The sequence below is a fragment of the Arachis ipaensis genome, chromosome B3 (genome assembly GCF_059453495.1).
Source record: "Arachis ipaensis isolate K30076 ecotype BB chromosome B3, ASM5945349v1, whole genome shotgun sequence".
In the NCBI taxonomy this organism is placed as follows: Eukaryota; Viridiplantae; Streptophyta; class Magnoliopsida; order Fabales; family Fabaceae; genus Arachis; species Arachis ipaensis.
This window is the reverse complement of record NC_142438.1, coordinates 8,090,465-8,232,710: the sequence shown is the minus strand read 5'-3', so window position 1 is coordinate 8,232,710 and position 142,246 is coordinate 8,090,465. Positions and strand designations below refer to the sequence as shown.

The 142,246-nt window shown below is 31.8% G+C and overlaps 20 protein-coding genes, 1 non-coding gene and 1 pseudogene across 24 annotated transcripts in view; 11 read left to right on the top strand and 11 right to left on the bottom strand.

Annotated features, from left to right (window-relative positions):
* LOC148569744 (auxin-induced protein 6B-like) overlaps window positions 1-1,352 on the bottom strand; it is a 9,725-nt gene extending 8,373 nt beyond the window's left edge. The window contains exons 1-2 of one of the 2 annotated variants that reach the window (XM_088508096.1): window positions 1,076-1,352; window positions 745-953 (exon numbers count right to left, since the gene is read on the bottom strand). The gene's annotated coding sequence lies outside the window, so the exon portion shown is untranslated. The remainder of the gene's footprint in view (window positions 1-744; window positions 954-1,075) is intronic. The other variant, XM_088508098.1, reaches the window with a different exon arrangement.
* LOC107628818 (auxin-induced protein 15A-like) lies at window positions 960-1,468 on the top strand. The gene has a single exon (XM_021117995.2). The coding sequence runs from the start codon at window positions 1,060-1,062 to the stop codon at window positions 1,318-1,320; it is 261 nt and encodes an 86-aa protein (XP_020973654.1). The 5' UTR covers window positions 960-1,059; the 3' UTR covers window positions 1,321-1,468.
* Window positions 1,469-4,533: 3,065 nt separating this feature from the next.
* Window positions 4,534-6,738, top strand: LOC148569743 (uncharacterized). Its single transcript, XM_088508094.1, has one exon. The coding sequence runs from the start codon at window positions 5,274-5,276 to the stop codon at window positions 6,471-6,473; it is 1,200 nt and encodes a 399-aa protein (XP_088364220.1). The 5' UTR covers window positions 4,534-5,273; the 3' UTR covers window positions 6,474-6,738.
* Window positions 6,739-9,368: 2,630 nt separating this feature from the next.
* On the bottom strand, window positions 9,369-13,607 carry LOC148569742 (auxin-induced protein 15A-like). Its single transcript, XM_088508100.1, has 2 exons — window positions 13,492-13,607; window positions 9,369-9,835 (listed from the first exon to the last, which is right to left on the bottom strand). The coding sequence occupies exon 2, from the start codon at window positions 9,807-9,809 to the stop codon at window positions 9,561-9,563; it is 249 nt and encodes an 82-aa protein (XP_088364226.1). The 5' UTR covers window positions 9,810-9,835; window positions 13,492-13,607; the 3' UTR covers window positions 9,369-9,560.
* On the top strand, window positions 10,591-10,996 carry LOC110269924 (auxin-induced protein X10A-like). Its single transcript, XM_021117992.2, has one exon. It carries the CDS (start codon window positions 10,591-10,593, stop codon window positions 10,867-10,869), a length of 279 nt encoding a protein of 92 aa, XP_020973651.2. The 3' UTR covers window positions 10,870-10,996.
* Window positions 12,050-13,628, bottom strand: LOC110269926 (auxin-induced protein 6B-like). 2 transcript variants are annotated; one of them, XM_021117993.2, is made up of 2 exons: window positions 13,492-13,628; window positions 12,050-13,050 (listed from the first exon to the last, which is right to left on the bottom strand). In XM_021117993.2, exon 2 carries the CDS (start codon window positions 12,532-12,534, stop codon window positions 12,262-12,264), a length of 273 nt encoding a protein of 90 aa, XP_020973652.1. In that variant the 5' UTR covers window positions 12,535-13,050; window positions 13,492-13,628; the 3' UTR covers window positions 12,050-12,261. The 2 variants fall into 2 exon arrangements, with proteins under 2 accessions (XP_020973652.1, XP_088364221.1); XM_088508095.1 differs by having other exon boundaries at window positions 12,050-13,265; window positions 13,492-13,554.
* An 800-nt stretch (window positions 13,629-14,428) lies between these two features.
* LOC107628811 (auxin-induced protein 15A) lies at window positions 14,429-15,008 on the bottom strand. Its single transcript, XM_016331415.3, has one exon. The coding sequence runs from the start codon at window positions 14,908-14,910 to the stop codon at window positions 14,635-14,637; it is 276 nt and encodes a 91-aa protein (XP_016186901.1). The 5' UTR covers window positions 14,911-15,008; the 3' UTR covers window positions 14,429-14,634.
* A 583-nt stretch (window positions 15,009-15,591) lies between these two features.
* On the top strand, window positions 15,592-16,091 carry LOC148569741 (auxin-induced protein X10A-like). Its single transcript, XM_088508752.1, has one exon. The coding sequence runs from the start codon at window positions 15,688-15,690 to the stop codon at window positions 15,967-15,969; it is 282 nt and encodes a 93-aa protein (XP_088364878.1). The 5' UTR covers window positions 15,592-15,687; the 3' UTR covers window positions 15,970-16,091.
* Window positions 16,092-16,913: 822 nt separating this feature from the next.
* LOC107628810 (auxin-responsive protein SAUR22-like) lies at window positions 16,914-17,421 on the top strand. Its single transcript, XM_016331414.3, has one exon. It carries the CDS (start codon window positions 17,013-17,015, stop codon window positions 17,289-17,291), a length of 279 nt encoding a protein of 92 aa, XP_016186900.1. The 5' UTR covers window positions 16,914-17,012; the 3' UTR covers window positions 17,292-17,421.
* A 2,214-nt stretch (window positions 17,422-19,635) lies between these two features.
* On the top strand, window positions 19,636-22,507 carry LOC107628797 (transcription initiation factor TFIID subunit 14b). The gene is made up of 6 exons (XM_016331401.3): window positions 19,636-19,857; window positions 20,196-20,284; window positions 20,366-20,587; window positions 20,966-21,153; window positions 21,239-21,360; window positions 22,179-22,507. Exons 1-6 carry the CDS (start codon window positions 19,744-19,746, stop codon window positions 22,266-22,268), a joined length of 825 nt encoding a protein of 274 aa, XP_016186887.1. The 5' UTR covers window positions 19,636-19,743; the 3' UTR covers window positions 22,269-22,507.
* A 6,438-nt stretch (window positions 22,508-28,945) lies between these two features.
* Window positions 28,946-30,006, top strand: LOC107628804 (protein SMALL AUXIN UP-REGULATED RNA 51). The gene has a single exon (XM_016331409.3). It carries the CDS (start codon window positions 29,188-29,190, stop codon window positions 29,521-29,523), a length of 336 nt encoding a protein of 111 aa, XP_016186895.1. The 5' UTR covers window positions 28,946-29,187; the 3' UTR covers window positions 29,524-30,006.
* Window positions 30,007-58,798: 28,792 nt separating this feature from the next.
* On the bottom strand, window positions 58,799-59,608 carry LOC107628800 (protein SMALL AUXIN UP-REGULATED RNA 12). The gene has a single exon (XM_016331403.3). It carries the CDS (start codon window positions 59,510-59,512, stop codon window positions 59,066-59,068), a length of 447 nt encoding a protein of 148 aa, XP_016186889.1. The 5' UTR covers window positions 59,513-59,608; the 3' UTR covers window positions 58,799-59,065.
* Window positions 59,609-64,345: 4,737 nt separating this feature from the next.
* LOC107628826 (uncharacterized) lies at window positions 64,346-66,838 on the bottom strand. The gene is made up of 3 exons (XM_016331430.3): window positions 66,669-66,838; window positions 66,494-66,559; window positions 64,346-64,641 (listed from the first exon to the last, which is right to left on the bottom strand). The coding sequence occupies exons 1-3, from the start codon at window positions 66,714-66,716 to the stop codon at window positions 64,576-64,578; spliced, it is 180 nt and encodes a 59-aa protein (XP_016186916.1). The 5' UTR covers window positions 66,717-66,838; the 3' UTR covers window positions 64,346-64,575.
* Window positions 66,839-70,934: 4,096 nt separating this feature from the next.
* On the top strand, window positions 70,935-71,541 carry LOC148569740 (uncharacterized). The gene is made up of 2 exons (XM_088508455.1): window positions 70,935-71,024; window positions 71,101-71,541. Exons 1-2 carry the CDS (start codon window positions 70,935-70,937, stop codon window positions 71,539-71,541), a joined length of 531 nt encoding a protein of 176 aa, XP_088364581.1.
* A 536-nt stretch (window positions 71,542-72,077) lies between these two features.
* LOC148569739 (uncharacterized) lies at window positions 72,078-72,935 on the bottom strand. The gene is made up of 2 exons (XM_088506615.1): window positions 72,819-72,935; window positions 72,078-72,485 (listed from the first exon to the last, which is right to left on the bottom strand). Exons 1-2 carry the CDS (start codon window positions 72,933-72,935, stop codon window positions 72,078-72,080), a joined length of 525 nt encoding a protein of 174 aa, XP_088362741.1.
* A 10,256-nt stretch (window positions 72,936-83,191) lies between these two features.
* Window positions 83,192-85,638, top strand: LOC107628827 (amidophosphoribosyltransferase, chloroplastic). The gene has a single exon (XM_016331431.3). The coding sequence runs from the start codon at window positions 83,368-83,370 to the stop codon at window positions 85,105-85,107; it is 1,740 nt and encodes a 579-aa protein (XP_016186917.1). The 5' UTR covers window positions 83,192-83,367; the 3' UTR covers window positions 85,108-85,638.
* Window positions 85,639-86,364: 726 nt separating this feature from the next.
* TRNAL-CAA (transfer RNA leucine (anticodon CAA)) lies at window positions 86,365-86,448 on the bottom strand. Its single transcript has one exon. It is a non-coding gene; the product is annotated as a tRNA-Leu (tRNA).
* A 3,771-nt stretch (window positions 86,449-90,219) lies between these two features.
* Window positions 90,220-94,274, bottom strand: LOC107628829 (bZIP transcription factor 29). Its single transcript, XM_016331432.3, has 5 exons — window positions 93,980-94,274; window positions 92,570-93,895; window positions 92,133-92,265; window positions 91,949-92,033; window positions 90,220-90,839 (listed from the first exon to the last, which is right to left on the bottom strand). The coding sequence occupies exons 2-5, from the start codon at window positions 93,859-93,861 to the stop codon at window positions 90,613-90,615; spliced, it is 1,737 nt and encodes a 578-aa protein (XP_016186918.2). The 5' UTR covers window positions 93,862-93,895; window positions 93,980-94,274; the 3' UTR covers window positions 90,220-90,612.
* Window positions 94,275-116,444: 22,170 nt separating this feature from the next.
* LOC107632272 (polyprenal reductase 2-like) lies at window positions 116,445-119,159 on the top strand (annotated as a pseudogene). The gene is made up of 7 exons (XR_015907193.1): window positions 116,445-116,624; window positions 116,868-117,063; window positions 117,237-117,574; window positions 118,339-118,586; window positions 118,680-118,775; window positions 118,881-118,952; window positions 119,055-119,159. The product of XR_015907193.1 is annotated as a polyprenal reductase 2-like (transcript).
* Window positions 119,160-119,356: 197 nt separating this feature from the next.
* LOC107628830 (NADP-dependent D-sorbitol-6-phosphate dehydrogenase) lies at window positions 119,357-121,902 on the bottom strand. Its single transcript, XM_016331433.3, has 6 exons — window positions 121,694-121,902; window positions 121,318-121,412; window positions 121,089-121,206; window positions 120,400-120,532; window positions 120,064-120,283; window positions 119,357-119,830 (listed from the first exon to the last, which is right to left on the bottom strand). The coding sequence occupies exons 1-6, from the start codon at window positions 121,824-121,826 to the stop codon at window positions 119,600-119,602; spliced, it is 930 nt and encodes a 309-aa protein (XP_016186919.1). The 5' UTR covers window positions 121,827-121,902; the 3' UTR covers window positions 119,357-119,599.
* Window positions 121,903-122,497: 595 nt separating this feature from the next.
* LOC107628831 (NADP-dependent D-sorbitol-6-phosphate dehydrogenase-like) lies at window positions 122,498-127,980 on the bottom strand. Its single transcript, XM_016331434.3, has 6 exons — window positions 127,746-127,980; window positions 124,397-124,491; window positions 124,186-124,303; window positions 123,494-123,626; window positions 123,171-123,390; window positions 122,498-122,922 (listed from the first exon to the last, which is right to left on the bottom strand). The coding sequence occupies exons 1-6, from the start codon at window positions 127,876-127,878 to the stop codon at window positions 122,692-122,694; spliced, it is 930 nt and encodes a 309-aa protein (XP_016186920.1). The 5' UTR covers window positions 127,879-127,980; the 3' UTR covers window positions 122,498-122,691.
* On the top strand, window positions 127,913-130,152 carry AVA-P1 (ATPase, F0/V0 complex, subunit C protein). Its single transcript, XM_016331438.3, has 3 exons — window positions 127,913-128,341; window positions 128,827-129,112; window positions 129,709-130,152. Exons 1-3 carry the CDS (start codon window positions 128,266-128,268, stop codon window positions 129,839-129,841), a joined length of 495 nt encoding a protein of 164 aa, XP_016186924.1. The 5' UTR covers window positions 127,913-128,265; the 3' UTR covers window positions 129,842-130,152.
* Window positions 130,153-142,246: the final 12,094 nt, after the last annotated feature.

The following is a 142,246-nucleotide window of genomic DNA, read 5'->3' as shown; positions in this document are numbered from 1 at the left end:
TTCAAATATGATACAGGGATCAGAAAACGCTTCTGCTTCTCTCCAACATACACTGCAAGATACCCCTTTGGGGCTTCCAAGGATTTTGAAGATGATTGACTAGCAGAGAAGGAAGCCCTTCGAATAGCAGGTAAAGGGAAACCCATCTTTTGTGTTGGTCTAAAAGAAGGAGAACAAGGCAAAGCTTTAAAATCTAAGAAGAATGTCTCTAAACGTTTATGCTTGAGGATGGCAATGGTTTGTGCTGTTTTTGAAGGCAAGAGGAAAGTATATTTATAGATTTAACATTCCTTGAATAATTATTTCTAGGATGAGGACATACAGAGAAATCACATGGTGCTGTCTTAAAGATTTCTATCAAGGATTAAGCAGTTGTGTAAGAGTGCACACCACACCTTCTAAAGGAATGGCCCAAACAATATCCACCTTCTACTAGACATGCTTTAGACATCTCATATATTTTCCTTAGATTGAAAACTTTATATCCATACATCTGCCAACTAATAATACCAGAGTAACAAATTATGAAATTTGAAAACCCCAAGCAGGACGTGATTGATAGCTCTGAAACATGGTAGTTAATAATTGAGCCAACATTGATATATTATCACGGGGATGTGTGAATGTGCATCAAGCTCAAAGCAACACCAAGTGAAGAATAGATAAAGTTTGGTATGTAGATGAGAAGCAGGCCATTAAATTTTTTAAACAACAATTAGGTTCTCAACAATCAATAGTTCATACCTCTTTCATTTTCAAGGATTGATTATGTTGGCAAATCTTCAATAATGTGGGCCATTTGCTCCTGAATCATTAGTAGTTCTTCATAAATACCTCCAAGAGACAGCAGCATGTGAAGGTTCATGAGTCCTTGTCTTTCTAGACCCCATTCAATTCCATACAGAAGGGTATCCACACAAGCATCCTTTTGATCTATATATACCAATACTCATCTTTGCATTCTCAAACACAAAACATCAGACTTGAAACACTTTTTTCATATACAAGCTACTTGAGATCATTCTATAGTTGTGTGAGTGGAGCAACAAAGAAGAAACAATGGGATTTCGCTTACCTGGTATTAGAAAATCTACACAAGCAGCTTCAAAGGGTGGAGAAGTCTCAAAGGGGCATCTTGCAGTTTATGTTGGAGAAAAGATGAAGAGGTTCATAGTTCCAATATCATATTTGAACCAACCATCATTTCAAGACTTGCTGAATAAAGCAGAAGAAGAATTTGGTTATGTTCATCCAATGGGTGGCCTCACAATTCCTTGCACAGAAGATGTGTTCTTAGATATCATATCATTTTTTGCTTGAATCACTCATTCATCAGAAAAAAGAGGCTGACATAGCATAGATTAGCTCAACTCAAACAATTTTGTAGTATCATAATACATTGAGTGTATATCTTGTTTTTCCCTTTGCTTTCTCGCAAAAGTGGAACATCATAATTATTGTGACTGATTAATGCATAAAAATTTTGTTATAACTTCATTGTATTTTTCTTCACTAAGTTTTCTTTTCTCATCCTTTCACCCTTATATGTATCCTGACATGTTATCTTTTTTAACCTTTTTAGGTAAAAAAAAAAATAATCTAGGTGAAACAAGTAACACACTAATAACTCTCAACAATTAAAAAAAAATATTTAAAAATTATCAAAATATAATCATTATAAACTAAGAAATATAACTTTTAGAATTAGAATAAAAAAGTATAAGAGTCAAAGTTAAAGAAATTTACACCTCATGAAAATCAATCAATATTTAAAAAAAAAATTATAATGATAGTTTTTTCCAATTGTGTATGTAAATATTATCTTATACATATATAAAAAAATATAAAAAAATAAAAAAACAAATCATACCCTTGATGGGGTCTATTGATAGACAACAGCAAATGGGATATCACATGGTTTTGTCTTCAAGGATTAGTTGACACTTCAGATTTCATGCCAAATAGTTGGCACCTTCAGAAAGTGACTTTACAACCAGTAAGTAATGCGTGAACATCTTTTTTATCTTTTTCTAATGAATTTGTATTCGAATTGTTAAGTTTAATCAAGATTTAAATACTTTTTAGTCACTATGAATACTACTTTGAGTTGTGTGCAATTCTGTTTATTTCAGGTAACATTCGGATGGATTTGACGGAATTTTTATAGAAGAGAAGAAAGTGAATGATACTGTCAACCATGACCTCCTGGCACTCCAATGGAAATAACTTGAGCTACAGGGGTCTAATTGACGTGATTCTAGTGGCATTGGAAAGCTAACTTGCAAAACTTTCCAACGATGTATAATAGTATACACTTCTTCCCCAACATATTCGGCCATACTGGCACCTAACTTGGTTATTCTCAAGTTAGGCGCCAGAAGAAGAACAAAGCCTCGCTTGCTGCCTTCTGAAGTTAGGCGTCAAGACAAAAGAGATGCGTCCAAGCTTGCTGCCATAGTGGTGTCTAACTTGGGATTTTCCAATAAGCGCGCGGCTCAATGATTCACAATGGTCCCCACATCTCAATTGAAGCTGCACGAAGAAGTTTATTTAATTTTGATTAAAATTTTAATTTATTTATATATAGAAAAATATATTATTTAGTTTTAAAAAATATATTTTACATTAATTAGGATTAGATATAAAAAGGAAAAATAATCAGCCCTTCGGACTCTTCTCTCTTCTCTTACCTCATTCCGCACTTTACAGTTTTTCAAAATCCTTGTTTTCTCTCTGAACCATGAGTAACGAAACCCCCATTGTTAAGGTTAGGAGCTCTGTTTATTCTATGGATTAATACTATTACTCTTCTATTTTAATTCCTGTATTGATTTCAAATTCAAGAATTGTTTTCGTTCTTCATCTTATGGATCTGGGTGGAATGGAAGTATGGCCCTTATTCTAATTGAGTTCTTGTAAACTTTGGAAAATAATTTACCTGAACAACAGCTTGAAAACAAATTCTCGTAAATCACTAATTATCTGGACTTAACGGGATACGTGACATATAATCCTCTTATATTTGGATAATTAATTAGGGTTTCTGTGGCACATAAACTAGTTTTGAACTTAACCCTCTAATTGGAATCAAGTGACCAAGGAATTGGCGGTTGATGAAGATTAGAGGAGACTAAAAAGGTCTAAGGAATTAGGGTTTAGTCACATATAGTTTGCCATAAATTGAATCTTACATGATTAAAATAGTTGGTAAGAAAAGTTAATCCAGAAAATAAATATCTCTAAAACCTTAACTGTTTTTTCATATATATTTCACAATCCGTTTACTACTTGCTTTTTGATCTTTTGAATTTACTGTTCAATGCAATTGAGACCCAAACACTCTTTTCTGCTTGTCTAACTAAGTAAATCACTCAATCATTGTTGCTTAGTCTATCAATCCTCGTGGAATCGACCCTCATTCACTTGAGGTACTACTTGGTATGACCCGGTGCACTTTCCAGTTAGTTTGTAGGTTATAAATTTCGCACTAAATTTTTGGCATCGTTGTCGGGGATTGACTGTGATTGACAATTATTAGTTGTTTGATTGCTTAGATTAGACATTCTAGCTTTAATTTTATTTAATTCTGCCCTTTTATTTTCGAAATTTACTGCTATTACTTTTTCTTAATTTCTAAAATTAAGTTCGGTGTTACCTAATTAATTTTATTTTAATTTTTCTATTCAATTTTTTTATATAAATTTTAAAACTTTTCAGGTTAATTTTAGTTACAATTTTCGAATTATTTTTTTCTTTAATTATTTGATTGTTTTATTTTATTCCTTTTACGTAGGTTACTTCACTGAAAATTTTTTGCCTTCTAAAGTAGAGTTTTCCATTTTTTTTTTCTATTTATTTATGAAATTAGGTGGCAGTCATGCGTGTAAAATTGGAGTCTTGAAGTTAGGCGCCACATAAAACATCTTAGAAGATTATCCACTGCCGGTCCACGCCTAACTTCACTTACCAGCAAAAAAATAAAAAATTAAAAATTTAGAATGCACCTAACTAGGCCGAGGAAATTTGTTCCTTTTTGTACACTTGGCGCCTAACTGCAAATTTCTCAAGTTAGGCACCAGTATGAGGGCTCGTTTGGGAAACTCTAGAAGTAGCTTTTTTTAACTTTTGACTTATGAAAAGTAGTAGTATTAATGTCGGGTGCAATTTTCAAAACCAAATTGTAACTTTTTAAGAAGCTATTTTGGAGCTTATAGAGAAGTTAAAAAAAATGATTTCTCTCATAATACTTCTACTTTTCATTACATTTCTTTAAAATAAGCACTTTTAGAGTTAAAAATCCAAACACAAAATAACTTATTTATAAGTTACTTTTAACAGAGTCATTTATTGTTTAAGTTATTTTATCAAAAAGAACTTAATTAAGTTAGTTACCCAAACTGAGCCTGAGTTCAAGAGCAAAGTTAGGCGCCGTGGGAAAGCTCTCACTCCAAGTTAGCGCTGTTACCCTCGAGTTAGGCGCCAGCTCTCATAAATTGCCTAATTCCTAACTGAATCATGTGAATCCTGCACCAAATCACTGTGATTCCATTCCCCAATCCTGCACATATTCACTTTCCTTTTTTTTTCTAGCCCTCAAACCCCATCCCAACCCTTCCTTTTTCCTTCCCCGTCTACCCTCCCCTGACCAATATTCCAATCCCGTGAGCCCAGCTGCGATATCCCTCCCTTCCAACCCTCTTCCCTATAAGTCCAGTCCCAACCCACCTTGACCGAATACCCTACCCATTCCCTGATCCCCTCCCTTTTTCCCTTTCCTAACTATTTCCAACCCTTCCTTTTTCCTTCCCCAGACCAACCTGTGAACGCTGCTCCTGCCTTGTTTCATTCCTTCCCAACAAAGCCCCTCACCAACACCCAAACCCACCCGTGATCAAGCCATCCCCCCTCACCTATATAAAGACCCCCCTTCCATTCCATTATCACACAACAACAGATTAGTCCTTTTCTCCTTCCCCAAGCTAACTACACCCAGCCAGATCAACCCCCTGCCTATATAAACACGTCCCCTCTTCTATACACATAACCACCCCCCCCCCCCCCCCTTTTCTTTCATTACCCCACCTATTTTTTTAATTTATTTATTCAGTGTAATTCAAAAAAAATAATTTAATTTAATTTTACTTCATTATTTTAGTTTTCTTCATCTTTTACTCTCTGTCTTCCTCTTTGTAATTCTCTAATTTGCTCAAGGACGAGTAAAAATTTTAAGTTTAGTGTTAGCCGCTTTACTTGTTATTTTTCTATTCACCGTAATGGCACCAAAAACTATTGCGTCCTCAAGGAAGAGGAAAGACAAAGAGCCAGTCACCAGTTCTTATAATGCACAGAGGTTCCGCTCCAAGCTCCATGAAAAACACTTTTATGAGAATACTTACAAGAAGGCTGTAACTCCCGAAGTGAGATTTGCACTTCAACCGGATGAATATTCAGAAATTCAATTTCAGATTCAGAGGAGAGGGTGGCAATTTCTGTGCAATCCGCACACTGAGGTTGGACAATTGATGGTCCAAGAATTTTATGGCAATCTCTGGGTCATTTACAAGGATGTTGACGGGGTCAATAAAAAGAACTACCAAAGCTATGTGAGAGGAAAGATCATTGATTTCAGTCCAAAAAGCATCCGGAAAGCCCTCCATCTGCCACCTCCAGATCATATATCTGCTTGCTACAGTGAGAGGATGCATAGAGATCAACAACTGGAGCAAGTACTTGAAGAAATATGCATTCCAGGTTCTCGGTGGAGAATAGGTGCAGAAGGGAAGCCGAACCAACTAAAGAGCACTGATCTTCTCCCTATAGCTAGGGGATGGTTAGACTTCATTCGAAGGTCTATCATGCCAACTAGCAACCGGTCCGAATGCACTGTGGATCGGGCTGTTATGATTCACTGTATCATGAAAGGAGAAGTAGTGGAGGTAGAGGACATTATTCCAGAACAAATATATAACATTGCCTCCAATCCTCTTAAGAAGGCTAGGCTTGGTTTTCCACATCTGATTTACCGCCTATGTGAAGCGGCAAAGGTAAAGGTGGATAATGACTTCCCCATTCCTGTTGAGAGGCCAATTACTAAGAAGACCATGGAGTATCTTAGGGAACACCACAGGGTCCCCAGAGAAGATCAAGCTGAGGAAGAAGCTCAACAGAACCATCCTCTATTACCTCAGGGGCATTACTTCCCACCTCAGGAGTACTGGCAGCAGCTTACATCTTCTATTGAACAGATGAGAATCACAGAGGATAGTCGTTGGCAACAATTCAATGCATCCATGGAGCAGATGAGGGTGACACAAGACAACCGTTGGGAGTATCTCACCTCCACCCTTGATCAGATGAGGGCTGCCCAGGACTCTCAACGCCAGGAGATTTCCCAACTGAGAAAGGACTTTGGCCATTTGAGAGGATCATATGGACCACAGTCAGAGGAGAGAGATCCCCACCATGGAGACTGATGTGGTTTAGTCCCCTTTCACTTTCTGTTATATTCTGTTATTATTATGTTATGTTCCTATTTTCTGCCATTTTGTCTTAGTGTCTGTATAATCTTTAGTATTTCAATTCTTATGTTCTAGTTTAATTTTGCTATTTTTAATTCTGCATTTAGTTTTAAAAAGTTGTCTCGTATGCTGTTCATTGAGCTTGATTCTAAAGAAAAAAAAAGTGATGTATTGCATGAGAAATTGAGTTGTTATTAAAGAGTAGTCTTATTTACTTAAATGTGGTGGTATTATCTGTGATTCTGAATGTATGATATAAACAGTGCATATTTCAATTTGAATCAAAGGATATTGATGCATGAGGATCAAGAATTTAGAGAACTATTATGAATTCTCTGAAGTAAACAAAAGCTTAATCCTTGAAGCAAAAGAAAATAAAGAAAAGCAGGGTCCAAAGCTCTGAGCATCAATGACTAGAGAGGTCAGACATGATTAAAAGTTCAAAGAGTTGTTTCCCTAGTCATATGCTTGTCGTGTAAATGTGTCAAGTAATCCTTGAGACAGAGTACTAAGAGTCGAGATCAAGTGCATTTAACAAAGTATACCAAAGGCTTTGAGCACCACTATCTGGAAGTAACTGAAAGAAAAATCAGAACCAAAAGAGAGTTTCCCAGTTAAATGCTTGTGGTGTTTTTGTGTCAAGTAAAGCTTGAGACAAAGCATTTAAAGTCACGGCTAAGCTCAAGGTGCAAAGCACTAAAGAAAAGAGAATGAAAAAATTTTGCTGTGTTCAATGATTAATCCAAGGTAAAAAGGCTAGAGAATTCATAATATTATCCGGACTCTAATTCCAAAGGACAATGACATTCCTCAGATTCAAAGGATAGTGAGATGCCGAACTTATTCAGAATTGCAGTATATAAACTCCACTTTAAGAAGAGACATGAGCTTAATTGAGTACTCACTTTTCGTGCAAATTCACATCCTAAACCTATATTAGTTTTGGTTGCTTGAGGACAAGCAACAGTTCAACTTTAGTGTTGTGATGCGTGAGCATTTTTTCTATCTTTTCCTAGTGAATTTGCATTCGAATTGTTAAGTTTAATTAAGATTTAAATACCTTTTAGTCACTATGAATGCTATTTTGAGTTGTGTGCAATTCTGTTTATTTCAGGTAGCATTCGGATGGATTTAACGGAGTTTTTATAGAAGAGAAGAAAGTGAATGATGCTATTCCATGACCTCCTGGCACTCCACCGGGAATAACTTGAGTTACAAAGGTCCAATTGACGTGATTCCACTGGCATTGGAAAGCTAACTTCCAGAGCTTTTCAACGATGTATAATAGTATACATTTCTTCTCCAACATATTCAGCCATACTGGCGCCTAACTTGGCAATTCTCAAGTTAGGCGCCAGAAGAAGAATAAAGCCTCGCTTGCTGCCAAGGTGGCGCCTAACTTTAGAATTCTGAAGTTAGGCGCCGAGACAAAAGAGACGCGTCCAAGCTTGCTGCCATAGTGCCGTCTAACTTGGGATTTTTCAAGTTAGGCGCCAGCTCAATGATTCACAATGATCCCCACGTCTCAATTGAAGTTGCACGAAGAAGTTTATTTAATTTTGATTAAAACTTTAATTTGTTTATAAATAGAAAAAGATATTATTTAGTTTTAGAAAATATATTTTACATTAATTAGGATTAGATATAAAAAGGGAAAAGAATCATTCCTTCGGGCTCTTCTCTCTTCTCTTACCTCATTTCGCACTTTACAGTTTTTCAGAATTCTTGTTTTTTCTCTGAACCATGAGCAACTAAACCTCCACTGTTAAGGTTAGGAACTCTGTTTATTCTATAGATTAATACTATTGCTTTTCTATTTTAATTCATGTATTGATTTCAAATTCAAGAATTGTTTTCGTTCTTCATCTTATGAATTTGGGTGGAACGGAAGTATGACCCTTATTCTAATTGAGTTTTTGTAAACCTTGGAAAAGCAATTTACCTGAACAACATCTTGAAAACAAATTCTCCTAAATCACTAATTATCTGGACTTAACTGGATACGTGACATATAATCCTCTTATAATTAGGGTTTCTGTGGCACATAAACTAGTTTTGAACTTAACCCTCTAATTGGAATCAAGTGACCAAGGAATTGACAGTTGATGAAGGTTAGAGGAGACAAAAAGGTCTAAGGAATTAGAGTTTAGTCACATATAGTTTGCCATGAATTGAATCTTACATGATTAAAATAGTTGGTAAAAAAAGTTAATCTGAAAAATAAATATCTCTGAAACCTTAACTGTTTTCTCATATATATTTCACAATCCGTTTACTGCTTGCTTTCTGATCTTCTGAATTTACTGTTTAATGCAATTGAGACCCAAACACTCTTTTCTACTTGTCTAACTAAGTAAATCACTCAATCATTGTTGCTTAGTCCATCAATCCTCATGGGATTGACCCTCATTCACTTGAGGTACTACTTGGTACGACCCGATGCACTTGCCGGTTAGTTTGTGAGTTATAAATTCCGTACCAGTAAACTAAGAATTATGTGGATCAAAACATATCCCATCGGTTCTCTACTGGTACAATACCTCTTGCAATGTGAACTATCGACCATGGAATACTTCTAATTGCTCTTAAATAATTCGAGGCAAGAGAGGACCACATTTTTTTTTTTACAATACCTTCCTGTTACCACTAGTTCTTGGAAGTCACAAAGTATGTTCCAGCAATTAAGCCAATCATTCCACATAACTAAAGAAGTACTAAACAATACAGCAAGTATAGAGATTAGTTTGTTAACCAGGTTCATACATAAGTAATAACAACATGAAAATATACAATCATCCAAAAAACAATTTGAAATAAAAGGTCAAAAGAAAATAAGAAATGTTGAGACTTGAGAGAATATAAAAGTGGCTCATAGATATGAAATTGCAATAATCCTTGTTAATAAATTTTATCTGTGTAGATACATCATTCTTCCTACGAAGTAGGAAAGAACAAGAGAGAAAGCAGATAATCTACAATGTTAGCCTATGATTTCTTTACAAAATTGAGTTGGATAATTGACCATCTATGTTCGATCCTCTCCTATGACTTATGCAACTGAGAAGTGATCTCAAGGAAGACATCTTCTTTGCAAGGTATTGTGAGCCCACCCATTGGGTGGTCAAATCCAAATTCTTGTTCAGCATGACTTAGTAAGTCTTGAATTGAAGGTTGACTCAAGAATGATATAGGAATCACAAATCGCTTCTTTTGATTTTCTCCTACATAAACTGCAAGGTGACCCTTTGGGATGTCATTGCGCCTTTGAAGACCAGGCAAACGGAAACCCATTGTGAGAGAACAATTTGGAAAAACTTCTGTTGAAAGTATTTGATGCTTAGACAATGCAGAGGAATTTACTTGTATGTGACTTCAACCATGACTATCTATATATATAGAGCACTTTCAAGATCACTTTGAAATGCTGATAATTGAAGAAAAGCTATTTGAATGGGGTATACAAAGAGACATGGCCGTGAAGGATCACATGGCAGTGTCTAGGATGTGTTTCAATATAGATGAAGAAATTGTGTGTGACTGAATGACCAACACCTACTGCTTATCTGAACAGTCAGCTGGTTGGCATACATTTTGGTCCACAGATTTCAAACAATCACTCTGATAGAAGTGTATAGATATGTGTGTGTAGCATATCAATCTAATTAAAAAAAAAAATATGTGAGATGTCTAAACCATGTCTACTAGCATTGAAGTGACTAAACAGCAATCAATGCATGAACAAGCATTAGGTTTCACGTATGAAAATGTCTTTAATCTTCAAATGGTGGGGTTTTTGTTCTCCTATCCAACTTCCTAAAACTTGAAAGATACTTGCAAGACAATACCATGTGATCCCGTGTCTCTCATGTAGACCCCATCGTACCCGGATTGGAATAATTCATTAGGGAATTGGTTTACAGACTCTTATGAACTATATATACACTATTCTCTTGTGATCTCAAGCAACACAAATCACTTGCATCCAGAAGTATTATAATTCATATAATTTCATTCTCATACAAGTCCTTTCAGATCAATACATTTTTTTGTGTGTGTGAAGAACAAAAAGACAATGGGTTTCCGCATACCAGGTATTAGAAGGGCATCAATTAGTACAACTCAAGCAGCTTCAAAGGGGAGTGAAGTCCCAAGAGGCTATCTTGCAGTCTACATTGGAGATAAAATGAAGCGGTTCATAATTCCTATCTCATACTTGAACCAACCATTGTTTCAAGAATTACTAAGTCAGGCAGAAGAAGAATTTGGGTATGATCATCCAATTGGTGGTCTTAGAATTCCATGCCTTGAGGATGAGTTCCTAAAGCTCACCTCTCTCTGGAAGGAGTTGTAAATCATTTAGACAGAGATAGATTAGCTGAGGCAAATGTACAGAAGGCACTTTCTTTTTACTGTAAAGATTTTTCATTTAATCTCTTCTTTTTGTCATTTCTTTGGAATTGTAAAAATTTATTGCAATGAGAAAGTTATGATACAACAATGTTGGAATACTAGGCTTTCGTCCAATCTCTATGGTTTCTAATATTTTCAAGCAGTATTAGTTGGAGATTTATCCTGAAAAGTCCAAGGCATTCATGCGCTCAGGCTGGCATGTATTGAAAATAAAAAGGGGGGGGGGGGGGGGGACAAAGGCACTACAGTGATAAAGGAATTCAGGGGCAAAAACTTAGAAGAGAACATTTGACAAACATATAAGCTAAATTACTAACTCAAAAATAGTAATTTAAAAAATAACAATTTTTGAGAGAAGATCAACATCATACTTAGCTCCTTGGTATTATCATTTGAATGTAAGAGAAACTAAACTCCAAAAGAGCATAGAGCCAGAAGCCCACCACTTACCGTTGGGCACATGTAAAAATCATGAAACATTAACAATGATCAGAAGAATCAATATGGATGACAAACCAAAGAACTCACAAGCTTAGTGAACTGGGTCAGAGGGTTGTTAAACATTCATTGAAGGGAAGCTCCAAAAGTTTCTGGTCTGCCACACAGCTCACGTAAGAGCAAGGAAACGATAGGTCGCCAACCAAGTTCGAAATTTTTATGTGAAGTTTGTGACTTCCTGCAGACTTAGTAAAGAACAAAGAAAATGGCTAAATATTTAATAGGCAAATAAACATAGAACTCCTAGTTTTGCTATAACATGATTTTTTTTTTCTTTCAAAATTTTCCAATTAGGCCACTAAGCTCATTAGAATGAGAAAAATATGGAATCGTAGAGCACTGTAGTTGACCTTCACACCATGTAGCAACGAAATCTCATAAATACAGCCTTGATCATCGAATTTTGGGAATTCAAGGCATAGCTAAAACTATAGCTGAGAGTAAGAGAGAAAATCTATAGGTATGCATATAGTTATTGGCATCCGTTACTTCAATCACAAAAACAATTTTTTCACCGAGATATTTATCTTTCTCTCAGGTCTTAGGAAAAATTCTCTAGCTCTATATATGCTACGATAAGGAATTTAGTTCTCGCCTTCAAAATTTATTCAAACAGTCAAATATGGCGTTCTTAAAGCAAGTAGCTCTGCTCATATAAGCTCCTACTTGTTGGGAGTGCGAACATTTGTATTGACAAAGAAAGTAGTTGGGTAATTGAATTCATTATCAATTTTCATCATACAAAAAGGAATTTGTCATTCTGATATCAATACTAATCTATTGTACAAAAATGTATACTAATCTATGTCAGTCTCCTACAGTGTAAGTTTCCTCGTCAATTCAAACGAGAAGTGATTTGCTGGAAGACATGTTCACTGCAAGGAATTGTGAGACCTCCCATGGGATGATCATATCCAAACTCTTCCGCAGCTTGATTCAACAAGTCTTGGAATGAAGGTTGATTCAAGTATGAAATTGGGATGACATATCGCTTTTGTTCTTCTCCAACATACACTGCAAGATACCCCTTTGGGACTTCTACAGATTTTGAAGCCGCTTGGCTAGTAGAGAATGATGCCTTTCGGATAATAGGTAAACGGAAACCCATCTTTGTGTAAATAAGTGAGAAGAAAAACAAGAGAAAGCTCTCAAGTTTAAGAAGAATGTGTTTGTGTTGATGCTCTAGAGTGCCAATGAGTTGTGTTGTTTTTGAAGGCAAGAGCAAGTGTATTTATAGATCTTAATATCCTTCAGAAAACTGTTTAAGAGATGAATGATTGCTGAAGGGGGTTAAAGGATGGGAAGCATAAACACGAAAGATCACATGGTGATGTCTTAGAGACCTCTACCAAGAATTAAGCAGTAGCATAAGAGTGCATACCCCACCCTCTCAAAGAATGGCCAATAGAGCAGCCACTCACAATCAAAAGAGATAAGATCAACTGAAACCTTATATCTGTTCATGTCTTAATTGGTTTTCAACATCTTAGTAGACATGCTTAAGGCATGTGACATTTTTTTCAAATTAATAATGCAACTCAATACTAGCAAGTAGCTGCCAAGTGCTAACTAAGGGAAACAAGAGAACCCGTAGCATACTAGCATGATCACAAGCCAGTGTCACCTGAAATATTCATAGTGCTCAAAATCCTAATCCAACACTTGAAAAAAGCATATCCCCAATAAGCAGCAAACATATCAGAAACAGTAACAATATTATCTTACAATTATTTTTGAATTATTGCATTTTTTCCAACTCAATCCAGCAAAATTCCAATATCTGCACCTCTTAGTGGTTTGATTTAGGAATTCAGGGGCAGAAACTTAGAACACAGTTGACTGGCACAGAATTAAAGTCAGCAATTCAATACTAATAAAACTATTTTTAAAATTGAGGGAAAAATAAACATCATCCGCGGTTCGTCAAAAAAAATTATAATTTGAACATAGTAAAAATCAAACTCGGGAAAAAGCATAGAGTAACAAGTTGTGTCATTTCATAAGTAGTAGAATTGATGCAACACAATAAACAATGATCAGAGAATGGAATGAGTGTACCACTTACCCAAGAGGTTGGGAAAGCTCCTTGAAGTCGAAGGGAAGTTCCAGAAGCTTCTATTGCGTTTCCCAGCTCAAAAGTTCATGGAAAGTTTGTAACTTTCTTCGGATCATGGGTTGGGTAGGTAAACTAAAATAAGGAGCTTCATAAGTTAGCAATGCATTTTTTAAAATGAGTCCATATTTATTAAAATTTAATATAATTTTATATATTAATAAATATTTAGATTTATTTTTATATTTATATTGATTATAGTCTTTTAAAATTTTAAAAATTATTTTATTAAATATAATTCTTAATATTTGTATTTACTAAAAATTATTTTTAGTTTGATTTACTAAATATAGATATTATAATTTTTAAAAAGTAAAAGCCTCAGTGTGAAGATTAGAGAAATTGGTTCAATGTCTTATTTCTAAATTCTACAGTAAATAAATAGCCTAAAAAGTTAACTAATTAATATCTTAAAAGTAGTCATAAGTAAGATTACTTAATAAATGAAAAAAATTGATAAATTTACTATAAAAATAATAAAAACTTTAAATTTTTGAAACTCCAATAAAATCTTTCTATATTAAACATATTAAGAAATGTGTTTAGTGAAATTTTAATAAAAAAATGGAGAAAAAAAAAAGTTGGTTACTTTTCTCTTCTGTCACAAGAAAACTCTGAACTGTATGAAGCACAAGTATTACCACATGACTTGTGAGACAAGTGTGATCTAAGAGAAATTTTTAGTGGTTCATAAAGGATCTCATAATCTAGTGTTTGTGTCCATGTTTATACTTATAGTTTAAGTTTGGTTTAGTGTTCAGATCAAAATACTTCAGGAATATAATCTTAAATTTGTTCACAGATAAATCAGGTTTCTTATGTTTTTTTTTTTTCTTTTGCAGCAAAGTAACTAAGCTCATATAATCTCCTTCCTAAGTGCATGAAGAAGTGAAGTGAACAATGCTATAATAATAAACTCAAAAACTTGAGTAATTGAATTCATTCTGACATTCTCAATCTGAGATTATATAAAAATTAATTAAAAAACAGAAGGCATGCTCTTTGAACTTGCCATTCTAATGTTCTATACTAATCTACTGTATACAACATGTGTATGCTAATCTATGTCAGTCTTCTATGGTGTGAGATTCATTATCAATTCAAGCGGGATGTGATTTGTTGAAAGACATCTTCACTGCACGGAATTGTGAGACCTCCCATGGGATGATCATATCCAAACTCTTCCTCAGCTTGACTCAACAGGTCTTGGAATGAAGGTTGGTTCAAATATGAAATGGGGATCACAAAACGCTTCTGGTTTTCTCCGACATACACTGCAAGATACCCCTTTGGGACTTCTACAGATTTTGAAGCTGCTTGCCTACCTGAGAACGAGGATGTTCTTCGAATAGCAGTTAAACGGAAACCCATTTTCAGTGTATAATATGTAAAAAGAAGAACAATGGAAAACAGTTCTCAAGTTTAAGAGAAGATTGTGTTTTAGTTTTGATGCTTAGAAGTGCCAATGAGTTTTTGTATTTATAGATCTTAAGGCTCTTTGTTGGAAAACTATTTCATGAATGAAAGGTTGTTGAAGTGGTTAAAGCATTGGGGTCCATACACATAAGAGTTCACATGGTTCTGTCTTAGAAAAGTGGTTAAGAGTAAATGCTCTCAAACCTAGACCTTATATTTGTTCATATCTTAATTAGTATTCCATATTTTCCTAAACATGCTTTAGACATGTCACATTTTCTTCTTCATGTTGCTAACAAATTCAATGCTAATATTAAATAGATAGCTGCCAAGTACTAACTAATATCTATATGCATGAAGCTTGTCTACCATTGAATAACTACACAGCAATAAATGCATGAATCAACAACAAACAATAGTGTTCACCTATGCTAATCAATTGAAATAATCTGTTTCCCATTGTCTAAGAAGGTAGGGTATGTTCCCACATATAATTTCATGATCTTTCAAAAGGGACATATATGGCAATACCATATGATCCCTTTCTTATGTAGTCCCTACCATAGCCCCATTAGAAACCATTCATTGAAGAACTTATTTTCACAGGATCAAGCATAATAATGCATCTATATATACACCTAATTCCATGGTTTCTCAAACAACACAAGGTCATTCAGATATTTCTTTCTTACAACTAGTTTGAGATCAATATTCATTACCTTGAGATCAACAATGGGTTTTCGCATTCCGGGTATTAGAAAGGTATCATCTTCTGCAGTCCAAGCAGCTTCCAAGGGGTTTGATCAAGTCCCAAAAGGCTATCTTGCTGTCTACATCGGCGATAACATGAGGCGGTTCATGATTCCTATATCATACTTGAACCAACCTTCTTTTCAAGACCTACTAAACCAAGCAGAAGAAGAATTCGGATATGATCATCAGACTGGTCGCCTCACAATACCATGCAATGAGGATGAGTTCCTAAGGCTCACCTCTAAGCTTGAAAAGTTATAAATAATCATGTTTGATGCAGAGACTTAGATTTTGACAGAGGCAAATGTACAGAAGGCACTTTTCTTTTATCTAAACATTCCCCATTTTTTGTTTCTTCCTTGAATCAATCATTCTTTTGGAAGTGGTACAATGAATTTGAATAAGAAATTATGGTAAGATATTGTTGAACTACTTTTTTGTCCAATTCTACAGATTCTAATAATTCATCAGTGTCATTATATATTAAATTCAACTTAGAGATCAGTAATTATTTCTTAAGAAATACACCAAACATAAATTATTAAGCTAAGACCTTGTTAGCACATAAAAATCATGGAACTAGAGTCTTTTAACTTGTTTAATTATAATGAAACTTGCTATAAACATTCTTCTTGAACTCAGTTAATACATATAAAAGAATTATTGCATGTTACTCATACATAAGAACAGAAATTTTCTAAATAATTGAGGTTGGCCACATGACAATATTGTTAGGTATTCAAAGGCTTTAGCCTCAAATCATTGAGATTAGATTTGGACAGCGAATAATCAGGTGAGTTTTGGCTGGAAATATGGGTATAAACTATTAAATATCCATTTATACTAAATGATTAATATCTTATTATTCTAATTAAATTGTTGACACTAATCTTTAATTAATTTAATAATTGACCCAGCAAGTCTTTGGAAAATTGACCAGATACCATTGTATCTACATCTGTCACATTATCGTGTAGGACCACCCATTGGTTGTTCCTTGATCTTAATTAATTTTTTTTATAATCTTTACAACTAATATTAATCAATCATAAGCTTTAATTTAATACTTGTACCTCACGTTATCACTAAACACTGCCTAATTCTCTATATGCCACTGCTTTATTCCAAATCAAAATCACCCCTAAAGTCTTTGCTATCTATAAATACACAACATATTCTAAGCTTCTTCCAACAACACACTAAATTCAAAACAAAAAAATTAAGAAGAGAATTTTCATTTTTTCTTTCTTTCTTTCTTTCTTTCTTTCTTTCTTTCTAAGTTCTAAACAACAATACTTTTTGCAATGGCTATTCGTTTGCCTAGTGTTTTGAGTGCTAAGCACATTCTTCGCCGGCAAGCTTCCGCGACATCAATGGAAGTTCCCAAAGGATACTTCGCCGTGTATGTAGGCGAAGGCGAAAAGAAGCGATTCGTCATACCAGTGTCAGTTTTGAATCAACCTTCTTTTCAAGAACTACTTAGCATTGCAGAGAATGAATTTGGATTCAGCCATCCAATGGGAGGACTCACAATTCCATGCTCACAAGATTTGTTCATGAGTCTCACATCTACCTTATGCTAGATTCTCATGAACAACCTCCAAAAGTATATAAATATATGTCCTGTTTCTTTCTTTTTTTTTTTTTTCCTTTGTTTTTTTAATGAGGATGGATCATATTTTCTGTTTTTGCCTTGAAAGCATGGGTTTGGAAAAATTTCAACCCATGTAAGGTTTCATTTATACAGTGATATGATACCTCTGATAATACAAATGTAATATTTGATATGTACTTTTCCTTTTTCTTTTTTTAAATTTTCCTCTTGTTTGTGCCAAATGTGAATTTGGCTTAGAAACAATACTGCTAGAGAGAAAATGGAATGTTTTAGTTATTTAATCCATTATGGTTGTAGTATTTGTTTCTTTTTCCATTTTTTTTCCTTTAGTTTCTTATGTATGAACATGAAGCATTGCTGAATAAATTTCCTATTAATGTGGAAATTGAAATAACTTTATAATGTTAGAAATTGTGTTGGATCAAGCAAGGCAAGTATTCAAAAATAATGAAAGAGGGTATTCTAGTAAGAAGCAAAGTGCTAATTCTTCAACTGTCAAAAATAATATTAAGAACAGAATACATTCTTGGGTTTTTCTAGCAAGTATTCAAAATTATAGGGAAAACAATTAGAGTAATTCTCCACATACAAGTGATTTTTCATACAAGTTATACAAGTCATTTATAAACACGCCGTTTCACTTTTTTTTGTGCTTCTTTTTCTTCTTCTTCTTTCTCCGTGCTTCCTCTAACTCTTCCTCTTCTTTCTCTGTGTCTCTTTTTCTTCTCTTCCTCCCTCTTTTTTTATTGAAATTTCTTCTCCTCTTTTCGTTTTCTCTTTCTCCTTCATCAAAATCACCAGAAAAAACGAAGAAACATTATTCAAGGTACGATTTCTTACCTTCTCTTTCTCCTTCTTCTTCTTCTTGCTACATGTTTTTCTTCCTCTTCCTGTTCTTCTTCTTCATTTACGTGCTTTTCTCTTTGTTTTCTTTTTTCGTTATTCTCGGTTTCCATTGTTTTTTGACATCAAGCTCTGAAATCGTTTTTGAAGAAGAAGAAGCAGCAGCAGAAGATGAGGAGGAAAAAGAGAAAGAGTTCTGAATTATGCATAAGGTGTACTTCAACGAATTTTTGGTGTATTTCTTAAATTCTTTGGGTGTATTTTTGTAATCCTTTCGGTGTATTTCTATAATTCTTTGGGTGTATTGATTTCAAGAAGAAATATACTGTCTCTCCCTATATTGGGTGTATTTCTTAAATCCTTTGGGTGTATTTCTTAAATCCTTTGAGTGTATTTCTGTAATCCTTTGGGTGTATTTCTGTAATCGTTTGGTTTATTTCTGTAACTGTTTGGGTGTATTTCTGTAATCCTTTGAATGTATTTCTATAATCGTTTGGGTGTATTTTTGTAATCGTTCGGGTGTATTTTTGAACTTCCATCATCTTCAAAACAATTTCAAAGCTTGATTTCAGAAACCATGAAAATCGAAAAAAACAGAAGGAGATCGAAGACAAAGAGAGAACGCTTTTCCATACAAATCATACAAGTCATTTATATTCACGCTTCTGCTTCTTCTTCTTCTTCTGCTTCTTCTTCTTCTTCTTCTTCTGCTTCTTCTTCTGTAACGCGCATGTTAGGCCCAACTTGTAAAACTTGTAAACAAAAATGACTTGTATGTGTAGCACTTTTCAAAAAATTATTACTTTATTACTGCCACTAAATATTGTGAGTTTCAAATTAATTAAATCTCGTATCTAATTTTTTTTTTTTTTTAAATGAGTCAACTTGTTAAGAAACTGTAATTACAGTTAAAACAATTCTAATTCTTAACTAATCTCTATATGCCCAATTCTAATTTTTTTTTTAGAATTTTTCATTTTATAAACCTTTTTCAATGATAATTTGAATGCTTATATAAGTTTAACATTTTCTACATATTTTAAATAAATTTTCTGAAATTTTTTTTCACAATATTTTCGGTATATCAAAAATTAATCTATCACATCAATGAATTTATATTTTCCATATATAATATACAAAGCAGAATTTGAATTTTAACACTTACTTAAGTCAATAAGTGAATTAATTACTCCATGAACTTAAGTTGGATAATTTTTTTATTGGTGACTAAACTTTTTATTTATTTATTTATTTTTATCAGAATTTTTGTTATTTTTTATTTAGTTATTTTTATTTATATCTTTGTTTTTAATGTAATCAAACAAAAAATATAAATATTACATTAAAAAAGATACCAGGCCCTTGGTTGGGCCGTTCAGAACTTTTTAACACACTTGAGAATTGGGCTCAATTTACGCCCAAAAAATAAACAAAAAAACCGAAGAAACACAGGAAACGACGTCGTCAACGACAGAAAGTGCGCAATTTCGGTAGAGACAGAAACCCTAGCCAAAGCAAATTGCTCCGATTGATTAAGCGTTTGATCTGAGAGACTGTGACGAAGTCGTTAGATTGATATGACCAACAGCTCATCCTCGAAAAAGCACGGTCAAGATCAGCCTGAATTAAGTGGTCCTACCCCCAAGTCTCATCGAACCAAAATGGGAAAATCCGAAGACACCGATAAGAAGGTAATCCCTTTCTCTCCATTCTGATTCCGGAAACAACAAAATTTCAAAAAGCAAAATAAAAACCCCATTTTCCACAATCCCTAAACAATGATTTCGTTCTGGGGTAATTAAAGCTTGCAGCTTGGTTTGTTTCAGTGGTTTCAATGCTGAAGCTTTGATCTGAGTTTAATCTGAACCTATCATAAGAACTACGATTTTAACATGGAAAAACAAACACTGCAGAAGCAGAACGGGAAAAAAAATGATATTTGGAATTAATCTAGTTTATTAAAAGTGACTCTTTATTTTTATTTTGACTGTTTAGTGTGACCAATAAAACCATTCATGGTTTTGTGTAGAACTTAGGTAAGAAGCTCAAAGATGTAGAAATAAGTGTTCCAATAGTGTATGGGAATATTGCATTCTGGCTTGGGAAAAAGGCTAGTGAGTAAGTATCACTCATTACCAAATGTTTTTATTATTATTCTCAAATTAAAGAGAGAATGTGACAATATTTGTGCTGTACAAGGTATCAGTCACATAAATGGACTGTGTATGTTCGTGGAGCATCAAATGAGGACCTTGGGGCAATAGTAAAGCGTGCTGTTTTTCAATTGCATTCAAGTTTTAATAATCCCACACGAGTTGTGGAGTCGCCGCCTTTCGAGTTGTCGGAGGCGGGATGGGGTGAATTTGAAATTGTGATCACACTTCATTTCCACAGTGATGTTTGTGACAAGCCTTTAAACTTGTAAGTTGCTCTGTACTGTTCTTTTTATCGGGTAGCTGATTCAGGGCAATAACAGTAGTGTCTTAAGGCATTTGTTGATACTTTCTAATTTCTTGATTTGTTCAATGAAGAAGTTCTAACTCTGCTGGAACAATTTGCATTAAGTGCTTCACTTAATCAATAGAGATAAGCTTGGATGAGTGTAAAGTTAGTTTTATGTCATGTTATGGTAGGTTGGTTTTAGTGCAGCTGTATAATTCAAGTGCTTGATCTTAATGATGTACTAAAGAGCTTTCCAACTGGCATTCATTAGTCATGTGAAATTGCAGACTATTTTCTTTGTGAAATGTGCAGTAATTTCTGAATCTTGTATTTTATTGAAGTGTACTATATACACAGATATCATCACTTGAAATTGTATCCAGAGGATGAAAACAGCTCCATGTCAACAAAGAAGCCTGTTGTCGTGGAGTTATATGATGAGATAGTTTTTCCTGATCCATCGGAGGCTTTTTTGTCCCGTGTGCAAAACCATCCAGCAGTGAATGTGCCGAGATTGCCCCCCGGGGTTACCTTGCCTCCACCAAGTATGTTACTTAACGGTTGCCAGTATTCTCTGCAGCTTTCTTTCGTTTCATGTTTGAGTTAACTAAATGTATAATACAAATGCAGTACCTGTTGAGGATGCAAGTAAAAGAAGGAAAGGCGATACCAAAGATCATCCCTTAAGCCAATGGTTCACAAATTTCTCAGAAGCAGATGAACTCTTGCAGCTTGCAGCAGCTCGTCAGCAGGTATATACCACACAGTACCATCAGTCACATTTATATCATATAACCTATTGTGGAAATTAGGGCTTCTTTTGATGCCTTGATGTTAAGTTTTTATGAATCTAAATGAGTCATTGACAGACTTTGCATGCATGGAGAATTTTATCTCAGATGTTCTGATCAAGACATTTGTTCTCCCAATGATGTTTACGGATTATTTTTGTGACTTGTGTCTTGTACCTCTGCAGCAAGACCACTGTAAGAAGGTGGAGTCTATGATGCCTATGGTTATGGTGGTTATGGTGGCTATAAAAGTGTAGTCAAAATTGAAGTGACACTTTTTTTTTTATATTTTGGTAACACTTTTTCTTTTATTTTTTAAATTAAAAAGCATTTTTAAATAGTAAAAAAACCGTTACTTTAATTCTAGCAAACCTTTTAAGGCACCATAGCCACCATAGCATAGGCATCCTAGCATGCACTTGTAAGAATTACCACTTTGGAATATTAGCACAGAATGCACTACCGTATATCCTTGATTAGGTTATTTGCTGTGCTGATCTGTCATTGTTTGGGATGCTTGATTGTAATTGAATTATTTAGTTTAACTTCTCAAGAAAGGGGGGAGACATTATAGTTTTATCTAATTGCTCCTATATTGCACCACTTCTCTGATTATTCATAATCAAAGGATTTAATTTTGTCATCCGTTATCATCAAATGCATAAATTGTGCATTAGCTTTCCTTGAATTCAGTGAGTGACTCTGTCATCTATAAACCATCTAAGAAAACTAATATTCTGAGCTGACAGTTATTTCATCCTTCGAATGCCTTCTCTTAGGTTCAAGCTCATATTGCTAAACTCAGACGACAGATTAGTTTGATAGATGGGCAGCATCATCAATACTTCAAATCTTCTTCCGACCAGTAAATGTACAATTCGGATCTTTAAGGTTTGTTTTCGAATTAGTGAGGTGGCAGAGGAATGAGTCGAGTGTGTGTTTTCCTGATGCTAGTTTCTCTCTAATTCTCTTCGGCTGTGTAATCATTGATTTCATTTTTGTCTGCGTTGTTGTAATTGTCTAAGATTAGTTTGTCCCTGCCAATAAACAAGAGGCCAAATGTGTATGATTTGCTCCCAAGAGTTAATTTATTTATAATTTTATATAATATACATTCAGCATAGTTAAAAAAGTTTTAGTAGTATGCTAGTGTCAGAATAGTAGGCTAAAATTTCCCCTGCTTTCTTATTTACCATCTTTTTTTTTTTTCTTTTTGAAAATTCTCAAAATGATACACACTTGTGAACTTGTTCTATTGAATCTTGATATATACACATGTAAGCTATATTTGGTAAGTGTAGTTGTGTATGCACAAGAGTGAATTTTCTCAGTTGAATTGTATCCTTTGCATTGAATAGCTTGCACTAACTTTTATTTATTTATTTATTTTCATTGTTTAATGGTGTTGATCTTACAAGCAAGACACTGTAGCTTGCATTACATTCATTGTTTGGGTGTGATGTGAACTAGGGGATAGAAGTGGACTTTTCAGGGTTTTGCCATTAATGTGAAACTCAACTTCCAGCCACGTTGTTTTTGGTAGGTTTTAATAATAATACCAATGAGTCTCCTTAGTTTGTGTCCCTTTGAGTTCGTATATTGGGCAGAGTGGCAGACCAAAAATACCAAGCACAAAGACATGGTAGGTACAATGCATATACATTATACAATACATTTTAGGGCTTTAGTCCCCCATTTTTCATAAATAGTTTATATCAAAACAAATGCTTGTATAATATAGTAAACATCATAGGAAGAATAATGGATGATATGTTTTGTTTATTCATGGGCATGGCTTAATGATGTGTTTTTGGTTAAAGAGTTGTAATCAGCGAGCAATGTATTATGACTTGTTTATCAATGTGGTGTTAAAATTAAAATGTAAATCTAATAAACGTATTAAATTCTACATAATGAAAAAAATAGTTTATCCTTAAATGTTCCTTCCGAAATAAGAAGTGTTACATTTATTGTTAATTAAATAAATTTTAATTCTTTATTTATTATACTTTTTTATATCAATAATTTAGATTTAGAATTTAACGTTTAAAATTTAGGATTTAAGATATTTTATTTTTTTGTCTCTTTTCTTGTTTATCATAACAATAAGTTAATTTTCATAGAGCAGTGCACTCCTTATTTTTTCTAAAACGCATTAGCATGGAAAAAAGTTTTAATTTACATCAAGAATGGCAAAATTTTTCATTTTTCAATTAACATAAGATTTGGCACAATAGTAAATATATAAGTCCCTTAAACCAGGGATTTTGGGAAACTTCAGTTAGATTTGATTAGATTAGTCAAGTTTCTTATAACAAGAAACATCACCACTAAATTATGAGTTGATCTAGTGGTTAGTTCATTAGTTCGTTTAAGTAAATATTAGATATTCGAATATCATTTTGTGTATGTAATAATTTATTAACCCTCAAATGGATTTGCGATCCACAACAAATTAGTCATTCACTTGTCATAGTATGAGGAGAAAAAAACAAAAAGAGAAAATGGAAGAACATCACCAAGATGTAAAGTTTTCTAACTACTTGGCATATAACGTTTGTAGTGTTTTTTTTTTTTTTTTTGTGTATTATAAAGAAGGTTCAAATCATGAACACTCGAGAAGGGGAAATCTAGCCAATTGAACTAGCCTCAGTTGACTTAACAACATAGTTTGTAGTTACTTTTAGTCCTTTAGATAGTCATTACTCACTTCCATGTATTTTTTTATGGCTTGCTTTTGAGTACAATTTGATTCCATTAAAGTTTTCTATAAAAAGGACATAAAGTGCAAATGCAATTAAAGCTACAATTTGCTATGAACAAATCAATTTAGAGGTTACCTTGGAGAGTGAAGGGTAGGCATTATCAAACGGTTGGAATGGTGTGAGTGTGAGAGTGAGTGAGAGAAGGGGCAAGGCCAATGTCAATGGCAAATGCAATTTGATTATTTTTTTTGCTTAGAGGCAAGAGTAACATGGCCTTCATGTGCCAAAGTATAGGTCAAGTCCCTTTCAACTTAAAAGAATATCCCTTATTATCCTTATTTCATCAAAATTGGTGGCCCTTTCAACTTTCTCACCCAATTTTCTTTAAAATAAAAAATATATAAATATATATAGTATAAATTATTAAATTATAAATTTCTCCTCTATTTTAAAGTTTATTTTCTTCAAATAATCTCCTTCGCAGAACATGAAGAGTATATGCAAGGAAAGTGATACCAAATTACCTGTCTTAGTATGTATCCTACATATTACATCAAAGAGAATCTTTTATTTTACTCTCTTTTTTTTTTTGAAAATAAAATTATATATTAACGCCAATATTGTACTGTACACAGTACAGGGTGGAATTAATTTAACCAATCCAAATTAATTTAATAAAATTAAGACTCCACGTAAATGCATGCCGGACAATGCCGTATACGAATCACAAAATTTTTAACCTTTCAAAGAATAATAAATTAATAATATCACTTTCTAAACCTTGGAAACATGTTAACTAACGCAACGAAATTGTGGCGCACATTGGATATAATTCATGTCTTATTACAAAATAATGCTGTGGTCATGGTTTAGAAAGGACCACATAGTGAAAGAAACTTCACAATGTTGTTGACATACACACTCTTTTTATTTTATTTTATTTTATTTTTTTCTAGTTAGAAAACATTGTAGTTTGATAATCAAATTAATGTGGGTAGATAAATTGACAAGCATGATCAAAGCTTTTATTACACTGAGGCTGGGGTTGTATTTATTATAGTCATTCTAATTAGAACAATTAATGTGAATGTCTTCGAAGAAATGAACCAACCAACCAACCAACCACGTTCTTGAGTATGACCTCTCTATGCTTCTATTCACTTTTCTCGACAAGCTTTCCTACCTTCTTATCATTTGCTTTTCTTAAATAATATAATAATAATAATAATAATAATAATAATAATAATAATAATAATATATTTGTGAAGATTAAACAAAAATCTTAACAGTAACAAAACCAGAGAAACCAATTTAGATTAGTCAAGTAGATAATTTATTCGTTTACTTAAGTAAATATGAGAAGTTCGAATCATGTCTTGTTAATATAGTAATTTATTGGTAAACGATAAATTTTTAAATATAGTTTAGATTCATAATAAATTAATTTTTAATGTCCATGTAAGAGTGATAGTCAATTGTAATAGGGTTAAGTACGATTTTGGTCTCTAAGATATAGGTCGAAAATTTTTTTCGTCTTTAACTTTTTTTTTTTGTATACAAAATCGTCCCTAAGATTTAACTTGATTTTAAAATCGATCGTCCTTACCTTAGGAACCAAAATCGTACAGAAGTAACGGCAGAAGTGGAGGCAAAGGTGGATCGTGGACAGCTTTCTTAGCTTCTTCTTCCCTTTTCCGTTCTTTTTCTTTCCTTTTTCCTTTACAAGAGAGAAATACTGTCTTTCTCTTTTTTTTTTTTCAAATTTAATAATTTTCTTGTTATGAATAATTTGGTCCAAAATTTTAATATTTAAGTAAAAATAACGATTTTTAAGAACGATTTTATATGCAAATTAAAAAAAAAAGTTAAAGACAAAAAAATTTTTGACTTATACCTTAAGAACCAAAATTATACTTAACTCATTATAATATTGTATATTCACAAAAATGGAAGGTTATGAAGCATGCCCTCTTCTAAGAAGAAAAAAGGTGATATGAATAATGCATCGTAATTTTCTTTGTGGTTAGGTTCACTAGCCAAAGAAAAGTGTATCATCTAATATTACACGTATATAAGCTACAATTTTTTTTTTTTTTGAATTGGTAGCTAGATTATATATTATAGAATCGGAGATTATTATATATAGGAACATTATTTCTAAGTTCTTATTATATTTGATCACATCTAAAATAAAAGTGAGTCTTATTTTGTTTATGAATTTGATCAATTTCATTATTGTATTAAACTATTAATATTTTTCTAACATAAAAAGTGAAAGATTATTAATTAGCTCTTCAATGGAAGTTATTGGTAGTTATTTATAATTAGTTGTATTCTAATAAGTTAAAATAAAAATTTGTACCTTACTAATAATGTTTAGGTGTATAGAAGACATCACACATGGTGCAATAGAAGTGGGACATGTACTATGTTGCAAATAAAATGATAATATAAATGTGGCAGACCTGGTGATGAATCATAATGTAACAAGAAAATGGTCAAGCAAGCTATTAAGAACTTTTCAGGCTATATTATACAAAATTATTTCAAATTTATATGTTGCATTTTGAACTTTGAAAGTAAAAGTGAAATCAATAATAATAAAATAAAATAAGAAATTTGAAAAAGATGGACGAATAAGACTGTGAGAGACACATGGGATGCTGCAAAAATGGTTTGATTTTTTCACTGAATCTAATATTATCTGTCATGTTTGTGTGTGTCTCTGATCTCTGATCACTGCACATTATCACAAAGACCAAAACAACAGGGAAAAGCAAACACATTACCAGGTTGTACTAATGAGTACAATTTGATCAGAACAACACATGAGCAATTTCTTGTTTCTTGAATATTGTCACAAACAATCACACATGCCGCAATTAACTTGCTGTTTTATACTACTACATATATTTTTATTTTTATTTATATCAAATTCAAATATTAATTCCCATCTTAAATAAGGCTTTTTCTTTGTATATGGAAGTAAAAGTAGTGATATACTTTAACATTATAATTTTTTGTGTTTTTTAAAAGTGTGAAAGATACATAAATCGAAAGGTCCAATTTCTATACTTCAAATTTTTTAATTTTTTTTAACAGAAATTCCTCAGTCTGATTTCTGTCCTATTTCACAAATTCCTCAGTCCAATTTCTGTATTCTCACAAATCGAACGGTCTGATTTCTGTACTTCTCACAAATCGGATGGTTCGATTTTTGTTTATCTAATTAAACGGTTTTACATTTGAGAATAACACCACATCAATCCACATTTTGAAAAAACACCCTTACTATTCCAATATCAAAAACAAAATCTGTTAAACTACCGTGGCTCTTTTTTTGTTTTAAGAAAATATATAGATGTCCCAAATTTGAAATGAACATCACAATAATATATTAACTTTGCATTGTTATAATTTTTAATGTGAGAAAATTTAAATGCAAGAAATTAATATATGGTACATAAGCCTATGCACTAAAACCAACTGCTACATACATGCATGCAAAGAGATCATATATATGGTCAAATTAAATCAGTACCAAACAAAACAAAATTTAAGTAAACGAAACTATATTAAAAGCTTTATTAGGTCAAACGATGATAGAAAGGTAGAAAGTCTTCCAAAAGTGATTATGAAGATTATTATTGAAGTAATTTCGGTCCTTCAAAGTGACTGAATAATACGATAATGCAAAAAAAAAAAAAAGCATAAACTTGTTAATAAATATTAACTATTTTTAACTTTTTTTTTTTTTTGCTTATCAAATATTTTTAAAATGATAACCCTTTCATGGCCTCTAATAATAAGCTAAAGAATTATCATCATATATTGTGTTAACTAGAAAGTGACAAGATTTCGTCTTAGTTTTGAACGTATAATTGCCAACCCCAATGCTAACTACTAGCTATAGAGAGTAGAAAAAATAAATAAATAAATAGTCCAGCTCCAAAGCTATTATTATAGTCGTTACTTTATAGCGAATTATCATGTTTTTGTGTAGGCACAAAAAAAAAGTTGATAATGAGGAGGAACTTGATATAATAAAGAAACAAGCATATGTAGAATTGAGATTCCAAAATTGATCAAACAGAATAAAATTACTAGTTATTTAAGTGGTAACTGTAAACATGATATTAACTACATAAATTAATTTGACTGAAGATATATATATATAAGGATCAAATCCGATTCTATGCTTCATATTTTGTTAAAAAAAATGTGTAGAAAAAAATTTTAAACACAATTATATTTTATTGGAAGAAATTTCTAAAACTTCATAACAAAAACGTAACAAAGTTTAATTTCTCAATACAAAAAGTAGTTTAAAATTTTGAAACAAAACTACCTTTGTCACAAAAAAGATTAGAAATTTCCAGACAAATACTGTCGTTACAAGTCATTATTATTTTGTACACATTCACAATTAATTTTTGTTAGGACACTAAAATTTAAAAAAAAAAATGAGTCTTTAACTTTTTTTTCGTAAATATAATTAAGTCTTTCATTAAATTTAATTACAAACAAATATTTAACCTTTATAAATAAAAACATATAAATCTTTTCGTACTAATTCAAACTATCACAAAAAAAAAAAAATTTATATATGCTCTCATTTACAAAAGTTACAAAGCTAACTTTCTCATAATTAAAATAACAAAAAAATAATTATATTCATAATAAAATACTCAAGACCTATATTTATCTTTTCGTCTAGATGTTAATAATAAATCATTAAATATGTTATAAATACCGCATTTGTTTATAGCGAAAGAAAGCAATGATGTGTATATATAGAAAGAAAATGGGTCCATGGTGGGAAGTAGAGGAGCAAGATAGAGGAGTATAGCCAGAGTGGTTGGCCCCCTACTATGCCCTTCCAACACCCGTGCCCTCCAAAATTGTTATTTCAACAACTCTAACTTATCGCAACGCTACTTTTACCGTCACAACATAACACCCCCCCTCTCTCAATAAATACTCAACACCCCTCCTTTCATTTCACATCATCACATCTCCTCTTCTTCTTCTTCTATCTTCAATTCTTCTCTCTACTCTCAAACAAAATTATTTAGTTATTATTATGGGGTTTAGAAAATCAAACAAGATTTCACAAAGTGCGGTCTTGAAGCAAATATTGAAGAGGTGTTCGAGCTTAGGGAAGAAGAATAGTAACAACAATGGATATGAAAATAATAACAACGATCCTTTTCCTCTTGATGTTCCAAAAGGGCACTTTGCTGTTTATGTTGGTGAGAATAGAAGAAGGTACATTGTTCCGATTTCGTTGTTGGGTAATCCTGAATTTCAATGCCTTCTTCGTCAAGCCGAAGAAGAATTCGGGTTTGAACATGACATGGGTCTCACTATTCCCTGTGAAGAAGTTGTTTTTCTCCGCTCCTTAACTACTTCAAGTTGATTACGACGACGATGGCGACGGCGACAGCGAGCGTGACAAAGATGAAGATATGCAGTTATTGTTATTGATTTTCTCATCAAGTTCTTCCTTTTTTTTAACTTGTCTTATCTTCATATCTTAGTCATGCTAAGCTTGTTCTCAATCTCATCATCGTCATGATTATTCTTGATGTATTTTCTCTTTCTTTTTTTTTTAATTTTTGGGGTAGGAGGTTGTTTGAACAACCTATGTATGTGGTTGTTTTAAGTATGACTCTAACTTTAATTTTGAATATGAGGAACCTCATACACATGCATACACAAGTAGATGTGTGTGATGAGGGATTAGGGTTTGATGGATGGGGTGAAAAATTGTACAAAAAGTTGAGGTTTTCCTTGCAGAAGAGCTATATATATATATATAGTATGCTTCTGTGAGAGAAGTTAGTTAATTTGTTAATTAACTATGTCAATGTTGTTAATGAATGCAATGGAGTTCATTTAATTTTCTCTCTCTTATTCTTCAATTCTCCTATTCCTTTTCTTCTTGTTGAAAAAATTGAGTAAAGGTTAATAATAATGTTTGAGATTTAATTATTTATGGATTTGTTTTATTTGTTTGAATTTTTTGTACAATTGATATCATGAGGATATATATTAGAAGTTCTAACCAAAAGATATATATAAGATAAATAAAAAGAAAAAAAAACCTCTTATATATGGAAACTTATTGAATTTGTGTTGGATCTGCTAGATTTTTTTATTTTTTGATTTTTCATGTAATAAGTTATTGTAAGCATAAGGGAGAATTCAAATTCTGACACTTATTTAAACAGATTAATGAGTTAATCACTAAATTAACCCAACACAGATGGATCTAGATTTACTAAGCCAAAAATTATTGTTTTAGACAAGGCGTAGTTCTTTTCATTTAAGTCATTTGCCCCTTTTTAAGCATATAGTTTGATTTGATTCCAACGATATACATGAACCTTTTTTTTTTATCAAAGATAGGAGACTCGAACTTGCAACCTCTTAATTGAGTATGGAGAGATTATGTCATTTGAGATATAACTCATTGGAGATATATATGAACCTTACTTGAAGCAAATCACTTTGATCATTTTTTAATAAGTGTTAGATTAAATATAATATTAACTAACAAAATATATCTGTTTATATCTGACCCAAAAATATAAATCAGACCTAAAAGTACATAAAAGTTAAAAAAACGTCTATTACATAACTGATTTTTTGAGAGGTCGGACAGAACACTACAAGGTAATAACTCCTCTCTAAAGGAGTTATAATCAACCCCAAATATCTCTCACCCACTTTTAGAAAAGAGATCTCAATAACTCTTAAATAAAGGGACGGTTATCTACCATCAGAAGCGGAACTACTCTAACGGTAGTTATTGGCTCATCACTTATAAATACACTGACATCCTCAGATATACTTAAGTTTCAATACACTTAAATCTGCTAAGACCTTTGCTGACTTAGGTATCAGAGTGTTTTGCAGGTACTACCCTCCATCTTCTCACAAACAACTCAAACGACAGCGCAGGCTAAGTCGAAAACCACTCCACTTAGAATTTAGACCTTACGTTCAAGTCAAAATACAACCCAATTTCAAATAACCCTCACTCAAAACAATATCCATACCATTATTAAAGGATGATTATACTCTTTCTATTTTGCAATAATTTTTATTCTAGAAATTGAATAATTAGATTAGTGCATTTAATTTCATTTTATATCTAAATGTATTAATTTAATATTTTCTTAATTTAAATTTTATATAAAGCATAATTATTATTATTCCTCACGCTATTCTAAATATGTCTCATTATTTACATGAATAATTTAATGTATTTGAGTTACAAATTAATTTTAAAAGTTTCACCCAAAAATGTTATTTTGACCACTCAAATAATAAAAAAAAAAAAAATTCTGTGGCTTATTTTTACCCTTACATGACCCCTTTCTAAATAAATACTCATTAATTAGTCATCATTTATTACCCTCTTCTGTTTAATTTACATCACCCTGTTTTTCACTTCTATCTTTATCCTCCCTCCTCTTCTGATCTCAACAACTCATTCAACAAAATTATAATCAAACAAGCTAAGCTTGTACAAAGAAAAAGTAAATTTAATATTTTTGGTTACAAATTAATGCAAAATTAATTATTAATAAATAGAAATAAAGTTAAGGGAACAGAGCATGCAAAGCTTGTCAGAAGAACGTGCAGTACTTAAGGTAGTACGGAAATATAATTGTACGATGACATGCCAAATATATATGCCCCCACTTCGTTAATTACTATTCTATTACTCTTAATAATAATAATAAAATAATTAAAACTCAACTTTTCCTCTTTCTCTTGCTGTAACTTCTTGTTGGAGTTTTAAATAAAAAAAACTTGTACCAGCTCGTACAGGACGCAATTAACTCTGATCTTAACGTAATTAAATTTAATAATTATTATAATAATCATATCACTGAAGAAGATAAGCATATACCACTAAATTCGGACAAAATAATTAATCGTGTATTATATATTAATAAAAATAATAATTTTAAATTTATTATTTAAAAAATGATCTAAATATATATAATAATCTAATTAAATAATTATTTAAAATATAAATTTTGTTATTTGTGTTCTAAAGACATAAATTAAATATATTATAAAAAAATATTTTATAATATAAACGTTAATTTTTTTACATTTTTAATTATTAAATAAATATATTAAAAATTTTAAAAAAATTTTATTATTATATTTTTAAAATATACCTTTAGAACACAAATTTGTTAAATTTTTAAAATATTTATATATTATCAGTATCTCAAAATTAAATTCTATAGTAATATATATACACTCTCATTGCTTTTACCAAAACTTTGCATACTCATAACAAGTGAATGAAGTAATATTTTATGGTTAATTAATCTCCTTTAATATTTTAGGCAAGTTTCTTTTATTAAATTCAGGTACAATAATTAATTACTAAGTAGTGAAGTCGAGAGAATTCAAGTATTTAACGGAAGAAATTAAATAAAGGAGTGGGAAGAGAAAAAGTTACTTTAAAAAAAGGTTCGCTTAGCTTGTCTTGTGAATTCCGTTCTGTTTTTGTCATGTTGGTAAAATATTTGTCTGTTTTGCGGAAAAGAAAGAAACTAGTACTCTATAGTACATGTATATGTTGTTTTCTGCATTACAGTTTTAACAGTTATCATAAGTTTTGGTTTTGGTGCATTACACTATTCTCTCCATGATTCATCAGTTGCAAACTATAACTATCTCTACTTTGATTTATCGTTCATTGTTTTAGATCAATTTAATTAAGATGTGATAACCTAATAACTAATTGGCTAATTACCCGTTTGATAGCATAATCTCTCCATACTCATCTAAGAAATTGTGAGTCTCTCTATTTTCGATAAACATTATGTGTTGTCATCTAATTGATAAAAAAATTAATTTGAGACATTTAATTTTTCGATGACTAAATTAGCGCATCATATCTTTAAAAATTATTTTGACTGTTATTAATTCTCTTTTCTCTTATTATAATTTCCATACAAATAATAAATAGAAAAAAGCTTGTGATATTAGTATACCAATCATTTCATCAAAATTGTAAAATATTTTTATCAATTTAATTTTAATATATTATCAATGTAAAATAATTTTATAGATATATTTAAGGAAAAGTCTAGGGTCCAGCAACTTTTGTGTTTTCTGGCCAGCATTTATCTATCAAAATAAAAGTGAGTAATTTCCACCATTAGATGTAATCTCACACCATTAAAAACATTATTAATAGCCAATTGATGATTACAAAACACCAAAATTGCTGGCCCTAACATTCCTCTTTATTTAATTATATAACATCACATCAAAAAAATAATTATATTTTATTTTAACAATATAAATAATTATTCAAAAGAATAAATATGGTTGGATGATTATGTAAAACGATTTATGCTTTTTAAACACATTACCAAAATATTTAGAAACACTGTTACAGAGCAATAAAGGTGGAATCCATGTACAAGTTGATTCCCTTTGGTCATGTGTTAGCTAATTATGCATTTAAGAAAAGGATAAGCAAGTTGCATGGAAACAAAGAGTGAAAGCAACTAGCAAGCAATTTTAAATTGCCGAAGAGAGAAGGGACCATATGAGAGAAAAAGAGTGCCTCTGGTTAGATGGTCCTCTTTCTCTTCAGCATTATTATTATTAATGTGTATGTGTACCTTTTTCTTTCTTTCTTTTGGTTTCAGCCACAAAGGGTTTCTAACATTCACAACTCCCTCTTATTATAATAAGTTATAACTGCCTCACCAACTCGGCAACTTCCTCTCTCCCATGTTTGCTTCTTTTTATTGTTTTCTTTTAGAGAGAAAACATCAAGTTGGGTAAAATTGTAGTTAGGACTTAGTTGAAATCTGCTTATTTAATTGGATAGAAGTTAGTTAAGACTTATGAGTTAGTTCGTTTAGAAAGTTTTAAAAACTATTTTTTTGGGGTTTTGATTTATAAAAAATCACATTAGTATAGTTTTTTAAATATATTTTTAATCTTTCAAAAAGTTATTTAAGAATTTTTGAAAAAGTTAAAAAATTTGACTTTTCTTCTTTTTAAAATTTATTTTATCACTTTTATTTATTAAACAACTTTAAAATAAATACTTTTATGATAATTTTTTAAATGTAAATAATTAATTTATAAACTAATTTTAATATAAGTTTTTATATTTGAAATTCTTTTTTTCAGAAGAGTTTAATTAAGTAAAGTGTGATCTCTAACTCTTCGTTGTTCTCTTTTATGTTTTTTTTATCTCACTTATAAAATTAATTATGAGAAATCATACTTTACTTTCTCAATTATTAAAAAAAATTAAGAAGATTCATTCCCTCCAAATCAGTCCATATTCTATTTCTCACACTATATAATATATATTAATAGATATATGGTAAACAGATTTTGTAGATTAATTATAATCCATCTCTCATCCTACCATTTTTTAATAGGTAAAAAGGCAAATACAATTAATTTTATGGAAAATTAATTACACATAAGTTTTTACCTTTTTTTTTTATATTATATCTTATTTTACTAATTTTTTCTCAACTATCGCTATTATTTTGTCTATTCATGGTTATATTACTAGTGCATCATTCATTCTTTATTATTAGAAATTCGGCTAATTTGTCTCGACCAACAAAGAAAATTTTTTTCCCCTTTTATTCATATTTTTCAAATGAATTCATTTTTTTTACGAAGAGAAGATAACTAATGACTTTTAAAAAACAAGTAATTCACCTTTTTATGAAGAGAAGATAACTAATCACTTTTAAAAAACAAGATAAAAGCTACAAATCATAATAAAGAGTTAAGTAAAATATTATTTTAGTTTTTAATATTTAAATTAAGTCCTAATTCATTTCTAACTTTAAATCATTTTATTTATATCTTTCGATCAAAATAAACGTTTTCTTTTATTATTATCTTCTTCTGTCTCTTATTTTTCTACCAATTTTACTCTCAAATCACTACAAGTTTATAATAATCAATATAGCCATCACAGTTACTATTGTTGTTGTTTCCTAAAAAAATATAATAATAATAATAATAATAATAATAATAATAATAATAATAATAATAATAATAATAATAATAATAATAATAATAATAATAAATGAGTAATTTTTGAATAAAAAAAAGTAGTTTTGATCATATAACTAAAATATATCAAAATGAGATAAGATGTTTATAACAAAAATAAGATATTTTAAATATTAAAAATAAAATTAAAATTGATTCTAAAAATTAAGAACTAAAATAAAAATTTTATCTTAAAAAATCTGCTCTTTCCTTCACTCAAAAACTCTGTTTTGCATTTTTAAAACCAAACATGCATGAGGCATGACCCTCTTAATTAGAAGAATATCTTTTCTGCTTCTCATCAAGTTCCATTTCCTTTACCATATTTTATTTTATCTATTTATTTATTTATTTTCTTTGGTTTATAATTTCCCCAACAGAAATATCTTCCTTCATTTCATACCAGCCTATCATTTTTGTTTCCCTATGGTGCTTGTTCACATGAGAATTTTGATTTTGTCTGGACCAACAAAAGATTCAAACAATTAAAACAAAGAAATAAGCCAAATAAAAGCCAGTTGTGACTACTCGCATTTTCTTTTTTCTCCTCTTTCATTTTGTGGCAGGATGTGAGTGTTCTTGCAAATGTAGCCTCAAAAATATCATGTCTTTATTTATTTATAATTTTATATCCTTGTAATATCTAAATTGAAGATTTTTTTTTATTTTTTATTTATCTCCAATAATGCACATGTACTTGGCCCTTGTACTTGAATATTATTTTGTTACTTTGTTATTGGAATTTCTCTTTTGGGTTTTGTCTATATATTTGTGATCCAACTTTTTTCTTCTATTTCCTGGAAATTGCCTCTCTTGGACTATTATTTTGCTTTATATCTCATTTTCTCATCCTTAAGATTCAGAATCAAATTGTCAGTACTTTATTAACTTTTTGCTTTTGTAATTTGTAAATCACTAAATTGTTGTATTAGCTAACAATCAAGTGCTTTAATTTTAATTTTAATTTAATTAAAAAATTGATCATGTACAAATGTAATTCTCTTAGCTTGCTTTTCAATTAAATCCTCCATTGGGAAAAAATAATTAAAAGGAGAATAATGAAAATGACTATGTGACAGAATTAATAAATTGGATGAAGATGATTATTGGAGCACTGCTAAAATTAAACATTGAAAGGGGTACGAATGAACAGGGACAGTGGTACCACACATTAATTCTTTCAATCTTATTTTATAGGAAGATTTTCAAGTGTACCGTCGTACTGGTATATCAGTAATTTTTAATCGTTAATCTTAATTATATATATTATATATTTTTTTATAATTAAAATTAACGGTTAAAAATCACTGAAACACCGATATGACAGCACACTTGAGTAATATGTATTTCAATTTTGTTCTTAGATGCATGCAACTCATAAAAAAAATATATTATATATTTGTATATATTTATGCATAGGTTACATATTTAATTTTATATATACTAGAGTAATTAATTACTAAAATAATTAATTTTGTTAACACAATGATTAAATGTTTGGCATTAGAATAATCACTCTTTTTTTTTTTTGTTGAGTGTCAATTCAACATTAAACTTAGATATTTAAATAACTTAACTTGAAGACAAAGCTCATAAAGAAAGTGTTAAACAGTTAATTAAATAATACATCCAAAAGATGCCGAAAAAGAAGAGAGGAAATTAAATTAAACCCATGAAACCTGTACCCATGCTTCACAAAAAGCTAAAAGATAGGATAAGATAGGATTATGACCCGTGATAACATATGATTACAGCAATAATAACAATTATGATGAACCAAATCATATCATCAAAATTTCATAACCAAAGGAAGGAATAACCAGCTAGTAGGAATATTCTCTCATATTTTATATATGAGAAAGTCTAGGGAATCAAATTATACATGCAGTCAATTTGAACAATTTTTTAAAATTTTGAATTTAAACTAAAAAAAATAGAATTAAATTTAAAAATATGTGCTATCTAACATTAACTTTAATGAATATTAGTGACTAAAGAGAAAGAAGTTAAATCTTTGCTTTTTGTTATTTTATTTGACTAATTTTAGAATTGGATGAAATTTTTTATTTTTGAAGTGCTGCTTCAAGTGAAAAATAAGAAATTATTTTATTTTGTCTCTTGTCAGAGGAAAAGTCGAAATAGAGTTGTATGCAAGGTATGATTTAGAGAAGTTTAGATGGATAGAATAATCAGGAGATAATTCTCTCTTAACGTGTAGAATTTGGATCTTCTAAATTTTAGATTTTCACTTTAGTGGATAAAGTGAGATATCTCACCATTAAATATTTTCTCTTGATCCCACTTATAAAACAAATGGTGATAGATCATACTTTATTCTCTAAAGTGAAATTTAAAATTTAGAGAATCCAAATCCTAACGTGTAGAACTAGAAACAGAGAAGAGAAATAAAAGTGACACAAAGATATATCATGGTTCAGCTACTCGGTGTAATATAGCCTACATCCAGTCTCTATTACAACTATAACGGAATTTCACTATCTTTCAACAGATCTCCATTCACCAATTCTCCCTAGGATTCTAACCAATCCTATCTGGGACAAATTCAATTTCTAACCCAAACCAGACTTGATTAGGAACTCACCCTAATTTTTAATAACAAAGTGCTCACCCAACTTGTAAGAAAATTCTCTCAAAATCATGACAACAAAACAGAAAAACTTACAAAAGATTTCTGAAATAAACATTGACTTTTTCTGCAAGTCTAATTCTCTTGCCTTTTTTCACTCAATGGCTGTTTCTTACATTTCTCATTGTTATACATTTTACCATTGAAAACAAAGAAAGAATAGACTAAAAAAATAAGATATTCAACGAGAATCATGAAGGAGAAGAATGATAATAATTCAGTGAGCTATGGAAAACCCAAGCTTTGTACTTTCTCTCCTTGCTTCAATCCTTGACGGTTCACCCTTTTAATAGACGAGTGAAGCTTATAGGACTTGAAACTTGCTTTAACACTTGTTTGATTTCTTCTCCCAAAGATTAGAAGCAGCATCGGCATGACAGAGAAGAGATAGAGTAGAAGCAGTGATTTAACTATATATGCATGCATATCTTCTATCTTCTCTTTCAACCTTTTTTCAAATTGCTTCTTGAATCTGAACCGTGCAATCTTACTTTGTTCTCAAGTTTGATTCTTGAATGTTGATTCACAGCAGATTGTCACCATCTTCAATATCTTCAACTTTTTCACTTCTGTGTATGCAAGGAGAAGATTTCTTCACCGAACTTCAATGAAGCACAAATGCGAAAACTTCTTTTTGTGATTTGCCCTTTGGATGTGATCTTACCTTTTGCCCTAACCTCTTTGACTTTTTCTTCTTTGCTTGGATTTGAAAACTGCTTTTTGTTCTTCGATTTTGTGCTAACTCAGAACTTTCCCTTTTTCTTGCTTTGCTTCAGAGAAATCACGTGAGTGATGGACAAAGAGAAGATAGATAAGAGAGAGATTGATTTCAGTGGTGAGGTTTGGATCAGATTTAATGAAATTGAATTACTTAGTTAGAAACTAAGTTGAATGATTGGACTTGGATGTGAACCACCGATATGAGCTTGTTTATGTTCTTGGGACAATTTTCTTGCTCTTCTTCCATGTAGATCAGCCACTCAATATTTGGATTAAGAGTGATGATATGAATACTTTGTTCAAGCTAAACCAATGATAGGCTTGTGTTGATGCTTCTTGGACCTGTTTTGATTAAATTAATTTCCTGCACACTTAACAAAGTAATCAAGCACATAATTGACTTTTAATCTAATTAATAATATTTAGTCATCATCTATAAAATATTGTTAGTTCTTCAAACTCAACAAACTTTACTTTGACCTCCTGTACCAATCACTCTTCCCCGAAGTTGCAACCTCCATCGAAAATTCATGTCCCTTGCCCCTGCGTCCTCCGCCTCCACTGCATTTGTCCCTCACCATTGCATCCTCCCTCCTCCCCTGCATTTGCGAGCTTCCCCCGTGGCTTCTCCCTCCAACACGTGTACCACTCTCCAATGCATCCTCTGCCTCTATTGTGCCACGTCCTCCCTTTCCACGGCGTCTCTCGGCGGCGCTATTCCATATTTCCCTCGCAAACGCAAAACCCTCCTCCTTACGAACGTAGTGCTGTCAAGCACCGCCGCTGCCCTTCCCTTACAAACGCAGCGCCATCGATCACCGTCGCAGTCCTCCCTTCCTGAACGCAGCTACCTCTGTCTTAGGCATCGTGTTCCGTCACATTTAAACGCAGGGTCGCTTTTTATCTTCTTATGCTTTTTGGTTTTGGACGATTCTTTTTACTAGTTTTGGATGTCTCTTTCTCATAAGTTTCAGATGTTTCTTTTTCTTATATTTTAGATGTTTCTTCTTTTTGAAATTTGGATGTTTTTTAAATAGTTTTAGATGTTTCTTGCTTAGTTTTCGAACATTATTTTTCTAGTGTCTTTTGGATGTTTCGTTTTGCTAGCTTTTGAAATTTTTAAAACGATTTTGGATATTTCTTTTTTGTTAGGGTTTGGATGTTTCTTTTTGGTACGTTTCGGATATTTCTTTTTATTAAAAATTTTTATAATTATTTTTAAAATGGTTTTGGAAGTTTTTTTAAATGAATTTTGGAATTTTAAAATAATTGTGAAATTTTTAAAATGAATTTTAGAATTTTTAAAATGATTTTAATTTTTTAAAATAAAATTTAGATTTTTTAAAATGGTTTTAGATATTTTTATTTTGGATGTTTTTTTTCATTTAAATTTTGGATATTTTTTATGATAGTTTGAATTCTCGTATTTTCTTAAAAAAAAATTTAAAAAATTAGTTGATTATAGTTGGTTGCACCCTTAGTTAGTTACCTAACAAGATTGTATATGTATTATACATAGAGATGGCAAAAATTCTCAAGCGCAAAAATTTCCAAGACTATCTCGAATGGGGACCCGTTGATGAAATTTTTTATTTGTTTTCCATAAGAACAAAGAGGAGGTCAAAATTCTTTCTTGACAGATGTAAAGATTTGAATATGAGTCCCTACTCCGTTTTTGTTTATCTTTAAATTTATGTGAAATACCTTAATTAACCTTAACTCTAATTTCATGTGTCTTTCTTTCTCATTTCACCCGTCTTCCTCCCTTTAGCAACCACTACTATCATTTTGCCAGTCAGCCACTCTATCTACTCACTACGCCTTCTCCCACGCAGATGCCTCCCTCTCCGTTTTATGTTCTGCCAATGCCGCCACTCCTCCTTTCTTTCTTTTATCGTATCGTTCGTCCGTTCTTTGTTCTGTCGTGTCACTATTTTCTGGTTTTGGTTCATCGTTGCTACTCGTTATGTTGCGCCTTCCCACCTCGTCACATCCATGGAAAATGGTGCCCCACAAGAATTGTGGAAAATGTGAGCAAGGAATGAGGATGGGAATAAATATTTTTCTACGAGGAAGATTAGAAATGGAAAGAAAATTAGGATTTAGAAACAAGGAGTAAGAAGACATCTTTTACCCTCATCTTTGCCTCTATCCCGCCCAATTGACATCCCTAATTATTGTGGTTCACTATTGTGGTCGAAAATGTCCCTAATTGGTGAATGGTGACTGAGGTGATAGATTGTTGCATTTGCATTATTATTGTTGCTGAAAAATAGATCAAGTAGGGACAGAATTGTCTTTTCAAGTCACAAGTACTAGTGTACTACTTATGTTACTTGGTCCCACTGTCTTATTCAATTCACGAGTTAATTATAATGTCACCAGCAGCCACCTAATTAACCATGTAAGAAAGTAAAAACCTTAGATCAATTCATTCCACTTTGAATTATTTTACAGTGTTATATATCAATTCAACTCGTGGTATTTATTTATGAGTCGAAAAAATCACCATAAAATAACATAAAATGTTATTTTAATAATCAGTGTTGTTTTAATGAACAAAAAAGTTAAATAAATATAATTCAATATAGATCCCCTCTAAAATTTAGTTGTGTCCAGTCTTTACCATCTATATTAATTATATTATAGATAAATTCTAAATTAAATAAAATGCATATAAATAACACAATTTATAAAATATTAAATGAAACAATAATGATTGTGACAAAGGGTAATAGAATGTTGCAAAAACCTAGTGGTAGCATGTGATAGGAGCTTTCAGCTTGGAACCCCACCATAAGAGTTGGTATGGATGAGCACCACGTGATAGATGCCCCACAACTACAACAGTTTAGAGCATTATTTGATATACATATGGCCCTTGTGTGTATATATATGTGTACACAAGTCTAATCTTAATAATGAATTAATGATATCGATTATCGTCCTATACGTAGAATGCATGAAGAACATTCATGCATGCATCCCGCCATAACTTCACGTTTTATATTACCTTTTGTTAGCACTAAGTAATTAACTCATCACCTTTTCTATATAGTGAGAAATTAAATAGTCTGTGTATTCTGTTAGTCTGTAAAAAATTATAACGTCTGAATATCGAAATTAATAGAAATATTAAAGATGACGGCGATTGAATTGAAACCGCTGCTAAACAGCAAACATTGAATTAGCATTTCTTCCACCGATTGTATTCAATTAGCAGCGATTATAAAAAAACCACCGCTAAAAGACAAACGATTACCAACATTCCGTGTAGCCGCCGCTTCAACCGCCGCTAGTTTTAAACTTGCAGCTGTTAAAGGTCAACCGCCGCAAAACCGCCGCCGCCATCTGCCGTGTTTGTTGTAATGGTACTACCATGTACATTAGCAGATCCAATAATAATCATCCTTATAAAAATATTTTTCAGATTAAGACTTTTTTACTAACGTGTCACCGTTTTCAAAATTTATTATCATGTTATTTTTAAAATTAATTATTCAAATGTCATTCTTTTATTAAGGTGACAACTAATTTACTATTTTATTTTTAATTATAATTAATTGTCATAATATAAAAGGGTGGCATATATAGATAATTAGTTTTAAAAGAGTGACATTTTAGTATTAAATTTCAAAAAAGGTGGAATGTTATATTAGTAAAAAGGCCTCGAATTAATTAATACACAGTTTTCTGGCTTAATATTTAATAATAATGCAGTATGTTTTTTTAATTAGGATAGAATGTTATTTTAGTTTCTAATACGTTTGGATTAAACCATAGTTTTGTTTTTAATATTTAAAATATTTTATTTTTGTCTTAAATTTTTATTTCATCTTATTTTTAGTTTTATGATCGAAATTAAATGTTTTTCTTCATCATCATCTTTTTTTAGGTAGTGTTAACAATCTTAATTGTGGTGATTTTAGTGAAAGTTTAGTAATTTGAAAGTGAAATTGAAAAAAGAATAAAAAAAGATAATAACAAAAAAAAATAATAAAAATAATAAAAAATAATAATAATAGAAAAATATATTACAAAAAAATAATTTTAGTCAAAAGACTAAGTATGACGTTTGAAACAAAAATACGATATTTTAAATATTAGAAACGAAATTAAAATTTAATTCTAATCATATAAATTAAAATATTTTTTTATGTTTTGTTACTATTAAACATTGATTATTATGATCCTTTGTGTCACTTCTAAGTTTTTAGTATTGATAAGAGTATTTAATATCATACATACATAATAATATTTTAATCTAAATTCCACATCGCCAAAAAGAAGGGGCCAAATTTTAACACCAAAACATGAGATTTGGAAATGCATGGAATCGATAGACATGCTTAATTAGGTTAAGTTGTCAGCTACAGTGTTGTAAATCCGAAAATGACCCGTCACACTCTTTGCCCAAACCAATCAACACCACCTTCTTTTTGTAATAAATATTTTTCTTATCTTATACTAACCTTATATCCAAATATATATATATATGTAAAACAAAACAAAAGAAAGAAACGTTATGTACTTTTTCTCTTTTCACTTTTTTATTACCCTTTTATGGTTAATTTTATTATACGTACAAAAACTTTTGAAAAAAATGAAAAAGTTGGATCCTTTAGCATGTGAGAGATGGTAACAAGAGGGCCCAAGATGAAGAAAACTGTTGTCAAAGAATCCAATTTTGATGAGAAGACAAGATGTTATTGAGATTGACCCAAAAGTATTGCTCTCCATCACATCCATCAATTGGTCTTGGATTGGATATTTTTGGACCCACCATAATTCAAAAGTCTTGATATAAAGTAATGTGGGTCCAATTTCTTTGCCTTTCTATGAGGCATTATCCCCATTGCATTTGAATTGGGATCATTAGGGATCAATAATTAGTATTTGGCACGACACGAATTAGTAAGATGCTAATCAACATTGGAACCCCATCATGATATACTCAAGGATTTCAAACCACGCTCTAGTAAAAGTAAACATTTGTGGACTATGAATAAACAGGGAGAATACCACCGGAACTCGGGAATACTCACTTCGTCCCTATTCGCTCGGGGCGGATAATTACCTGCTCCGCACCGGGGCGAATTTTTAGCGAGATGTGTTCTTAGAGGGACGAGACGGGGTCGGGTTTAGGTAATACTCGTTTCTATTCGTTCCGTTATATATATAATATGTATAATATTTGTAAAATAATTAGTAAATGATTAATAATATTATATCATATTTAAATTTTTATTTTAATTTATGTTATGCATGTGATGATAGTTATATAAATTTTAAAATTTAATTTTATTTATTAGATTTTAATAATTATAGGAGCGAGTACTCGCGGAGGCAAATTAGGATTCAACGTTTTACTATCCGCAAATAAAAGTGGAGCGGATTCTTTTAAGTCCCTGACCTTCACAAAATTTGGACGGATCAGTCCCTCCGTCCAAATGCATCTGTCAGGGACTGATCCGTCCAAATACCTCTTTCAGGAACTGATCCGTCCAAATTTTGTGAAGGTCATGAATTTAAAAGTATTTTTCAATGGTCAGAAACGAAAATGTCCAAAAGACAAAAAGTCAGGGACTTATTTGTTATTTTCTCTTAAATTTACTAAAGTATTTCTAATAACAATATCACAATTAAATTAACACAAAATATTTATCTAAATTTTTAAAAATTTCATCATCCATAATTCGTTTTATAATTTATAATTAAACTTATACAAAACAAATCTTAACATTTCTATTGTTAGTATATACAAATACACTTTTTCACTCTGCAGTTAGCAGAAACTGTTGTTAAATTGTTAATGACACCTCAGCAGTTAGTTACTCTCAATTAGTTACAATTATCCCAATTTATTATACTAAACACCAACTATAAATACACCCCTCAATCACACTAGTACATTATAAATACTTGTACTTATACTGTAGCACCCTTCACCTTTATTCAAAAAAATGCAATAACAGTTTTTTCTCTGAGCTTCTCTTCTATCATTTTTTCTCTTTTCTTTCGCCTCTTATCTCATATCTAATACCTTACATCTAAACACATATATTAAAAATTTAAAGACTGACCATCTAATATAATCTATAAAAATTCAAAAATAGCAAAATTTAAATTAATTAGTTGAAAGCTCCATCACACATTCAACTAGTTTTACATCTTCATGTGGTATTCATTGACGCTTAGTTTGTTTTAAATTAGGTCGAAAATTTTCTTCTATTTTCTGTAGATTAATAAGCAGAAAATAACACAAATAAGACAATTTTTATAAGCAGATTAGTAAGTATATAACAAGGACAAAATCTGAAAAAAAAAAAAGATTAATGTTAAATTAGCTAGGGATATTTTAGTTTTTTTATTCTGTTATACACATTCTATTTTTATTAGAATTAAAGATAACTAAGGAGGAGCTAATGAGTAATAGCTCAAATGGCATAATCTCTCCATACTCAATTAAAAGGTTGCTGATAACTAAAGAAGAGATGTGAATGAAATTGATAGTATTTTGATTCCAAAAAATAAAAATAACGTGAAATATATTTTTAAATTTTAAAACAAATATGAGAATAAAATATTTTTATCTAAATATTTTTAAAAATACTCTAATATTCCCCTAACTACACACATCCTCAATGTTAGTTTCTTGACAAGGGAAAGAGTAAATTCTAGGTAACAGTTCCAAGGCCATTTTGAGATGAAAAATTAGCTATCAACTTATCTATTATAAATTTGTGTATAAATACATATATCATTTAACTTATTTTTAATATGTATTTTGTATTTCAAAATTTATATTTTAAGATTTATTCTGTACAAGTGATTATTTTATGTATACGTAGCATAATTATTGTTATAATTATATTTTGTTATTGTAAAATATGATTAGGTTTTAAAATATCTGATTACAAATTAAAATACTAAAATAGTAATTTAAATAATAACATATAATTTAAAATTTAATTTTTTATATTTCATATTTTAAAACCTTGACAATATAATTAAGATGTCTTTTTCTTTTTGTATATGTCGTTAAACAATTATTTAAAACTCAACTTTCATACAAATTAGCTCTTGATGATATTCATAGTTGAAAAAGTTCATTCAATTAGTATAGTTATTATGAAAAAAACTAAAACTAATTTTAAAAGAAGAAACATAAATGGATAGATAATATTCTTTCGAGTCGATCTCTACGAAAGAACACCAATCTTATTTAAATTTGAAAATTGATCATTATAATGGACATCTAATATGAAATTTTTAAATTGGCTATCAAGTGTCGAAAGTTGAATAAAAAATTATTGTGGGGTCAAATTTAATAATTTAGTGGGGGCAAATAAATATTATTATTATATACTACTCAATAAAATTTCAAATTGTAGTGGGGGCGCTTGCCCCCACACCCAGATAAGTGGATCTGTCCCTATATATATGATTTTCAAATGTATCACCACTATGAAATAATATAGAATCATCCACACTTTTTTTCCTAATTTAATTTTAAGGATGAATAAAGAATGTAATGAATGGGTTGACAAGAATAGAATGATATAGATACATTCCATGCTAAATCAATTGGAAGCAATATGAATTTGGAAGACACAACAATTAGAGTGCTTCAACCTTATGCAAGGAGTGCTTTAATATATATATGTCAATATGTGTGTGTCAGTAGTTATGTTAGGTATGTTCTGGTTGTTGAATTTTATGGTATTATTATTGTGATGTTGTACTTTTGTATGATTTGTAATTTTTTTTTGGTAATATCAAAGAAAATAATCCACAGATTAAAGATTTTTTAATTTTTTTCTAATTATAAGTCGAGTATGTTTCTAACTATCTAAAAAATAATTGATTCCATATCCCACCCGTCTTATCTCTAAAACCATTGTTTTTGGCAAGAGACTACACAAAGACTCGGGAACAAATCTTTAAAGTTTTGCTTGTTTGGAATAAAGTAAGTGGGTGAAATTTCTCAAAGAGGGATCAATTTTATTCCCACTTTTAATTCTACATATATTAATTGAAAGAGTGAAACTACATCAATATTATTACATAATAAAATAATGAATAAGAATAAAAAAAAAACCATTAATTTTGATTTCTATTACAATCCCACATAAAGTATAGGAGAATAACACATACATTAAATAATATAAATAATAGATTAAAAAAATATGAAATTAATTTAAAAATTTAGATTTTTAATTAATTAAACATTATCATATTTTAAAATTTTAAAATTTAGGATTAACACCCCTAAACATATTTACACTACGTATGGTTCCTATCATCCCATCATAACAGCATTTTCAACCTTCGCCATACAATTTTCATAGTGTCCCGTCGGTCCACACTCACATTTCGCCGTCGCCACCGGAGGCAACTTTGACGCGAGGTGTTTGTCCATCCGAGAGTGTCGCTGTCCCATATCCATGCAGCTGTGACCATTGCTGTTTCACGATCTCGTACTCTCGCCTACATTACTGTTCTCTACCCCAGGGCCACCGCTGCCTCCACATTGCCCCGCCGGTGAAAGCTTTTACGCGAGGTGTTTGTCCATCCGAGAGTGCCGTTATCTCGCGATACCTGTGCAATCGTAGCCACTGTTGTTTTGCGATCTCGTGCTCTTGCCGCCGCTGCTGTTCACGACTCTTATCAACTAAATCAGATGTTCATTTTACTATATATACGGATGATTATTTTTATTCTAAAGTGGATGTTTATTTGCACAAGAAATAAGGGATTTAGATACGGAAAAAATCGTGGCTAAAGCCCACAAAACTGTAGCAATCATACATTAGCCACGAAAGAACATTCGTGGTTAATCAGGGGTTGCATTCTCAATTTCTCACGATTTTAGAGTTATTAGTCACTGTTTTAAACACTGTGGAGACCTTCAAAAAGCCACAGTTTGTACATCATTGTCCACACTTAATATCGTAGCTAAATAAAAACATCTAAAACAAAAGATTTGATTCTACTACACTTTATCCGTGATTAATTTGAATAAGTCGGGCTTTTTAGCCACACTTTTTTTTTCATGGCTATTGCTGGTCGTTTTTTTTTTCCTTCACCATTATTTTCCGTGGCTAACTTGACCTATTTTCACGGTCATCGTCATATAGCAAATTTGTCTTATTTTACTATTTTTTGTCGTGGTTAACTTGGATAATTTTACCAACCTTTTTATGATTGTCTTTTTCATCATTTAACTGTAGTTAATTAAATAGTTCTTTTACATTAGTTTTTCTACCAAAATATTATACTTTAAGATACATTTTTAGTACAATACAAAGACCAAAACATAATAATACTTAAAAAAAACAGCATAATACCCAAAATATTCATTACATATATATCAACCTAATCCTAAGCTTTTCTACGGTAACAAAATAGATCAAGTACAACATAGCCTAAACTTAATATGATTAAAGATTAAACTAATAAGTTATAAAATGCACAAAGTCTAACTAAATACATGGTACACATCATCGTCAGAAAAGTAGTACTTCATTACTATACTTTGATAATAGAAAACTGTGGAATGTTTCGTGATCCTTAACTTATTTTGGGACTCAACAATTTCTTGCTATATTTTCATGAATGATCTGCAATCTAACAGAACATAAAAACAAACAAAAGTTAAACACATACACTAAAACCATCATCGAAAATAGTAAACTAATAAAGCATAGAATAACAAGTTAACAACTAAATAGATAGTAAGAGACTACATCAAAAGTTTCTTCCAATACTAATACAGTTGCATGTAATTAAATTAAATCAGGATATTTTAGTGGGGTCCTTACTATGAAATTCAATTCTTCTTCATAGTGGCAGAGTCAATGATGTAAATGAACTCTGGCCAATACCAAATTAGTTACATAAATGCAAATAATTAAACAAAGAAACCAACCATAACTAAAATAATGTTGTGAAAATTTTACCTTTAAGAACCAATAAACATGTCAAGAATATTCAAGAAAAATGAATAGGATAAAGAACCAAGCAATGAAAGTTTACGAGAGAAAAAGTAAATCAGGAATACAGAGAAAAAGAATGACATAGACTGAGTATATAATTTGTATATTTAATTAAGTATGTTATTTAGAGAGAACAATGTACTGTTACTTTATAGCTAAAGTTTGGTAATAGACAAAATAAAGAAAGCTATTAGATAGTAACTAAATTTGAATGAGTCAATTCTTGTTTTTTGGATGTTGAGTTGTTATTATTCTTTTCATCTCCCCTCAAATTGAGAGAGGGCTTTGAAGCCACTCTCAGTTTGTCACGGAACTTGAAAAACAGAGTGATTGAGAGAGCTTTAGTGAAGATATCAGCTACTTAGTCTATGGCTGGAAGATTGGAGAAAAATAGCTTTCCAGTAGTCACTTGGTCTCTTACAAAATGAAGGTCTAGCTCAAAGTGATTGGATTTGCTATGCAAGATAGGATTGGCTGCAAGCAAGCAAGCACTTTGATTATCACAATAAATGGTAGGAGGAATTGGTATTGGTATCAGTAACTCTTTTAACAGGTTTTGAAGCCAAGCAAGTTCAGATTGTGCTGCAGCTAATGCTTGAAATTCTGCCTCGGTGCTGGATTGACTGACTGTGTGCTGTTTGTTGCTTTTCTACGCTATCAGATTATTATCTAGATAAACACAATAGCTAGTGATTGATTTTTGATCATCACAATCTGCTCCCCAATATGCATCAGCAAAGGAGAGAAGTCTAAAGTTAGTACACTTGTTAAACACTAAGCCTTGATCAACTGTACCTTTAATGTATCTAAGGATTCGTTTGATAGCTCTCCAATGATTGATAGTTGGGTTATGCATATACTGGCAGACCTTACTCACTGAATATGTGAGATCTGGTCTTATAAGAGTCAAGTATTGTAATGCTCCAGCTATGGACCTATACAACTTGTGATTATCAAATGGGTCAGAATAATGTAAACTTAATTTTGAAGAGGATACCATTGGAGTTGGTACTGCATTAGCCATTAACATGTTAGTACGAGTTAAAAGATCAATAATATACTTTCTTTGTGTTAAAATAAGTTGCTGGTTATTAATAACAGTAGCTTCTAAGCCAAGAAAATAACTAAATTGACCAAGATCCTTGAGAGAGAAAATAGAGTTTAGTTTGTCACCTGTAACTCTTGAGGATTATTTCCTGTTAATAAAATGCCATCAACATAAGCACATACTATAGAGTAATAGAGTTTGATGTATGTCTTACAAATAATGAGGGATCTGTTTTAGTATTGTGAAAATCAAATTAGTGCAAAGTGGTGGATAAGGTTAGAAACCAAGATCTTAGTGCTTGTTTGAGGCCATATATGGCTTTCTTAAGGCTACAAACCAGTTGAGTGTTAGATGTTGAGAAACCTTGAGGTTGTTCCATCAGAACTGTTTCATGCAATTCTCCATTGAGAAATGCATTGTCAAAGTCAAATTGGCGCATTTGCCAACATTTGGATAGTGCTAAAGAAATCACAACTCTAATAGTTTATGGCTTAATCACAGGAGAAAATGTTTGATCAAAATATACTCCTTCTCTTTAAAGAAAGCCTTTTGCCACTAACCTGGCTTTATATCTAATTGGGTGGCCTTGTGGATTCTTCTTGACAACAAACACCCATTTACTACCGATGATAGTAGCATTTGAAGGTGGCAATACTAATTCTTAAGTTTTACATCTGGTTAAAGTTGTATATTCAGATTCCATTGCTATTCTCCAATGTTGATGTTGAAGAGCTTGTTGTACAATTTTAAGTGGATGATGAAGGAAAGAGGGATCCTCTTTAGAGTCTAACAAGTGAGTGAGATTAGCAAATGGGTTAGAGTGTGTGGATTTTGATCTTGTAGTCATTGGATGAGAATTAAATTTCGGTGGTGGAGGAGGTGGTGGGGGAAAAAGGGAGTTGCATATCAATGTTAGAGATAGGAATCTGTCCAGAAGATAAAGTGTGAGATTGTTGTGAGGCTGATGGTGTATTTATAGCTGGTGTAATGGGAGGATTGAGAGGAGTAGGTGTTGGTATAGAAGATGTAGGAGGTGAAGATGAGATAGGTGAGTTTGATTGAAAGCTTGGAACAACAACAAATTGGTGACTAGAGTAAGTATCTCTAAAAGATTCAGGAGTAGAATTAGCAATAGTTTTAGTAAATGAGTTGAGTATGGAAACTTGCCTTCATAAAAAATAACATTACGAGATAAATAGAGCTTATCATCAGGGGAAGACATTTGTAGCCTTTATGTTGAGGATCATATCCCAAAAATAAACATAGATATGATCTATAATCAAACTTGTGTTTGTTGTAAGGTCGTAAAAGAGGATAGCAAGTACACCCAAATACCCTTAAAAAATTATAATCTGGTTGTTGATAATACATCTTCTCAAAAGGATATTGATTTTGTAAAATAGGGGTGGGCAATCTGTTAATCAAGTAAGCTGCAGCAAAAAATGCATCATCCCAGAATTGTAATGGCAAGGCAGCAGTGGCTAAGAGAGCAAGACCTACCTCAGTTAGGTGTCTATGCTTTCTTTCTACAGTACCTTGTTGTTGATGAGTATAGGGACAAGACATTCTATGAATGATACCGTGTTGAGAAAAAAAGTCTTAAAATCATTAGATAAAAATTCAAGACCATGATCAGTCTGTAGTGCTTTGAGTTTTAAACTAGTTTGATTTTCAAAGAGGGTTTTAAATTGTTTAAATGTAGTAAAAGCTTCTGATTTATTAACAAGAAGAGAGATGAATGTGTATCTTGTATGTGCATCTACAAAACTGATATAATACCTATATCCGTACCGAGAATAGTAGGCGAAGGCCCCCAAATATCAACATACACTAATTCTAGAGGCTGTGAATATATAGAATTAGAATCAGAAAATGGTAATTGATATAGTTTAGCCATAGTACAAAATTCACATACATACAAAGGAGTAGACAAGTTTGAATGAGTAATCTGATTTGTATTAAAAATCTGTAAAATAGTTTTCATTGAAGGATGGCCTAATTGTTTATGCCAATTGCCATGTATCAATAGAAGTCACTGGATTATGTGATACATTCATAGCTGTCTTTGTATGTATACAAGAATTAGATGTAGGAAGATGTCTAGGTACATAAAGACTAGGAAAAATATAAATTCCATTCGTAGTTACCCCTTGTAGAAGCTGTCTCCTGGTAGCCTGATCACGAACCACACAATGATAAGGTCAAAACTAAAAAAATACACAATTATCTTCTGCAAACTTTGAGACACTAAGTAAATTCTAAGTTATTTGAGGAACAATCAACAAATTATTCAATTTAAAAGAAAAATCAATTTGAGTATCATAAAGATATAAGGAACCTGAGTTAGTAATTTGGATACCTTGACCATTACCTATATAGAGTTGATTTGAGCCTGTTTGACTCTCAGCAGCTTGAAGGAGATTATTGTTGTCTACAGATACATGATGGCTAACACCACTATCAGGATACCAAGAGGATTCATGGATAGAAGGTGGTGCTGAGAAGAATGCTCTTGGCTGATGAAAGGAGGGAGGTGGTGTAGGTGGTTGAGTTGATTGTGTGAAATTGGATGCATTTGGTGATGAAAATTGCTGGTCAAACCTGTAATAGCAGCTTCATACAGCATGTCCAGGTCTATTGCAAATTTGGCAGAACAATCTTGATAAGGAATTATTGGACCTTCCTCCTCTTATGAACTTGCCTCCTTTTCCTCTTCCTCTAAAATTGTTGTTTCTTTGAAAATTTTGATTATTTGCATTTGAAGATTGTGACAGATTAGCTAAAGGAATCAATTGATAAGGTTTCTTGAACCGATTTAGCATGTTTTCATATGCTACCAAATAATATTATGTTTCAACCACTATGAATTTGGCCATTTTTTTGCCATGACAGTACCAATAAATCCTTGATACTCCTCAGTGACTCCATCGAGAATTGTTTGAATATGTTCATCCTGAGAGACTAGAAAATCTAAAGCAATTAGAGAATCTACAATTTGATGAATATTGGAGAGATAATCCGCAACTGTAGTTGTAAGCCTTACTGATCTCAATTGAGATCAAAAAGTTTGAATTCTTGCTCTGGACGATGCAGTAAAGTATTCAATGATGGTATCCCACATTTGATAGAAGTACTTACAGTGTACAACTTTGTTCTTGAAGCTTGCTTGTTGAAATTTTACAGTTCTACTTTTGATTAATGTGCAGGAGTGGAAGGCAGGACAGCAAAGGCGCGACAACGCGATGCATTGCGGTGATGGCACGACGAAGCAAGGTAGGGAAGCGAAGATGCAACAACGTTAGGCAAGGGGCAAAGCAACAACGCGACGACGCGAGGTAGGGGGTGCACACAACGGAGACGGGGTTGGGGAAGCAACATGCTGCTGAAAGGGCGAGCAGGGAGAGAGAAGTGAGGAGAGAAGAGGTTCTGATTCTGAAGTTTTAGTTGGGGGTAGGGTTTGATTTAACATTTTTGGGCCAACCACGAATCTATGATCTTTTATGTTGAGAAACGGTTTTGTTAAAGGCATGATTATAAAGTTTTTATTCAAAAAGCTACGAAAAATATTGATTGTGGCAAATTGTTAAATTTTAGCCACAGTGACAATGTTTTGTGACAAATTGGAGACACTTTAATTTATTTTTTCCACGGTTTAGTATTTGTAGTTAAAATTTGGTAGTTAAGTTCCATTTTTGTGATAGTTGGATATACCATTGGTATTTTATTTGATTTGTTTGATTTTGTATGCACATGCTCCGTAGGATGTTCATTTTACTATGTATGCGAATGGTTAGGATGTGGATATTTATTTGGGCCATACCATTTAAGTGAACGAAGCAAAGCGGCATACAATGGAAGTGGCGAAGACACGAAGTAGTGGCATAGAAGCAAGGGCAGAGATGCAAGGGTACGACGCAGGAAAGAAGAAGGTGCAGCGACAGCGTCGATTGCAGGGAGCGTAGGGGGCGGCGCGACGCATGGGAGAAGAAGGTGCAGTGGCAGTGCATGCGAGTTGCTTCTTCAGATGGTGACAACGGTGGTGAGGTGGCGTTGGCGACGGCGCGACGGAAAAGGAGGAGTGAAGCGACTGCGGTAAAAGGAGAAAAAGGTAAAAGGTGAGAAGTTAGGGTTATGATGGATAAATAAGGTGAAATGTTTTTTGTTTTAGTAGACTTTGAGTGCAACCCATTGTTCATGTTATTCGCACCTCCCATTGTCTACCTAACAAAATTTGTTTGTTAATACACTACTAATAAATCTCTTCAATATTCTAATAAGGAAAAGTATAGGTAGACAATGAAAATACTAAACAATGTGAACAATGAATATATCGGATGTTCATTTCACTAGGTGTGCGGATAGTTATTCTAATATTAAGATTTATTAGGTGAATAATTTGGAGATGTAATATGTTTTGATTTGATTGGTGGTTGTTCATGTTGTTCAAGAAAATTATTAGTTACCTAGCATTGCCCAATAATAAATATCTTCTCAGTTGACAATGCAAAAAATTGCTAAAAGTCAAAAGAGGAACTCTCGTTAAAAATATTCGAAAATAAAAAATGTTATTTGTATACTAAAATTAATTAATAAAATTTAGTCGATATATATATATATATATATATATATATATATATTTTAATGTATCCCTAACATGGTTGCTCTAAAATTCTCATGCTTATTAAAAAAATGAGAAATTCAAGGACATATATACATGATAATGTAATTATGCATGGTGTGATAATCAATGAATAGATTGAATGACTAAAATGATTGATCACATACATACAAATAATTGTACAAACTAATGTACTTGTATAATTTCCACCCACGAAGGACTTTCTTTCCTTTTACATTGTCAACTATCTAAACCCGTGATTCATGCCATGAGCCAAGCTACAATAATATCAACTATGTATTGGTGCATACGAACAATGATCTGAAAATTTTGCACATACATTAACACCACATAAATATGTTTCCACTATATACAACATGCATGCATTATTTGTAAGATGACAACCAACATTAAGTTAATCCCATGCATAATATTATTGCTGATAACATAAGAGATTAGAATATGCGCGTCCGCATTATTAGTGCCTAATTAATCTAATCTTAATTAACGACCACTTGAAAGCATGTTAACAAATTAGACCGCACTCGCCTGGCATTTATTATATCACCAGAAAATTGTTACTCAAACCATTAATTATCTTGTATCAAAAGAAATGACAGATTAAGGGTGTTTGGATTTGCGTTGAAAAAGAGACAAATTCGTTTGAACTCCTTGAACGTTTTATTTTTATGTCTGGTAATGTTTTTAGGGTGTGTTTAGGGTTCACGTTGGAGAAAAGAAAAGTTCGTTTGAACGTTCCATTTTTATGTTTGGCAATTTGTTGGAACTCTGAACCCAAAAGTGCTTTCACCTCTGAACGGACGTTCACGTGAAGCTAGATTGATTACCGTTAGAGAAATTAAGTGAAAAATTTATTCCTTTTCTACCAACCCTATTCTCCATTCTCTTCTATAAAAAGGATGCAAGTAACCATAACTTTCACCGTAGTTCTTTGTTCATTTGTTGTGTATGTTCTTTGTTCTGAATTTTTTTTTCTTTCAAAATTTTTCAGATTTGTTTCAATTACTGTCAAGGTAAAAAATTTAATTTTTTTATTATTTTTAGTACTCTCTTTCATATTTTGATTTTTATATTTTTTATTGTATTTTTTTATTTATACGATAAATATTTTTTATATTATTCTTTTAGTATTTTGATGTTCTTTTTTTAGTGTTCTATTATATTTTTATTGTACTTTTTTATTCATATGACAACTATTGTTGATATAAATTCTTATTTTTATTAATTTTATGATATTTTTATTATTTTTTGTTTATATAAATTCTTTTTCTTCTATCCTTTATTGTACTATATTTATGTTGTGTATAAAATTTTTTGTTTTTTTATTTTATTTTATTCATATAAATTTTATTTACTTCTTATTGTAATTTTTTTGTTCATACGATACATGTTGGTTGTAATTATTATATACTATGTTTGATATGAATTTTTTTTTGTTTTTATTGTATTTTTTATTGTATTTTATTTTAGTTTTTATTATATACTAATTATAAGTAATAAAAGAGTCATAAATAATAAAAATGTATATTCCAAAATGATATAAATTAAAGAGTAATAACGTATTAAAAAGATTATAGAACTTTTTTTTGTTTGACATTATAGAATGTATAGTACGTACTCTCTTTTATAATTTTATTTTTTATTGTATTTATTTTTTTTCAAAGATAGATATTATTTTATTATTATAAAATAATAATATTTATTTATATGATAAATATTTTTATTATAAAATAAATTATTAAGATCTATTCAAATATCTAAAGTAGAATGATAGGATAATATAAAAAATTATTTAAATTGATGGCTCTTTTAGTAATTTTTTTTCTCTAAAAGTAATTTTTATCTTCAATCTACGTTTACTAAAAGCTAAAAATTCTAGCTTTTCCGTTCAACTTTTTACGTTGGATTGAACTTTATGTTCTATGCACCAATTATGTCATTTATTATTCATAAAAGTGAATTTTTTTTTATAATATATCTTTTTAATGCCAATGAGTAATAGCTCAAATGGTATAGTCTTTCATACTCAATTAAGAGGTTGCAGGTTCGAGTCTCCTATCTTTGGTAAAATATATATATATATATATATATATCTTTTTAATATTTTCTTATACATATTATTTTTTATAAAATTCCTATTTTTTTATATGAATTCTTTTACTGTTATTGTTATTTCTTTTTTGTATGAAATATTTTTTTACTTTGTATTATGATTCTATTAATTCTATTAGAGTACTAAAGAATACTGAAAATACTAAAAAAATATTAAAATTTATTTAAATATTTAAAACAAAATTATAAGATAACATAAAATAATTATTTAAATTAATGTTCTTTTCTGTAATTTTCTATCTAAAAATGATTTTGAATAATGTAATCCAAATAATATTTAGTTTATTATAATCCATTTTGAATAAAAATTACCAAACATAAACCACGTTAATACTAATTCACTTTTGATCAAAATTACTTTTACGAAATTAATTTTATATAAACCTCCGTTTACAAACGATAATCCAAACACACACTAATTCATTCACATGAAATCAAGATTAAAACAGTCAGTATAACTTTGATAATTAAAACCATAAATACATCATAATATTGAGCTTATGTCACAGTTTAAACAATTATTAAACTTCAATTATAAAGACATCAAATAAAATAACGCAAACAAGATTTTCGGCGATGTTGAATTATCCATGTCTTAACTCTCATAACATTGTTTTATTGTTGGTCCTGTTATTTTGTATATTTTATTATATTAGCACCTAAAAATCCTCATCTCTTAATTAAGTTTTCATCTGCGCAACTTGTACAGTTTTATAAATAAGATCTACGTTTCCTATTTGAATATGCATATATACAGATATCCATATCCAAAAAAAATCTTAAAATTCTGTTGTGAGTTTCATAAACTAGTAGCTTTAATTTATTACATGTGTGCGTTATAGTAGTTGTATTTTCGTAGATCTAACTCCTAGTACAACTTGCATGAATAATAATAATAATAATAATAATAATAATAATAATAATAATAATAATAATAATAATAATAATAATATAAAGTAAAATGGTAGTTTATAGCGTTGAATAAAAGTGATTACTACGTACTACAACGCAAGTAGTTTTTTTTTTAAATGAAATTTAAGCATTCATCGTTGATTGGTAGCCCAATAGGCTGTGTTTATTAGCTGTAATAATATATACAAATGTCAAAGTTTTCGGCCATTAAGAAGTGACTTTAATTTGGAATCTCCTATGGTGCAAATAAACTTGTCCTTTTACAAATTACAATACATATTATCTTCGTTAAGATCAACATCCATCTCTAGATTTTTCAAGATATAATGAAAAGCTGTAATTCAATATATATAATGCAATTTTTTTTTTCAAGCTTCAAACTATACTTTTATATTTAACTTATATATTGTTATAATTTTGATTTAGTATATAATTTAACACATGCTTATTATGATCATGAGCACATAACTACTATTAAACAGTGCATAAAATAGTGGATTACAATTTACAAAGTCACTAAAATACTCTAATATAAAGCTTTAAGAAGTTAAAATAATATACATGACAGTATGACACTATAAATAAGTTCAAATTAAATCTTACATATTAAATTTCTGAACCAAAAAGTTATATGCTCATCATATTCCATTTTTTAATTTGAATATGGAAACAAAAGTGGTGTTGGACTCGGATATGGAGAATACAGGTGCTTCATAGCCATATGGTGTCAGTGGAATAGAATTTGGACCATGCGAGTTCTTCATCAGTAAACAGACGGTCCCAATTGCATTTGATATTCCAATTTCATAAAAAAATTGACAACAATAAACAGGGTTCCTTTTCTAGCTTCCGAAATCCATATTTGCGCAACCACAAGTCGGACCATCCGATTTCTTAAACAAAATTTTAAAATCAAACAACTCACATGGTTTGATTTGTGTACTCTGAGTTTTTTCAATTTTTTAAACACAAATCGGACCCACATCCGATTTATGTACTCTGAATTTTTTTCAACTTTTTAAACACAAATTTGAGGGTCGAATTTGTGTACTCCCACAATTTTTAAAAACACAAAAAATTATCATGTTAAAGTATATCACTCATTTTACTTCCATATCAAAATTTTTTAGCCCATCATATTCATATCTTTTTTTTTTTCTTTTGCTTTCGTCTCGTCATCCCTTCTTTCTGTATAGTTGTTTGCTTTTTCTTGCTGTGTATTTTAGTTCACTTCTACAAAAATTAAAAAATAAAAAAATAGTTATTATATTCCTTAACAATTGTACGTCATTGACAATAATTTAAATTATTTTAAGTAGATATAAATAAATAATACTTCTTGAATAATTGTAGTGATAATTGAAATTTTTTAACAAATTAACGAGTCAATCAAAAGAATGTAAAAAAATAAGCATTGACCTTCCTTTAAATTTATTATGTTACGCAAGCACATTTATTTGCCGGTGTAATCAACATTTAGAAGCGTCCAATGTGATACTAGAAAAAATATAAATCTAAGTTGAAACCTTGCCTCAAAGATTGATCCATCTATAATTTTGCACATTTTATAAATTCCAAGTAAATAATACACAAACATTGGATCCATCCTATTTTAACGAATAAATTAATAATAATAATCAAACCAACCTAAATAATCAATATATCATATTTTTCTTTTTGATTTCAAATTATATCATATTTTTTTTCTTCATCATCATCATCCCACTAACTAACAATAATTAGGGCCTAACAAAAAAAAAAGCCACCCCAAAAAAAAAGTTAGTGATCCAGTAACTCCGAGTCAACTCAGTAAATCAACTCGTCATGAAGCAACGGCCACGATTCTCCACGACCACCACCTTTTTTACCACTACCATCGCCGTTACTTCGGAAGTCCACGTGGCACCTTCTCTGAAACTCTTCGAGCGAAGCAGAGAAAACGGATTCGGGTCGGGTCATGACACGAAGAAGCTCCTCGAATAGCCCTTCGTCGCAAGGAATAGCGAGAGGTCCATGGTTACAGAAACCGTATTCTTCTTCCGCTTGAAGCAGAAGCTTCTGGAAGATCGGGTGATTCAACTGCGTCGCGCGCACGATGAACCTCCTCATGCTAGGTCCAACACACACCGCCACGTGTCCCGCCGGCACGTCCGCCGCCGCTCTACCCGCCGCCTTCTTCCTCCACCGCATTAGCATCTGCCGGATCCGTACTATTCGCCGGATCTTGCTGCTGTTTCCGTTCGACGGCGACATTGAAAACACGGAGTAAAATTACGAAAATGACCTCAAGATTTCAAAGTGTGGAAAGGAGAATTCAGAATTGGTTAGTGGTTACTTTTTGGTTTTTCGGTTAGTGGGATGGGAGCTATATATGGTGATGTGTGAAGGTAAAATACCACTGGAGTTGGAGATAATTACGAGATTGTGCCATTATTGCGGTGTTGCCTAAGTCGTAGTCAAGCCCATGTGAGGAGGTGTGAAAAGTGAGGGAGTTTTTCAATTTTCATGTGGGCTTAGTTTTAGGGGGTTAGCCCACTCTGCCTTAGCTTAACTTCTTTTTGTTAATTTGTTTTTAATTAGTGGGGTTACCTTCAAATGCAATGTACTTACTAGGACTACTTTTATAAAGCCGAATTAAAGGCAAAATTGTCTTCTTTTTATCCTTTAATATTTTATTTCACCCTATTTTTTGGTCCATACATAAAAAATTAATCCATCGTAAATTTAAATTTTATTTAAAAATTTATTATTTATTAATAAATTATTATATACATAAAGTAGGATTCGAACATCCAACACTTATTTAAATATATTAATAAATTAATTATTAATTTATTTTTTATTTTTAAAGAATTGATTGTGGGGTTTATTTTGCATGATATAGTGTTTGTATAAAGTATATATGATGACTCAGAATTTTATTGGTATCAAATTCAGATGTAATTCAATTGTCATACTTGAAGTTAAATCATATTTTGATGAAAAATAGAAGTGAGTTGACCCAATTTGTAATATAAAGTGAGTATCCATTTTAAATTTAAAAAAAAAAAAACAAATATTTACACTATTCATCAAAGTTTTTATAAGTAGTCAATATAAAGTCAAATATTCTTTTTGTTAAGACTATATTATATTAAAATTAAACTATTATTTAAATATTGTTATTGTTTATTTGTGTTTTATGAATTTTTTTTTAGTGTGGAAAATTGTTGGTGAATATTTGATTGATGGCTTTGGAATCACTATGCTAAAGTCAGCAGGAAATAGTCATATGTGTTAGATAATATGAGATTATGTTGGAAATTAAAAAAGGAGATTATTCCCTCTCTTTCTTGAGATAATTTGCTCATTTTTTGGTTGCTTTAGAAGAAGAGAAAAATGATGGGGTCCCATGTTGTCAAAACATTATTTTAATGCACAGGACTTTAGAACGATATATTATAAATATAATACTGCAATTATAGGAAGTGCTGTTAACATTGATAAAATAAGACAACGGGACCAGCCAACTAAAGTACTAAACTATTTTTCTAAACTATTTTCACATGCATCCTTCGGAATTTCGAGAGGACGTACATAATACATCATCTCAAATAATGCAACAAAAAATAAATAAATTTATTTTATTTAGTATTTATTAATTATAACAATAATTAATAAATATTAAATAAGATAAATTTTAATTGTTTTGGGCTTTTTATTTTACCAAATATTTCAGCTTCTATTTTTGTGAAAGGAACCCTTTCTATCCACCAAAAGAAATTACGAATCAGTGTTTCTAAATTCTTTTACTTCCAATGTTAATTGATTAGTTTTAAACTATGAATAACATTGCATCGGCAAAATAATATTTGACTTTAAAACTAATAAGATTTCTATATTCAATATTGAATAACCTCCTAAGACTTCAAAATTGGGATAAGTACTAATTTTCATAGGTTTGAAGTTTGTGGATGTTGACAAATTAAAGTAGAACCCTAATAATTCAATTATTGTTGTTTAGTTTATGGTTCAATCCATCTTCCCCAGTTTTTTTTTTTTTTTTTTAATTCAACAAACCTTGTGTGTCATATGTTACATTTACATTGACATTATAAATAAATCGTCAATAATGGATCATCTACATAAAATATAAATTAAACACGTATTTATATTAATTATTAAATTTTATATACAAAATAGATCATATTTATAATCAAACTAAATTTATATTTATATTTAGCCAACGAGCTATACTCAAATGACATAATCTCTCCATATTCACCTAAAAGTCGCAGATTCGAGACTCACTCCTAATTTTGAAAATAGTTAAACAATTTTGCTACGAAATTTAATTATTTTTTTAACTAATAATCAGTTAACAAAATAATGAATGAATAAAAAATAAGAGGAGAAAAAGAAAATTTTAAAGCATATTATTCATAATTTTTTTTTATTTTAATAGTTAAAAACCATATAAAAGACGAATTAATAATATATACAGATCTAATTTCTGTTATTTATAAAGCATCATAACTTATATTCTATTTGTACTTGAGAGACCAGAATGTCTTCCAAGATAAAGGGTAAAAGGGGATTGAAACAATTTTATTTTGAGTTTAAAATAAGAACAATAATGAGTGCGACTTTGTTTATAGCCTAAGTAACTAAACAAGCTAAGATTACATGTGCTTAGCACAATTAATTATTATGTTTCCTTCCATCTAGCATTGAGATCAAGAACTGAAGCCTGATCTTTGTCTTTGAACTGCATAAGATCCAACCTACACAATAAAATCTCGGGTGCAAATCCTGTATATTTTTCATTATTCTGCGAATTAGATATGTTATATGGATTTAACCGGGAAAAAACAAAGGAAATATACGTTATATGTATTTTGCACATAATGCTGAACCTTTAAGAATCATGGGCTTAAAAAATTTGAGTGCATGCGAATCATTATGATTAGGTGAATAATGAGGGAAGGGAACTTTGCGCCGCTAGGCAGTTCGGTTACAAAAGAAATAATTTTGTTTTGGATTAAATAACTAAATTTCTTGTTATTATATTAGAAGCTATAATTTTGATTCCAAGATGGGAGAATAATGAGGAACTTTAACATAATATAGTGTATGGTGGTCGATTATTACCCAATATTATAAGCATTCACGAAACTTGAAAGTGCAAAAGAGTGGTAGCGAGCAAAAGAAGAAACCAAATAAATAGTAAGAGGATGAGAGATTTCAAGTTGTTTATTATGAGTAATAATCAGTAGTAAAACATATGGAGGGTCGTGAAGAAAAGAGACAAACATGGAGAGACAAAATAATCAGCACTTGGTTTGGCAATGTTTGATTTTGTTAATTTCATGATTTGCCTGTCTCCCGGTATCAATTAGACACAGTAATCCTGATTAGAATATAGGCATCATTAAAGATTTTGGAATATATGATGGGCCCTACTTATGCAGTAAGTATATACTAGTATAACTGAAGAAGAAAACATTTGCAATAATTTTTGGGGTCTGTTAAAAATTTAAAATAACTGCACTCTGTCACAAGTCACAGCCGTAAATGGAGGAATGAGATCAACTTAACTTTTTTTCTGCTTTTCCCTTTTTAAATAAACAAAAAACTGATATCGGAGACTAATGCTTAATAGATAATAGTAATTGCACCCACTTCTGAAGTCCACTTGGATTAGAGTCTTTCTTTTATAGTAGGCCCATTTAAGTGTAACTAACATTGTATAAGTAGAGTAGGCCTCATTTGCTGGTAATAAACTAATAATGCTATGAACCAAGTTGGGTTGTCCATTAAGTTAGTTCGCTAGTTCACTTAAGTCAGGAGTTTTATTACAAAAAAAAAAAGTGTCAGGAGTTTGAACCTTGCATTGTGCATACAGCAATTCATTGGCCAGCGACAAACTCTTAAATAGAGCTCTGATCCACAATGGATTAGTCTTTGTCTTGCTAGACCGATGGATACCGTGGGAAACAAAAAAAAAAACTAATAATGCTATGAAATATGAACTAACTTGGGTTGATCGAGTGGTTAGTTCACTCGTCTGCTTAACCAAGTGTCATGCATTCGAATCTCACCTTGTACTGTTGTACATGCAGCAATTCATTTGTCGCTCAAATTCGTGACGGATTAGTTCTTGAACTGTCGCATTAAAAAATACCATGAACAAAAAAAGCTAATAATGCTACGATGTTAGTGGTAACCAAAGTTTATTTGAGCCAAAAAATAGGTTTCCTTTGCTTTCCGCTTTCGTCAATAAATGAGACTTTGCTGAAGATCGTATAACGTTAAAGGGAGAAATAGAACCATTTTGAAACTTTAAGATGGTTTTCCAACACGCTACTTGAGTCAAGTCAAAATATACCGAGAAACACCTTTCCGATTTTATCTATTTCTACTGGTGACATTTTGAACAACCCTAATTTGTCATACACAGAGGGCTGTAAAGTTAAAGCACCACCTGGTAATATACTTGGTGCCACATGGTTAGCATATTCACTAGGTTATTTGAAGAGGTAAATTCCATCAACCTCAAATCCCCAATATAACAGGAACGATTAATACATAGCAATCTTTGATCACAAGGGGGGAAGCTTCGCTTGTTATGTGCATTAAGTATTGTAATCTACTAATTGGGGAAGGCATACACAACTTCAAAAGACATCCTAGTATTGACAGACTCATCCCTCCTGGTCCTGTGAAGTAGTCTCATTAAATAGATAACTAAGAATCCAAAGGTTATTATTAAACCTTCATTCAAACTGACTCACTTAGATTACCTTAGAGAGCTTCTTCCCCTTGATGTAGCTTGAAAACAAGGGACTAATACAAAATCTATTTGTTATAAAAGCTTAATAATTATAGCACTTTATCAAAAGGACTCACCATTGGCAAAGTAAAACTATGAATACTTATTTTGAGATCATTGGCCTGATTTAACAATGCATGTGAAATTTCAAAATGCAAAATGAGTTAAACTAAGAATTCAGGGCGTCAGACACGAGAATTTGGCGAACAAAATCCTCTTTTCAGGTTTCAAGTTAACAACAACTAAGGCAGGAGCACGGGGCTTGAGAATATAAATTGGGAACTCGAAATAAGGCAGGCTACTTATTAAAACATCGCAAAACCACGATAATTGAAATTTCTTTTCATAGTTCACTTAACTCAAATGCTGTATCAATATCAAAACCTAAAACCAGAAAGCTTTTTTAAAAAAATTGAGAGGAAAACATGGTACAGTTTCTTGTAATTAATTATTTCCGCATCCTACTCAAGCCATGGGACAGAGGGCCCCAAGGCTCTCATTCCTTTCAGTGATGAGCCTGAGCCTTAGCTTGAGCCTTTGCTTCAGCTCTCTGTTGGGATTTCACTTTTGCCTGAAATAACATGCAGATAAAGAGAACCAAACATCAACCACAAGACCAAAAGTCAGCAGAACTAATTGAATCTAAATATAAACCCATCATTACACAAGTTCTACGAAGCACACAATAATCATAATATTACAAAAAAGGTACAGAGTGCTAGAGTGCTTGTTTGGGCGCCATTAAATCGATAAGAAAAAGATATTTTTTCAATGAAAAAAAATCTTTTTTTATTTTTAGTGTGTATGACAAATTTCTAATAGTAAAAGTACAAACACTAGAACAATTAAAAAAAAAATCTTTTTTGAAAAGCTACAATTTACATCTTTTTTTAAAAGATATTTTTTCTTTAAAAAAATATTTTTTCACATAATAAATGAACAAAAAATTACTTTTTTCTTCTTTTACCCAAACATAATTAATAGCTAAAAATATCTTTTTACATGAGATATCCAAACATGAAATCACTTTTACTTTTGTAAAAGATCTTTTAAAAAAAATCATTTAAAAAAAAAATCTTTGTCGAGAATGGCACCCAAACATGGCCAGAACCCTGAAGTTCTTATATAACCTAGGGAAACAAATTTGGCAGGGGGAATGGGGAAGAAAAGAAAAAAACAAAATGGGAGTACATCAACATTGGGCTATGTTTGGAACAGTAGAAAGTAATGGAATGGAATGGAAGGGAATAGAAGGGAATGAGTAAACAGTGTATTGCTTAGATATTAAAAGGGGAAAAAATAGATCAAACAAAATGAAACATGATGGAATAAATAGGATAGAATCATCATTCTTGAGTAGTAATCCTCTTCATTCCATCCTTTTTCCCCGAACAATGGAGTGGCAATCTCCATTCTTAAATACTCGAACAATGATTTGGAATCTCTGCTTAATTGCAGACCACTCAACTCCTCCATTTCATTATAGGATGCAGTGATAATAAATTCTAGCCTATTGTGCTCAATTTTTCTTCCCCTCAAACTTTGAGTGGAAGGAAGGGATGAGATGGAATGGAATGGAATGGAAGATCTATTCCACCATACTCCATTCTTTTATATCCAAAAAAATGACATGGAACATGTACTCCATCTCATTCCATTTCATTTCATTTCAGCACATTCCTATACATAGCACCCATCAATTGAAATACAAACAAAAAACTGTAACCAAACCTTATATTCTGTGTTTCCATTCGATCATATTCCCTTCCATTTCACACATCATGACATATCCAAACATAGCCTTAAGCTTACAAAGCTAGTAATAAAAATTAAAAACACAACATAGCACAGCATATCATTTATTTATATCATCTGTAAACCAAAGAGAATATTAGCTCAAGGGTGTATGAACATTTTGCCCAGCAACAATGGGACTACTTAGGTACTTAGAAATACAGCGAGTCTAATATTATTGACTAAATAGTCACTCAAGCGAGAAGCAATATGACTTAATCGAAGCAAGGACTGCAGATCTATCCTTAAAGTAGGATCTGTAATCAGTAAAGTTTTGATTCACCGCCATACGCAACACTAACGAGCAACGATTGTTCTTCAGTCAAATAAAATAAACTAAAATAAAACTTCATTTTCATCAGAAATGGTGCTTCGCTGATGCACGAGATAAATCAAATTGAGACAACCTCACATCACACGCGTTCCAAACACTATTGCAGCTCAAAACAGAGAAACCACCACTCGATTTTATGAATGCAGTGATTACAAAACGTGCGTGAATTGCAATTCAGATCAACATTCAGTAACAGGTCAAATTCGCCGAGATCATGGAATTGCCAAAAAGAAAAACCCTAACCACTAATCGAACAATCAACGATCATATGCAAATAAAGGATTCGCGAGAATACCTTGAGGTATTTGAGCTTAATGCTTCCATAAACAAGGCCGAACGAGAAAGCGGAAGCTCGAGCGACCTGAGAACACACAAGATTTCCGTAAAAACAGAAAGAATTCAACTTAATTCGTACCTTAACTTTTTTGATAGAGAAACAGAGAGTGAAAAGGGGAAATTAGAATCCGTACCAAAGCTAAGGTGCTTGTGCCAGAATAAGGTCCAGGTGGCGGCGCCATGGAACTGATTGGATAGCAGCTGAGCGAGAGAGAAAGAGAAATAGAAATGGAAGAAGGAAGAAAAACGAGTGCCGAGCTAACTATATATGAAGATTGAAGAAAAGACACTCCAAAATTCTCGTTTATTGAACCCTAGAGTGTTTGTAAGAAATGTGAGCGTGACTCGCTCCCCTCTAACGGCGTCGTTTGCTTGAGGCTTATGTTTTTTGAATGAACAAATTGGGCTAAATGCCCAAAACAAAATCTACAAAAAATTTATTCTGTAAACTCAATTTGCGTTACTTGGGTACAAATAATTACCCCAGACCCAAAAGCCCAGTGTAGGCCCATATCCCTGGTTTATCACAAAAAGAGAAATATGCTCCCAAGCCAAAAAAAACCCCTTATGCTTATGCCTCTCCTTTAGCACCATTCCCTCTTGATTTTGTAGCTGAAAACCTAATTACATCATACAATTAATCTGGGGGGTCCAACCAAGACGACCTTATGCTACTTGAAAGAGTGATATTACTCTCTGACCCAAAAAAAAAAAAAAAAAAAAAAAAAAGAAAGAGTGATATACATGCAGTCACTGTTTTGTGTCTCTTCTCATCTGCTTTGTTCATTTTGTTGAAGCCTTACCCAATAGAAAGTTGATGTAGATTGATACCGATATACATTTCACCGTTTTAGTTTTGATTTTAATAATAAAAACATCAATATTTATAGAGTAAAGCTCAAGTTGAAATGCAAAAATACATATTACAAATGCAAAATACATAAATTACAAATTGAAATACAAAATATATATTATAAATAAATTAAATAATATATTTATATATAAATATATAATATATAATAATTAATTTAGTGCCTATTTTGTGTATTACATAATCTTTTTTAAAATAACAATAACAACAATAATAATATTAAATCATCTAATATAATAAAGTCATCAATTCTTTATGAATAAACTATATTTTGATAACACATGATTTGATTATATAGTAAAAAAGATAAAATCTAAAGATTGCAAAAACGAAAAGAAGAAGATATAATAATAATAATAATAATAATAATAATAATAATAATAATAATAATAATAATAAAAGAAGATTTGAGAAGAATCATAGAAAAAATTGAGAAAAAAAAGATATCACAGTTTTAGAAAAAAGCAGAAGAGTGAGAAATTATAAAGAAGATAAAGTATAAAAATAAAAAAAAGATAAGTAATTCGAATAAAAAGTAAAATAAAATTCATAAGATAAAAAGATTATGATGTAATTTGAAAAAGAGAATAAGAAGTGAAAATAATTTAAAGAAGGAAAAAAATAGATGAGGCAACAAAAAAATAATTCTGTCATTTTAATATGAAAATATTGGATTTTGATATGATTGAACGCTTTTTAATTTTGATATTAGATTTATAGTAGTATTTTTTAACAATATATGAAATTTGATGTGTTTTTTTTTTTATATGAAAATTATAAATTTAATTTTTTGATTTGTGAATTTTAATTTTTTTAATTTTTAAAACATAAAATCGATCATTCAATATATGAACTTACACAAAACTAACTCTTCGATTTATGAATTTATATAAGTCTCATCCTCTAATTTGTGAACTTTAATTTTTTAAAATTTTTAAAACACAAATCAAATTCTCTGATTTATGATTACTTCTCTATTAAATTAAAACACACCATTTTTTTATAACAAAAAAAAATACATAATAATTTCCATATAAAAAAAATCAACCATAATTGAGATGATAAATCAATGAATGAAGTAATTTATTTTTAAGGCAAGAATATGACTAACTGAGTGTTTGTGACTCTCACGGAAAGCTAGAGCAGCATATATGGAGATAGAGAAAAAAAAGGACGGGAAATTAAAATAAATAATAAGCATATATAGCCATAAAAGTGTGGTCTGGTATTCCCTTTCTTCTTCCGCTATATGCGGATGTAGTTCACCTTTTTGGTTTCTTTGTTTCCTAGCCACTTATGAATTAGGCAGGTTTGTTTTGAGGGACTCGACGAAGACTTATAAATTTTAGTTTAGTTTTCTTAAAATTTTATTTTAATTTTATTTTATTGTATAAATATTTTTAATTTTTTTTTAACATTTTATCAGTTTCACTCCTACGTCAGTATTATATTTGTTGATTCAGATATTAATATTAAAATTTCAGTCTCAGTCTCTAAAATTTTAGTATTTCAGTATTTTTAAAAAGTTAAGATATAAAATATTAAAATTTTTAAAAAGAAATACTAAAAATGTGGGTCGAGGGGGACTCGGAAGCGTTCTCCTAGAAATTGTTGACCTCGGCGTGGAACCTGCAAAAAAGACTCCGACGCTCAAGTCAGCTCGAGGATTAATAAATTAAAAGAAATAAAGGTAAGAAATAAAGTGTGGGGGCGATTGCTCAGTTTCCTCGATGATCCACTGATTACTCGTACTTTTTTCTGCCCTTAACGAGTTGTGCTCGTTTGTTTAAATAGATCTCGAGGTGGTTTATGTTTGTTAGGTGAGTACTCGAGTAATGCTCGGTTTTGTTGGGGTTTGTTATTAGGATTAGGATTCTCAATTCCGTTAGTAAGAGATTATCGGCATGAGTGGAATGGTGGATTTATTCTCGGTTTGTAGTTTGTTGGCCGAAGATACTGGGAAGTTTGGCCGAGAATATCGGGAAGGTACACAGTCCCCAAGCTCGGCATGAGAAATATGTTGAGCTTTCTATATCCGGGGGCTTTTGTGTAATTTGAGCTTTTCGCTAGTGTGGATTTATTGCCTAGGGAGCCCCCAAGCTCAACATGTTTTCGTTGCTGGGCTTGTGTATTGTGGCCCTTTCAAATTGGGCTTTGCGGAATGTTGTTTTTCTCTTCTCTCTCTTTTTTTTCCCGAAGCGGGAAATAGGGTGATGCCAGTTGTAGTTAATGGGAAGTGGAGGGGGCTTCGTGGGATAGTGTGTCCAAGTAATTTCTTGTCTCCTGTCCGTTAGGCTTCTGCAAGTTTGGATTTTCTTTTTGAGTGGCAAGATGAGTAAAAAAGGTAAGTACTTTCACTTTCTTTGGCTTCTTGTTGCTGTTTCCGTTTTCTTTGCATGGGTAGGAAGGGGATTACTGTGGATGAAAATGATCCTTATGGGTGGGTTGATAGTGACGTTAAGTCGCGAGTTTCTGTGTTTAGTAGTGCTGAGATGTTGTCGCAGTTGAACAGTGTTAGGTGGGTCAGGGGTAGTAATAGTTTGAGGGTTAGGTTTTTACCATGCGAGAAGGGTGATAGAGTTTGTGAGAAAAGAGATGATTGGGCTTATTTCTATGTGTATACGTGTATGTTGACAGAATTGGGTGTTCGTTTTCCATTTACTGATTTTCAATGTGGTGTGTTGTCACTGTTGAACTGTACTCCTACGCAACTTCATCTTAATTTGTGGGCCTTTGTTCGTGGCTTTGAGTGTCTAATAGAGTATCTGGGTTGTTATCCTTCATTGGGGGTTTTCTTTTCACTTTTTCAAGCGAAGGGTGTTTGGAAAGGTGGCTGGGTGAACTTAAGTAGTCACCCAGGGCAAGCTATTTTCAGTCTGTATAAGTCCTCTTTCAAAGACTTTAAGGAGATATTTCTGAAGGTTCAGGTGTGCGAGGAGTGTTATCCGTTTTATCTTGATACTGTGATGGAAGAGAGATTTCCTGTATTCTGGTCTGCTGAACCTCGGCAGGTATTAGAGTGTGAGGATAGGGTTAAGAGTGAAGATTACATTATTGGGTTCCTTATATCTGCAATGTCGTCTTCTGAGCTTCTGTCTATTCCAGCATTGCTGAGGCTTGAAGGGGATAGAGAGGCTTTAGATGAATATTTAGGTATATTTTGTGTGGCATTGTTGCTGTGTTATTGTGTTATGAGTTTTTGACTTTGTCTTGTGCCTTTGTTAGGTGAAAAGGCATCGACTTTGACCACTGCAAATCTAAAGGCCTTCGTTTCCAAGGCTAAGAAAAAAGAAAAAGAGGAGTCTTCGACTAATGTGGCAAAGGAGGGGGGAGCTCTGTTGGTCAATAAATTCCCCTTAAAAGGAAGAGGGGTGGGGGACCTTCGAAGGTTGTGGATTTGACTGGCATGAAGGAGGATAACACCGTTTTCACGGCAGAGGAGATTGATTCTGCTCACCAGAGTCAGATTGTCCTTCATGGTTATAAGGAAGGGCCGAGTAATTCGATATGGTCGGCCTCTTTTCTGTTTATGGCAGTGGCTGATGAATTTTCCGAAGTTGATGCTGACGTAAAGAAGATTCATGATGCCGGAAAGATAGGGGTTGCACGTTATCTGCAGGTCAGTTTATGGTATTGTTGATTTGTTTTTTTCTTTTGTTTGTTTTCGAGTACTGAAGGGCGACCTTTTTGTTTAGGTTATTGGTGCTCGTTTGCTGTCAATTGGTCGTACCTCAGAACTGGACGCTATTTTGGATGCTGATAATATGGCTGCTGTAAAAAAGCTTAAAGAATCGTTGCAAGAGAGGGATTTGAAGGTTGAGAAATTGAGGGTAGAGTTGAAGAGTTTGAAGAAAGCTTCAGAGGCAAAAGTTAACAAGCTTAAGGGAGATTTAGAGGCTAACCTCGCCGAGCTGGAGGGGTTGAAGGCGAGGGTTGTCGAACTCGAGGAGGAAGTTTTGACTACCTTTACATTGGGTTTTGATCAAGCTGTTGCTCAGATCGGTGTCGTCGCTCCGAATACCGATGTTAGTCTGCTTGATGTTACGAAGATTGTGAGTGATGGTCGCCTTATTGATGATGGGACCTTGCCTGAGAATCAGGATGAAAGTGTGTCGGTTGAAAAAAGAGCAGATTAGAGGATCTGTTTGTCTTCTTATTTTGTAATTATGGTTGTCTTTTGAACTTAGTGTGTTCTGTACCCGTGTAGGGTTTGGGCGTTTCATATTTTGATTGATTGAATGTGCGCACATAGTGACATAGATACAGTATTAACATGTTGGACTAGATGGTATAGAAATGATATATTTATCTTTTGATTAAAATGTGCATAGATGATATGTTGATTGTTTGTGTTGAGTACATAGAGGCGATATGGGGTGGGGGACCTCATTAAAACCTCTCCAAGAAAAATCTTGTATCGGAAAAAACCTTGTGAGTAGGAAAAAGAGTGTCTCCCCTTGGCCATATCTGCTCATGATAAATAAGATCTTAGAGACGATACATTCCATATTCCAGGGATAACGTTTTCTTGTAATGTTTGAAGTTTGTATGCCCCCTTGCCGAGTATTCTTGTTATTCGGTAAGGGCCTTCCCATGTTGCGGCGAGCTTTCCATGTGCTTGTGGTTTCCTTGCTTCCTCTGTACGTCTTAGAACGAGGTCTTGTTCAGCGAATTATCTCGACTTGACCTTTTTGTTGTACTTTCGTTTTATTATGATTTGCATTGCCTTGTGCCTTATCTCGGCTTTGTATCTGTCCTCTTCTATTGTATCCAGTTCTACTTGTCTGATGTTATTATTGTTGGTTGTTGATGTGAGTTCGGCTCTTCCTGATGTGAGGGCAATCTCTACCAGGATCATTGCATCTGCACCATAGACAAGTCTGTAAGGTATTTCCTTGGTGGTTGTTTGCTTCGTGGTATTATAGATCCACATTATTTCTGGTATTAGGTCTGCCCATTCTCCCTTAGCGTCACCGAGCTTTTTCTTAAGTGCAATGAGGATTACTTTATTTGCTGCCTCGGCGAGTCCGTTTGATTGCGGGTGTTCTACTGACCAAAAATGATGCTTAATTTTGAAACCCTGTAAAAATTCAGCCAAGCTTTGGTCAGTAAACTGTCGATCATTGTCAGTAATGATAGCATGAGGTACGCCAAAACGGTAAATAATATTTTTCCAAATAAAAGCTCGGACCTTTTCTGCCCCTATTTTTGCTAAGGGCATGGCTTCTATCCATTTTGAGAAATAGTCAATTGCTACAAGTAAATATTTTACCTGCCCAGGGGCTTTAGAAAAAAGGCCGAGAATATCGAGCCCCCATTTGTGAAATGGCCAGCTTACCTCCGAGGTGTGTAGGTTCTCATCCGGGTTGTGTATTAGTGGTGCATGCTTTTGGCAGCTGTCGCATTTTCTTACCTTCTTGATGTAGTCACTCTTCATTGTTGGCCAATAATACCCTGCTCGGGCTACTTTTGATGCCAGGCTTATCCCTCCTATGTGGTTACCGCATACCCCTTCATGGGCCTCGTCCATGGCGATCCTAGCTTCATCTGTGTTTAGACATCGCAGTAGCGGTTGAGAGAAGCCTCTTTTGTATAGTTCTGTCCCGATGAGTGTGAAAGATGCTGCTCTTCTTTTGAATGCTCTGTCATCTTTGATGGTTGTTGGTATATTCCCGGTTTGGAGGTATTGTTTGTATGTTGTTCTCTAGTCTTGTTCCTGTGATATAAAGAATATTCTTTTGTTGCTAAAGCTCGGTTCAACTAGGGTTAGTTGAGATATAACAGAATCGTGCATATATTTCCTAGTTGTTGCTAGCTTTGATAATGCATCTGCTCGGGTGTTTTGTTCCCAAGCTATGTGTGTGATTTGCAATGAATTAAATTGGGAGATGAGTTCCCTTACCAGCATGTAATATTTTTCTAACAATTGGTCCTTTACCTGAAAATTCCCGGTTACCTGTTGTACGACGAGCTGAGTCACAATATACTTGCAGCTGTGTCACATTTAGTGATTGTGCAAGTCGTAGGCCGGTGAATAATGCTTCATACTCGGCTTGGTTGTTGCTTGTTTGAAATGAGAATCTAATTGATTGTTCAGCTTGGAGGTCGTATTTGTTCATGAGGTATACACCTGCTCCAGACCCTTCTGAGTTTGATGCCCCGTCTACATATAGCTCCTAAGTATGTTCTTGATTTGGTTGGTCTGTTAGTTCGGCTAGGAAATCTGCTAAGAATTGCGCCTTGATTGTTGTCCTTGGTTCGTATGTTATGTCAAATTTGGATAATTCTATCGACCATTTGGTGAGTCTTCCAGAGGTCCATACAAGCTGTTGGAAGGACTAAGCATCATCAACCAAAGAAACAAAAGATGAACCTAAAGGCCAGCAATGATGATGATGAGAAGAAGGAGAGCAAGTGAACTCCAACAGGTTGTATTGTTAAGTCATTGTTTTACATAAAATATTGCTGAAATTGAAAGTTGGATTGTATTCTGATCTGCCCTGCCTATCTGCATAACATAGTTTTTTTTTTATTACCCCTGCCTGCATAGCATAAGTCTTTCTCTATAATTCAATAAGCAAGATGTTTGATCATTCACAACATTCTCATTTTCAAAACTTGTTTGCACTCAATTTCCAAGAAATGCATCACATGAAAGTTCTTTGAGAAGAAAGATTGAGGAATTAAACAATTTTGAGGTAAGCAAAAGATTAAGAAAAGTGGTGGTTCTGGTTGTGTGATAATGTATTGAGGTTGCATGCTTGTGAAAACTTGCATGGGAGCTCATAGGCGGGACATGAAGTTCAAAGAAGTATTGTGGGGATTCTCAAAAATCTATTGATCCAAGAAGCAGCAAACAAAAACAAAAAGAACATGGTCCAAGGCTCTGAGCATCAATTACTAGGCAGAAAAGAAAGAAGAAACAATGACTCAAAGAGTTGTTAGCCTAGTAAAATGCTTGTGGTTGAAGTGTGTCAAGGAAAGAGGCTTGAGCAAGTAAATCCTCAGGGGTGCTTCAACACCTAATACCTTAAAACCAACTGGTTTAGGAGTATTGATTGAAAGCTTATCTAAAGAGCCGCCTTGAGACATGCTACTTAGAGTCGAGGCCAAAGCACAGAAACTATAAACTGCTTCAAGGTGATTACATATAAAGAGATCTCCATGATACCATTTGGATGAAAATCCTAAGACCTACGACTCCCAATATGTAAGGACTAGTGAGCACTGAAGCCCTTGCATGAGCATATGATTTAGAGTTCACCCCACTGATACTTGATCATTTCACTCACTGCACTTTACAAGTGTTCCTCAATCCATCTTAATTGAAAGAATCTTGGAGCATAAATCTATTTCTTGCTTGGGGACAAGCAAGCTTTAAGTTTGGTGTTGTGATGACAAGTCATCTTAGCCTATTTTAGCTAGTCTTTTTCTTTTGTTTTCATTAGAATTATGCACTTTCTTGAACTACAAGCAAGCTAATTGAGTAGATTTTCATGTTTCCCTTGATTGAACCAACCATATATGAATTCATGCCATTTCATGAGGTTTTGTGCTATATTTGTTGCATATTATGAAAGATTGAATATCTCATGATTTTGAGCATAGCTTTGATGAGTTTGGTTGATTAATGATAGGTGAAGAAAGCTTGGAGAAAGGTTGAAGCAAAGAGGAATGGCTAGAAGTGAAGAATGGAATAAGTGAAATTGAACCTGGAGGCATGAAGTTAGCCCCAACGTTAGCCCCCTAACTTGGAGGCTAACGTTGGGCATGAAGATTACTCCCTGGGCTCCCCACGTTTGAGCCAACGTTAGCCCCCTAACTTGGAGGCTAACGTTGGCAAGAGAAGTTCTCCCCTGGGCACCAACGTTTGCGCCAACGTTAGCCCCCTAACTTGGAGGCTAACGTTGGCGCCACTAGCACTAAACAAGGCCAACGTTAGGGTCAAAGTTAGACCCCTAACGTTGGCACCAACGTCTATACTAGAAGAATTTGGCTTGCTGATATGAAAAGTTGGGGCCAAAGTTAGACCCCTAACTTTGGCTCAAACGTTAGGTCCAACTATGGCTAACTTCAAAACCGGTTCAATTGGTTCACTTTGGTTCTTCTTCAAACTTCAAGAGCAATCAACCAAGGCCTCTTTCAACCCAATTCCACCAAGAACAAAGGCCCAACTCAGGGCTTGAAGATCATTTTGGAAAGTGTATAAATAGGATAGAATTCAAGTTGTTGAGAGAGCTTTTCTTTTAGAATTTTCATAATAGTTTTCGGAGAGCTTTTGAACTTGAGTGAACTTTAATTTCTTGTTTTCATTGCTTTCAATTTCATTTTACATTTGTCTTGGATCTTGGATTGGAGAATTGAAGAAATTCTGTTTCAATCTCAATCTTGGATCTCTCTGTTTCTTTACTGTTAATTGAATTCCATTTCCGGTTCATTGTTCTTCATCTCTTTTCTTTGCAATTTACAATTTCCTTGCTATTGTTCTTGTTGGATCTAGGAAGGCATTGAGATCTAGACTTGGTTTTCTAGTCTCTGGGTCCTGAGATCTAAATTTCCCATTTCAATTCCCTGTTTACTGCTTTTTCTGTTCATTTACTTTTCTGCTTCATATCCGGTTCAATCCCAATTCCCTTTTACTCTTCTGTTTGATGCAATTTAGTTTTTCCTTGTTTAAATTTTGCAAATCCATTCCCCAATTCCCTTTACATTTCAAGCAATTTATATTCCTTGCACTTTAAGATTCCGCAATTTACATTTCTTGCACTTTAAGTTTCTGCCATTTAATTTCTTGTTCTCTTTACTTCAATGCAAATTACATTCTGCAAGTCACAAATCACCCAACCAAATCTTGATTCGCTTGACTAAATCAACCACTAAACTAAAATTGCTCAATCCTTCAATCCCTGTGGGATCGACCTCACTCCCGTGAGTTTTTATTACTTGATACGACCCGGTGCACTTGCCGGTTAGATTGTGATGTTTTGGAAGAAATTTATTTTTCACCAAAATATCTCATCACCCAGTTGTGTAACTTATCATAGGCCACTATTCTGCTACCTTTTTAAATAAAATTTATAATATTGGATTAAGAATAGAGATAATACTCAATTTGGTCCCTGAACTTACACGTGAATCTCAATTTAGTCCTTGAGGTTTTAATTGCCTCTATTTAATCCCTGAAGTTTATAAACGTGCCTCATATTAGTCTCTGGGACCATTTTTAGTATAAAAATGTTAATAGAGCGCTGTTGTAAACTATCACATATCACGTTAAAACTTGTAAAATGATGCAGTTTTGATTTTGACATTTAAATAGCTCAAAAACGGCATCGTATTACTTATTTTGTTAGGTAAAATTTTAATAAACACCATTTAGGATGTTGTTTTTAGGTTATTTGAGTGCCAAAACCAAAACGACATCATTTTACAAAGTTTAGTGTGGCATCCGACTGCCACGACAGTGTTTCGTTAAGGTTTGTACGTTGAAAATTGTTTCAAGGACTAATATAAGTTATGTTCAAAAAATTTAGAAACTAAATAAAGGCAATTGAAATTTTAGGGACTAAATTAAAACTCGTGTGTAATTTCAGAAACCAAATTGAGTATTATCTCTCAAATAACAACAGCATGAAAAATTCAATTCATAAAGAAAAAGAGCTATACATTTTATGTGGATAATTAATTTAGGGTTGCACGCATCCCCTTATCAAGGCACATATGGAAAAGAAATTCCCACTATATGAAGTTTCAAATCTCTTTAGCCACGTAAGGTAGAGAAAGAAGAAATATGGATATGGCCGAAAGTGATTCAAGTTGGACTCAAAATCCTTTTCCTTTTTTTTTTTCAAATACACCAAAGATTATCCACGCCTTCATGTAGCTAAGGATTACCACTTAAGTTTATGATATTATCACCACTGTTTTGTTCCGAATATAATTTTGTTTTATTTGTTTGACTGCGACTCACTTGTTTGTTGGACTTAATTCTTATGAGTAAAAGTATACATGTAAGAATTATTTTAAAATTTATTTAGCCTATCATCTAAGCTAAAAGTTTGGATGGTGACTCATTCACACATCATCCTAATCCTATGTTGTTGCAAACTTAAAAGCAACGAACGATAAGTATAAAGTAAAGGAAGAATTTGACATATCCTTGAAATATTGGTGTACTAATTATTTTAATAATTAATTTTAATTATAAAAAATATATATTATATATTAATTAAAATTAATAGTTAAAATTATTAAATTATTATTTTAAAAAAATTTAAAAATTTGTCTAAAATATAATTAAAAAATAACAAATTTTTTAAATAAAAAATATTATCTATATTATTTTTCTGACACTAATATATATGTTTTTTTATTCGAAGATAAGTTTATTTGTATTTTTTTATAATAAAACAGATATATTATTTAAAGAAAGAAAAAAATACACAAAAAAAATATTATCTTACATAATAAAATTAAAATTACAAAAAAAAAAAAAGAATTTTTATTGTGAATATTATTCACCATTACTTGCCAATACTTAACAAAGTCAGAAGAGTCGTTATGAACTATAATTACTATAAAATAGGAGGAGTTTTTTGTTTTTGTTGTCGGTCCGCATTATCTCATATAGATATTTTTTCACAGCAAGCTTTCCATATAAACATTTGGATTTTTGATAGGATTTTTAAGTTCAAAATTGCTTTCTAAATTGCTTGATTCCGCATTGTTAATTGGAGGAGCTTGACTAGGGCACAAAAGAAGTTGTATGCAATGAATTGAAGTTTATCTATGTCATCTTCATTTAGTTTCAATGAGATGATGCAAACTCAAATTTATGGGAAAAAATTTTTACTAATGAGTGTTTGGTTTCAGGCAATGCTTTTCGATCTTTTACCACATAAATACGTGTGATTGAATTGTTGCTAGAATTTATCTGAAATGCGTAGATAGGGGGTAACCAAGGTTCCTAAATTCTAACATACTCAAATATTTTTTTCATTGCTGATACTTTAACATAGAATTTTTTCGACCACTTTACATCCCCTCTAATAAATAATACTAACTCATGACGGGTGGAATCCTTTTTCAGCTAGTAGTGAGATTATGTATGTATAATATTTCTCTTTCAATGTACTAGCTATAAGAGAGTTAGGATTCAGTAATACCTACTCCGAGTTATGGTGAAGAAGCATATGTCTGAGTAGACGAGTAATACTTACTCTAAATTGTGGAGAAATTCTGCTTGGATAGATAAGTAATTTCTATTTGAGTTATGATTTGAGAGTAAATGAGTAATTCCTATCCGAATTATGATTTAAAACATTTGCCTGGGTATATGAGCAATTCCTATTCAGTTTGTGGTGAAAATACTAGCATGAGTAGATGCAGGGGCGAAGCTACGTGTATGATCTAGGGAGGTAGTGCCACAAAAAAAAAAATATTTACAAAAATAATAAAAAATAAAAGAATGCCCCTTTAAAAAAATGTATGCCCTCTTTTGAAAAATTACTCTCTTGTCTATAATTTTCATTCAAGAAATGGGTATAGCAAAGAATAATTAAAACGTAGTGTATTATTTAGATTATGAATGGGCCATATGTTTAATTAAAAAAAAAAATTCTAATCCATATTAGAAGTGAAAAATCTGAAAGGACAGCAACAAGAAATCAACAAATCATTTCTTTCATTCATCCGTCTTCTTTCAATCAGAAAATAAAACATCATTCCATATTTTTGCTATCATTACAATTTAAAAGATAACAAGTAGTCTTTGGTCTTTCATTATTATTTTTCGTTCTTCTTTTTTTTATAAGTTTTTTCTTTTATTTGTTTTTTTGAATAATTTATATATTTATGTATCTAATTTATAATCTTATAATAATAATTTAGGTTTTTAAAAAAATTGAAGATGATAATCATATAATTATAATGTTATCCTTGTATTGTTTTTATTTTTTTTCTCATTATTAATGTGATTTAAATTATTTACGTGAAATATAATACATTTTTTAAATAATTTTGCAGGAAATGTCTAAAAGAGAATTGAATAATATTTGAAGATTCTAAAAGCAAGTATGTAACAACCTATATTTATAATATTTAAAATTAGTTTTGAGATATTTGTATTTAATTATTTTAATATACAATATGTTTAGTTATCTTATAAAAAGTAAATTTTAAGTCTTAGTTATTATTTTTAATTAAAATTATATATAGAGTTATTTTAAAATTTTTTGTTAAAAAAAAAAAAACTAAAAAAATATTAACCCCTGGTAAATATTGTCTAGCTTCGTCCCTAAGTAGATGAGTAACATTTGTTCAGTATTGTGGTGTTCCATATCCAGATTAGCTACTGGATATGTGTCGAATTTGGCATTATAACTAACAATTCACCTCATGACTAGTAGGACACGCATGCATTATTTATATTTGTGTGTTTTGCTTGGGTGTGCATGTTGTATTTGACTTGTCTTGTTTGATTAATTGTATCTATATGCTATTTGATTTAATCGCTTTATCTGTTCTCTTTACTTGTGTATTCTTTGTATTGTTTCGTATGTGTTTAAACAACTGAGAGGTCATTTATGCTGACGATGGTGACGCTAAGGGCTGTTCTTGATAAGATGATAATAATTGAATGATTAGATGACGAAAAAGAGTATTAATTGATATTTGGAACCTCTTGGATAGATTCAAGAGTTGTAGTTTGCCCTACTTGCTCTACGTTGAGAAATTGAGAATACTAATATAACTGATGACCTGTATTAAGAATGTGTAGCCTAAATATTAAGAATAAATAAATACCATTGAAACTGAATGTTGTTAATAATAGTTGTTAGAGACAGATAAAATCGAAAGGGCTTAATACTATAATGAATAATAGTGATATTGAGAGTATTAATAGCTTAGTGTTGGAAGAAACGAGATTAGAGACCGTTGACAAGGGTTAAGACTTAGTATGTTTACCATGTTTGGATTATAAAGAACTCTAGACTTGAACCTTTAATGATTGGAGTTTAGGATTTGCCTAGCGGGTTCATGTGTTTTTAGTTTTTACGTTATTTCTATTTCGAATTATTACCCTACTGAAAATTTGAAAGGATGATGTTCTCAACCGTTGTGGAACTTTTTAATCTTACATATACAGGACGCAACACATCTCGTTGAGCCTGTCGGTTTCTTCTTAGAAGTGAAGTTTGTCTTTTGGGTTTTCATTATGTATTTAGATGTTACTCTCCACTTTTATATATTGTAAATGTATGTCCCTCTTAGAGGTTGACTTTGGAAAAACAAGTTATATTTGATATCTTTCAGAGTTGTATTTTATATATATATATATATATATATATATTATGTCCTTCCTAATATGAAAGACAAAGAAACACTAGATAAGACATGGTTGTTTTTTTTATTTTTTTTATTATCACTATCAAATTTTTATAATTATATTTTTATTATTCTATTTTTTATTCTAAATTTTACGTGAAGGAAAAAAAATAATTTGGACTTTTTATTATTGGGTAAACCACAAAACTCACACAGAATTATCTTGGCGTCAAAAAAAAATACTTTCAACTTTTTGGTAATCAAGTCCAACTAAATTGGGCCAAACTCAACAAAAACAACTTTTATTACATCAGCGTGTACACACGCACGCTTCACTAATGCAACATATTCTTTTTCGTCTTTGTGTTCCTTCTTATTCTTCGCATTATTCCTTTTTCTTTCCGCATTCCTCCTTCTTCATCTTCGCATTCTTTCTTCTTCTTCACATTCCTCCTTCTTTTTCGTCGCGTTCCTTCTTCTTCGCGTGTTTTCTCTCAATCGTCATTCTTTTATTGCAGCTGTTGTTGCTACGTTTTTTCTTTTCCACCTTTTAATTGAGGTTCATTTAGATTTGGAAATGAATTCAATGTGTTTTTGTTGATAATTGAGTCTTTTTGACTACTTGTTCAAAACTAAACTAATTTCGGTTCATTTGTGTGTTAATTGAGGTTCATCTGATGCTGCTATAAGTATTGACCAAATTTTTTATTCCTTAAGTAATTTCGATTCATTTCTTAGTTTAATTGAAGTTCATTTGGATCCATAAATGAATTGGATGTGTTTTTGTTGATGAGTCTTTTTGACTACTTATTCAAAATTGAACTAATTTCGGTTTATTTGTGTGTTAATCGAGTTTCATTTGATACTGCTATAAGTATTGTCCAAGTTTTTTATTCCTTAAGTAATTTTGGTTCGTTTATTAATTTATTTGATATTCATTTGGATCCAGAAAAGAATTCGATATATTTTTGTTGATGATTGAGTCTTTTTGACTGCTTGTTCAAAACTGAACTAATTGAATGGACTGGAGTGGAATCTAATGCAATTGAATAAAGTGATAATGAATAATTTCATTATTTTTTGCTAAAATATTTGGTCAATACATATCAGCAGCATCAAGTGGACCTTAATTAACACACAAATAAATCTAAATTAGTGCAATTTTGAACAAGTAGTCAAAAAAATTAAATCATCAATAAAAACACATCCAATTCATTTTTGGATCCGAATGAATCTCAATTAAATTAAGAAATAAACCAAAATTACTTAAGTAATAAAAAATTTAGTAAATACTTATCAGCAGCATCAAGTAAAATTCAATTAATACACAAATAAATCAAAATAAACTAAGAAATAAACCGAAATTATTTAATAAATAAAAATGTTACAAAATGTTAGTATTGTTGATGATGACAATAACAAAGAAGAAGAAGAAAAAACTTGCATGTGCAAATTTAAAAGAAGAACAAAAAGAAAAAGGAGAAGAAAACGGAGAAAAAGAAGAAGAAAGAGAAGACGCATAATTTAAAAAGTAGTTATAACAATTTGGTTAGAATCAGTTAAGTATTTTACTTAAATATAAAATTTTATTCATTTAAAAATATGTCAAATATGTTCAGCTGAAAATTGACTCCATTAACAAAAAATATAACGTAACACGCTTGTTAATATATTATATTTTTTGATACGATAAAATATATCAATTTACGATTGTGTTAATAATTTAAAAAATATTATTAATAATAAATTTAGAAATATTTTTATTAATAACAAAATATTTTAAATTTATTTTTAATAATTTATTTTATTTTATATTTAATTTATTATTAAATAAAATAAAAAATATTAATCTTATATCTCTCTTATATTTTATTTATTTTATCTTATTCTATTTTTGAAATAATATGGCAGCCAAAGTGATTCAGAGTAACTAATGCAAGCCATTCAATGATGCAAGCAGCTGCTTGTGCAGTTGTGCCATTGATTATGAGGTGATAACTCATATGTACACAATGATTTTGGAATAAAACTTAATTTTTAGATGAAAAAATCTTGCTTAGACTGATTTTCCGTCGCTTCACAGTATCCAACATGATAACTTTGACTTTTCAAACTAAACTAGGAAGCCCAATTACCCATCTTCTAAAAGCCGTTAGGCGAGTTCACAGTTCACACAAGCTTTTCGGACGGAATAGGTAGAGAATATAAATAATTTAAAGAGAGAGAGAAATTTGGAGATTATTATTCTTTTTCAACATTTAATGAATAACAACAAAACAAAATTTTTGAAATGTATGAAAAATATTTGAAATCGAAGAAGCTATTTTATTTTAGAAATTTCTTCAACGAATTTTCATTTATTTAATTTTAAAATATTATTCAACTAAGATAAAATCTAATAAATTAAATAACAAAGATATTTTAATTAATTTGAATTAAAAATCGCATAAAATCTTTTTGTATTATATATAAATTAGATTAGATTCTTATGATATTTTGATTTTTTATTAAAAAAAAAAAAGAAGAAAATTTGTGTTGAATCCACAAACCTAGAAGAAATATAAAGCATCCGAGTCTTGTTTACCCCGTAGCATCAGCGCACACCAGACACCATCAATCTCTTGAACCATTCGCTCATGGCCGCTACTTCACTTTCAAACCTCTCTTCTTCTCTCTCATCAACCGCTGCCGCCACCACCACCACCACCGCGCTCTCCAAACCCTCCTCTCTCCCTCTCTTCCACAACAAAACCCTCCCTAAACCCACCGCCACCACGATAACACGCGCCGCCACATCCCACAACCACAACCCAATCCCCAAACCACAACAGCACCAACACTCGTCTCCCTTCTCCTTCTCCGATGACGACGAAAAGCCACGCGAAGAGTGCGGCGTCGTTGGAATCTACGGCGACCCCGAAGCCTCCCGCCTCTGCTACCTCGCACTCCACGCTCTACAGCACCGCGGCCAAGAAGGCGCCGGAATAGTAACCGTCAACAACAACGTCCTCCAATCCATCACCGGCGTCGGCCTCGTCTCCGACGTCTTCAACGAGTCCAAGCTCGACCAGCTCTCCGGCTCTCTCGCCATCGGCCATGTCCGTTACTCCACCGCCGGACAGTCCATGCTCAAGAACGTCCAGCCTTTCGTCGCCGGATACCGCTTTGGCTCCGTCGGCGTGGCTCACAATGGTAATCTCGTAAATTACCGAACCTTGAGGGCAAAACTGGAAGACAACGGTTCCATCTTCAACACAACGTCTGATACTGAGGTGGTTCTTCACCTCATCGCAACTTCGAAGCACCGACCTTTTATTCTGAGAATCGTTGACGCCTGTGAGAAGCTCGAAGGTGCGTATTCAATGGTGTTTGTTACAGAGGACAAGCTTGTTGCTGTTAGGGACCCGTTTGGATTTAGGCCTTTGGTTATGGGAAGAAGAAGCAACGGTTCTGTGGTTTTTGCTTCTGAAACTTGCGCTCTTGATTTGATTGAAGCTACTTACGAAAGAGAAGTGTACCCTGGCGAGGTTATTGTTGTGGACAACAATGGAATTCAGAGTCTCTGCCTCATGTCTCATCCGCAACCCAAACAGTGTATATTTGAGCATATTTACTTCGCTTTACCCAATTCTGTTGTTTTTGGTAGGTCAGTGTATGAATCTAGAAGGCAATTTGGTGAGATTCTTGCAACCGAGAGCCCTGTTGATTGTGATGTTGTGATAGCTGTGCCTGATTCTGGTGTTGTTGCGGCGCTTGGATACGCCGCGAAAGCCGGTGTCCCCTTCCAGCAGGGGCTAATTAGGTCCCACTATGTTGGGAGGACCTTTATTGAGCCTTCTCAGAAGATTAGGGACTTTGGCGTGAAGCTTAAGCTATCGCCGGTTCGCGCGGTTCTAGAAGGGAAGAGAGTTGTGGTGGTGGATGATTCAATTGTGAGAGGAACAACATCATCAAAGATTGTGAGGTTGTTGAAGGAGGCTGGTGCCAAAGAGGTTCACATGAGGATTGCAAGCCCACCAATCATTGGTTCTTGTTACTATGGTGTGGATACTCCAAGCTCTGAGGAGTTGATTTCTAATAGGATGAGCGTTGAGGAGATTAGGGATTTTATTGGTTCTGATTCACTTGCTTTTCTTCCATTTGATAGCTTGAGGAATTTGTTGGGCCATGAGTCCCCAAAGTTCTGTTATGCTTGTTTCTCTGGGAAGTACCCTGTTGAGCCAAGAGAACTTAAGGTGAAGAGGGTTGGTGACTTTGTTGATGATGGGTTGAATGGGAGTTTGGAAACCATTGATGGTGGCTGGGTTCAGGCAACAACACCACCACAACCAACAAGAACTCCTAAAGAGGTTAAGGCTGCTGGTACTGTTTTTTGACAATGAAATTGTGTACTAGTACAATTTTGTGATCTTTTTCAAGTGCTTGGGGGGTTTACAATTGCATAATGTTTGGGTTCTCCATTAATCGTGATAGGTGTATTCATTTTGCATCGTGTACAGGTGAATTAACATTTCTATTATTATTGAATTGGGTATCATGTCATCCCATTTCAGGTGGCTATTAGTAGTCATAATAATAATAGTAATAATGATTAGGGAGCCTAATATACGATGCAAAATGAGTAACTCGAACATTTTTATTGGTTCCATGATGTTATATGGTACCTAAGTTTTTCGTGTTTAGGTGAGATAATGTCAAGCCATCTAACTATACGGTGGTGAGCTCCCAATGATTCGGTTTGTTCACAAGGCCAATCTTTAGTACTTATTTTTGGTCTCTCTGTTCAGAACTGATATTTGGAGCTTTTGCTATTTATTAGAGAACTTAGAACAGTGGTATAAGATTATCAGAATCAAGAACTTGGATGTTTTTCCTTTTGCTATTTTTAATATAGATTTTCTTTTAAATTCGTTACTCATCCATGAACTTTTTTTCGTTGTATGTGTATATTTCTTAAACTAGGTAAAAATTAGAAACGAATTTTAGAATAAACACTAGATCATATTCATTGATAACTGGTAGAATGAAAATACCACCCAAGCAAAGATAAGGGTGTTTGCAATGTTTTTCTTCTCACAAATCCCAAACTAATTGGAGCATACTTAGAAATGATCAAATTAGTATCGTCCAATCAAAGTTTATAGGAACCTTTAAGCAAAATTCGTCTCGAGATAAGAATCTTTTACAGAAAATTGGTGCAAAGAATCTAATGCTAAATTTGACTTGATGGAACAAAACAGTTGTCAATTTATAGTGAATTTCCTTCATGGTGAAGATGCGATGCTGTTCTAAACGGAATTGCACACATTTGATTGGTCTCCACTTTCAGATTTCTCATCAATGAGGTTCTAACTTCTAACCATCATTCGCTGAAGAACACGGTGCCATAAATAAGTGGTGCAGTCAGAAAATATAAGTTGACCCCGCATTCAAGTCAACATAATAATAATAGTTAGAGAAATGCTATTGTGCGAATCAAATAAAGTATACAGTACATTATTGCAAGAGAAGAGAAACCCTTTCAGATGATCCATTGCTTTGGTGCAAATCGAAAGCCATATGGAACCCGTATAGATAAGTGAAAAGGCAAAGCATAAACCAGAATGAGACATAAGTTAAATTAAGTTAGAAAGTGTCAGAAGTGGGATTTGAACCCACGCCCTCTTTCGAAGACCAGAACTTGAGTCTGGCGCCTTAGACCACTCGGCCATCCTGACACATGTGGTTGAAATTAATCATTTCAGTTTATTAAAATCAAAATTTATTTAATTTTTTTTGTTGAGAGGAGGGTGTTGGTGGTTTAGGTTAGGCCTTATGCCCTCATCATCCTTCTAATCATAATGAGCCAAGATTTGGATCCTATACGAAAACATATAGATTTTGGACCTATAAATGAACAGCAACAAATAGTTGAGCCCATTGTTTTTCATTTCGATTCTTAAGAGTCATTGGTACGAGAAACGTCCTTTTTTTAAGGTTTCTAAAACATTCACAGAATTGAAAGACTGAAAATTATCTATACACTATATCCATGTACTACATAACTGGGAATGCCCAGAGTTGATGTCTTTTTTGGTTATCAATTACTCTTACAAATAATTTATTACATCATTTTAAAGAGGTTAAAATTGTAAACTATTATAATATTAAAGTAGTCATCTTAACTAGGGCTAGAAATATATATCCTACTCGGGTACCCAATCCGGACCAACTCGTTCGGGTAGAGTTGTCTATTCAACCCGCTGCGGGTAGGGTAGGATGCAGTGCAAGTTTATTTGCGCATAGGGTAGGGTACGGGTTCAGGATATATCCTAACCTACTCTATCCACACCACTAATATATTATATGATATATATGTAAAAGTTATGTATGTAGTGAAAAAAATGAGTATTGAACTCATAATCTTCTTCTTATAAAAATTGAAATAAACACTAAATTAGTTGATAGTCATATTATTTGTAATTTTATGTTAAATTTTTTTAACATTTTATTGTTTTTAATTTTAATTTGAATTTAGCTTTTTATTTTTTATTTTATTAATATGTTATATGTATAATTACTATGGTTGAATTTTATATTTGCTTGAATTTTTTTTTTCTGCGAGCTGGGTCGGGTAGGATAGGGTTTATAACTTTAGGGTGCGGGTAGGATTAGGGTTGAGAGATTCTCAACCCACAGGTAGGATAGGGTAGAAATTTTAAAAAGTTTTTAACTCTGGGAGTAGGGTTAGGATAGAGTCCAAACCCTACTCTACCCTACCCATTGCCAACCCTAATATTAACTACTTGAAAAACGGATTTCTTTTTAAATAAATTAAAAAATATTTATTTCCAGAAATACGTGATTTGAACTTTAATTCCCCATATACTTTTTTTTTTTAATTTTAGGCAAGTTCGCCTCACCGCCGTCGAACTTCACTTCGAATTCTCATTAATAACTTACGGATACAAATTCTTAAGTTTCACAATGGGCAATGACAACTATTATCATCGTCCCGAGAGTACATAGTGCTGCGTTTTTTTTTAGGGACGAGATACTGAGACAAGGATACGAAGACACAAAATTGTGTTTGACAGATGAGACATGGACAGAAACATTGTGTCTAGGAACACTGAATTAGTGTATTTTGTGTCCATCACAGGAAGGACAAAAAGACACTAACAAGGGACACAACTTATTTTTTATTTTTTCTTTCATTATTCTTGTTAACTTTTTATAATTATATTTTTTTTTTTCAAATTTGTTGAATAAAAAGATGAGAATAAATTAGATTTTCGTAATTTGTTTTAGTTTATCACCAAACAGAATATAAGAACACAAAATTTTGTGTCTCTGTCCTTTGTGTCTTGTTCTCAGAGTCTTGTCTTATCCTCTTCTCAGAAACAAACGCAGCCTAGAAGTACACCGGAGGAATAAGTCATATTTTTTGGGGGATAAGTCGTATTTTTTTTTTTTGGAAAAATAATGTTTTTTTATTAGAAAAGGACAAATAGGTCCCTAACCTTTTGTCCCGCGGAAATTTTCGTCCCTGACAAAAATACTTTTAAGTCCCTGACCTTCACAAAACTTGGACGGATCAGTCCCTCATTCCAAATGCCTCCGTCAGACCCAACGAAAAAGTCTGACGTGGCTCCCGTAATGCTTGTCACGCGTACGCGTCGCCTGGCAGACTTCCCTCTCACGCGTACGCGTCGCCATGAATTCAACAAATCCTCTTTTCTTCCTGAATTCTCCACTTTGCATGCTTTTTTTTCCATTTCTTTCAAGCCATTTTTGCCTTCAAAACTTTAAATCACTCAAACAAACATATCAAATGGGAGAAAAGGTCAGAGACCTATTTGTCATTTTCTCTTTTTTTATTAATAATAGACACAAATCCTTGTTAAATATGGCTTATTCCTGTGTACCTGTGTATGTCTGAAAATGATGATAATGGTTACCATTGCCGGCGATGTTGAAGAAGCCATGTTGGTTGTCTGTGTACTTTTATGTATTCTTGGAGACAATAATAATAGCTTAGAAATTTGAGTTTTATTATGAGTTGGGTTTTAGGGAGAATTTAGGTGAAGTTCGCCGGAGGTGGCAGCCTCTATAAAATTATAGAAGTTTGACAGGTGCGGCAAACTTGATTAAAATTAAAAAACAAAAAAATGTATCTAGAAAATTAAAGTTCAAATAACATGTTTCTGAAATAAATATTTTTTTTAATTTATTTCAAAAAAATTCGAAAAAAATCCCTTGAAAAACTACCCACTTTTCTCTCATTAAAATAATTAATTATATTTTAATTTATTAAGCATTAATAATAATAATAATAATAATAATAATAATAATAATAATAATAGTAGTAGTAGTAGTAGTAAAAGTAAGTCTTTAAAAAAAATGTAACACATTTTTTTATAATACACCAGTTGACACGATGTAGTGTGCAATTTTACTAAAACATAACTTTTTAAAAATATTTCATCTTAAAAATAATAGAAAATTAGCTGAACATAGATGATAGTGTCTAGTAGTGTTTATGAAGTGGCTAGTTTTTTCAATAAATATATTTAGCACAATTATAAACTAAATTGTGCAATTGTTAACCGTTTTTGTTTTTTTGGGACAAACATAAAGTTACTTCAAGGTTTTTTTTTTTTTTTTTTTTTTTTTGGTATTCACTCCAAGATGTCTTTATTAGGTACCTCCTTAGAAATGCTAAATTGCTAATGACAAATATAAAGTAATATTGAAAGGGTTCTTTTTAAAAAAAAAAAAAAAAACCTAGAAAACGACATAAATGATTAAAGTTTTAATTTGAAGGTAAATCTTATTAATCACTGCACATATAATTATAACCCTTATTAATAAACATAACTAATAATTAAAGAGCACGTCAATACCTATTTGATCAGACTATTGGGACCAACGAAGATGACTAATCCTAGATCTAGTATAAGATGTTGGCTAAGGTTCTCACGCTTAAATTATTTGATTTTGATTGAACATTCTCTTAGACTTCCATGGTTGATGATTGATTCTGTTAGGCACAAACCTAATAAACAATTAGGTCAGACATGGGTTAGAAAGGATGGCGTTGAAAATTAAAATAGATATATATGTCCCTGTTTAACGCCAATGAATAGGGGCTTATGAAAATTTATTTTCTTTGCTCTTAAGTAACTAGTGTTAAAAAAGTAGACACAAATGGAGAATTTTGGAAGATGCAATCACAAGTAAAGGTGATCAATCTAGTATAAAAATTCACGGAGATTAATTGTCATCAAAATCAAACTATAATTGACAATTATTTAAATATTATCTCTAGGATATAAAACAACTTTTCGGAAAGACTAAAAAAAGAGTAATTAGAAGTATAATGATTTCCACCATTTGAAATATCATCCCCTTTTAGAATGTAAAAAGTTAACTTTAGCTTAGATAAAGCGGAATCCACCACCTATCAATCTATATAAGCATAGAAAATAAAGTAATGAACACTTGCATTTGGTCAACCAAAACACCCTAAACACAAGCAATTGGGCAAAGAATCAATGCACGGAACCATGATAGAATGGTCATTATTTACAAAAGGAAGTTTGAACAGTATTTTTCCCCCCTAGACTTCATCATCAAAACAAATCATGACCAAATAATGCTACAATTCAATATTATATTATATATATATACTGAAATTAAATATTAAATATAAGGTATAATTTAAATATAAAACAGGAATTAGGACCTGTATATATATGAACTAAAAACTACTGTCCGAGTTGGACAGACAATGGGAATAAAACTTAAGACGATTGCAATTTGCAAGTTGCAACTAAGAAAAACTTTTCTGGAGAATCGGAACCAAGTGCAATGTAACAGCATCATCCTTCGGAAGGTTATTAGTGTTTTAGATCGGTTTGTGAGTTGGTATTACCATTCTGCCGCTGTTGTTGTTGAAGATGAATGTTTTGTTGAGATGCAGTAGAAGCCTGCTGCTGCTGCTGAAACATCAGAGGGTTGACAGAATGTTGCGGAATCAAGCAACCGGATGAGTGTGACTCCCCGTTCAGCTCAGCCGTAGCGAGCTTTAGTCGTTGAACCTCGGCAGTGAGAGCCTCGTTTAGAGCTGTTGGTAGAGATACACAGAGCACACGAGTAATAAGCATAAATAAAGCAATCAGTGAATTAATTTTAGTCTCCAATAGTGCTGCTACAAATGACAACTACCACTAATTGGATAAAATGTAGCAGACAAGCAATTATGACTCTTAACAATGCCTCAAATAATGAAGGTCAAGCCATCATAATCATAATTCATAATTGAAATATTGCAACATGAGAGATAACTCAATCGCTCTATTCAAAGGAACCCTCATGCATAGTCAAATTTAGCAAATGCAGATAAAGACATAACAAGTAGATGTTTCTTATTACTCAAGCATGCATGTGCCATTATTTGAGAGGTCTTCAATCACGTATGTTACACAAGAAAAACTTCAGTACATAAGTCCTTTGGATTAAGCATTTTAGATTTAGTTGGCACAGAAAGATAACGGTTGTTCCAAATGGTACAGGCGTTATTAATTCTATCAATATTTGGTATTTTGGGTTTGCTGTCAATGTCAGCATGCATATCTGCTACTCTTCAATCATCAATCTCCTCTGCTACTGGGAAGTTCTAATGGAAATTACCATCCAATTAGGCCCAGGCAACAGTAGCCAAAGCCTTGCACACAAACCACCATAAAACTGAAATTCTTACAAAAGTACCGCGACTCTAGCGACACTATAGATCTAGGAATTATAGGAGCTAAAAACCAAACACCATATAGGAGCTCTATCAACAATTTTTTGACATGCTATTTAACTTTCCTTTTCCACGCTTCTAATAACTTTATCATGACATGAAAATTCTACTACAGAGCTTATCCACACTCAAGTATTGTAGAAGTGAGCTAAGATATTTCCTTTTTTCAACCTTAAATACATGTTTTTATTCTATGGGACTGCACAACCAACTTTTGTAGCCTATATTCAGTTACCTGAAATAAACTCATCATAGGAAGTATTGAAAATGTATATTGACAAACAATATAATCTAAGCAACTACTCATCTGCACAAGGCCATATGTCGAAACAAGAAAGGGTACATGTTTCGATCATTTACCAAAAAAGTAAAGAAAACAAAAGTTGACAGAAATTCAAAAGACTGCCTAAGGTAAAGAAGAAAAATACCATCTCGGAGTTTTGCCTGTTGTTCCATGGATTGAAGGCGAAATTTGAGCTCACTATTTTGGTTAGTGAGTCCAACAGAATCCCTCTGTGTTCACGCAAAGGAAAGGAGCGGCGTGAGAAAACAATTACCATGATCGCGGCACTAAACAAAAACAGACAATAGAAAACATTAATATGCTCCCACCTGCAACAGAGTAAGCTGTGCAGAGAGTGTGGTGGCCTCAGTTTGTAGGGTCTGGACCTTATGTTCCAGCTCAGAAATGTATCGCATCTTCCTTTCTTTGGATCGTGCAGCTGACTGCCGATTTGCCAGAATCCTGATTTGAATCCAGTCCCAAATAGAGTCAATCATTGAAGCATTAGAACTTACTAGAAGTGTAATACTAAAAACACACGCTATTTGTATAGTTTTAATCTATACTTAGGAAACTATAGTTTGGCGCAATTAATGCTCAATTCAAAAACCATGGATGTTGGAATATAACAAATTCGAGAGTAGGTCAAACATGTTCAAATGAGTTGAAATCAGTTTATAATTGTATCTTCAAAAAGACAGTTGAACTTTGAACTAGTCTAATGCCGAAAACAAACACAACTGGGATATCAAATGGTATACAACACCTCTTTGCACGCTTAGGATCCATCATAGCAATCTCAGCAAGCTTCTCATTGGCCATGATCTTCTTCAACTCAGGGCCACTAAACTCACCATTCCCAAACTCCAAGCTGAAAGCACCGGTGTTCCCATCGATTCCATTTGAGGAAGGCGGCCGAGCAGACCCAGGCGATGGCGGCAACCTTGGCGACTCATCATTGAAATTCAACTTGCCAATGAAACTATCCATAGACACACTCCTATAGTGGCGGCTCGTGGGAGCGACGCCGCCAACAACCTCACCAGCAGCACTCCTCTTCTTAACGCCATCCCTCTTCTCCCCACAACTCTGACTCATCATTGAGTTGCCGCTACTCTCAGCTTCATTATCACTACTATCCCCACCACCATTGTTGTTACTAGTCTTGGTTCCACTAGCTCTACTATCCAAATCATCACGATTACTATTGTTATTATTTATAATAATCTCGTTACCGTTCTTCTCATCAGATGAATTATTGTTAAACGCGTCATTGATGCTATCCAAGTTCATGTAAGCAGAGAAAAGATCATCAACTACTTCACCTTCAGGGGAGAGCTTCTTCTCCCCTGATCCCTCCGCATTGGGATCAGCGCTACTCCAGGAACCAGATTCCTTCTTAACAAGCTGCGCAGGCTTCTTCAACGGAATCAGCGGCGGCGACGACTGCAAAATGGTGGAGAATCCAAACGGTATATCGCTGTTGGAGCGACGGTGCGTTTTCCGAGGAGGGGGCAGAGGGTTGCCGGTGCCCCGGGCAGATGAGAAAGGCGAAGACGGAGGGAGGAGAGAGTGTTGTTGCTGTTGCTGTTGGTGGCTGCTGACGTCACGATCTTCCATGGAGACGTCAGCGGAGGCTTGGTCGGAGATTGAAGTTGAGGAGTCAGCGCCGCGGAAGGGAGAGGGGCTTAGCGGTGGGAGAGAGTCGAGTGAGAAGAACGATGGTTGGGATAGGGATCGGGTGTGGGTGGGTGTAGGTGAACCCATTTGGTGGTGAGTGAGTGTGGAGCGCGGGATCTGAGAGTATGGGGAAATGGGCGGGATCTGGTGCGGGTGAGACGGTGGTATACCCGCACGCTTCATTCCATCTCCACCGTAGAAATGTTGTTGCTGATTATTGTTATTAGCACGCATTTGTTGGAATTGGGGTATTGTGAGCTGCTCCATGGTAAGAGTCTGTTTGAGGAACGAAGAAGACGAAGACGACGTCGTTCCGAATGAGGATTGAAGCCTTTGCATCATGTCAATATTGTTGTTGGAGTCTTCATTGTCACCCATTTTCGACAAAAGGGAAAAATCAAGTCCGCGTAATCTGAAACCGCAAAACCCGTTAATCAGAGTTTCTGGAAGTAAAAAAGAAAAGACAGGAACATGAGTGAGAGGGTGAGCATTTTACGTTGTTGAGAACGGGTGAGAGAGACGATGAAGGATGAAGAAGAAGAAGAAGCATTGATTAATAGAAGAAGGGGTGTTAACTTTGTCTCTGGCGGAAATGCCGAAGGAGCAGGCGCTTATCTCTCCAAGATTCACTCTCTCAGACCAAATTAATTATAAAAAGAAAAGAGAATGCTCTCACACACACATAGACACACGCTCTGTGTTTTCTTTCTCTCTCTATCCCTTTTTTTTTTCTTTTCTCTCTCTATTATTATTAATTTCTCTTTCTACAACGACGACGATGACTACTACACGGATTTCATGACTACTACGCGTGAATTTAATAAGAATTTGCATTTCGCCCTAATTTGCATTTCTTCGCCATTTGAGTTTCATTCCGGCCTCATTTCAATTTCATTCCGACCTCATTTGTCTTACTCTTGTTTAATCTCCCCCATCCCGTGTTTTGCTTTGTTTTTATTTTATCCCCCACTCCTTATGTTTCCGCAGCCACCGTTTTCTACACCTCTGCCTCAAATATTAAGGATGAACTACCAGCTTAGCTCGAGATAAGCTTTAATGTAGTCTCTGAAGTTGTACTCGAGCTCTATAGTAGTCCCTAAACTTAAAAGTTACTCATATTTATTCCTCAAGTTGCACTCTGGGACTCAAACTTGTCCTTCCGACAATCTTTGCCCACCTGATGCTACCGAAAAGCTGAGTTGGCAGGCTTCATGACACGTAGGCATTACAACGGCTAGCTGATGTGGCAGAATAAACTGTTCGGAATCAATTTGGTCCCTCAAATCAAGTTAAAACCCTAATTCCTAATTTTAAAGCCCACATCGCTCTGTCTTCTCTTCTCTTTGGTTCTCTGTTCTTGTCTTCCCCATCTTTGAAGTCCGACTGTTACAGCAAGCGCGAGCAATGCAGTTGGGAGCTCGAATAATCCACGATCATTTGGAAGTATCATGAGAGGAATGAATGATCGCGTTTGCCATGGCTGCGAGTCGAGACCAGTGCTGCGGTGGTCAGGGACGGATTCTAATCCATGGAGACTGTTCTTGGGTTGCCCAAACTACAATGTAAGTATTATTGTTGTTGATTGCTGTATTTATGGATATAAAAGGATGGATATTTGGTTAGAACTTAGAAACCCAATTGTATATTTGAATGTAGTTGCTTTACTCTGTTGGCATTTCAGTTCCTTTTAATTAGTAATTTAGCTTTTTAGTACTGTTTTGTGCTTGAATAAGGAGTTATGGTGCATATTTTTAAAGAGAGTTTGTAGTATGTTGTGTGCAACTGCAACTCTTCATTTTGGGTCTGACCAGGGTGAAAATTTTATTATGTGAAAATTAGGCCCACTAGTGCACTTGCCGATGAAGTTTTGCTGTTGCTATTTTATAAAATTGTGGGTGAGCATATGCCTTGTTTATTCGTTGTGTTTATTCTGCAACGATGCTTTGTAGGATAGAATTTTGAACATGTTGATGTATGGACTATTTAAGAGAGTAGTGCAACGAGTTTTTGCAATTTGGATAGACAGTTATCTTAATTTTAAGGCATCCTTTGTGGTTGTACAGTTTACCTGTTTTTGTTGAACTTTGACCTTGCACGATCACACTAGAACTAAAGATATTTTGAGATTTAAAATTTCTTGTAAGTCACCAATTTTTTGTACCTCATTCGGGATATCCATATTAATCTTCTTAAACGAACTTAATGTGTCATGATAATGGATTCTGAATTTGATTGATTTACTTAACTCCTTTTCTTTATATTGGGTTGGTTTAGTTAAACTGAATGTAATATGTTGTTGATGTCTTGCATACATATGGTACAATAAAATTACATTCAGATATTTTTGTGTTAACTTTAATTATAAAGTAAGTTTTGCAATTACCAATCAAATTAACTTAGTTATTGAAATAGTCAAGCTGTTTGATGAATTTCGTTTGAACTAGTGGATTAGTTGTTGGAAAGGGAATGTAAATTTTAATAGTTAAAAATTTTAATGTAAATTTCCAATAAACTATTATGTTTATTTCTTAGATTCAAGTTAAAAATTAAAATAGTTCTTAACATTTTATTGTTCAAAATTATCCATAATATTTAAAAAATATTTTGATAATGTTATTATGAGGTGTTTATCTGAATTAATGATAGAGATGAGTTAAGTCTTAAAGTGATTTTGAATTTGTAATCGAATCTTAAGGTTATTTCTAAACTTAAAATGATCCCAATGTTGTCCCTGATTTTAACAAAAGTGACTCACGGTCGTCCCTAAAGTACTTTTCAAGGAATATTCCTTAACGACGTGATGACGTGTACAGAAAAAAAGCCACGCTATATAAGTAACGTCTATATGACGTGGCTATCCCTATTTGACTCAATTTAGTCCCTGTAATGGTTTATAATCCTAATCCCCAATTTGAGTTCCAGATAGTTGCGTCCACAATTAGAAGCCATTCTACCTCTTCTTCTCTGCCGTTGTTAAACGCAGTTTAAATGGGTCATAATATGCGGAGGCAGCAACCTTGTTGGTAGCTCTAGTAACTGACGCTCTAAGGGAAGCTGTGAGAGGAGAACCTCCAGAAGTAGTCACGAACGACTTCCAGAGAGGTATGGGTGTGGTAGTCGACCCGTCCTCAAATGGTCAAGAACAAACATGAATCTAGGAAGACCATCTTATGGTTGTCTTAACTATAATATAAGTGATTTTTGTTAAGGTATATAGCTAGTGTCATTGCTCTTTCAATTTGTAACATTTCTTCTCCATGGCCATGAAATGTGGTTGTCGAGTGTTGGCAAGAGGTGTTGTGGTCTCTTTATGTAGGATAATAAAGTTCAGGATGAAGAAGAAATAAATGGTACAGATAATCATAAATATGAAATAGAGGAGTGGAGAATAAAATTTGCTTGGAAGATTATAAGTTTGGAGTCTGAAGTTAGGACTCTAAAAATGACATTTTTGTTTGTTGTTAGTTATTATATTACTAATTGTGATTGTTGTCTGTGTAGCATGGAAGTGGTGAAGGCCATTTGGATATTTTGTAATAGAAAAGCCTAAATGCGATGGTTGTGGTTGCTGTACCCTATGAACAAATGCATAGAAATGATAACACAATGTCCTATTTTGTTGTTATTATTGCTAACTGTAATTTAGAAATGAAAGAATATGAAGCGAAAGAACAGTAATAAAATTTTAAACATTTAGTGATACATGGGTTTCGAATGGTAGGAGTTGGTTGCTGGTGGTTTTGAAATTTCAGTATTTTTAGGTTGGTTGATACATGGGTTTAGAATTGGGTTAAGAAAAATGGCCTTGGAGCTTGGTCCTATTCTCAGTAAAACTGGTTGGGTAGAAACTTTATTTTGGATGGTAGTTCTTCTAATATGTTAGAACAGATATCCCATGCTTATAGTACACAGGCACCTCTCCTTTGTTTCTTTTAGCATAGAAGCATATCTCCAAGAGCTCAGCATCAGAATTTAGTTTTCTTATACCAATCTCTAATGACCTGTTTGGAACTAGCCACCAACAGTGTTCCATCTTATCATATCCAAGCTCTTTGCAGTACTTCCTAATGAAAAATACATCTAGCCAATCTAGGTCAAGTTTTGGAATCTCTAAAATATGGTCCCTGGTGTATGAGATGACACCGTTTTCACTCGTCACAAAGAATCCTTCATGGTAACACACAATAGTTATAAGAACCATTTGCAAATAAAAAATGATTATCAAAATTGTCATCAACCAGGAACGCACAATAAACCCAAACCCTAAACCACTATGAAAACACATAAACTACATACATATTTCTGTTTTCAGTACATTCCAACTATAGCTACTATCATCGTCACAGACAAAAACAAATAATAAAAACGAAACAATAACACAAGAAAAAAAATCTTAACAAAAATTTTCAGAAAAAACACATCACAAAAGAGATGAACGAATGAAAATCGATTAACAATGTAAAAAGAAATGGAAGAAAAAAACCATGATTAAGAAAAACAGAGGAGTAGAAGTGGTTATTTAGTTTCTCCTTTTTATTTTAGTTACCTCTAACAACTAAGATGCTTCTCGTCAGACCACTACGTGTGCGATGGAGATGACACAATTACAGTGTAGTTGCTTTCTTTGAGAGAACGCCAGAAAAAATTCCTCTCAAAGTGGCGCCATTGAAGAAAATATGGAGAAAAATAAGAGACTTCGTTGGTTTGAGAAAGGAATAGTCACTCAGCATATTAATCCCCCCATATACACTAAATGACATCGTGTCTATGCTATTTGGACGTCAAAAATAAAACGACGTTATTTTGGCAGTCCAGCGTGACCTCTGTCTAATTACGTCATATTTCTGTCACTAGAAAGTACTTCAAAGACGACTATGAGTCACTTTTATTAAATTCAGAGATAACATTAGGGCTATTGTAAGTTTAAGAATGACTCTCAAGTTGGATTGTTCAAAATTATCCATAATATTTTAAAAATATTTTGATAATGTTGTTATGAGGTGCTTATCTAAACTAATAATAGAGATTGAACATAAGGTGATGGTGCTTCAAAACTTCTAAAATGCTCTTTTGTGTGTCCTTAGATGGTAATTAAAAATGTATACAAGAGACTCTAATACCAAAATCAGCATATAATATATATATATATATATAACATTTAGAGTAAGTCTCAAAGTTGTCTATAACGTTTTAATCGTCCAATTTAAGTTCCTAACGTTTCAAAATTGACTCAATGTTGTCCTGTCGTTAGGGATCCATTAACAGAATTGACGGCAGGACAAAATTGAGACAATTTTAAAACGTTAGGAACTCAAATAAGACGAAATGTTGGGGACAAAAACGATACATAAAAATAAATTTTAGTTTTATCTTTTAATAATATTAATTTTTTATTATACATAATATTCAATTATTTTTTAATCACATCTAAATAAATTACATTTAAATGCTCAATTACTTTAAGTATGAGGACATTAAATAGAAGTATTGGTATAACTGACTATTTAGAATGGAAAAACCAGCGATTGTAGGAGTGGTTTTAAAATATATAAAAAATTAAAGACTATTTTAATTATATAACATAAACGTTGTGCCTTGTGCATCAAATTAATACTAAAGCACATGTTAATTAAGGGAAGAGCCCATTGTATTACAAACCCATTCCTTTACCAGCAGTATGTTTTTTTAATTTTTTACGGGCAAATTTCCATCCAAATCTATATTTGGTATGAATCATATTTTTACTAATTGCTTTTGCTTCTTAATTCTGTAATCGCATTTCTTCTTTTATAAAAAAGAATAAATAAAATATTCCCGTTTATCTATCTCTTTTATTTGTCAAAATAAACCACATCAATTTCCAATTTTGCATCGGTGGGGTTGGGGATAAAGATTTGTTCGGAACTTCATATTCTCACTATCTTATTATTCTTTCTGATCTTCACGATAAAGAGCTAGCTTCTTGTGCTTTACATAACACAAGTGGCCACACAAAATTATATATATATATATATTGTGGATTTAGTTAAATTGTCTAAGGGCATTATTTAAGAGAATAAGTTTTTTTTATGGGTTAATACTCAAATTCGTCTCCGAAAGATTACGCGATCTTCATTTTCGTTTCCGAATGATTTTTTTAATCAAATTAGTCCCTGAAAGATAACAAATAAGTCAAATGAGTCCTAATGTCAGATGGGCGATGACGTGGCACGTTAAGTGCCACGTGGCATGATGACGTGGCACGCCACGTGGCAGGTCAGTGACACGTGGCATACCCGTGACTCTAAGTATTACTATCATTACATCCTATACGTAAGTAATACCGTAATGGACAAAAAAAAGATGTAGTAGAAAAAAAATAGTGGTATAACTTTGTTTAGCTTAACATACATAAATTTTGATTTCGAGCATATAATTTTGTGTAGGTTAATAAATACATACATTTCAATTTTGAGTATATATATATACTCCAGCAAAATATAATAATGTAAGAAAAAGGTTTTAGAATAAAAAAGAATAAAAGAGATTTTGAGAAGAATTAAAAGAAAGAGATAATTTTATTGAAAAAAAATTTTAAGAAGAAAATATACAATTACTAATATTTTGTTTGTCAATTACATTTCTATTAAAATTATTAGTATCAAAAAATATTTCAAATTTAATATTATGAAGAAAAAATAAAAAAAATTATATAAGGACTAGTTTGACTAATTTTTTAAAATTTGAGGGATGAAAATGACTTACGTCTAGACTTTCAAAAACTATTTTGACTATAAAAATCTTTTGTACATGTCAAATGACACGTGGCATGTCACGGGTATGCCACGTGTCACTGACCTGCCACGTGGCACTTTAAGTGCCATGTCATCGTCCATATGACAGAAGGACTAATTTGACTTATTTTTTATCTTTCAGGGACCAATTTGATTAAAAAAATCATTCGGGGACGAAAATGAAGATCGCGTAATCTTTCGGGGACGAATTTGAGTATTAACCCTTTTTTTTATTCTATTAATATATTAACGGCATAAAAAATTAAATTATCATATTAATAAAAATAACTAATTTTAATATTTAATATTTAAAAAATTATTTAAACACATCAATCTGATTAAATTATTGTGTAAAACTCTTTAGGTTTCGTTACATTAAAATTAAACCTTTTTATACTCTTCATATTGATTGTACATCATGGTCAATATGCATGGCCAAAAATTTTAAATAAATGAAAAAATAAACAAAATTCAAGCCCATATTTAGGCAAAAAAAAAAAAAAAAAAAAAAAACAAAGAAATTGAAAGACCATAATATTCGTATTGTACATGCAGCAACTTATTGATCAACAGCAGACTCTTAAATAGGATTCAGATTCGCAATGGATTAATTCTTGACCTATTCAATTAGAAAATACCGTGTACAACAAAAAATACTAGAAATTTTGACTTGGAAGAAGTTTGTAGTACAAACATTCATTAATTGATATATATGAAGGTCTTGAGTCCAAATTTTTCCTCCCTTGATACATCGTCATTGAAAAAATTTTGTATTGCAAATGTGCAATTTCGTTTAAGTTTATAACGGTTTTGGTTAAGACTTAAGAGTGATGCGTTTTGTTTGAAATATACTCTTATTTGTATGTTTTGTTAACTGAGAGTTAATAAAAATTGATTTTACTATCTTTTAATTTGTATCATTAACCTAACTTTTTTTTAACCTACATTTTTTTACATGGAACCTGCTCAAATAAGTATAATGATATAATTTTAGTATGTCCGGAGCCAACAGTTAAAAGAAACAAAATCTTTAGGTTTAAAACTTTTTAAATGACAATCCAAATATAGTGGCGGATCTTTATATGGACAATGAAGGTTATGGCGCTTTTAATTTTTTATAAAATTAATAGTAGTTGTTGATTAATTAAAACAATGAGTTAATTAGCTAGAGTTTCTCTTTTAAAGTAAGATACTTTGTGTTTGAGTCTCATCTTTATCATTTACCCAATATATTATTTTATATCAAATAAATAACGATAACTAATTAATTGAGGACCAATAAATTAAATCCTTTTACACACTCAATGAAATAATTATTTTTTTAACAATAATTTAGTTATTTATATTAAAAAAATACTAAATTTTTTTATTTTGATTCAATTATTAAAAATTTTAAGTCACTCAAAATTCAAAGAATATTATTTTAAAATTATTTTTATTTGTAAATTTATTTATTTCATGTCATATTTTTAACAAATTTAAAAATAATTTTTACATTAATATTTTTTATTAATTTTCTACAATAATTTTTCAAGTTCTGCCACTATAAATACCCTATTAATAATTTCAGTTTTAGCTTTTTTTTTTTTGTTGAACAGTCTTAGCATTCTATGTGAGTGGTTAAACTTTATTAATATTGATATATTTTGGGTGTGTTTGGCAACCACGTTAGAAGAGGAAAAATACGTTACAGTTTCTTAAAAGCTTCAATTTTTGGTTTGGCTAATTTTTTTCTCTATAAACGCAAAAGTAATTTTAGTCTCAAAACCACGTTTATAAGAAGCAACAATTTCTAGTTTTTGGCCATTAATATTTAACATTTATTTTTCTTTACCATCTTTATCCTTTATACATATTATTGTATTATTTATAGAATTGTTATTATTTCTTTAGATGAGTTCTTTTTTTATTATTTATTATTTATATTTTTTATTAATTTTTTATTTGACATTATATATTTTTATACTGGTAATTTTGTACATTATATTTATTATTATCTTTTTATAATATAATCTATTGATCCCATTAGGTAAAATAAATTAAACAAAAAAATTAACCATAAATAATAATAATAGTAAGAAATTATAGTGTACTAAAAAAGAGTACTAAAAGTACTAAAAATATACTATATAAAAATATATAAAAACAAAGTATAAAAAAAATTAAACATATATAAAAAAAATAATATTATAATTTAATGTCATGTCCTTTTTAGTAATTATCTATCTAAAAGTGATTTTAATTAATATTATTCAAATAATATTTATTTTATCAAAATCAATTTTAGTATAGAGTTGCCAAACATAAATCACGTTGACACAAACTTACTTCTATCCAAAATCAATTCTATAAAATCACTTTTATTCAAATTTCAGTTTGACAAACCACAATCCAAACACACACCTTATCGTTATAAAAGATATCATTTTCTGATTCACTGTAAAAAATACTATCTAATAGAAAATTTTATTGTTTTCCGACCGATGACATCCTAATCCTAAATTTTATATGCGGTGACTACTTTTTATATATATCAGCTTATCATATGATTAATCATATTTACATGCAAAACTAGTGTTGCATTCCATAAATATAAAAATCATAATAATGTATAGGAATTATACTATCAGTCTATCACCTAAATTTTACAATAAATTAGGGTATATTAGCTATACAGTATTATCTTAAAAGAAAAAAAAAAACTCAGTAATGTAATTTACCCAGACATACTAAAGCTTCCTTATAAAAATAATTATTATTATTTTTCCTGGTGGTTATGGTTAGGTTGGTGTGCATTATTATTTTGTCATTAATTTTGAGTGCTTGTCCTGTCATAACATTTACCCAATATTGATATATGAACCTAGCTACTCCAAAAATGGTTGATAACTAATTAAGGACGAACATCATCAAATGGAGATATTAAATGAATAAATAAATATAAATGATGTTCCAAAACTAATAGTGGGTCTTATGTATTGATTTATTCGTACATAATTAATCAGTTTGGCTCGCTATTATATATATATATATATATATATATATATATATATATATATATATATATATATATATATATATATAATGCATTATACTGATTTAGGTGTTAAAGTTGTAGCCACGTCTTTTGTAAGTCTCTATCTCATACTTGCTGAGAAGATAAAATCATAAAAAATTTAGGAGGTCATTTTGTTATTTTGTCAATATTGTATTTTATATGATTACATTAACATTTCTCAAGTTTTTACATATACAAATATTTAAGTGGTACACACATGAATTATTGGGCTAATTTCTTTTTATATGAAAAAAATTTATGTGTAATTCATCATTATGGATAATTAGTGTGTTTTTTTTATATGAATTATTTTTTTATATTTTAAGTAACAAATCGGACCCTCAAATTTGGAGAAGTAGAAAAATCTGAGGGTCTATTAGATTTCATAGAATTACAAATCTGAGAGTCAGATTTGTATATTCAAAAAAATTTAAAATAAAAAAACTCAAATTTAACCTCAAATTTGTCTTTTAAAAAAAGAAAAAATTAAAACCACAAATCTGACCCTCAGATTTGTGGTCATCAACAAAAAAAAATTAAAACACCACAAATCTAAAGATCAAATTTGTGGAATTTATATAAATAAAAAACACACAAATTTTTCACTTTATTTAAAAACACCACCTTCTACCCGCATATTAAAAATACAAAGTAAAATTATTGAGTGGTTTACACAAATAAAATAAAAAGAGGAATTAAATTACTAGATTATTTTAATTCAACTTTTATTATGTATTTGTCTTTTTTCAATTTACGTGTGTAAGTCAAAATTTATATATAATACTATAATCTAATAGTCAAACACCTACCTGCAATAATTTATTAACATTTTTTTAACATATTAATTAACAAGTAAATCCTTGTAGAACTCGGTAGAACTACAATTTTTATTTTTTTTTATTTTTTTTGTAAATTCACTCATGTGCAAAGGATTTATAATGTTTTAAGCATGTTAACAAGTGAATCGTTAGAAAGGTCAAGCTATTAGTGTTGTTCATAAATTCTTGTATGTCCGCAACAACGATTTATTAAAGAATGACATTGATGTCGGCTTCTTTCCCCGTTTGTGCAACATCTAAACCCTATTTATTCTCCAAACCAATTGAATAAATATATTAAGTTAGATTAGACTAAATCTCCATTTTAGCCTCTGAAATTCACGCGATTACTTAATTTGGTCTTCGAAATTTAAAATTACCTATACTAGTCTTCCAGATTCAATTCGGACATCGATATGGTCCCTCGACTCTTTCTGGCGATGACTAGGCAAACAGAGTACTGAGATGGCACCCTCCCTGTCACGTTGGATGATGAGTAAACGACGTCGTTTACCATTGACGTCCAAAAAAGTCAAAAATAAAGAATAGTGGAGGTAGAAAAGAAGAAGAATACTTTATTTTAGATCTCCATTGTTTCTTCTCCCTTCATATATAAAGCAATGACATTTCTGCTTGTTTGGGTGCCAAGGGTAAACGACGTTGTTTACTCATCATCCAGCGTGACAAGAAGAGTGCTATCTCAGCATTCCGTTTGTCTAGTCATCGTCGGAAAGAGTCGAGAGATTCCATTGGTGCCCGGACTTAAATATGGAGGATCATTATAGGTAATTTTGAATTCCGAGGACTAAAATAGATAATCGCATGAATCTTAGGGACAAAAAATGGGATTTAGTCGTTAGGTTAAGACAATCTAATCATTTAATTAAATTTTGTTAAGTTAAATCTTAAAGTAGTCCCTAAACTTGCACTCGAGTCTCAAAGTAATCCTTGAAATTAATAATTACTCAAATTCGTCCCCGAAATTGCCCTCCGAAACTCATAGTAGAACCTAAAATAATTTTCGTCCATCCTTGCCATTGAACAGGATTAAAACGATGTCGTTTTGTATTATAAAAAAGAAAAGAGTCTCCCCCTCCCCCTTCCCCTTCTCTAACGCTCACTATCCATTTTCCTCTCATCTTCGGCATCCCTCTCCGGCCGCCCACCAATGCCCATCTCAACTTTCCCTCCCTTTTCACCAAAGTATGCATCTTTCACCTCTTGTAACCATTTTTCGTTTCTTGGATTTCTCGCTTTCTTCATCAAACACGCAAAGAAAAAGATAAAATAAAATGATAAGTGTTTAATACTTGTACCATGTTCTTGCTGGAAGGAGGAAGAACGAAGACTATCCTCTATTCTGCTGTTTTTCTGCGTCAGTAAGAGATTGGCGAGCTGAAAAGAGAGGTTGGGGGTTGTGTTCTGTGAGTGATGATGAGGCCGAAGGGAAGGAGCAGGCCAGCAGCGCAGGGTGGTGGCAGCGGTGGCTGGTCTTGCGCGAAGAAGAGGAGAAAAGCAAGGAGAAGAAGAATAGGAAAAGGAGGGAAGAAGAAGGGGTCGTGGGGTAGTCTCTAGGGTTGCTAGTGGCTTGGGAAGGAACGACAGAGGGAGATGTCACGACGGTCTGGGTTTGACGGCGGCGCTAGGATGGTGGCAGCCGACAGCGAGCTTGTGAGGAAAATGAGCTGGCTTCGTGGTCTTGTGGGTTACATCGGTGGTCCGCAACGTTGCCGGCAGATAGAGGGTGTCCTCTGGCGGTGGCTCGTTGGCAGGGGTGATGATGAAAAGTCAAAAAACAGAGAATAAGAGGAAAAGAAGAAAAAGAGGAAGGAAAAGCGGAAGGAGAAGGGGAAGGGGAGGGGGAGACTCAGGTGTTTTTTTTTTATAATACAAAACGACGTCGTTTTAATCCTCTTCAATGGTAAGGATGGACGAAAATTATTTTAGGAACTATTATGAGTTTCGAAAGACAATTTCGGAGACAAATTTGAGTAATTATTAATTTCAGAAATCACTTTAAGACGCAAATGCAAATTCAGGGACTATTTTAAGATTTAACTCAATTTTATTTGATCTAATCTATAATAGAAAACCCTGAACGATTATTAGTATGTTTAATCTAGACACAAACATAAGAAAAAATCAAGATAAATAAATTAAAGGCATCCTCCTACTTACGAGTGTGTTTACTGATTAGCAGTGTTTTTCCCCTCTCCATTATTGTTTCACAATGTTGCTAGGTCTAGCTAAATATTTTTTTGACAGATGCAAAACTTTTTTTCAAAAAAAGCGCCGAACGTCACTTGCATATCACAAAAAAATATAAAATTTATATTTAAAAAGACAAATAAATATTCTTTGTGTTGAATTATAAATTGAAAAGACGAAGTGCCATATTTAATTACGCATAGTTTTAAAATTTAGAAATAAAGATAAATTTAAATTGAGTTATGTTACGTGTACATTAAAATCAGCCATCAAAATCAGTCACCATTATAAAATATATGTTGAAATATAAATACATATTAAAAATAATTTAAACTACACATGTATTTATATACAAATATATTGATAGCTAATTTTAGTAGATGATTTTGGTGTGTAAATAACATTTTTAATTTAAATTACGTTCTTTTTATTTCTAAAATTACACCGTCATGCTATAATACAGTGGAATAATATCTTTTTTTTCTTTTTTCTTCAAGTAAATATGAACTCTTTCTAATTTTTAGACCTGCAAAAATTTCCATGAATAGCAAGCTTCCCTCAAAAGATTTTTTTCTCATATCTAAAGAATTGGTATTACGAATTCTAAAAACACTCATAAAAGAGGATTATCATTTTAAGAAAAATGCTGAATATGTCAAATTTAACATTGAATATTAGTAACAGTTTTACTGCTGAATTTGACAATAAATTTGTCAGGTAAAAAAGATACCGTTAAAATTTGACAGTAATAATGGCACGATTATTAACAGCGGATTTTTTTGCGGGTAATTTGAATTAGTGCAATGTTGTGTTTTGGCCATTCACAAAGTGTTACCGTCGAATTTATCCACTAGTAAATTTGACGGTAATTTTGTCCTAAATTCGAATCGCGAACCCCTCTCTCTCTCTCTCTCTCTCTCTCTCTCTCTCTCTCTCTCTCTCTCTCTCTCTCTCTCTCTCTCTCTCTCCCAACCACCTCCGACAGCCTTTTCATTAGCGTCGGCCACCACCAACAGTATTCAAAGATTACATAGACTCCTTGCGTCGCGTTGGTAGCTCTATCGTTGCCGTTTTCGTCGCTCTCTCTCTCTCTCACCAAACCATCTCCGTCAGCCTTTCCATTAGCGTCAGCCACCACCAACAGTATTCAAACACTGTATGGACTCCTTGCGTCGCGTTGGTAGCTCTATCGTTGCCATTTTTGTCGCTCTTGTTAAAATGTTATTTAATTTTTATAAGAACAGGTAAGAACAGAATGGATATTTACAAAAACGAGTTAAGATAGAGCAGTCTACTATCCGTAAGTAGAAGTAAAACGGATAATAATAAAATCAAAAGAAAGTGAGATGAGGTCAGATAAAACAAAAATTCACTCTTATCCACCCCACTGCCACCCCCTAATTGGACTACGTACAAATTAAAGAGAAAAGATGATGATATAATAATAAGCATTCTGTTTATATCCTGACCTAATACTAAGGCCTAGGTCAAAAGCATATCAAAAGGCCCAATCCAAAGGTTGGCCTTCACTTCCGACCGATCTCCTCAGAAGAGGTTGGAATCGACATAGGCTCCACCCCAAAGAAGTCGGGTGCGAAAGATAGCTGGTAGATAACACTTATTCAAATAAGTAACTGCCCCTAAAATCTCTCAACTCACTTCCAAGAACCATATCTCAACTTCCCTAAGATAAAGGGATAGTTATCCACCTTAAAAGGTGGAACTACTCCAACGGTAGTTATTGATTCACCACTATAAATACACTGACACCCCTCAAGTATCTCTAAGTTCCAATACTCTCTAAACCTGCTAAAACCCTTTGCTAACTTAGGCATCGGAGTGTCTTTGCAGGTACCACCCCATTCTTTCACAAACACAAGTCGAACGGTAACCCCAAACGCAAATCAAGTCGAAAATCCTCTCCTCCAGACATACCAACTTTATCAATCCAGCCTATTAATCTCCGGTTACCCACTCCTTCCTCGGTCCTTTCGTGGATAAATAATGTACAAGCTTAGCCATAGAAGGTCAAACCAATATTTGTCGGCACCAAATCTTCAATCACGAAACTCTAAACTTAGGGTGCGTTTTTATAATATTTTATTACAAAGAATTGCTATATGATAATGTTCTTTCGGAAAATGCAGAAAACAACAAGGATATATATCATTGTCATGTTGACTTCATTCATTCATTACATTTATAGTATATCACACGATTCACAAATTAAAAGCCACGTTCAAGAAAGTGAAATGTGAAACAAGTTTTGTGAAAAATTAATTTTACAATTGGTGATGTAAGTTTAAATTAAAATTTTAAAATATTTATTATTAAATTTCATAAAAAATTAATAATAAATTTGATATTCAAATGCTATTATATAAGAATATATACTAAAGAGTGTTTATTTATAAATCAAAGATAGAATCTAATTATAATTATAAAATCAACTTAATATCAATATAAATTGTAAACAAAAATTCAATATGAGATAGATCTAAATACTATATAATGTACAATATTCAAAATATATATATTCTAATATTTTTCTTTGAATCCTAACAGCAACTTAAATTTATAACTTATTAAAAAAATAATGAAATAAGAAAATTATAAGAACTTAAAATGCAGATAAAATTACAAAAAGTACAAATAATTAAAACTATAAAATGTCAAAAACTCAGGATGTAGACAGACTTAGAGGTAGCGTTTGTTTTGAGGTACTGAGACAGAGACTGAGAGACTGAGATTCAGTATCGTGTTTGTTAGTTTAGAGACTGATACTAAAATTTCTATCTCTGTCTCTAAAATTTCAGTATTTCAGTACCTTCAAAAAGTAGGGACACAGGGGACTGAAATTTTTAGAGATAGAGATTGAAACTTTAATAACATTTTATACCTAAAATACTTTCATTTCAATTAATTAATTCCAATTTTACCCTTTGTGCAAATTAAATTAGAGTTTCATTTTTGTTTCAATTCCTGTATCCCATTTCGTACCAAACAGAATACTGAGATTTATTTCAATCCCTGTCTCTTAGTCTCTGTCTCTCAGTCTCAGTCTTTCTGTTTCTGTCTCTCTACCAAACGCTATCAGAAAGAACAAATAAAACTGCTGAAATTCGAGATTGAACGAAATATAGATAGAACTAGAAAAATGTGATGAATTTGGTATTGTTGGTGACAAATCAAGTATCAACAAAATAATAGACTTAAGATAGAACAAATAATAAAATATCAACAAATTATTCTATCAGAATGACAGAAAATCAACATAAAGAAAATAATTTAATGTGCATAATCAATATAAAAAGAATTTTATAAAAGAATGTTCGATTATAAACTTAAAATGGCTAATATTATATGAGAGGTTGATATACACTATATAGTTACATTTCAACATTATAGGAACACAAGAATCGGCTATGTATGATCTGATATCGATTAGACAAACTTTTTATTGGAAAAGAAAAAAAAATATATTAATATAAGTTAGGGATATATAGTGGACCCTAGGGTTACCATAAATCGTGGCATATTGAAGGGTGCTGATTTGCAATCCCTCACGATAATATTATATCTTTGCGCGATTTGTTGCATGGTCCTTCAATTCATTCAATCTTTGAAATTATCAGCTTAACTTATACTGTATGGTCCACAGAAAAATTCTTGTATACATAAAAAAGAAAAAAGGAAGAATTTTATTTTCAATAAAGTGAAATACAAAGACTTATTAAAAACGTATTGGCATCACATAATAATTATTATTACGAAAAGGGAGAATAATATTTTTTCTTTGCGTGATGCTAATTATAATTATAATTTTGCTTTGGGACGTGACACATAGGCTCCACAGTTTTGACTTGTATATTACTTTCCCTAGCACTATGGGGCTTGGTTTCTGAATAATTCTAACAATAATAACCGTGCATCAACTACTAAAACGATCGTGATGGACTGATGGCTCGAGAAATGAAAAAAGAATTAAAAATTATAAAATGGATTCTTATCCACTTTATCAAATCAAAAGAAGAGCCAAGCTTGGGCCACGCAATTATAGCCTTCACCATCCATGTTCTTCTGAAAACGAGATCCTACTTTGCTTCTTAAATCTGCTCTGATCTATCCATTGTTAGAATCTCAAGTAGTGCAGCATAGAGTGAAAGGTTTTCATATTTTGAATAATCAATGGATTAATAGGTAAAATTTACTTTTATTTATTTATTAAATATTTGTAATAGAATAAAATATCATTTTTATCCCAAACGTTTGAGGTAAGACATATGTGCGTCGTCTTTAACGTTTAAATTGTTTTATTTGTATTCCTAACATTTGTAAAAGTGATTCAATGTTATCTTGCCGTCAATTATACATCATGAACTTTAGTTGGAGTTCTAAAAATCTTTTTTTGAAATTAGAATACAAATATTTGGAACAGAATCGACGATCTATTCCGGATAATAGCTCATTAAAAGTTGAAACTAATCTCTGCAAGATTTACATAATTCACTTTTTTAGGAATATAATTGAACCTGAACACAAATAGTGGGTACAATATTGAAATCGAACACATCCAAGTGAGACCTAATTGAGAATGAATATATCCAAGTGAGAATAATTGAAAAATATAATCTAATCTGTTAGTATAATTGACGACATGATAACTTGAATCACTTTTATAAATGTTAGAGATACAAATAGACGATATAAATGTTAGGAATATAAATAGGACTTACTCGAAATATTGGAGACAAAAACGATACTTTACTTATTTATAATAATAATACAACATCGACAATAAAATTTTATTCGACTAGATAGAAACAACTACATAAATAAACATGTAGTAAGTATTTAAGTGAATGGATGAGATGAGAATGAGACAAATAATATAACAGGTGTAATCAATGGTGAAATTCTCAACCGAAAAAGTGGAGATGATACTTGTAAAAATACTCCAACACTTAAGTCAAAAGAATTAGAGAGATGTAAAAATTAGGATTAAGTGTATTATATTTAAGAGAATCGTGAAGTCTCGATTATGTAGTACGAGATGTGGTGTATTGAAAAAATGTAACACCATTTATGGTGATCAAATTTTTCCATATTTGGTGAGATCTTGTTCTCATTGAAGGTGTTCCTTCTCCTTGTGAGTCTTAACTCGTGTGAGCGTGCAAAGCTGTGTAAAATGGGGGGTTGCCTATAGCAATAAAAAAAATTATTGTATCTATTATGAAGTTAAATTCTAAAAGGGTCTCTATAATTCACAAATTGTATCGATTTAGTTCTCGACTTACTAATTACACTTTTTACGTCCTCAACATTGTAAAAAATGTATTAATTGCTCCCTCACCCTATTTCCAGTTATTTAACTTTACTACCGGCGGTGACATGACAAATGAGTGCCACAATGTACATCATAAAACAATGCCGCACAGATTTTGGCGCTAGAACGTTCCTGGAACTACGTCGTTTGACAAATTTAGTGAGTTAAAAGTTTGAAACCCCAAAGTTTGTGATCTTCTTCTTCTTCTGAAGTTAAACACTCAGCGATATGAAATCCTCTATAAATGTTGTCTAGCGTTTGAATGGTGAAATTATTTGGCGGGATGGAGTTCGCTCTCACTTCGAGCTTCGTGTACTCTGAGGGAAGGAGAAAGGGTTCTTCGCGAAACCGAGTTGTATGGAGGTAAGGATGTAGTGGATAAATTTTTTTTTATGCTTTTTTTTTCTACATCATCAGTCCAGAAAAAAAAATCCACACCATGTTTTACCCCTAGTCTGCATGAAGTAGGGTTAGGAGTTATGAACATATAAGCACTTAACAACCATTTTTAAGCAAACATTCACACTGTAATTGGGACAACCGAAAAATGACTTATTTGGGTCAGTATCTATTCCAAACTACCGAAGCACGGGGCGGCAGCTACACCCACAATGCTCTAGCACTCGCAAACCTCTACTCCGACTTGGAGTTCTCAATGTTGATCGTATAGAGCTTCCTTGACCGTGACTCGCACTTTCAATCATAATTCTACTTTTAGTTTTAAACAAAAACAACAAAGAAGACGAGGAATAAGAATTTTGGTGAACAAAGAGAACATTGGTGAACAAAGAGAAGAAAAAGAAAAACGATAGAGAAATGTGGCTAAAATTAGGGTTAAAAATAGGTAGAGGGACCACATTGAGTCAAATATTTTTAATTGCCAGCTTAGCTATTTGTTACATACTTCGGCATGGCATGTCATTACCGGCAGTAAGGTTAAATAGTCAGAAATAAGGTGAAGGACCAACTAAGTATATTTTTTACAATGTCAAAGACGTAAACATACAATCGATAAATTACGGACTAAATTAGTGCAATTTATAAGTTTCAGAAATCACTTTAAAGTTTAACTCATCTATTATGAATCATAATATCGTTTATACATAAAATTTTGTTTAATTATATTGTGTATAAATCGTCTTGTGTTATTTACAATCTTTCTTTACTTATCTATCATCATTCATTTTATCTATCTTCTTACCAAATCTACTGATGGAATAAGAGTGTATAATATTTTTTAATAATAGATGAGATTTATATAATACCTATAATAATAATAAATATAAAATTAGTAAAAATGATATATATATATATACAAAGTTGGAATTAGGTAATGTCAATTTTTGTTTTAGGATATTGTAATTCTATATTTTCTTGTAAGCGGCATAAATTGAACCTATTTTTTTGGGTCTTGGAGTGCAATAAGCCCAAAGACCAAAAATATATAAACAAAAATAGAGAACACACAGCCTGCATCTAATAACCAGTCAAGAACACAAGTGAGTTATGAGTCCATGACCCCAAAAAAAAAAAAACACAAATCTGTATAATTACGAATATAACATCCAGTTGGCTTCCTACCATATGTACCCAAGACTTGTATATAAAGGTCCTTACTCCTAGGGTTGGACATTTTAAATCTAAAATATAGTTAACCGATTAAAAAATTATAACTATTATCACGGTGTGTTGGTGGATTTGGAAATGACGCAATCAAACAATTTTTTTCTCCTAGAAAAAGACCATCAAATCCAGTAAAATTTATTGAAGATTATATAAAGGGTATAGATGAAGATTTTTTTCTTTTAAAAAGGGTGATGAATTCTACAAACAACAGAAGGAAAGAACACATTAGTTGGACGCCGCCTCCTTCAGGATGGATTAAGATAAACTCAGTTGGGAATCCCGGAAAAACTGGGTGCGGAGGGTTGTGTAGAGATGAATTTGGAAGGTGGGTTGCTGGTTTTTTAATAAACATACGTACGTGTTCAGCTTTTTAGGAGGAGGTCTGGGGAGCGTTTCAAGGACTAAGGACAGCCTGGGATCTGAGATTTCGAAAGGTCATCTTAGAAGTAGATTCAAAAGCTTTGGAGGAAATTTTGAGGAAGGGAAAAAGAAATGAACAGCATCCAATTTTTTGGTGAGAAGCTTAATAAAATTGATAAAAAATAAGTGGCAGATTAGATGTGCACACACATATAAGGAAGGAAATAGAGTTACTGACTGAATGTTTAAAAAGAGTCTTAGAACCGGTTTGGATTACTACTCTGTTAAAGAGAGTTAGCTCAGATCATTGCTGATGATAGCAGTAAGCCTCAAAGCGGTTCCTGAAATTGTCCTCAAGTCTCATAGTAGTCTCTGAACTTAATAGTTACTCATATTCATTTCTGAAGTTGCACTCCGGGACTCAGATTCGTCCTTCCGGCACATTCCGTTCATCTGGCACTATCGAAAAGCTGATCTGGACTCTTTCGTAACACGCTGGCAAGGTAACGGCTAGCTGACGTGGATTAGTAAATTTTTATGGTACAATTTGGTCCCTAAATCAAAATTAAAAATTTTAATTCCCAAATTTAATTATTATTCTCTTATCTGTAGTAGTAACCCCTCTCTTTTCTTCTCTTCTCTTCTCTTCTCCATATGGATGTGAAAAAACTACAAATTACAATTTTATTGAAAGCTAAATATATTTTGTTAATTAAAAGTCACATACTATGTCTTTGTATTTAATATTTTATGCACTCATTTAACTCTAGTTTAATTAAAATGTTTTACAAAATTCAATTTTATATTTTTATATGATTTTACAAAAATCTATCTCTTGTATTTACGGAATTAAAAAGATACATCATTATTATTATATATTATATTACATTTCCTTTCGAATCTTGTTCCAAAATAAACATGCATCATCCTAATTTAACTGTCATTCACATAGTATTAATATAAAGTGTTATATTATGACATTTCAAATCGTATGACATCTCCATTAAAATGACGTGTCTAAGATTTTATTATAATTAAATAGGTATTTTAAATTAATTAAGGGTAATATTAGAGAAATAAAAAAAAATAGTAAAAAGTTACCTAATTTAATATTTATTATTTTAGTCTCTAATTAATAAAAAACTAATTAAACAAAATAAATATAATTAACTAATTTAAGACACTAATTTGATCATATTAAAATATTAATCATATCATCTTTTTGTTTGCAAAGGTCATGCTGACATTTTAACATTTTATATTAGCATTAGAGATGAGTTGAGATTCATAATTTATGAATGTAAGAATCAATTTAATCCATTTTAAAAGTCAACAAATTTTTATGAACATTTACAATTTTAGAAACTAAACTTTGCATTATTTCTTTAATTATATATATCACATAACTTTTTTTATTTTATAATCTCACCATCTTTCTGACAGAAAAAAGGGATAAAAGCGGTTAAACTTATTCAAATAATAGTTGTTAAAAAGACTCTAGTTGTTATTATTGTTATAAGATACTTCAACTAAAAATAAACAAAAAGAAAAATTTTGCGAATTTGGGATATGAAAATCTATGCCTATAGAGAAAAAAGGGATTACTGTAGAGAAGAGAATGATGATTAAATTTGGGGATTAAAATTTTTAATTTTGATTTAGGAACCAAATTGCACCATAAAAAGTTTACTAATCCACGTCAACTAGCCATTACCTTGCCAACGTGTCACGGAGGAGTCTAGATCAGCCTTCCGGTGGTGCCAGGTGGACGGAATGTGCCGGAAGAACGAATCTGAGTCCCGGAGTGCAACTTTAGAGACGAATATGAGTAACTTTTAAATTCAGGGACTACTATGAGATTCGAGTGCAATTTCAGAAACCACTTTAAGGCTTATCTCATAGCAGAGGGGTTATCTTACCCTGTCAAGTTGTTGTCTAGTTTGTTTTTCTTGAGTCCTCAATCCCGTTTTTTATACCAAAAAAAAATTATAACTATATTTTGAATGAATTTAATTTTAATGTATTGTTAATGTAAAATTATTTTATACGTGCATTTAATTACATAATGTTACATTAACAAAAATAACTATTTTTTATATTAACTGTGTAAATAATTATCAAAGAAAATGATTATAATGGTACAATTGTATAAAACGTTTTACACTATTAATGCATTAAAATCAAACTCTATTCTAAATATTTAATTTTTTAAAATAATTTTAGAAACATAACCATATTTATTTGAATTTTAGTTAACAAAACCAAATTCTAAAATCAGTTAACTAAAACAAAAACTAAATATGTAAATCTATAAAATAATATCGTATAAGAAGTATTAAAATCACACCTATTAATTCTATAATACCCATAATATAATTAGACTTTTAATTCATCAATAAAATAATATTATATAAATTAAAAATAATTTTTGAAAGTGTTAAAATTTAGTTTTTAAATTAAAATTGACTTTGTATAAAATTAGTTTTTTTAAACCAATTTTTAAAAGAAAAATGAGTTTTAAAATAAATCAATTTAAAAAAAATAACAAATTTTTGTATAAAAAACCAATTTGTAACCGAAATTTACATACAAAAATCGATTTTTATTTTTAAAACTGATTTAATAATTTTATAATCAATTACAATTAATAACCAATTTTATCATTTTAAATCGATTAAACTTTTTGGCACGCACCTAAGTTGGGAGCGCAGCAGAATTAGGGAACCTAGAATCAAATTGGAGCATGCTACGAGCATTAGAAATTGTGCGTATTATCCACAATGAAAGCAAGAATGATTAGCATGAGCACATATAAGCCGAGTTGAAGACTTTCTGCGATGCTTCATTGAGCATATAGCCAGATCGGTTGTGATCTGAGGCTGAGGTCTTCGCTGCGTGGTGACAAGCTGTAAGGGAAGACCTTCCAAGACGGGAACGATGAGATGCCGAGCACTGCGTCCATTGATTCAACGGTAAATGCAACTTTAAAATCCGGGTCAGGTTGGGGCTTGGAGTTTCTGTTTTTGGGTCTGGACTAAGTTATTTGTCCGAGTCCCTGACCAAAAAAAAAAGTTGCTAGTTCGGTAGTTCCCACCGCTTACTCCTCGTATCTTCTTTAACCTGTACTTTACGCTTTCACTTTATGTAATCCTCCAAATATTTCAAACCGTCACCTACTTAGTACTCACAAAAATAACTATGTTTCTTTGTTGAAGGTTCCATAATCATCATCATCTTATAGTGATGGAGTTGGAAATGCATACGGTCCTTACCCAATTGCTGAGACTAGCATGGATCGCTGGTACACTTCCCATTCTCATCGCTTCAATCCCAATTCCCAAACTTAATTTCTTCCATACCATATTGTTGGGTTTTGTTAGAAGGAGAAAAATCATGCACTCATCTTCCCAGGTAAATATATCACTTTCCTTCCCCTATATACCCTTTTCATTTTTATAACTTTTATTATTGCCATTGTATAATCTTTTTGCCTTTTACTGAAATGGATTTGAATATATGATCCATCGAATAATGGGGTGCTTGAAAGTTTGAAACTTTGTAATATATTTGATTTGACTTTGCAGAAATTCACGCTCCCTCCGAGATTCTTCTTGCACTTCTATATTGTTGCATCAATATGGACAACGTTCTTGCTTGTTACAACTTGGTGTTATGCATACACAATGGTGCCACCGGTTAGGGAATCATCTGCATACTCTACCATTACAAGCTACTTGATCGGAGGCTCAGCTCTGAGAACTGGTTCAACTACAATGCTTCAGAGGCATGCTGTTTGGCAAGCTGTTTTTCTTCTTTTGTTAATGGAAGCTCAAGTGTTGAGACGCCTATTTGAAATCATATATGTATTTAAATATAGCCCCTCTGTCCGCATGCACATTCTTGGTTATCTCACTGGAATGTTGTAAGTTTATTTCATAATATTTCTAATTTACCTCCCTTGAACTCCCTTTCTCTTTTTTATTAGAATAATTTTGACTATTATATATTCCTAATGTGGTGATGTGTGTGTGAAAGGCCTATTTGCTTGTTATTAATCTGAAATCATAGTGCATTACTCTGATAATCTTTGTTCTTATTGAATTACTTTGATCTGATTTCTTTTCTACAGGCTACGAAATACATTTATTTATGACAGATATTGTCAATTTAATACATAAGATTCAATTGTTGTTCTGCTGCTATGCGTTTGCTATATCATAGTGTATAAATTGTCTTAAACTTTTTGGGGATGGGTCTAGCAATGTTCTAATTGACAAAAAGCTTTGTAGTTTACTAGTTTATGAATGAGACAACATGGAATTCAGATTTATGCTCCATGGAGACAATTTTTGAAAGATTTGGACTGGAAACCTTGTGCACTGAACTAAAAGAAAAACCAAAACAGAAGAGAAAGTCTAAGAGAAGTATGGGAAAAGCAAGCAGAACCCTGCAGTTGTGAATGGCTAATTCCATATATATGTAACTACTCATAGGTAGATTTAAAGTGCTGCACGTTGATTTGAAATCTTAATCTAGTTTCAGGGATGAAGAGCATTATAATCTGTTTCTTAGATGAATAATGAATTCTGTATTTACTTTTACTATGCTTGTTATTTATCACTCACTGGTTGGACACAAGCAAACACTAATATGGGAATGATTGGTTTGTTTGTTTTACGAAGCTAGCTTCTACCTAGCAGCACCATTGTCGCTGTGTGCTGATTGCGCCTTAGATGTGTTTTACTTCCTAGTAAATCTAGTCACCAAGTTCATCGTCGTAGGCAAGGATCACATGCCACCAATGGAGGTAGAACTTTGGCAAGTTGTAAATCCTCTCGTCAGGCTTGGATGGAGGCATTGGATCGGCGCGGCTGTTTTTTTTTTTTTTTTTTTTTTTGGGTTGGATTCATCAACAAAGATGCCATAAGATTCTTGTATGTAGCATCCACTTGAAACTTTTGACATTGAAATCTTACAATCTTTCAATTTTTTGTCATGTCTTTGTCTGAACTTAATAACTTTGTTAGGGTTCGCTTCGAGATTCAAGACAAGCAGAGGAATATGCAATTCCTCACGGTGATTGGTTTGAAATTGTTTCCTCTCCACATTATCTCTCTGAAATGGTAACACTCCTCCCTCCCACCCTCCTTTCTCTCCCATATCTGTTTTTCTTATGCTATTATGTGACCCATGTTGTTGAATATGGCTAATGTTTGACAATAATAAAGATTATATACGGCAGTTTTGTGGTTGCCACTGGAGGATCCGATCTAACCATATGGCTACTACTTGTTTTTGTGGTAATATATAAATTGTAGATTAGCAAGATTTTCTAATTGTTGAAGGGGGAAAAATGTTTAGTTGATTGTTTTTCTTTGCCATGTTTCTTTCACTTGGTTCAGCTGGCAAATCTATCATTTGCAGCAGTGAAAACACATAGGTGGTATCATCAGAAATTTGAAGATTATCCAAGTAGTCGGTTTGCTGTTATACCATATATTCTCTGAGATAATGAGACAAATAGACAATGCTTTTCATGTTAGGTTAATTCTCATAGATGTGCCTGTTCGTATGAACTTATTTAGTTTATAGAAAAAGGCTTGTATTTAATATACTGGGATTTCTGCACGCGAAATTCATTTATAAATTTTTTTCAAAGATAACATTTCCAGAAAGGTGTAAAGTAAACAAATGGATAAACAAGTTGAGCAACTAAAATTTTCTGGATTCTTATTTAGGGCACCTATTGCCTCGGATGATTTTTTAGTCATCACCAAGCATAGTTCAGATAAGCAAATCTAATGGCGCTTAAAAAGATTGGCTTTCACAAAGTTTAATGATAATTCAAATCTAAAAAGATTCAAGAACCGTGATGTATTTGCATATTTTAAAGATCATACATGCCAACAGAAAAGAAAAAAAGATCCTAAAAAAGGGAACCGTAGACTCAAGCAAAAAGATCGATTCCCCAAAACCTGGCTGGTTGGTTAGTTCTATATTTCTTGTCCATACTTCCGATGAGCTCCATGTCCTCTTTAGATAGCTCAAAATCAAACACCTGGAAATTCTCTTTCAATCTTTCCAATTTCGATGATTTAGGAATGACAACAGTGTTCCTTTGAATGCCCCAACGAAGAGCAATTTGTGCAGTAGTCTTTTTGTATTTTTCAGCCAGACCCTGAAAGTCACACAAGTTAATTCGTTAATTCAGTATCCAAAAATCCTTTCAACTATAATAACAAAACAACTAATTCTTGTCTCATAAGGTGAGTTTTGCTAAATAGATTAAACAATGCTTTCATGTCCTATTGTAAATAAATCGGTCAAGTTTGCTTCTTAGAGATCCAACGAGTGGTTTTGAATAAATGATGCCAGGCTTTTGGTGTTTGGAAACTAGAATTGATAACTTACCTTTAGAACTTGGTCATCTAAACATGAAACTGTACCAAACCATTCTGTATTAGCGGCAGCACCTCCAAGAGGAGTATGGGCTGTGACACAAACCCCGTGCTTCTGGCAAAACTTGACGAGTGACTCACGCTGGAAGTATGGGTGGGTTTCAATCTGATTCACAGCAGGCTTTATCTTGGAATATGCTAAACAATCTCTAGTTAAGAAGATATCATAGTTGCTGCAAGAAAAACTCTTCATCATGTTCTATTTTGCATGAATAGAATGATCAATTTCTCAAGTAAATTGCTAGTAGAAATATCAAAAAATTAACCAGGCAACCAACAACAGTGAAACCTGATTCCAATGCTACGAACCAAGCCCATCGAAACAAGATCTTCCATAGCACGCCAGGTAGTTTCCAGGGATATAGTGGTATCTATGTCCAACACCCCATCCTCACCCAAAGCACTATCAGTTGTACCAACACCTGCATGCATGTTAAATAGCACACACATGAGTGAGATGGCACAAATATGCTTGCATTTGCTTCTTACAATCCCAAACAACATAATCTGAATGAATATATTATTAGAGTTGTAAATAGCTATTAAGTTAATTAATCACGTGTAGAGTGATGTTCAGTTAGTTAGGAAATTAGTTTTCATTTTTCTGTTTCTACTGACTCAGCACCATTCGGTTACTGAGGGTGTTGCTTCATGAGTTCATGTACATGTGTATATACTGCACTCTGCAGCTGAATAACACTGATTCCATTCTTCATTTCACACTTCTAATATACATTTATAGAGACATACCAGATAAACCACTTCCTTATCAGATAAGTTTGCCCGTCGCCATTAAAATAAATAAAGTAAAAAAAAAGAGACATACAACCCTCCCATACAAGCAATGGATTTTATTACCTTTTCCTGAATGGTGTGGGAAAAATTTGTAATTTCAAATTAACAGGGATGAGTTTAGGGAGTCCACTCTAACTATTTATAGGCCAAAAGAAGGGGGATAAATACAAAAAACTGGTATACCAGTGTGCCTTGTAGCAACAGGGAAGTGAACCAGATATAAATCCAGATAATCCAATTGAAGCTTCTTGAGACTGTCCTTGCAGGCCTCGATAACATGTCCATGATCAGAATTCCAAAGCTGAAGTCAAATTGAATTCCCAAGGGAAATACAGTCACTATGCAATTCTCAGAAACCACCATTACTAGTGAAAAAAAAGGCATATTGATTTGTTGAGAAGGTGAAAGTGACCTTGGTGGTAATGAAAAGGTCCTCCCTCTTAACAAGACCACTAGTGAAGGCCTCTTTAAGCGCCACTCCAACTTCTGCTTCGTTCTTGTAATCAGCTGCAAATCCATTGCATTCAAATCTAGTCAACAATCATATACCTACTTATCCTCATCACATCAAAAGGTTAAAAAAAAAATAGCAAACTCATCAACAAAAATTACCCAAACACTCCAAATTAGCAAAGATAGTAAGTTTTGACTCTTCAATCAACCCAAAGCTAAACTTCCTGATTCGTAACTTAAAATATCCATAAGAGAATAAAAACCCTAAAATATTGATGATGACAATATTCAATAAATTGGGAAAAGAATAGTAATTGAAAAAAAAAAAAAAATACCAGCACAATCAAAGTGGCGATAACCAATTTTGATAGAATTAAGGATGAGATCCTTGACTTGTTGAGATTCCATGCGCCACACACCAAGTCCAATGATAGGCATCTTGAAGCCGCTGTTGAGTGTTATCGCCATTTTCTTCTTTGCTTCAAGCTTCACAACACCTCTATGCTCAGTTCAGCTTCCCTGAGTGACAGAATGCCCCCAACCTCGCTATCTTTTCCTTTTATTTGATTTTGGGCCACCACGTTCTTAACATGCCAAGCCCATTAAGCAAGCAAACAGGCCCATTACAGGACCATTAAAGGCCCAATGTTGTGAATAATTGACGTGTAATAATGAACTAATTATAACGTTGTTACACTTTATATGCTCTTAAATTATTATTATTATTATTATTATTATTATTATTATTATTATTATTATTAATAATAATAATTTATTTTTATTTATTTTTAATTATGATCAAAGTGTGTTCAAATTAAAGATCCTCAAACCATACTTAAAGGTTGGGTATTGGAGGGTTATGCTTGATAATGCTAAAATAAATGTACAAGTGTTTGGTGAGGCAAAATAAATTTTGGCCAATACGAATCACTCCATTAACAACAATAGTCGTATTCATCACCAACCCTAACTTGTTTTGTTTATAGGAAAAGGCTAGTATTTAATATTACTAGGATTTCTAATCACAAAATTCATTTATAAAAATTTTTCAGAGATAACATTCTCATAAAGAACGAGAAAAGGAAAGGGTGAAAATAAACTTATGAATATACAAGTTAATCAACTAAAATATTCCGGATTCTTATTTAGGGCATCTATTGTCTCATATTATTTTTCAATCATCACCAAGCATAGTTCAGATAGGCAAATCTAATGAGGCTTAAAAAGATTGGTTCTCACTAGAGCTGAATGATAATTCAAATCTCAAGGTTCAAGAACCATGATGTATTTGCATATTTTAAAAGATCATACATAATACAGGAGAAACCGCAGCTCAACCATAAATATCGATGCCCCAAAACTTGGCTGGTTGGTTAGTTCTATATTTCTTGTCCATATTTCCTATGAGCTCCATGTCCTCTTTAGATAGCTCAAAATCGAACACCTGAAAATTCTCTTTCAATCTTTCCCATTTTGATGATTTAGGAATGACGACAGTTTTTCTTTGGATCCCCCATCGAAGAGCAATTTGTGCAGCAGTCTTTTTGTATTTTCCAGCCAGGCCCTGAAAGTTCCAAAGTTAATTCATTAATTCCGTATCCAAAATGCTTTCAACTATAACAACAACTAAGTTTGGTTTCATTAGGCAAGTTTTACTATATAGACTAACAAAATGTTATGTGTACATTAAAATTAATTATTAAAATTAACCATTTTATATTAATACCTTTGATGATTGATTTTTATTTAGATTAAACAACGATTTAATGCGTAGCTTTTAGTGTTTGGAAACTAGAAAATTGATTAACTTACCTTTAGAAGTTGGTCATCTAAACATGAAACTGTACCAAACAATTCAGTATTGGCCGCAGCACCTCCAAGAGGAGTATGAGCTGTGACACAAACCCCATGCTTCTGGCAAAACTTGACGAGCGAATCTCGCTGGAAGTATGGGTGGGTTTCAATTTGATTCACAGCAGGCTTTATCTTGGAATATGCTAAACAATCTCTTACCATAATCACACCATAGTTGCTATAAGAAAAACTCTCTATCACATTCTATTTTGCTAGAATTTGTCCAAGAATTAATCAGCAAACAAAGCAACCAACAACAGTGAAGATTGTAATAATTGTACCTGATTCCAATGCTACGAACCAAGCCCATTGAAACAAGATCTTCCATGGCACGCCATGTAGTTTCTAGGGATATAGTGGTATCTATGTCCAACACCCCATCCTCACCCAAAACACTTGCAGTTTTACCAATAGCTGCATGCATGTTCAATATCACGTTAGTAACGCTGGAAACTCACGTGTAATTGTCTTTATGTAAAATTGTTAATTGAAATTATTAAATAACAACGTAGTCAAATATATTAAATCATTTAACGATTCTTAATTAACAATTTCAACAATTGCATTGGCTTTTTACAATCTCAAAACAACATTATTATCTGCATGGATACATTTATAGAAAAAAAATGGACACACACTCAGCCCATACATGCATGGATTTTATTACGTTTTCATAATGGTGTGGGGCAAATTAGTAATTTCAAATTAATGGGCAGATGACTTTGTCCTCTGTGTTGTTTATCAAGGCAAAATTGAGAGTCAATTCTAACTACAAAAACATTTAACAATAAAAATTCATCAAAAATAATTAAAATTGGTCTTATTTAATATTTATTAATTATTATTAAAATTAATAAATATTTAATAAGACAAATTTAATTTATTTTATTTTTTATTTTTTTAACATTATCACTTTAATTATATATAGAAAGAAAAAAAAAAGGAATAAATATAAAAAAAAAAAAATTTATACCAGTGTGCCTTGTAGGAACAGGGAAGTGAACTAGATATAAATCCAGATAATCCAATTGAAGTTTTCTGAGACTATCCTTGCAGGCCTCAACAACGTGTCCATGATCAGAATTCCAAAGCTGAAATCAAATTGAATTCCCAAGGGCAATACGGTCACTATACAATAAACAAAAAATATTGATTTGTTGAGAGGGTGAAACTGTGAAAGTGACCTTAGTGGTAATGAAAAGGTCCTCCCTTTTAACAAGACCACTATTGAAGGCCTCTTTAAGCGCCTCTCCAACCTCTTCTTCATTCTTATATTTAGCTGCAAATCCATTGCATTCAAATGTAGTAAACAATCACATCACATTAGAGAGTTAAAAAAAAAAACAAGCAAACTCATCGACAAAAATTACACAAGCACTACTCCAAATTAGCGAAGATAGTGAGCTTTAATTTTTCATTTAGCCCAAAACGCCAAAACTAAACTTCCTTATTCATCATTTTAAGAATAAAGTATACTTTTTTAATGTTAAAATTAATGAGTTTTAAACAATATTTAATTTTATTTTTAACATTTTTTATTTATATCAATTTTTTTTTGTAGACGTTAATTATACTTAAAGTATTAGGGACAAAATTAAACATGTACTAAGTAATTTTGGCACTAATAAAAAATATTAAGAATAAAGTTAAATAAATTAAAAATATTAAATATAAAAAGTACATTTTATTCTAATTTAAAATGAGTAAATAGTCAAATTAGTTACTAAAAGATTATTCGTTTTTAAATTGGTTTTCGAAAATTTTTTAAAATATAATTCGTCCTTCAAAGATTTTAAGTTAGTCATGTTAGTTTCACCATCTTTCGTTGTTAACGACATCAGAATTTGTTAATACACCACAACACACATTTGGTAAGCTTAATTGGTGGCTAATATGATAAGTTTATGAAATTAGATCAAATCAATTCTAAATTAAGGGATTCTAAAACTTCAAAGTCCCCAACATTTAGATTTTGATTTGATATAATTTTAAAAATTTATCACATTAACAGTTAATCAAGATTCTTAGGTGTATGCTGTATGTAATATCAATAAATTTTAACGCTATCAACAAAGAAAGTGACGAAAGGATTAATTTAATTAACTTAAAATTTTTGAACAACAAATTTAATTAAAAATATCTTTCGAAGACTAATTTAAAAAAGAGTGATTTTTAATAGACAAATTTAACTATTTCTTCAACTTAAAATATTTATTAGAGAAGAAAAACACTAAAAGATTAATGATGACAAGATTCAATAAATTAATAATAAAATAAGGCAAAATGTTACGGTATAGATGACAAAAAGTATCTATATATGTGAATTTATTGTAGCTAATTTTACGGGTTAATAATCAAATTAGTTCCTTAAAAATAAGATATTTTTTAAATTCGTTCTTAAAATGTTTTTTCAATCAAATTGATCCTTCAAACATTACGAATTAAGCATACATATCATTTAGTTACTCTATTCACAACCAGCAACTTTTGTGATTTGTAACCATCAAATAGACATCAATGATGATTTTAATGGTGTGAGATTGGTGTGAGATTTAATCCAATGACTCACTTTTCTTTGCTGGTTATATGCTTGTTAGAATTTGAAAAAGTTGCTGCCTCCTAGACTTTTCCTTTGTCAATAATTGATGATGTAAAAGGTTAACTGATAGCATACATGACACATAACATGTTCAATTAGACGTTAACTAAATATGTTTAAAAAAATCTATCAATTTAGTCCGTGGATCATATTGGGAATAGAATTTTTGTAGTTAAAAAAATGACTAAATTAATAATTTTCATAAATATATTTGGCCAATATCTAATTAGATATATTAGGTATTATATATATTATTAATTAATATTTTACAGCATCAATTTAAAAAAAAAATTGTTAATAGAGTAACTAAAACATAAATTATTTTTAATATGGAAATAGAGATGGTGTTTTGGTTGAATATTGATATTTAAAGTGTATTACAGTATATGGAAATCATTCAACACGCCTCCACGTGTTGACTAATATGTTGCCACGTATTCAGCACGCCTCCCGCGTGTCGCCCTTTTACCTAACACCTCCATCCATGCGTATATACACTAGGTTCATCATTCCCGGCCAATACACCACCCTAAACCCCATAACCAAATTCTTGAGCCTGACTAAAAGATAAATATAATTAATTTATAATTTTAAAAAATTAATTTAATTAAAAAAATTATTTAAAAATAAAATTTAAAAATATCTTATCTTACAATAACTAATTTGATTAATCTCTAATTTTATTCATGGACACTTCTCATTGTATTTGGAAGTATTTATCAGCTTTTTCAGGAAATGTTAAGACGAGCAGTAGTTATTTATTGACACTTGTCATTGTATTTGGAACTTGGAATGGGGATGGAGGAATATCTCGTGAGTTTTCACTTAGACTGTCAATTTTTTTTCCCCTTACACTTTGTCAATTTTTTTTTTTTATGTATGCTTTTACCAATATATATTCACTATAAATTTATATTAATATAATTACATAAAAAACAAAATTTAAATAAATTCTTATTATTTTTACAAATAATTTACTTGGCTCTACGAAAAATTGTAATGTTATATGTGTATAATAAAAGTTCTTTAGTTTCATAAATACATAAAAGAATTTAATTAAACTCATTATATATGTAACTTTTCAAAATAAAAATTGAATTTTGAAAAGAAATGATATAAAGTTATATTATCGAATAATATCTTTAGTAAAAATAGTTTGTTTAAGGTGTTTTTAGTTTATATATGAAATAATTTAATTATTTATTAAATAATATAAAATTTATTTTTATTATTTTTATTTATGTTTTTTAATCAAAATAAAATAGTTCAAATCTAGATTTTTTTTTTCTCTGATCCAGCTGAACAAAAATAGGTGTCATTAAAAGACAATTTATGTCGGTGATCATATTGAATAGAAAGATAAAAGTTAAACAATTTAGAAGTGGTTAACTTATTCGTCTTCGCAAGTATTAAGAATTCGAATATTGATTTATGTATGCATCAACAAATTTTTAAATAAAATTCAGATCTACAATTAATTAACAATTATTTGTCGGTATATTTTTTGTAAAAGCTGATAAAAACTGATAATCTTAATAACAAATATCATTGTGATAAACTCTTAAAAAAATGTCAGATTCACATAAAGTTAATCATTGTTTGTTAGTATATTTTTTTTAGAAGTTGACAAAAATAGTCAATCTCATCGACGAATATTAATTAATAGAACTAGCTATTGTAGATCTATATATAGATATCTTTTTCTATCTATAATACTGTATCATGAATAAAAAAATGAAAAAAATTATAATAAATTAATGATAGAGTCTTAATTTATTTTTCTAATACTTAAAAAGATAAAAAATTTAAATATATATTATTATTTTAAAAACATAAAAAATAAAGAAATATAATTTTTTTATTTAAAAATTAAGACTTAAAAAAATAATTAAGACTCTAAATTATTTTTTATTATAATAATTAAAAAAAAATACCAGCACAATCAAAGTGGCGATAACCAATTTTGATAGCATTAAGGATGAGATCCTTGACTTGTTGAGATTCCATGCGCCAAACACCAAGTCCAATGATAGGCATTGTGAAGCCACTATTGAGTGTTGTCGCCATTTTCTTCTTTACTTCAAGCTTTGCAAATCACAACACCTCTGAGCTCGGTTCAGCTCAAGCCTATATGCCTCTAAGCTCTAACTGTGAGTGACGGTGACACAGTGTCACAAGTCTCGTAATCATTCCCTTTTATTTAATTTTGCACGTGTTAAAATTGCAAAGCCTATTATGCAAACAAACAAGCCCATTACAGGCCCATTACAGGCCCAATGTTGTGAATAATTGACGTGTAATAATGAACTAATTATAAAGCAATGGATGAAATGATCCCACGTTCCTCTTCAGATCGGAGCCTGGAAGCCGTGAGTTTCTCTGTGTGATCACACCTTCATTCAGATCACAAGAACATCAGATCCGAAATCGAAAGACAAAGAGAAAGTGTAATCAATGGCTCCGTTCAGCGGCGATGAGACGGCACCGTTTTTTGGCTTCCTTGGAGCCGCAGCTGCACTTGTCTTCTCCTGTACGTTTTTTCTTCATTCCATAACAATCATTCATCGCAATTCGATCTAGATTTCTCTTTTCCTGATCTTTACATAGTTGCATCGTTTTCTGTTTCTCTTTCTCTGCAAATTTAATTTTCAATCTAGTGCTAATAAGCTAGTTGTTTGAGCTTGATTTTCGATCTCTTTGGAAAATCAATTAAATTGTTGCTGGATTCTTTTTTTCAGCTTATATGTACGATGTTTGTTGATTCATTTGTGCTTCCAATTGCTTATTGAGTAGATTTTCTTGGATTTAATGAGCTTTTGTGAATCTTAGATTTTTTTTTTTTTTTTATACTTTTTCCCTTGTAATATAAGCTTTAAAATTTTATTGAATTGCTGAATTGGTTTCATTTTGGGAAAATAAATAAATAGACAAGATTTTGAGATTTTGTTGTTAGTCGTTCTTGATCTGGAGGGTTTGGTTATTAATAATTAAGAGTTTGATTTGAACTGATGGAAGGTATGGGAGCTGCCTATGGCACGGCAAAGAGTGGCGTCGGCGTGGCCTCGATGGGCGTGATGAGACCTGAGCTGGTGATGAAGTCTATTGTACCTGTTGTTATGGCTGGAGTTTTGGGTATTTATGGCCTTATTATTGCTGTTATTATCAGTACAGGAATTAACCCTAAGGCCAAATCCTATTATCTCTTTGATGGTTATGCACATCTCTCCTCTGGTCTTGCCTGTGGCCTCGCCGGGCTTTCTGCCGGCATGGCTATTGGCATTGTTGGTGATGCTGGTGTTAGGTATATTCTTTTTTCTAACTTACTGTCTCATCTATGATTACTTGTTCATTTCAAACATCATCTTAGAATGCCTTGTGTGTATTTTAATTTAGCTCTGCTTCCTGATTCCGTAGAGTTTTGCATTACGCTCAATATGTAATTGTTGGTTTTATTTTGCCATCGTCAATTCGTCAGCCATAGGATTCCATAAGCCTAACATCCGAGTATATGGCGTCTGTAATGGGCACAAACCCTTATGCTAGATGTGGTTATGAGAAACTATAAAGAAATGGAGTTGGACCCTTACTAAAAACTATAGTTTAGTTTTTGGCTTACCGGTAAGCACCTAATCAAACACTATCAATACACCTTAAGGTATCTGACCCTAGGTATGTATATTTACACTTTACGGTTTACACTTTAGACTGTTCTCTTATGAAGTCAGTGATACTATGTCCCTGGCCATCTCAACCATCGAACAGTGTATGATGCTTGATTGAACATGTGCTTTGCCATCACTAGCCTCAGTTATGTTTTCAATTTGATGTGGTGGTTGATATGTTTCCCATCAATTCCAATTAAATTTCTTCATTTGACTAATTAATCTCTGTCTGCAGAGCGAATGCACAGCAGCCAAAACTTTTCGTTGGAATGATTCTCATCCTCATCTTTGCTGAAGCTCTTGCTCTATACGGTCTCATTGTTGGTATTATCCTGTCATCTCGTGCCGGCCAATCTAGAGCTGAGTAAGAAAGGAGCTATGCCATAGAATATTCGTTGCCACCCCACATCATGTTTTAACCCTCTTATTAAGAGGGAGAGAGGGGGCAAATTTTTTTAGTCGGAGGTTAGTGATGCTCGGACAGCACTTGTAGGCTAAAAAGGAAAAACAAAGACTTTGGTGAAAGCAATTGCTCCACCTGCCGTTTGTTGGTGTTTGTTTGTATAAGTAGCTTTGCTCAATAAAGCTTCTCAAGCTTCATGTTTTTTCTTTTTTCTTTTTTTTCCCCTCCTTGTGACATTGTATTGTGCCATATAATCTTGAGTTCTAAATTTTTCAACCCTTTTGCTTCTCTTTTGGCTGCTGAAAGCGGTGCATATGAGTCATTTGGTTGCGAAGGTAACTAAGAACATTAACGGATCGTTTCGTATGAAGCGCTGCTTTCATTTCTTTTATTGTGTAGGTGTATAATCAACCTTTTCACCAAGAGAAGAACATTTTGATATTGGTGTGATAGGATTGTGCTGCCGTTTTCTCTCATCGATAGAACACTTAGTTGCAGTAAGATAGTCCCACTCCTCTATATATCATTTCTTCTGTGGATTATGCAGCATCCAAGATGGTGTACTTTCTTTTAGCTTCCAGTCTAATACCACCTGCCTAAGAAAAACTAAGAAACCTTGGCAGTACAGGACTAATCAAGTTACTGTCTGTGGCACCTTGCATAATATGATGCAGTGATGCGCCACACACCACATAAGCCGAAGTTCATGATTAAGTCCTATCTATACTCCAAACGGTTCTCATACACTTCAGCCGCCCCCCGCTAACCCGCTTTCCCCTTTCTTCTTCAAGCAACGGATGTAAGCCATGTAACGATGTAGAAAAAACATCTAAAATAAGGATATTGGTAAAATAAGAAAGTAAGGAGTTAATGTTGAATTTGTAATTTTTATCATATGTAAATTTTATTATCTTGATTTAAAAGTGATTATATATATATATATATTTTTTACTTTGACAATTTGCTCAATTTAGAGAAGTTTGACGCCATGCAAGTGATTACATCATTGTATCCTGCTTTTAATTTTTTATTTTTGTCTTGATCTTGCATCATGTTAAACGTTTCTTTTTTTTCCTAGCCCACTTAAAGAACTGAATTTCCAGACTGGAAAATGAGTTGAAACTTAATCTTCTTTCCTTTTTGGTCAACAATCTTAATCCTTTACGTTGAGCAGGACATCTGTAAGCACATTAAAGAAAGAGTGTTCGGAGTGCACATTGGGACTAGTTTACACTCCTTGACTTGTATTTGTCAATCTTATTAAATGGGCCGATCCATAGACACAGATATTTATCAAACTTGCTTTCGAGATTTTAAATCAACTCTCTGGGCTTTGAAGGGGCCAGAACAGTGACCACCCCAATTCTTCTGATGAAAGAAAGAGAGCTTCACGTCCAAAACAAAAAAAAAACAAAGACAGCTTAGCCTAGATTTTTCTGATTATTGTAGAGGGGGTCTGAGATGTAATTTCCTTTAGTTTTGGGCTTTTGCCCCATTTTAGAATCAAACTTACTTTTAGTTAATTTGTATGATTTTAAACAAACTCATGGAAGGAGAGTAGTTATAGAAGTTGATTCAATAGAAGTGTATGAGTAGATAAATCTTAAGCATAATACACAACGTTTTAACTCCCTCTTAAGAGAAATTGAGGAGCTTTAAAAAAGACCTTGCGAGCTCAACTTTCAACACACTTTGAGAGAAGAAAACATGTGCGCTGATTGGCTTGCAAAAGAAAGTTTCAAAAAGCAAAATGGATTTGGCTTCATTGACAGTATGTCCGAATAAATGGAGTCTCTATACATGAATGATAGAAAAGGAATAATCATTGCAGACAGTTAGTTTTGTTTTCTCTTTGGGCCTTGGTCCGGTGGTTCACCAAAAAAAAAACAAACTCATGGAAAAGAACAAAGAAGCATATATGTGACTTATGAGACACAAATAAAAATAAACTTAAAACATAAACTGAATTTTAAAAAATATAGAAGTATATACCTTCTAGCAACCAGAATACAGAAGTATATACCTTCTAGAAACCAATGTACCAAACTGGATAAAAAAAAATGGTGGCAGATTAATTAACACGTGAAAACAATTTGATACTTCAATCTTTTTTTTTTTAATGATAGCGAAGAACTTCTGTCTGTTTCTGGTCTGAAGATCGAAAATGAGTAATTAGAATCCGTCCACTGTATGTAAACTTTGAAACTCTGATTAATTTTAATATATAATACAATACAATATAATATATGATATGAAAGAGGATCTCACAAGTGTAAGTGTGTAAGACAATTATACAAATAATTAGGTATTTTTTAAATATTATATTTTATTCAACTTTTAGAAGAGAGAATAAAAAATAAATATTTTTTTTAATTTTTTGAATAACTAATATATAAAAATAGATATTTAAATTAAAGATCGACTAAAAACTGAAAATTTAAAAGATAAATAATATTTCTCAATAATAAATCCTTAAAAGAACTTAATAAATAGTAAAAATTAAAAGATAATGAGCATTTTTCTTATACAAAAACTGTGGCGATTAGAAAATGTGTTTACAAGTACAACCACGTTGGAATTTATAATAGAAAACTGTAACTTTTTCCCCCTTTTTTTCATGTTTGGGAAATGGTAACTATTTAAGTATTTATCGCGCGCGCATTATACCAACGGCTATTATATTCATTGCCTCTTTCAAGTTCAATTTGTTACCTTTTTTAGTTTTCTTATTAATTAATGTTATTTTCTGAATTCACATGTGAAATCGATATTTTTGGAGTTGGAGAATAGATTCTTTTAATTTTTTTAACAATTGAATGAGTAAAATGTGATATTTTATTATTAATTTTATAAATAGGATAAAAAAAAAACATGAGAAATGGAACAATAAAAGAGTTAGAAATCACATTTTACTCTCTCAATTTTATTTAACAATTAAAATGATCCATTCTTCTTGCAGTCTCGATATGACTTTTAAATTCGTACACTTACAAATTTAGACAGATTGAATTTATTCCAAATTTTTCAACTCTAGTTAACTAAGCTTTTTTTTTTAACTTTACAGTATCTTCGTCATTTGACATGTTAAAAAATAATTTATTTTAAATTGAGTTTTATTTAAAATTTTGTCATTGATTAATAGATTGATGCATGTATAAAGTAAAATTATATTAAATTTTTTATATTTATTTAAATAAACAAGTGAGTTAATCATTCTATTTATCCAAATCATTTAACTGAGTAAATTTTTAACCATGAATGATTTAAGTGCTAATAAAACTGACCATAAAAGATTGAAATTAAAGTTGTATCCATAAAAAATAATTTTCGCTTGACAAAAATATTCAAAATTTACTTTTTTTATTAATTCCAATAAAAAATGAATTAAAATACCCAAATTATCCCTATCTTATTACTTCAAGATTTCAACTCTTTTCCTTTCTTCTCCTCTTCTCTTTCTACTTCTTTTTCTCATTATTTCCTTTCGCTCTTCTGTCGTCTTCTTGTCTCTTTCTCTCTCTTCTTTGCCACGCCGGCGGCCAATGACAGCTCTTAGTCTCACCGGTACCACCTTTTCTCCTTCTTTTTCTTTCTTTTTTCTTCTATCTTCTCTCTTTTTCTTCTTCTTCATCATCTTTATGGTAAAATTTAAAATATTAGGTCAAAAAAACAGAAAGAAATAGAGGTTGAAATTGCTCATAAGAAGACATAAATCGGTGTCTTGATTTTGTTAGGTCTTCAAATTGAACTAGAGCATCTTTAGCTTCATGAGCAGCATGTTTCGCCAAATTGACAATGTTGTTTTCCCTACGTATGGGCCAAATTAGTTCAATATTGGCAGCGGTGCGGTCTTGTGTGTGTACAGTAGTAGTTTGAGCCGCCGCTGCTATGGTTCAATGTCGGCGGTGGTTCGTGTGTGTGAAGCTGTTATTGTGGTTCAATGTCAACAGCGGTGGCAGTGGTTCGAGCCGTATTTTCGACCTCTTCAAATGAAAACAAAATTTATCTTTTATGAATATAACTTTAATTTTAATATTTTATAATTAATTTTGTCAGCACCTAAATTATTTGTGATCAGAAATGACTACTTACTCTTATTTAACTAATTAACTTCTTTGATGTAAGCAACTAAGGCTGTTTTTCTTGTGGCTAATAATTTATTGGACAATTTGCTCATTTCAAAAGAAACATATATTAAACCATTGGATTCCCACCTATGTGGAATTATAATACACCTCTTTATGTCAAAAATAATTATTTATAGTGTAAACATTTACAAATGAATGTCTCAATAATATTAGATCAGAAAATTCTAATAGTATTTTGGAATTAAACAAATTAATTCAGTTCAAAAGTAAAAATATCTCATGTTTATAAAAAAAAATTAAAAAAATTCAATATAACTCACGGCTGTAATGGATGGACGGATACATATTTATTTATTTATTCTAATAAGTGATTTCGAATTTGAATTCAAGAAAAATCAGTGCTGAAAAAATCATGTTGTCATATGTTTCAAATTAAACCTATTTTTCATAAAAGATAAATATAAAGTAAATATTTTTACATATAATTATTTTCATATAAAGTTAATAAATAAGAACTGTTAGATAATAATTTAGTCAAATATATCAACTCATTTAATGATTTTTAATTATCAATTTTAGATGAAGATAATTGCACGTAAATTTTTATTTTAATGTAATTCTAATAAACTTCTCACTTTTTTTTGTCTTTTATTTTTTACAAGTTTTCTCATTTTAAATAATCTACGTTCGACGATGCAACCAACTATGCTTGTTTCCATATAGTTTTCATTTCTTCATCAGATTCAATAATTAACATTATAAAATTCACACGAGTTCAGCCATGCCAATATATAGTAATATTATTATTTATAATGCAATAGCATACCTTCATCATGTTCCAAATTCACAGAAATTTATGCCATCTTAATTTATATTTCACCGGCTCAGCGGCTCTGGTGTTTGTTGTCCGTATGTGAAGATGACCAGAAAAAATTAGGTCATATGGTTTCATTGTTTTTGGTTAAGAATTAGGTCATGCGACTTATATTATTCCAATACAAGATAAGCTTATGATGTATATTTATGTTCCCCACAATACATGATGTATTTTTTTTTCAATAATGTTTAAAAAAAAATCAATAAAAACAGTTTAAATTTATCTTATTTAATATTTATCAATTATAATAATAATTAATACATATTAAATAAAGCAAATTTGAATTTTTTTTTTTGTTTTTTTAATATTATCCTTTTTTTTTTAGCTGGTCCACACCTTGTTTAAATGAAGTAGGTCATTGCTCTTTTAATATTGTGGATCACTATAGCTAGTTAGCTCAGCGTATCTCCTTTGTCATCATTGCTTTTATTTGATTTGTTGGACCATATGATGAAACAAATTAAGTCCAGTTATATGATGTGTGTGTTTCACATTAAAAAAGTGTTTTATTTCTCATGTTTTCGAGAGAAATTAAAATTATTTTCAATGTAATTTATTTTAACTTTAGTTCTAATAATAATGTTTTACATTTATTTCAATTATTATACACATCTAGGGTTAACGAATATATTAAATGATAGTATTATATTTATGACAAAAAATATACTTATTGTTTAGTAATTTTCTTTTAAATAAAAATCAAATTAAAATATCATAAAATTTATGACTTTTATAGAAACTTATTTAATATATAGTAACATTTTTGTTAAAAATAGATATGATGTAATAATAAGTATCACATATTTTCTTAGTAAATTATATATTGTTTGAAAATTTTGTTTTTGAAAAAAATAAAAAGAAAATATAACATAAGTTAAAATATGTGCGAAGAAAAGATAGTGTAGTTCACTTTCTTTTCTTTAAAGAAAGAAAAAAGTGATGCCAAGTAGAGATAAGCTTACCCGAGATCGCATTCGTATAACCTTTAACTCATTGCAAAACAAAATTGCTTATGCCAAAAGGTTTTAGCAAAGACATACTTTATTTTATTTTATTTTATTTTATTTTTTCAATTTAGAATGAAAAAAGTGCTTTTAATAAGTCTAGGTGTGTGTACTTAGTGCCAGCCTTTTGTACTATATAATTTTTTTTGGGTATACTTAAATAGCCTGATCAAATCAAAATTTAAAACTAAAAGAACCCTTTATTTAATCATATTTATAAGTCAAGTAGAATAGATGTATATAAGGATATTAATACATTATTACCGTTATAACTCAGTTATATTAATAAGAAGGGTTAAGTACGATTTTGGTCTTTAACATAGTGGTCGAAAATTTATTTTGTCTTGACCTTTTTTTCGCTACAATATGGTCCCTAAAGTTTCAGTTTGTTTTAAAATCATTCTTTTTTTCAAATTTTTTATTTTTATTACCAAATTAACTTTAATAAAAAAATTAAAAAATAAAATAAAAAAAGAAAGAAAACGTGTAAAGTAAAAGGAAAAGGGGGAAGGGGTTACGCGAAGGGAGAAGGGTGTGGGTGTTCGGGAAGAAGAGGGGGAAGGGTCCTCGCCGTCGCCGCCGTTGTTCTTTGCTGTCACCACCGCCGCCGTTCAATAGCACCAGAATCAGTCGCAGTTTCGCCTTCAAATGTTAGGGCCACCGTTGCTCGTCGTCGTTCGGTGGTTGGATCTCGCCACTGCTCCTCTGGGCTCGGCAGAGGTGCTCGATGGTAGTGGATCTGGTTCGAGGCAAGAACAGGGGAAGGCTTCGGCGGTGAGCTGAGGGAGGAGAAGAGGTCGCGCTGTGACGGTGGCGCTAGGGTAGCGCGAAGAAAGAAGAAGAAAAGGGTTGCGGCGCTTTGATGGCGGATCGGCGCTGTGATGGCGGTTTCGGGTGGCTCGCCGGATTCTGCTTCTGCTTCCATTCTTCTTCCATTCTACTTTTGCTTCTATTATGTTGTTGATTTTTTATTATTGTTGTTTCTGGTTGCTTCTGTTTCTGATTGATTATATTGTTTCATTATTATTGTTATTGTTGTTGTCCTGTTTCTGCTCTTGCTTCTTCTGTTTCTACTTGATTCCATTGTTGATTCTTTGGTGATTCATTGTTGTTGTTGTTGTTGTCCTGCTGCTGCTTCTGTTTGATTAATTGTTGTTGTTTCTGGTTCTGTTTCTGCTTGTGCTTTTGCTGGTGCTTCTACTTGTGCTTCTACATGATTTTGGGGAAGAAGAGGAAGGGGAATTTTGGTCCGAATGATGGTTTTAAAATAAACTAAAACCTTTGGGACCATTTTGTAGCGAAAAAAAGGTCGGGGACGAAATACATTTTCGGCCTCTATGTTAGGGACCAAAATCATACTTAACCTTAATAAGAATTATCTTTTATCATAAATGATGATTTACACATATTTTGATAATCGATCATTTATAATAGAGTAAAATCTCTCTTCGATCTTTAATCATTTTACACATTTTTATTCTATTTTTTATTAATTAAAAAATAATATTGCAGTTCTTAATTACTGTCTCCATCAAACCTTTTGCCTTATTGGATAATGTCTCCGTCTATAGTTAACAGATGTTACTTACGTATACTGTTAACTTAACACGTGTCAAACAATTATTTAAACGGACAAATTATCTCCTGATGACTCAATAAAACGCTGCATTTTGGAGAGGTCAACAATGCTTTACTTTTTCTTTCTTTCATTGTTCAACTTCATTGTTCTATTTTTACTTCTCGCTGAAAAAATTAGACATCTCAAGATCTCAATCAAATTTATTATTATCTAGTAGAAAATCATCTAAATCATTTGAGCTAAAGGCCAAGAAGGAGTTTATAAGCAATGAATTCTTGTTCCGGGCTTCCAATTCCTTGTGATATTGCACACTCTTTGCCACAAAAAACTCCTTCCTATTGTCATCACTGATGTTGCTTCTATAGCTATACATTAAATCCTCACCCTCTGAATACTCAAAATTGGACGATGCTCCCTCCTCAACCTTCTCATTCTCTCCTTCCTCTTTGTCTTTCAATCTCAATTGCACACCAAAATTATCGAATTGATTTAATCCCTCACCCTCCCCACATAATCCACCTTCCAATTTTACATCACTATTATTTACCATGTGCATTGAATCTTCTCCCTCCAAATCCGATAACCCACATCCTCTGCTCTCTCTACATCATCCAATTGATCCATTCCACTTTTCGATTTCAGATCACCATCACCAACCCCACACTTCTCATTATCCTCAACCATAGCATTAACATTGTTATCACAATTTTCAATCCTATCATTATTAAATCTTAACAACTCCGACAAATCAAGCACAGTCATAGCGAGCTCATCATTATAATTTCTGTATAATCCGCTAGAACCATACTGGAGGCTTCGCGTTTAATTACCATCGTGATTCATCTCCGCCCCTATTTATTCCGCTGAGAGTGAAATTATCTAAACCGTTAGCCAAATCAGCTGCGGAGAAATCATTGAAGAGAGGGGCAAAACGCAGCATTTTGTTGAATGATCAAGGAGAGATTTGTCTTTTAAATGGTTACTTGACACGTGTTGAGTTAACGGTATACATAAACAACATTTATTAATTATAGACATAGATATTAATAGAAGGGACAAAAGGTCTGACGGACACGGTAGTTAAGGGCCGCAATGTGATTTTTTAATTTACGAGGGACGGAATGAAAATGCACAAAATGATTAAGGATCGAAGTGGAGTTTTACTCTTTATAATACAAGGATAACTTAATCTTTATACACCTATAACTTAATCTTTATATACCTTGAATCCCACTTAAATATTTTTTTATCGATAGGTGATGAAATACTCGACCACAAATGGAGAATAAAAACTCCACCACTTAAATATTATTTAAAAAAAGACTCAAAAACTAATTTAAGTATTGGAGTAACTTTTGTTCGTAGTCACATTCTGTATTATTGACGATCCGACGTAGTATATTTTATTTTAAAAATTTTAGGAGGTAAGCAGTTTTTAGTCATTTTTGTTATTATTTGGCCAGTAAAATATTAAATTATCTTCAACAAATAAATTTTATTAATTTATGTGTATAAATTTAAAAAATATATAAGTATAAATTATATTGATTTGTATATAAATATCTATAAATATGAATATAAACTATTATTGACTAATATTAGTCCAAATTATATAATAATATTTATTAGTTACGTAAGATTTCTGATCTTATTTATTGAAAAAGAAGCTAGTTTTATACTTCAACCAGCTTCCCCACACAAAGAACAACCTTATCGGAAGCCTTAGTTGCGTTAGTTGAAGATGACTAGTATGCCTCAAACTATTTTATATACAGTTATCCAAATACTACTGTTTTATATATTTGCTTGAAACATTCTTTTGCCTTCTATATAAATTAATTATACAACTCGTTATTGCTTGTGGTCCAAGTTATAAAATACTGGAGGTGTAAATTAAACGAGTCAATTTGTGTGGCTGCAAGCTTCTCAAACAATGAAAGTGTGGTTTGTGGTTTGTGGTTTGCGTAGGGCTTCATTTTAATTTAAAATTTAGACATAGTTATATGAAACAAATTGAATTGTTCAAAATCAAACCGAATATGATATAGAACATAGAAAGGAAAAATGGCTACTAAAATGCAACATTATTTTAAAGCATACGATATGATAGTATAAATTCATGAATTTGGTCATTTCGCTTGTTACAAATCAGAATATCTAGTGATAACTGATAAGTTTTTCTTATTTTTCGTATCTCTCTTTGTCTCTTTATTTGTCTTTCCTATTTAATTTTTCCCCTTCTCTATGTGCATTAATATAACGTGTTCATGAAAGACTTTGCTCCTTTAAATTGTAAGACGCATTTTATAAATGTTAAGACTGCGTTTTTTTGGGATCAAGATAAGATAAAATATTAAAAATATAATATAAATTATAAAAACAAAAAAACTAGTGATTTTAGAATTTGATAGTGAATTGAATCTAAGATAGACTAAAAAAATAAAAAATTAATTTATTTTTATTTTTCACATAAAATTTAGAATAAAAAATAAAATAATAAAAAATATAATTATAAAATTTTGATAATAATAATTAAAAAAATAAAAAAATAAATTATATTTTTGTTCAATATTTTTGTGTTATTTTTATTAAAAAAGACATATAATATACTAATTCGGTATCCTAATAATGCATAAACATATATTTTTACATTTGTATTGTTAATCTAGTTTAGCATATATTATTATATCGTATTATAAGTTAGTCACATATTACCCAAGTTATGAATTTTTTTTCCTACTAGCATAAATATGCATATGTACTGATTTTAATATGAAAAGATCGAATTTTAGACGAATTTTTTAATTTTTTATTATATTTTTTTTATTTTATAAAAACAATTTAGACATAACATATAATTATTAAGTTGGTTTTTTAAAAGCTTTATCAATATATATATATTAAAAAATTATAAATTCTTTTTTACAATTTTATTTTTAGCATAAGAGTTGTATAAAAAAAACATAACAATATTAATAATACATTATAAAATTATAAAATATCAATAATTTATAGTATATTTAGTTAAAAAATTATCGCATATCTTATTAACTGAAAAACTTATAAAAAAATTATAAATTATTAATTATGTGAAAGAAATAGTATCCTCATAAAATATCTTTATAATTTTTTTAACAACATAAATTTAAAAGAAAAATAAATATTTTTTATAAAAAAAACATCTAAAGTACACAATGTATTTACTAAAATATAATTAGGTAAGTCATTATTAATATTTTATATAATAATATAAATATTAAATATGTTAATATTAAAAAATAAATAATTTTTTTAAAAATAGATATAGAGATGATTATAATTAAATCTAATTTTAAAAAGTATAAAGACTTGAGAGTATGATATTAAATTGGTTAAATAAAAATACTAGTAAGTAAAAGAATTGAGACATAATCTATTACATAGTGAAAAAAATACATATAAAACTACTAAATTACATAACATTTTGTATATTTTTAAACACATATCTCATATATAAATATAGTTCTTTAAAATTTTGGAGGGGCCGAGGCCACTACTCACCTCCTCTAGATCCGTTCCTGATGTACCTCTTTTGTTTATGGAGTTGAATTGATTAAGTTATATATTAAATAAGTTGTGTGCTTAATTTTCTCTAGACTCTTTGAGAATAAGAGGTGCATCCTTGACTTAGTCAATCAAGATGGGTTCTTGGCTATTTTTAGCATAGTAGGATTGTTAACCTCGCCAAAATTGATGACTTAAACGACGTTCCAACGTCAGTTTAGTGCTAGAGTAAGGTCGGTCCTCGCTTTATTTCAGTAAAATTTTTATTTCGTTCGTAGGTACGAGTCTTTAGTGCGGTGGTGCTCTCGCTGTTGGTACGAGTCGTCGTCAATGCACATTGTCTGATGCTGAATTTCAAGTAATATCATTTTTTTCTTTTTTTTTTGTATCTTTTCTCTTGGTGATTATCATAGTGCATTCCCATCATTATCGTTATTGGTGTATTTCCATCATCATCGTGCATCATCGTCATCATAACATCGGCGGCGCTCAAGCATCAACCTCATTGCATATATAATAGTAAAAGATGGCTCCAAAACTTAGAACTACTCAAGAGATTGAAATGGAGGAGTTACGTCGTCAAATTAAGGAGTTGCAAGAGCAACTTACAAAATATGAAGCTGTTCAAAATAATCATGGCAAGCAGAGTGATAACAGTTATTTTAGTGAAGAGGATAATGCAAATCCATTTCATTATTCTTCTTCGTCTAAAGATTTGTCTACACGAAGAGCATGACATAACACGACTCACAAAACTAAAGACTTATAAATCAAAATTGATATTCCTGAGTTTGAAAGGATCGAAAACTCCAACCTGATATTCATTGACTGGCATTACACAGTGGAAAGAGTGTTCAAGTTAAAAGACATTCCAGACGACAAGCGCGTGGAAGCTTGTAGCAATCAAGTTGAAGAAGCATACGTCAATATGGTGGGAGAATCTGAAGCAGCAAAAAAGAGAAGGAAAAAGAAAGACAAGATATGGAATAAAATGTATTGTGAGCTCAAGCATAAGTTCCTTCATGAACATTATAGGCAAGACACCTTCATCAAATTTCATAATTTGAGGCAAAAGTCATTATCTGTTGAAGAATATACAATGGACTTCGAAGATTTGCTTATGAAGTATGACATTCAAGAGCCTGAAGAACAAATAATTGCTCGTTATCTTGGAGGACTGAACACAGAAATTTTTGATGTTGTTCAACTCCATTAAAGATTAAAAAGCAAAGAACGCTGATGAGTTTGGAAAACTCTAATTTAAATTAGTGATGATCAA

Excerpts from the sequence above, each read along its gene's own strand:
- LOC107628800 (XM_016331403.3), bottom strand. The coding sequence starts at position 59,512 with ATGTCGCCGTCGAACGGAAACAGCAGCAAGATCCGGCGAATAGTACGG.
- LOC110269924 (XM_021117992.2), top strand. The coding sequence starts at position 10,591 with ATGGGTTTCCGCATACCAGGTATTAGAAGGGCATCAATTAGTACAACT.
- LOC107628827 (XM_016331431.3), top strand. The coding sequence starts at position 83,368 with ATGGCCGCTACTTCACTTTCAAACCTCTCTTCTTCTCTCTCATCAACC.
- LOC148569740 (XM_088508455.1), top strand. The coding sequence starts at position 70,935 with ATGGCAGTGGCTGATGAATTTTCCGAAGTTGATGCTGACGTAAAGAAG. Across the intron at positions 71,025-71,100 it reads GGGTTGCACGTTATCTGCAG|GTTATTGGTGCTCGTTTGCT; the intron begins GTCAGTTTATGG and ends CTTTTTGTTTAG.
- LOC107628810 (XM_016331414.3), top strand. The coding sequence starts at position 17,013 with ATGGCTATTCGTTTGCCTAGTGTTTTGAGTGCTAAGCACATTCTTCGC.
- LOC107628826 (XM_016331430.3), bottom strand. The coding sequence starts at position 66,716 with ATGGCGCCGCCACCTGGACCTTATTCTGGCACAAGCACCTTAGCTTTG. Across the intron at positions 66,560-66,668 it reads GCACAAGCACCTTAGCTTTG|GTCGCTCGAGCTTCCGCTTT; the intron begins GTACGGATTCTA and ends GTGTGTTCTCAG. Across the intron at positions 64,642-66,493 it reads TTAAGCTCAAATACCTCAAG|GCAAAAGTGAAATCCCAACA; the intron begins GTATTCTCGCGA and ends ATGTTATTTCAG.
- LOC107628830 (XM_016331433.3), bottom strand. The coding sequence starts at position 121,826 with ATGGCGATAACACTCAACAGCGGCTTCAAGATGCCTATCATTGGACTT. Across the intron at positions 120,533-121,088 it reads TGTTGCTACAAGGCACACTG|GTGTTGGTACAACTGATAGT; the intron begins GTATACCAGTTT and ends ACATGCATGCAG. Across the intron at positions 119,831-120,063 it reads TAGATGACCAAGTTCTAAAG|GGTCTGGCTGAAAAATACAA; the intron begins GTAAGTTATCAA and ends TGTGACTTTCAG.
- LOC107628831 (XM_016331434.3), bottom strand. The coding sequence starts at position 127,878 with ATGGCGACAACACTCAATAGTGGCTTCACAATGCCTATCATTGGACTT. Across the intron at positions 124,304-124,396 it reads ACCTTTTCATTACCACTAAG|CTTTGGAATTCTGATCATGG; the intron begins GTCACTTTCACA and ends ATTTGATTTCAG. Across the intron at positions 123,627-124,185 it reads TGTTCCTACAAGGCACACTG|CTATTGGTAAAACTGCAAGT; the intron begins GTATAAATTTTT and ends ACATGCATGCAG.
- LOC148569742 (XM_088508100.1), bottom strand. The coding sequence starts at position 9,809 with ATGGGTTTCCGTTTGCCTGGTCTTCAAAGGCGCAATGACATCCCAAAG.
- LOC107628811 (XM_016331415.3), bottom strand. The coding sequence starts at position 14,910 with ATGGGTTTCCGTTTAACTGCTATTCGAAGAACATCCTCGTTCTCAGGT.
- LOC107628818 (XM_021117995.2), top strand. The coding sequence starts at position 1,060 with ATGGGATTTCGCTTACCTGGTATTAGAAAATCTACACAAGCAGCTTCA.
- LOC148569741 (XM_088508752.1), top strand. The coding sequence starts at position 15,688 with ATGGGTTTTCGCATTCCGGGTATTAGAAAGGTATCATCTTCTGCAGTC.
- LOC110269926 (XM_021117993.2), bottom strand. The coding sequence starts at position 12,534 with ATGGGTTTCCGTTTACCTATTATCCGAAAGGCATCATTCTCTACTAGC.
- LOC107628804 (XM_016331409.3), top strand. The coding sequence starts at position 29,188 with ATGGGGTTTAGAAAATCAAACAAGATTTCACAAAGTGCGGTCTTGAAG.
- LOC148569743 (XM_088508094.1), top strand. The coding sequence starts at position 5,274 with ATGGCACCAAAAACTATTGCGTCCTCAAGGAAGAGGAAAGACAAAGAG.
- LOC107628829 (XM_016331432.3), bottom strand. The coding sequence starts at position 93,861 with ATGGGTGACAATGAAGACTCCAACAACAATATTGACATGATGCAAAGG. Across the intron at positions 92,034-92,132 it reads CACAGCTTACTCTGTTGCAG|AGGGATTCTGTTGGACTCAC; the intron begins GTGGGAGCATAT and ends GCGTGAACACAG. Across the intron at positions 90,840-91,948 it reads ACAGGCAAAACTCCGAGATG|CTCTAAACGAGGCTCTCACT; the intron begins GTATTTTTCTTC and ends CTCTACCAACAG.
- AVA-P1 (XM_016331438.3), top strand. The coding sequence starts at position 128,266 with ATGGCTCCGTTCAGCGGCGATGAGACGGCACCGTTTTTTGGCTTCCTT. Across the intron at positions 128,342-128,826 it reads AGCTGCACTTGTCTTCTCCT|GTATGGGAGCTGCCTATGGC; the intron begins GTACGTTTTTTC and ends AACTGATGGAAG. Across the intron at positions 129,113-129,708 it reads GTTGGTGATGCTGGTGTTAG|AGCGAATGCACAGCAGCCAA; the intron begins GTATATTCTTTT and ends CTCTGTCTGCAG.
- LOC148569739 (XM_088506615.1), bottom strand. The coding sequence starts at position 72,935 with ATGGACGAGGCCCATGAAGGGGTATGCGGTAACCACATAGGAGGGATA. Across the intron at positions 72,486-72,818 it reads AGAGTGACTACATCAAGAAG|GGTTTCAAAATTAAGCATCA; the intron begins GTAAGAAAATGC and ends GAATTTTTACAG.
- LOC107628797 (XM_016331401.3), top strand. The coding sequence starts at position 19,744 with ATGACCAACAGCTCATCCTCGAAAAAGCACGGTCAAGATCAGCCTGAA. Across the intron at positions 20,285-20,365 it reads CTTGGGAAAAAGGCTAGTGA|GTATCAGTCACATAAATGGA; the intron begins GTAAGTATCACT and ends GTGCTGTACAAG. Across the intron at positions 20,588-20,965 it reads TGTGACAAGCCTTTAAACTT|ATATCATCACTTGAAATTGT; the intron begins GTAAGTTGCTCT and ends CTATATACACAG.